Source organism: Capra hircus, chromosome 19 (genome assembly GCF_001704415.2).
Source record: "Capra hircus breed San Clemente chromosome 19, ASM170441v1, whole genome shotgun sequence".
Lineage (NCBI taxonomy): Eukaryota > Metazoa > Chordata > Mammalia > Artiodactyla > Bovidae > Capra > Capra hircus.
The window spans coordinates 36,834,707-36,978,885 of NC_030826.1; the positions used below are offsets into that span (position 1 = coordinate 36,834,707).

Consider the following 144,179-nt stretch of genomic DNA (forward strand, 5'->3'; position numbering starts at 1 on the left):
GAGGCAGGTCAGGTGGTCTGATATTCCCATCTCTTTCAGCAATCTCAAAAAAAAAACAGAATGATCTCTGTTCATTTCCAAGGCAAACCATTCAATATCACAGTAATCCAAGTCTATGCCCCAACCAGTAATGCTGAAGAAGCTGAAGTCGAACAGTTCTATGAAGACCTACAAGACCTTCTAGAACTAACACCCAAAAGAGATGTCCTTTTCATTATAGGGTATGGAATGCAAAAGTAGAAAGTCAAGAAATACCTGGAGTAGCAGGCAAACTTGGCTTGGAGTACAGAATGAGGCAAGGCAAAGGCTAATAGAGTTTTGCCAAGAGAACACATTGGTCATAGCTAACACCCTCTTCCAACAACACAAGAGAAGACTCTACACATGGACATCACCAGATGGTCAACACTGAAATCAGATTGATTATATTCTCTGCAGCCAAAGATGGAGAAGCTCTATACAGTCAGCAAAAACAAGACCAAGAGCTGACTGTGGCTCAGATCATGAACTCCTTATTGCCAAATTCAGACTTGAATTGAAGAAGTGGGGAAAACCACTAGACCATTCAGGTATGACCTAAATCAAATCCCTTATGATTATACAGTGAAAGTGAGAAATAGATTCAAGGGGTTAGATCTGATAGACAGAGTGCCTGAAGAACTATGGATGGAGGTTCATGACATTGTACAGGAGGCAGTGATCAAGACCATCCCCAAGAAAAAGACATGCAAAAAGGCAAAATGGTTGTCTGAGGAGGCCTTACAAATAGCTGTGAAAAGAAGAGAAGCGAAAGGCAAAGGATAAAAGGAAAGATATACCCATTTGAATGCAGAGTTCCAAAGAATAGCAAGGAGAAATAAGAAAGCCTTCCTCAGTGATCAATGCAAAGAAACAGAGGAAAACAATAGAATAGGAAAGACTAGAGACCTCTTCAAGAAAATTAGAGATACCGAGGGAATATTTCATGCAAAGATGGGCACAATGAAGGACAGAAATGGTATGGACTTAACAGAAGCAGAAGATATTTTAAAAAGGTGGCAAGAATACACAGAACTATACAAAAAAATGAAGATCTTTTGATCTTCGTGACCCAGATAATCACGATGGTGTGATCACTCACCTAGAGCCAGACATCCTGAAATAGGAAGTCAAGTAGGCCTTAGGAAGCATCACTACAAACAAAGCTAGTGGAGGTGATGAAACTCCAGTTGAGCTATTTCAAATCCTGAAAGATGATGCTGTAAAAGTGCTGCACTCAATATGCCAGCAAATTTGGAAAACCCAGCAGTGGCCACAGGACTGGAAAAGGTCAGTTTTCATTCCAATCCCAAAGAAAGGTAATGCCAAAGAATGCTCAAACTATCACAATTGCACTCATCTCACACACTAGCAAAGTAATGCTCAAAATTCTACAAGCCAGGCTTCAACAGTATGTGAACCGTGAACTGCCAGATGTTCTGGCTGGATTTAGAAAAGGCAGAGGAATCACAGATCAAATTGCCAACATCCACTGGATCAAGAGAGTTCCAGAAAACATCTACTTCTGCTTCATTGATTATGCCAAAGCCTTTGACTGTGGATCACAACAAACTGTGGAAAATTCTGAATGGGAATACCAGACCACCTGACCTCCTCTTGAGAAAGCTGTATGCAGGTCAGGAAGGAACAGTTAGAACTGGATGTGAAACAACAGACTGGTTCCAAATAGGGAAGGGACTACGTCAAGGCTGTATATTGTCATCCTGCTTATTTAACTTATATGCAGGGTACATCATGAGAAACGCTGGACAGGAAGAATAACAAGCTGGAATCAAGATTGCTGGGAGAAATATCAATAACCTCAGATATGCAGATGACACCACCCTTATGGCAGAAACTGAAGAAGAACTAAAGAGCCTCTTGATGAAAGTGAAAGAGGAGAGTGAAAATCTTGGCTTAAAAGTCAACATTCAGAAAACTAAGATCATGGCATCTGGTCTCATCACTTTATGGCAAATAGGTGGGGAAACAGTGGAAACAGTGACAGATTTTATTATTTGGGCTCCAAAATCACTGCAGATGATGACTGAAGCCATGAAGTTGAAAGAAGCTTGTTCCTTGGAAGAAAAGTTATGACCAACCTAGACGGCATACTAAAAGGCATAGATATTACTTTGCCAACAAACATTCATGTAGTCAAAACTATGGTTTTTCCAGTAGTCATGTATGGATATGAGAGTTGGACTATAAAGAAAGCTGAGTGCCAAAGAATTGATGCTTTTGAACTGTGGTGTTGCAGAAGACTCTTGAGGATCCCTTGGACAGCAAGGAGATCCAACTAGTCCATCCTAAAGGAAATCAGGCATGAATATTCATTGGAAGGACTGATGCTGACACGGAAACTCCAATACTTTGGCCACCTGATGCAAAGAACCAATTCATTTGCAAAGATCCTGATGCTGGGGAAGATTGAAGGTGCGAGGAGAAGGGGACAACAAAGGATGAGATGGTTGGATGGCATCACCCATTCAATGGACATTAGTCTGAGTAAACTCCAGGAGTTGGTGATGGGCAGGGAGGCCTGGTGTGCTACAGTCCATGGGGTGGCAAAGACTTGGACACCACTGAGCAACTGAACTGAACTGAATTGAAATAAGACTGTGTATTTATGAAGCAAGTGGTTCGCAGTCAGTGTTCAAGATTATTTCTTAACACCAACGTGCACACCTGGCTGGAAGAAGAGCTGAAGGATAAATGCCTTGTTTAGCAATAAATTGGATCCACCTGAAGCTGGTGCCCCAAATCTGCTCTTCCCTAAATTTTTAAAATATTAATTAATTTTAATTAGAGGCTAATTACTTTACAACATTGTAGTGTTTTTTTTTTTTTTTTTTTGCCATCATTGACATGAATCAGCCGTGGATGTACATGTGTCCCCCATCCTAAGCCTTCCTCCCCCCTCCCTTCCCATCCCATCCCTCAGGATTGTCCCAGTGCACCAGCTTTGAGTGCCGTTTCATGCATCGAACTTGGACTGGTCACCTATTTCACATACGGTAATATATATGTTTCAATGCTATTCTCTCAAATCATCCCACCCTCGTCCTCTCCCACAGAGTCCAAAAGTCTGTTCTTTATATATGTGTCTCTTTTGCTGTCTCGCATATAGGGTCATCCTTACCATCTTCCTAAATTCCATATATATATATGCATTAATATACTATATTGGTGTTTTTCTTTCTGACTTACTTCGCTCTGTATAATAGGCTCCAGTTTCATCCACCTCATTAGAACTGATTCAAATGCATTCTTTTTAATAGCTGAGTAATATTCCACTGTGCATATGTACCACAGCTTTGTTATCCATTCGTCTGCTGATGGACATCTAGGTTGCTTCCATGTCCTAGCTATCGTAAAGAGTGCTGCGATGAAAATTGATGTACATGTGCCTCTTTCAGTTCTGGTTTCCTTGGTGTGTATGCCCAGCAGTGGGATTGCTGGGTCGTATGGCAATTCTATTTCCAGCTTTTTAAGGAATCTCCACACTGCCCCAGTGCTGCTCTTCGTTAACTTTTGCCTCAGCCCAATTAAATTCTTCCCAGATAACCGCCTCAGTATGATTATCCTTTATCCTTCCCATCTCTCCACCTACAACTAGGCCAGTCCCACACAGTGCCCTCATGTCACATGAGCTTTCCTGTGACACAGGAAAAGCTTTCCCTTTGCTTCCCAGGACATAGAGGGGAAGTGGAAACAGGGCTGAGACCTGGAAGGCGTGTGATCCGGTTCAGTCTGGCTCTGACTAGATGAGTGACCCCAAACAAGTGATTTAACCTCTGAACTTTGACTATATCTGCAGAACATAAGGGGTTGTAATGATGCTCATGTGGGATGTTGTAGATACACAGACTTGAAAGTTATAAAACTTCATGTCAATGTATGGCAAAACCAATACAGTATTGTAAAGTAAAATAAAGTAAAAATAAAAATTTTTAAAAATAAAAATAAAAAAAAGTTATAAAACATACAAAAATTGTTGTTGTTGTTGTTGTTTCATATTTTCAGCATTCCTGCTAGTGAGATGAGAACACAAGCAGACAATACTAAGGCTATTCTTGCAGGATTCTGGAGCATCCTGCTTTGCATTTCCTGGCCACAGTCTGCCTAGCCAGCCACGTCAATGCTCTTCATTATTCATTCATTCAATAAATACTTATTGAGTGCCAACTGTGTGCCAAGCACTGTTGTACATTCTGGGAACAGAACAACGAAGACAGTAGACTAAATATTCAGCTCTCATAGAGCTTGCATTCTGGTAGGCAGAGGAGAAGCCTGTGGGCCCTGAGGGTAAATACCTACCACCTGCAGAGTGCTGCCCATGCATATCTCTGGCCCTTTGTTACCCCACTGGTGCCAAGCGGGGACAAAAAAGAGAGACAGAGAGGAGAGGAATGCAGGAAAAAGAAGTTGAAAGAATCCAATCATACTAGAATCCAGAAACGGGCCTGGTTTCGTTAAAATTAAGTGTCCATACACCACTTAGCTACCTCAGTTAAGAATGCAAAACAACAAATCTAATTATGAGGAAACATTAGAGAAACCCAATACCAGAACATTCTTTTTTTCCTTTTTAATATAACAAAAGGCAAGGAAGCCTGAGGACAAATTAAGAAGACTAAAGAGACAAGAAAAATAAATATAGTACCGAATCTTGACTGCCTTCTATATTGGAGGCTGAGAGGAGAAGACTGCTATAAAGTTCATTACTGGGTCAATCGAAAAAATGGGATGCAGAAGGTATATTAAATTTATTCAAGTTATGTAATAGGATATCCTTATTCTTTGAAAATACAAAGAGAGAGAAAAAAGGAGGCAGAGTGAGAGGAGGGAACAAATGATAAAATGTGAAAATTAATAAGCAGAAACCTCATTTTAAATTGAGTCAGGAGAACAGAAAAGGGAACTCTCACAACCTACCAACAGGTAGAGACTCAACAGGAAGAGACAGCTTTGCATCTCCAATAGAAAGGTTACTACTTTAGTTTCCAGCAGAAGGAAGGAAAATTTTCTCCTTGCTCAGAAACAGCCCAGCCAATAAGAAAGAGACTGTCACAGTTGAGACAACGAAAAGCCACACTTTTTAATTCCCAGTTCCCTCTAACTCTTTGTTTATGACAGTCCCTTCCAAGTCACCCTTCTCCACTAAAAAAGAAAAGTCCTCTGCCTTGTTCTGCAGACTTGCCTGTGGGTTGCCATAGATTGCTCAGCCAGAATTGCAATTCTTTGCTGTTCTCAAGTAAACCCAATTTGCTGATAAAATAACTGGCTATTTTATTGCTTTAGATCAAAAAAGTAAATGGAGCAAATTGTTAGCAGTAGGTGAATTTGAGTAAAGATTACACAGCTTCTTTGCACTATCTTTGCAAATTCTCCAAATAAGACTTACAAATGTGTCCCCCGAACCCAGACTTTAAGCCCAATCCCTTTTTTAAATTGTTGCATGACCCTGAATGACTCCCTTCCTCTCTCTGGACCTCATTTTCTAGTCCAGATGGTTTCTAAGGTTCTCTCTGACTCTGGCAATCAGTGTCCCACAACTCAGGTCGCTTCTAGACAGGGCTTTGGAAAGAAGATATCTCCTCTGTTTCCCAGTCCACCAGTTACTTCACAACTTTATCCCCCATGCACACCCGCCCTCTTTCATCAGCCATAAACTTGCCCTTGCCCATCTCGTCCACCAGCCAGCAGGCCCAGCTACTCTTTCTGAGAGCCTTAGGGCTCATCTTCTGGTAGCCTCCAGCTTCAGTTCACAACAGGCACGTGCATTTATCCCCCAAGAAACTACAGCCCCCCAAATGCTTTGCGGCAACCACTGGACCTTCAGTACTACCAAAGACAAAAGGTTTTTCAGCGCGGGTCAACCCCCGCATGGCTTTTTGGGAATTGTAGTTCATCTGCGAAGAGTCTGGGAACAACAGTAAGGCAGCAAGCCACCCTTCCCAGAATGCATAGCGCTCGTCCTCACCAATCCGAAGCGCGGATCTTGGAAGTAGGGCGGGGACATGGAGGAGCTGTCCGGCGCACGCGCTGTCTGTGGCTGGGGAATTCATGTGGAGGTCAGAGTGGAAGCAGGTGAGAAAGCTGGGGAGCGGCTGTGGTCCGCGTTCTGGCGTCTCTGCAGTCCCACCTCTGCGTTCCCATTCTCTTCAAGTTTGGGCGGGCGGAGTGTGTGCCTGGGTCCGCCTCGTGTCGGAGGGGAAGGGGGTGAGCCTGGGAGGAGCCAGGAGTTACGTAGAGGTAGGTAGGTGTGTATGGGGGCAGGGTGAGGAATAATCCAGAAGATATTAGGAATGGAAAGGCCGAGGGGTCAGGACTAGGCGTCCTGATCACGGGAATGGAATAGTTAAGTGCACGGATAGAGATGAAGATACTCAGAAGTTGAGGCCTGAGAAGGAGGGGTAGAGGCTGAAGTGGCCGACGACGATGGGGCGGGGAGAGACAAAGTTTAAGTGCAAGAGCAGATTGTAGAGAGGTCAGCCGCGCTCCCGTCCACCCCGCTTCTGCCCCGACCCCCACCTGTTCCAGGGCTGTTGCTCGCGGTGCAGCTGTTTAATACATTTTTGGCCCTGTTGTTTCTCGTGATTTGTTGGCCCCAGAACGTCATCCAGAGCCTGCTTCCATAATAACAGGTTATTCATTCTTCATACCTGATGTTGAGAAACCGTGGTGAGGAGTTAAGCTGTGTCTTCTAGAATTAGACTTCCAGGTTCTAATCCTCTTTGCCTCCTTCATAGCTGCGTGATCTTAGGCTTTTCTTGTAACTTAACCTCTCTTTGTGCTTCAGTTTCCTCATCTGTGTAGTCCTCTACTTCATAGGGGTTGATGTGAAGATTAAATACACCAATTGCTGTTAGAAGACTGCCTATTGTAAAGGTTAGCTGCTACTGTTGTTTTGTTGTTGGAACCACGTTCTTTTCTGAATCAAAATCACACAGAACCAACCCCGCAGCCTCTCTTCTGCGGCCTGCAGGTCCAGGAGATGAGAGGCTGTTTTGCTATGGTGCTAAGTTTTCTATGGGTAATCCAGCCCATGCCTCCTTCCCATTTTGTACCAATACCCCAGACGCCATTTCTTAAGTAGTAGAAAAAGAAGAAAGCAGCGGAGAAAGAAGATCAGAGGAATTGATTATACATTTTTATAAGCTGCAGAGTGTTATTTATGAAATGTCTTTCAGTTGAAGATTTAGAGCTCTCAGGAGTGGGGAAATAAATAGCTAGCTTGAGAAATGCATGTGATGCCTCAGAGAGGGCTTCCTCTGAGGATTGGGGATTGAGTTGTTTTGTTTGTTTTGTTTTTACCCCCTTAGGTGTGAGTGGGTCCAGCCAAAGGAGACATGGCTGCCAAAGTGTTTGAGTCCATTGGCAAGTTTGGGCTTGCCTTAGCCGTTGCAGGAGGCGTGGTGAACTCTGCCTTGTATAATGGTGAGGCACTGAGGGGTGGTGGGTCACTGACCTTTGCCAGAGGATTTTCATTGGTCTGCCTAGGCCATGTGACACTCCTTTGGCAACCACTTGCTGTGAATATATTTGACCAAGAAGGCTCACCTGCTGCCATCCTGCACCATATGATGGCCTTGTCATCAGAACCTCTGTCCTTGGAGCCTTAGGTTCTCTCAGAGCCTTTCTTTACAAAGAGCCTCCCAACCTAGTTGGGTGTTTCCACTTTCTCTTGTTAAAGTATCAGTATGTCAGGATTTTGCTGGCCAATTGAAATGGAGAGTCTGTTCTCTTCTGCCTATGTGGGGAGTAACTCAGCAAGGGCTTTAGACCTTTGGTGACCTTGATCTGAGCAAAAACTGTTGCTCTGCTCTAGTTGAGTTGTTCCCAAGAAAATATCTTTGAGATGCATTGCCCAGCTTTTAACAGTGTAACCAGGCTTTAAGCTGTCTTTTGAGGACGTCCCTGGCAGTCCAGTGGTTAAGACTCTGTCCTTCCATTGCAGGGAGTGCAGATTTGGTCTCTGGTTGGCGAATTAAGATCCTGCAGGTGGAGCGGTGTGGCCAAAAATTTAAAAAATAAAAACAGTTAGGTTTTCTTCCACTTTCCTATGTGACCTTAGGCAAGTCACCTTCCCCTCCATAGGACGCAGGTTTCTCTTGGTCAAGCAGCAGGATTGAACTAGTTTATGTCTAAGACACTTCCTGCTTTGATATTCTCTTAACTTTTCACTGTTGGAAAGCAGCAATAGATTGACCCATCTCACGCGAGACTCTGACAGCAGGAGGATTACTTTCAGAGTGAAGATACTGGACCAACTATAAAGCCCAAAAAGGCAGAGACAGAAAGTGGCTGATCAGAAAAGCCTGCTCTGCTTCTGTGGCCCAGCTTTATACTCTGATCTTATACCCTGCATGGCTAGACTGTAATCACCATCATTAATTTCTCTCTGAAATTAGCAAGACAGCTCTATAACCCCTTCAGATTTTAGAGAAACCAAGCTGTTGGAAAGAAAAAAATGAGGACTTCCAAATTTTAGGATTGCCATAGGAAGGGTGCTGCTTCTGGGAATACTGGGTTAAATTGGAACCAGGATGGACTGTGAGTTTTAGAAGGAAGTTTTGGGAGCTGGTTCCTAGGAATGTGTTGGTGGGAGTTCACGGGTGGAGTGGTTAATCAGAAAATCAGCAGCCAGTTGTTTCAAGGAGGAAGAATGCTGAGAATAGATCCTGTTACCAAAGTCCTTAGGAGGACACGGGACAGAAAGTGATTGCTTTGTTTCGTAGCTGTTAAGAAGCCTCTGGAGTCCTGAAGTGTGGGAAGACAGAGCAAGAGACTTACTATATAAACAGAAAACACCAGGGGCCTTTCAGACACGATCCTTTTGGTTAAGGGTGAGGGGATTTTTCTGACCCATTGTTATCCTTCATTCCCAGTGGATGCTGGGCACAGAGCTGTCATCTTTGACCGGTTCCGGGGAGTGCAGGACGTTGTCGTAGGAGAAGGGACTCACTTCCTCATCCCATGGGTACAGAAACCAATTATCTTTGACTGCCGCTCTCGACCACGTAACGTGCCAGTAATCACTGGTAGCAAAGGTAAGTCTCATCTGTGGGTCAGGTAAAGTGGAGTGTGTGGAACAGGTGCCGTGGGATCCAGAATGCGTTGAACTTCCCTAAATATTTTTCCTGAAGAGTTTTATGTGGCTACAGAAAAAGAAGTATACAAGGATGCCTGAAGAGACATTATGAATTCAGTTCCAGACCCCTGCAACAAAGCAAATGTTGTAATAAAGTGAGTCACACAAATATTTTAGTTTCCCAGTACATATAGAATAGAAGTTATGTTTATCCCATACTATATCCAGTTACAGGTGCAACAGCTCTATCTCTAAAGAAACAGTGTACATACCATGATTAAAAAATACCTTATGGCTAAAAGATGCTAACCATCATCTGAGCCTTCAGTGAATTATAATAGTAACATCACAGATCACCATAGTGAATGTAATAATATTGGAAAGTTTGGAATATTGTTAAGAGTTGCCAAAATGTGACTCAGAGAGACTTTCTTGGTAGTTAAGAATCTGCCTTGCAATGCAGGGGATACCGGTTCAATCCCCAGTCAGTGAACTAGAGCCCATGCAACTAAGGCTAGAGAGTCCCCATATTGCAGCAAAATATCTCATGTGCCACAACTAAGACCCAAAGCAGCCAAGTAAGTATCTTTAAAAATGTGATACAGACATGAAGTGAGCAGGTGCTGTTAGAAAAATGATGGTAATAAACTTGCTTGATAAAGTGTTGCCCCAGACCTTCAATTTGTAGGAAATACAGTGGATGCGAAGCACAAATACATGAGATGTGCCTGTATATTCAAGATACACACACAACTGTATGAATTTAGAGAAATGGACGGATGTATTTCAGTAGTCACATCGCAGTCCAGCTTTAAAGAAATCTGAGTGTGCCTCTGCTCTCGCGGTTGGCCCTTCCCATCAGCTCTTGCCCCCGGGGTGACTGTACGCTGATCCAGCCGTTGTGTTGCCTTCTCAGCTGGCTTGCCCTTGGCCTGGCTTCCAGACCTGTGTTTCCAGCAGTGCTGGCCCCACACTGTTACCTCCTGGGCCGGGACCCACACCCTGAGCAACTTGGTGTCTGACATGCCACCGACTCCCTGGTTGGAGCCCGAAATGAATTATTGTCACGGTTCTCCCCTCCCCATCGTGCACGCAGAGGTGCACGGCAGTAAATGGAGTGGCAGGTGCTGGCTCGGCTGTGACCTTTCTGTGCAGGAAGAGGGATCGCGTGGATGTTGCTGGTCCTTGGCAGATGTTTGCTTTCTATAGTAGTGTCAGGCTTTGTGCTGGGTCGGAGGGTGGGGTACTTCAGCAATGAGTAAAGCGGGAGCCTTTAGGAGTTCGATCTAGCAAGGGGGACAGGCGTGGACAGGCGTTAGGAGTGGGGTGTGGTATGCAGCATGGAGGGGAGCAGAGAGGAGCTGTGAGGAACGGGCGTCTGTGCTGGTGCTTGAGAGTGAGAAGTGTGTTGGACAGGGTAGGGGACAGGGTATTGTCTAATCTGTCCTGTTTCTCCCAACGAGGGAGAGGACGAGCCTCCTGTAAAGGGTCTGGCCTGCCTACTATATCAGAGGAAATCAACAGTGGGGTGGGGTTCATTAAGAAACATCTTCAGTTCAGTTGCTCAGTTGTGTCCAACTCTTTGTGACCCCATGAATCGCAGCACACCAGGCCTCCCTGTCCATCACCGTCTCTTGGAGTTCACTCAAACTCACGTCCATCGAATCAGTGATGCCATCCAGCCATCTCATCCTCTGTCATCCCTTTCTCCTCCTGCCCCCAGTTCCTCCCAGCATCAGAGTCTTTTCCAATGAGTCAACTCTTTGCATGAGGTGGCCACAGTACTGGAGTTTCAGCTTTAGCATCAGTCCTTCCAGTGAACACCCAGGGCTGATCTCTTTTAGAATGGACTGGTTGGATCTCCTTGCAGTCCAAGGGACTCTCAAGAGTCTTCTCCAACACCACAGTTCAAAACCATCAGTTCTTCGGCACTCAGCTTTCTTCACAGTCCAACTCTCATATCCATACAGGACCACTGGAAAAACTATAGCCTTGACTAGACGGACCTTTGCTGGCAAAGTAATGTCTCTGCTTTTGAATATGCTATCTAGGTTGGTCATAACTTTTCTTCCAAGGAATAAGCATCTTTTAATTTCATGGGTGTAGTCACCATCTGCAATGATTTTGGAGCCCCCCAAAATAAAGTCTGACACTGTTTCCACTGTTTCCCCATCTATTTCCCATGAAGTGATGGGACCAGATGCCATGATCTTCGTTTTCTGAATGTTGAGCTTTAAGCCAACTTTTTCACTCTCCTCTTTCACTTTCATCAAGAGGCTTTTTAGTTCCTCTTCACTTTCTGCCATAAGGGTGGTGTCATCTGCATATCTGAGGTTATTGATATTTCTCCCGGCAATCTTGATTCCAGCTTGTGCTTCATCCAGCCCAGCGTTTCTCGTGATGTGCTCTGCATATAAGTTAAATAATTTATCTTAAAGGCCTTAATGAGTACGTGTATAACCATTTCCCGCTCTAGTGCCTGGTTCGGAACTCATCTCATGGGCACTTGGTCCATATTGCTGATGACTGCAAGCAGTGCCTCGGCTCCAAGCACAGCTGGATTGTCAGGGGAAGTCGTAATTCCCTGGTCCTTTGACTGGTAATGAGAAGCGGCCTCTCAGGGAGTCTGATAACCCCTCACCTCTGTTGCATATTTGACAGAGTGCTTTTATATTGTCTGCTTCAGTTTCCCCCAACGTGCCTGGAAGGCAGATGATATCATCCCTGTTCTTACAGATGAGGAAATAAGCTGAGAGAGGCTAAGGTTTAGTGAGGCTGTGTAATAAGTAAACATTAGAGTTAAGTCACAGCCAGGCCCTGGACTGTCAGTCCACTGGACTCAGTCATCTCTCTGAGGCACACTCCTGCCTTGAGCCACGTTTACCTGGCCTTGGAGAGGCCTTACCCTAGTATTCTTGGCATTGGCTTATCTCTTTGCTTAACATATTCATTATTCCAGAGATTCCACGGCACCTACTAGACCTATAATCTGAATTTGCTCATGTCAGAGGGCATTCAGGACATGGAAAAGCTGTCATCACCAGAATCCTTTGAGAAGTTATTAGCGCTGGTGCTCTGCTGGGTTCTCTACCAAAGAAACCATGAACCTGTGCACCTCACCTTGAAGGGTTTGTTAATCAGCAACTTTACTTATAAATTGTAGCAGATTTGGCCTAGGGGAGGTCACAGGAGGCCATGTGATTTGTGTTTTTAACTCCAGCATTTGTGCCCTGCCCTCAGATTTGCAGAATGTCAACATCACCCTGCGCATCCTCTTCCGGCCGGTTGCCAGTCAGCTTCCTCGCATCTTCACCAGCATTGGAGAGGACTACGATGAGCGCGTGCTGCCGTCCATCACTACAGAGATCCTCAAGTCCGTGGTGGTGAGTGAGCAGGGCCTCGTCCTCGAGCCCAGCCCCCAAGAACGCACTCGATGGCAGGAAGAGCTTGGTGATGACTGATTGGGATTCTGCTTCTTTGCAATCATGACTCGCTCCTCTGCCTTCCCTTGGAACCAGGCTCGCTTTGATGCTGGAGAACTGATCACCCAGAGAGAGCTGGTCTCCAGACAGGTGAGCGATGACCTCACAGAGCGAGCAGCGACCTTTGGGCTCATCCTGGATGACGTATCCTTGGTAAGGGTCTTGGGGAGCTGGAGGGGTGGGGGTACGGGGGTGCCTGGCTCCATTTCTGGGTAGATACTGTGAGGTCCTACCTTCCAGGTCCTACTTTCCTTGATGAATACTGGAAAACATGGAACCTTCTTAGTGGTATGAGACAGTCTCCTTGGGTTTATTTTCAGATGAGGGTTCTTTTACTGCCCCTGTGCCGTAGACATTTCTGTTTTGATTTTTGGTCCTACCCAGGTGGTCCCTAGCCACTAGGTTTTTTCCCTCCCCAGACTGAGTGTTGCTCACGGCTCCCCAGGAAGCGTCACGTTTACCTCGTTTGACGCAGAAACTGCCTGATAGAGACTAGGGGGCAGCTTGCATAGTCTTTTCTCCCGTGCACAGACCTCCCAGCCTGACCCCTGGGGATTTCCTAACACCTAGGGTTTGAAGTGCAGTGACGTGAACGCTGAGAACTCCCCGTGAAAGGTGATAGAGTGTAAATGAATGGTTCTGTCCCCCAAAGCCTGGTATGGGGGCATCTCTGAGGCATGAGTTACCCTCTTGAGACTGTGTGGTCTGTGTATTTATATGACATTGAATGCCGCAGTGCAGACAGAAAGCAATACAGGCAGGATAGCATTTCAGATCAGGGAGGGTGAGGGAAAGGGGTCGTGTTTCTGATTCTCTAGGAAAAATCATTTGGAATGATTTGTTCGGGTAGTGAGGTAGGGTGTTTCCTGTTCCGTTCTCCTGCGCGTCACTGGGGAAAGGCACCGTTTCCAACTCAGCATCTGTGCAGCTGTTTAAACAGTCACCCTGTGCACGCCCATTGCTCACCCCAGGGCACTGCCTCCGTGGAAGGCTTTTGGGTTCCCTCTACTGGCAAGACGCCAGGCTGCAGCCACTTGGCCCTTGCGACCAGAGCAGTTTTCAGGCCCTCCCACTTAGTGTTAATCTAAACACCTTGGTCATGAGAACATAGTAAGTAAAAACCTAAGGAGAACCTTGGCATTTTGCTAAATTTTAACCACATAGTCCATTCTGGGGAAATGCGGGTTGACCACAAGAAACAGTGTCTAAGAGGTGTGAGGAGAAAATTAGGTTTCATGGGGAGTTTGCTGCCTTCAGCTGGCCCTTCTGGAAAGAAATTTTATTCCTTAATTGCACATTTCATTTTCATTTCTGAGGGTCGTATTTTCTTCCCCAAACTTTGAACAGAAGTCCAGAAATGGAGCAAGCAAGGTAGAACAGCTGCAGTATAAGAGTTAGGAGTGTTAAAAATTCTGAAAAGACAATGGACTGCCGTTTACTCTCCAGAAGAGGTTTTGAGCTGCTAGTTTTTCTTAAAGCAGAGATTGGGAGTGTGGGGGTAGAATGAAACAAGTAGAATTTGATAGCAAAACCCATACTATTCTCCCCTTTATTCTTCCCATTTAATAAAAAGTTAGATAAATAAATTAGGCTTTAGGAATGCTGAGCTCTGTTCCCATTGTTTGCACTTGATCACTTATGTTACTAGGGAAGGCCTGTGCATAATCAGAATTTTAAACGTTCACCCTGAGCAATAATCTTTACCTGCTTTCTCTTTTTTTTAAACCCTTTACCAGAAGGACTTGCTCATAGGAATACTGTGATTTGCAAAATCATGATTTGGAAGTCTCACTCATCCTCTTCCCTGTTTTGTGATGGAGATGCTGTGAGAAAGCAGTGGACTGGTTAATCCATGAGCAGAGAGCCTCACACTCTTGAATCCCTGAGAACCAGCTGCGTGCCTCACTCTCAGGGGCTCAGTTTTCCATCTGGTCTCTCTGGGGGCTTTGAACAGGCCATCAAAGGGCCTTGGAAGAGCACTTGTTGGTGCTGGGGGTCCTGGAACCCACCGTTCTCCCCTGGGGAGGTGGTCAGTTGAGTAGACACCTTCTGGTCCCCATGGCTGTTTCCTACCTGAGGACAGTGATGAACAGGAGCACGTTGGGCAGCTGAGAATTCTGGGCTGCGAACTCAGTTTGGACACAGATGTGGAGGTGGAAGGGTGTTCTGGCCTCATGTTATCTCCAGCTGCTAGAGCCATTCCTGGCCTCTTCCTCCAGCCGCCATAGGGGCTCTGCAGCAGCCCTGTCGAAGCAATTACAGTGCCTCATCTTGCTCTCACTCTCTCCCCTTAGACGCATCTGACCTTTGGGAAGGAGTTCACAGAAGCGGTGGAAGCCAAACAGGTGGCTCAGCAGGAAGCAGAGAGGGCCAGATTTGTGGTGGAAAAGGTGAGTGCTCAACCAGATGGCAGGAGCCTCTCTCCCCTTTCTCCTGTGCTCAGCCGCCCCGTTTGCTGGGTGGCCTGGAAATTCATCATCTGTCATCTCTTCTTCCGGGGTCATCGGAAGGGGATTGAAAAGACTGTACTCCTGCAATTGGTTCCAGAGTCTTTAGGGTCTAGTCAGGGATATGTGAGGTTATGTTCCTAAATCATTGAAGAGTAATTTCTTTTCCACGTCCCTAAGATCAAAAACACTCTCCCACAAATAAAAATGTTTCTTCTGGAATATTTTCAGCTTCACTGAGAAGTTGTTTTTAACCTTAGTTATACAGTGAAAGCTGAAAGCCTAAAGGATCAAACGTTGCACCAGATACACTATTGTCACTGGATTTTTTTTCAAGCACTAAATCCATCCAGATGTGTCAGAGTGTGCTGGGATGCAGTGGATTTGCACAGGGCCTGGTCTTTCAGTCTTTGCAAAGGTGTATTTATTTCATGTATCTCCTTCTCCCCACCACTAATACACTTGGATTTTTATTCCTAATCCAAGATTCCTTCATCCTTAGAATCAACCAAAGAAAGATATATGGGTAGACATTTAACTTTAGAGAATATAGACTCCATGTGGGTGGAGATTTTTTTTTCTTTTTTCTTCCTCTCTCCAGCATCTAGAACATAGCCAAAACCATGCCTCAGATAGATACTAGGTATCCGTAAACATTTGTTGAGTGAACAGCCCCAGAGCCTCAGTTGAGTAACTGTGTGTTAATCTCAGGGAGGCCTTGCACCGCGCTCTCCTCCCACCGTTCTGAAGGTCATACATTGTAGGTAGACGTCTTCCTGTTGATACAAGCTGGGAAAGCCAGGAGGTCTTATACTGGGTGCCCAAGTTCCTGGTCGGGAACCCCTTTAGCCCACAGTCTAAGGAGCATCCTGTGCCTGCTGCTCCTACTTGGCTGCACTGGTTTTGATGAAAGTCGCTTTGACTTGGGCCTGGAGGGAAAGATGAAGGTTGAGTCTACCTTTCTTTCTCTCTTCTTTTCCTTGGCCTGGGATCCTCCAGGCTCAGAGTAGGTGGCTGGCCTCAGTTGCTGTTAATGTTATTGAGGACTTTGAAATAAGACAGCTCTCTATACAGCCAACAGAAATGTGTCCCTTTAGTAGTGAGCAGTGGGCATGATGAGGGCAAGGAGAATTGAGTGAATAGTGTTTGTTGAGCCCTTCTGAAGGGAGAGAGGGGTAAAATCCCAGAGCTCATTCAGGATCCAGAGAGGGTGCCTAACACAGAGCTTTTGAGGCTGTAACCCGCCATCACGCCCCAGGGTGTCATCTTGGTCTCTGCCTCCACCCTCGCAGGCTGAGCAGCAGAAGAAGGCAGCCATCATCTCCGCCGAGGGCGACTCCAAGGCGGCCGAGTTAATCGCCAACTCGCTCGCCACTGCAGGCGATGGCCTGATCGAGCTGCGCAAGCTGGAGGCCGCAGAAGACATCGCGTACCAGCTGTCGCGCTCGCGGAACATCACCTACCTGCCTGCCGGGCAGTCGGTGCTCCTCCAGCTGCCCCAGTGAGGCCTACACCTCCTGGGCCAGCTGGACCACAGCCCCGAAGTTGCTCAGCACCACCTTCCTTCTCCTGCCCCAGAAATCACTGTGAAACTTCATGATTGGCTTAAAGTGAAGGAAATAAAAGTAAAATCACTTCAGATCTCTTAATTACTCAATCAGATGGAGCTCTTTGATTCTTCTCATTTCCATCCCCTTTTTTTTAATTTACCTTCCTACCCCAAATTGCTAAGTGCCTACACAGACAGCTTGGTTCCGGTCTTTGGGGCCGGCTGGCACTCCTGCCCAGGCACTGAGAATTGGCAGAAGAAAGGCAGGGCCTTGTGTGTAATGAGCTGGGAGTCAGTGGGAGGCCTGAGTAAACTTGTAGCCTCCAACCAACCCTTCATTCAGGATTTGAGGAAGATGGCACACGCAGATGAATGGTGAACACAGGCCTCGGATTTCTCCAGTGGCTCCTGCACAGACCCAGCTGAAGAGAGGTGCTGGGGAGGGTCAGAGAGGAAGTGATCCATCTCTTACCATAAAGCTGATGCTCTTTAACTGCGGGACCAGCGGAAGCACGTGTGTACAAACGGCACGGATTGAAGAATCTGCCTCCGTGAAGGTGGGTGGGCCTGATTTGGTTTGCTCTCCCCCCGCCTCAGAGTTCTGGAATGGATTTGAATAGAGAGAGCAGGCCTGGACTGAGATGAGAGTCCTGTGGCCTTCCTCTCCACCTCCCACCTTCGTGTCTCAAATACCCGGCGGATTTCCAGCTTGAAGGATTGCATCCGGCCAGAGCTGTACAGGCCTGCCAAAGACGTGTGCATCCCGTGTTCCTGGCTCCCTGGTTCAGAGACTGCCCTTCTAGAGGGCTCTGTGCCTGTGCCTTGAAGGAAATGACCATGAGAAGAAGACAAATGTGTGTAAACTATCAATAAATGACACCCAGACCTTCCAGCTCAGTCTTGTGGGTTTGTTTCGTTTGTTTGTGGGAGCCATGGGCTCAGGACAGAACATGCCAATAGTCTCTGTGCACAATTGTATCACCAGAGAGGACAGACTCTCCAGCAGGGCAGGAAATGCTTTGGTTTCAGAAAACACTGGGTTGCCGTCCAGATCCATCCCCAGCCTGAAATTAATCAGTGGTGTCAAGTGAGGTTTATCATGCCATGGGTACTTAGGAGGTAAGGTTGGATGGAGGCTTGTTAACTTCCTTTGTTGTCTTTGAGTTGGGAGTTGTAGGCGCATTTACTGAGAGAGGGATTGACGTGAAACACACTGCCAAGCCCGCAGTGCGCTCTGGTTAGACTGACAGACAGTAGACGGCTTCGGTGCCTTGCCTGTCATGGGGTTGTATTGCTTATTCCGCTTTACTCTGCTGTGGAAAGGCCTTGGTCTTTGAAGGGCGGGGGGAGAGGGGACAGGATTGAGAAATGAGCTGTGCCGGTCACCCACCTCGGATCCTTTAAGGAACAGAACGGGAACAACAGTGCAGTCAGCACCCACGTTGACTGTGCTTTAACCTCTGCTCTTGGTTTAATCCCAGGCTCACCACCTGGCCAAGGAGAGCAGCCTCTTAAGAGGACTCGGCAGGCTGGTCTGTGACCTGGATTCTGCATTTCCTCTCCCAGAGTGATAGGGCCAGCTGTCAGCTGGGAAAGGGGACAGATGCACTGATTTGGGGTGGGCTGGGGCCTGACTTCTGCCGGCACTACACCCTGCTCCCCTTCCAGGGCCCCTCCGCGGGGATCACGTCCCTTCCCACCACTGTGAGCGTGCCGACAGGAGTGTGATGGGCTCGTGACCCTCAGCTGAACTTCCCACCAAAGCTTCATTCTGATGCTGAGCGAGCCTCGTTCAGCCCGTCACCTCACCACCTCCCTGGCATCAGTTATCTCAGAATAACTCTTACTACTTGTGTTTTTTGCTGTAAGAATAGCGAGGCCTGCAAGTGGGGAGGTGCCTGAACTCAAAATGCATGGAAGACTGGAGCAGAAAGAGCTTGACTGCTAAATAGGTTCCAGACCTGCTTCCACTCAGCGGCCTTCCTCCTTTCCTGCTGTTTATTGCTCCGGACACCCTGGCGGGTGTGGGGGGTGCGGGGGGGCTGCGGTGCAGGAGGCGCCTCTCTTCCCCAGGCCCTTTTTAAAAGAGCAGCTTGTTTCTTGCATTTGGCAGGAGATTGGATTTCCCACCCAGGTGTGTGAGGGGAGCCCTCCCCAGCCTCTGGGTTCTTTCTGCCTCCAGGTCAGCCCTTCAGCAGCAGGCAGGCCAGTTCCTGCTGATTTTGTCTGTAGCCTCCCTGCCATGAATGGTGCCAGTGGTAACCCGGGGCCTCATTCTGCCTTGACTTCCGCCAAGTAATTCTTTTCACAAATGTTCAAGGGCTGTTAACTGACTGCTTAGCCCCAGCGTCCCCTGAAGGCCTCCGGGTTTCTCCAGACACTGCCACAATGGGCTTTTATCAGCTCGGGATTCTCTTGGCCTTGGATCAGAAGCCGTGTCCTGTCCTGCCCAGGGAGGGGCCAAGCAGGAGTGTCTCCATCCCTGCCTCCTTTGGTCAGGCTGAATAGTTCCCTTGTTTGGGCCCTGAACTGGGGGAGCCGGGAAAGAAGACCCTCAAAGGTTGCTGCATTTTATACGCGTTCTGCTGGTGTGGACCGAAGTGGGAGGAGCTGTGCCGTTCCAGGTGGGTCAAATTGAAAGAGAGAGAGAGAGAATGGAATATTGTCCAAGCCTGGTGTAGCAGATGCTCTTCTAATGAGCCAGTGGTCCAGCCATCAGCAGGGAAGAGTGTTTAGGCCATCCCTGGACCTTTCCCATCTGCCAATACTGTGGGCAAAGCAGCCCATCCTGACTGAAAATAACCTGGGTGAGACAGTCACAGGAAGCTGTAAATGATGTCCCTGCCTTTCCTTGGCCTCCTGTTCATCCTGCACACTGTTCCAAGCTTCATTTTTCATTATTTTTATTGGAGTATAGTTGCTTTACAATGTTGTATTAGTTTCTGCTATATAGCAAAAGGAATCAGCTATATGTATACACATCCCAGGTGGCGCTAGTGGTAAAGAAACCTCCTGCAATGCAGGAGACATAATGAGACATGGCTTCAATCCCTGAGTTGGGAAGATCCCTGGAGGAGGGCCTGGCAACCCACTCCAGTATTCTTGCTCGGAGAATCCTATGGACAGAGGGACCTGGTGGGCTACAGTCCATAAGGTCACAAACAGTCGAACACGACTGAAGTGACTTAGCATGCATACGTGTGTATATATCCCCTCTTTTTTTGGATTTCCTTCCTGTTTAGGTTACCACAGAGCATTGAATAGAGTTCCCTGTTGTATACTGCAGGTTCTCATCAGTTTTCTATTGAGTATATGTCAACAAACTTCATTTTTCTAAGTAGATCTCTTCCCCTTTCTCCTGAAAAACCTTCAGCAGCTACTCCTCCCTTGATTGAAGTGAAGTGAAAGTCGCTCAGTTGTGTCCGACTCTTTGCGACCCACAGACTACACAGTCCATGGAATTCTCCAAGCCAGAATACTGAAATGGGTAGCCTTTCCCTTCTCCAGGGGATCTTCCCAACCCAGGGATCGATCCTAGGTCTCCCACATCGCAGGCGGATTCTTTACCAGCTAAGCCACGAGGGAAGCCCAAGAATACTGGAGTGGGTAGCCTATCCCTTCTCCAGGGGATCTTCCCAACCCAGGAATCGAACCGGGCTCTCCTGTAGTGCAGGCAGGTTCTTTTACCAGCAGAGCTACCAGGGAGGCCTCCCTTGGTTAATAAAGTACAAATACCTTGTTCTGGCATTCAAGGCCCTCGCTGCCTTTCTAGTCCAACATACTTGACTGCTTACTGTCGCATACCTACCTAGTGGCTCCCATGGGATGGGGAGTGCTGTTTGAAAATGCAAGTGGAGAGGGGCAGCTGCTACTAGCTTTAGGTGATGGCGAGTGGAGGTGGTGGGGACACTAGGAGGCCTACCTCGTATGGGACAGACTCACACGACAAAAGCTGTTCCAAATGTAATGCCAGTGAAACCCCCCTTTGAAAACACACACCAAAGTGAGTTCCTTGTTCCTGTCCGCATACCCCCCACTTTGGCTGCACCCCTCTGCTCACAGAGTCACTTCCTCCAGTCAGCCCTTCCCCCACATTTCACAAGTCCAGATGCCCCCCATCTGTTGTAGCCATGTGTTTGGGAAACAAACTCACTCAGAAGGACAAAGCAGATAGTGGAGTGCAGTTTATTACACCGGCGGGCTCAAGGCAGAGTCTCCTCTTAGCCAAGGACCCTGACCAGTTCTTGTGAAAACTTTATATACCCTAAGTGTATATGCCCAAACCCACCTCCCCAAATTCCCTGAAACTAGCCTGAACAAAGGAAAAGAAAGGTACAATCAAAGTTAACCCGTGATTCATATTCCTTAAGCCTAGGTAGTTAACAGTGGACAATTATTAATAGGCCTATGGTCATACCCCAATAAGCACAAGAGAATGTATGATTCTATTCAGTTACACAGATAATTAGGATATTCTTTCAGGCAACAGAGAGTCTAGGTACGAGCCCTGGGGCTCTTCCATCCAGGGGGTCTGGTTTTCCAGTTGGTATGTCATTTCCATAGATACTGGGCATATACTCAAAGTCCAGAGTCCGGCCCAAGATGGAGTCCTGCTTTCAAGATGCAGCCTGTTCTGTTTCCTCCTTCACGTCCTCTGAGTGCTAGCTCAGCTTCTTTCTCTAACGCACACAAAACTTCCCCGATCCACAGTCCCGGGAGGCACTCTGTGCTCATTTGGGCTGCAGGTGTGTGTGTCCTCCCTCCAGCCCTACGTTTATGTGAGTCAACATTTCCCCTTCCTCTTCTTTCCCCCAACCCCCGTGACCTTTTCCCCCCAAGTCAAACATGCCTGGCTCTCAGTGGGAGTTACTGAATGTTTGTCAGACGAGATGAAGAATAGACGTACAGGACTGAGGTTAGAGGCGAGGTGAGCGTTTTTCCCTAGGTCGCCTCAGGCTGCTCTAAAGCAGGGCTCACAGTCCTGCAGACCGATCCACCCACAAAGGTCCCACCACCCTCTCACTTCCTGCGGCCTGCATGTGCGGACTCTCCTCTCGCTCTCCTCTGCCCTCCCTTGCTTCTCTCTGGAGCACCTCTCCTCTCTCACCTCCCTCTTTCAATCCCAGTCCCTTTTTGTCTCAAGCCCAACTTAAAATCCTTCTTCTCCAGGGATTTGCCTGTGGCTGACCTCTTCCCACCTTTCTTTACACATAAGGTCTCCTTTTATTCAAAAGACTTTAGCTCTGGAACTCTGGCAACAGAGGGGTTGAGGATTGAACAAAAAAGCAGTGAGGCCTGTCCCAGCTGGTAGAGGCTGGGATGCTTTGGCAAGGCCCAGATGCACACGGCTGGAAGACAGAATGGAAATGTACTGGCCTGGGGAAGCTAGTTTAGATTTGAAAGAGGACGACTGCCCAGGACGCTGTGTGAAGAAGGAGGAGAGTGTATTTCCAGCATCCTCCAATCAAGCTACTTTGGAAGAGAGACTACAACTAACAGGGCAAGGCTACTTTGAAGGAACTGGAAGCTGTTGTCATCCAGGGAAGATCAGACAAACCACTTGGATTAGCCAGAAAAGCCTTTTATTGATGACAGGCTTGGACCATCTAAATTTGCCTGAATGAGCTGTAAACATTTGGGTCAGGGGCTGGCAAAGTCTGGCATGCAGGCCACAGGCAGCCCACGGCTTGTTTTTGTGCATCACATGAGCTAACAGTGGTTTTCACTGGTTTTCAATGGTTGGAAAAAATCAAAAGAATACTATTTTGTGACACATGAAAAAGATATGAAAATCAGCCTTCAGTGTTCATAAGTAAGAGTTTTGTTGGAAAATAACTATGCATGTTTGCCACTGGAGTAGCAGACTTGCATACTTAGAGCTGAGATTACATGGCCTGCAAAGCCTAAAGTATTTACTCTCTGCCCTTTCATAGGAAATGTTTGCTGACCTCTGACTTAAGGAGATTAGATAGCCTTAAATATGGGGTGAACCCTGAAATTTGGAAGTCTCAGGCCTGAGGGCTTTATGTCAGATACAATGTAATTGTCACCCAAGTCCCTGACTGTGTCCGAGGCTACAGTGAACTGGGAAGAAAAGCAACATTGAGGCCCTGGCACACAGACTTATAACCCCAGCTGTCTCCGTGGCTGCACATGGTTCTGGAATACGCAGAGTGGGAATGGGGTAGGAGACAGATGGGAATTAGGTGACCCCATAGCCACTGAGGGGTCTGAGGATCTCCAGGCCTGGGGTAAAACCACTTCTTTTCCATTTGTCTGCCCTCCAGGAGGGTTTGCTGCTGGACTGTCCTTTCCAAGCCAGGCGAGGCCACAGCCAAGGAAGGGAGCCTGGTGCAGCAATGACTTCAGAGATGGGGCCTCTGGGACACTTAGCCAGTGGGTGGGAGAGTCTCTTGGTTAAGACAGTGTCTATCCTGGACAATCAGAGACCCCAAAAGAACCCACAGATGTTCCTCACTGTAGATTGTGCCAACCCTGTTCTCCACCACACATTCAAGAGCAGAGGAGCTTGCCGTCTCTGGCTAACGATGGCTTCTTTATCTTACTTGGTTCCGCCGGCCTCTCAGTGGGAAATGCTATTTCCCTCTCCCACGTCCACAACCCTCCAGCTCACTCACTTCCTTCGAAAATTTCCACTGCAGTCACAACAAGCACAGAATTGAGCAGAAGGTTTTCAGGGCCTCAGGAACAGCCCCTTCATTTGGGGGAGGAGGGGAGGAGACTTGCCCAACATCCCACAGGATGCAGGTGGTAGGGCCAAGGGTGGAATCCGGCGTCCACCCTCCATCTAGTACTGTTTCCATCCCATCTCTCAGCTTCCAGGATTCTATACCCAGGAGCCCCTGTCCTGTAAATCCTTGGCACTTGTAGGTGTGCAAGTGCGTGTGGGGTCCTCATTCCCTTTGTGGGCGCACTTCCATCCCCAGCTAGACCACAGCACTTAGGAGGCAGAGACAGCACTTATGCCTTCTAAGGCCCTCATGCCAGGGCACCACGTTCAGCCTTGCTGACAGTGAAACTCTGAGCTGGCCTGTAAGTCTCAGGTTTCTCACCCCAGAAGACAACTACGTTTGTAAAAGAATATGAGTTCTAGAATCAGAAAGATTCGTGTTGGGATTCTGACTCTGCCACTTACTAGTTTGGGAGACCTTGGGTAAATTACTCAACAACTTTAACCATCCTTTTTGTCTCATTAAAACTAAGGACACAAATATCCACATTGCAGGGCTGTTGAGGAATAAGTGAGATGACAGATGTGAAAATGCTCAGCACAGGGCTCAGCACACAGGAGATGCCCCAAATCTCCTCGTTCCTATCCCTATTTGTGTTTGAAGGTGCTGCCTGCCTCTCCCTAACATCAGATATCAAAAAACTTATTTGGGCATCTACAGGCCCCTGATTCAAGGCCAGTTATTGAAGAGGGGGCATAGGGACCATCATGGGTCTGCCCCTGGATTGATTCAAACAAGAAGATGTTGGAGGAGTTGAGTTCCAGGCTCCTCCTCCCCAGAGCCCAGATGTCTTGAGGTAGGAGGCTTGATCTAGCACTCAGAAAGCTGCGTTCAGACCTTCCTTATTTGAGATTGGGGGTACAAGTTGGCTGCACATATTCCAAAATGTGTTTCATACAAAGGATTTGCACAAATCTCGTTATATCGCCAAGTTTCCATTTCCCCATCCTTGCAATGAGGGAGTAAACAGCTGTTTGCCAGCTGAGCTCAGGGGGAGTGTGGAACATGTCCCCTGGGGCTCTGAGTCCCTCCTTCTCCTGCTACAGCCACAGCAGTGTTGAGTTTAGCAGTCTTACAGGAAGGCCTCAGTCACTTAGTGGTCTTAAAGGAAGAGATCCATGGCTACGAAAGTTTAAAATCCACTGTCCTGTGGAAGCTGTTTGAAATGGCAGCCCACTCCAGTACTATTGCCTAGAAAATCCCATGGATGGAGAAGCCTGGTGTCCATGGGGTCGCAAAGAGTTGTACACGACTGAGCGACTTCACTCACTTCCATCTCTCAAGTCTGTTTCAGGCCCAGCCCGGCAAGGCTGTGGCCTCTCTTCTCCACCAGGTGGCAGCAACCTGCCTGCTGCTGCAGGTGCCAGGCTGTGTTGACAAGTACAAGATGTTCAGAAAAAGATCCCAGGGAAAGGACCAGGAGGATGTTAGCACCAGCTAACAGCCTTAACCAGAGGGTAAGTAAATAGATAGAGGTGACCCTCTGCAGTCAACTTCCTGATATAGAACCCCCTGGGCATCTGTGACTGTAAATATACCAAATGTTCTGCCCCAACCACCAGCCAAACTGGTGCTACCCCTCTTCACCAGGTGGGAGATCGCCATTAATTCAGCTTTATCTCTTTCTAAAACCAGACAGGCTCTTACTGTGTTGGATACTCAGGCTTTGGCAGCCTGAGGTCAGTTTGGGGGAATTAACCAGTTTTTAATGAATTAGTGAGACACAGAGGGGACAGTACATTCTCCTTCTGAGACCCCAAGAGTTTCCCTCCAACTCCCCAAACACTCATGAGGAAAAGCAAAATAAAATCTGATAGTCTTGGGGGTAGTTTGGACTTCCACTGCGTGGATGCTCTGTGAATGAGTAGACCTGAAAAGGACAAGTGTCATATACACAAGCTGGTCCATCTACTCATCCAACAATGATTACTGAGTGCCTGCTGGGTACAGTCCTGGGCTAGATGCTTCAGGGGACCAGAAGATGAGTCAAACACAGATCTTTTATAAAGAAGTGAATACAACTAAGTCAAATGACAAGTGATCGGGTCGTGTGTATTGAAGTCATATTGTGTATCTTCTTCTCCCTTCAGATTTCTGTTTCTTATTGTTTGTTTCAGGTAAAAAGTTAAATGATGAGGCCATGAAATGGGAGGAGAAACAGGGAAATGGAATGGTTAAAAGAAAAACAGAGACAGTTCAAACATTTGCCATCAGTTCAGTTCAGTTCAGTTGCTCAGTGGTGTCCGACTCTTTGTGACCCCATGAACTGCAGCACACCAGGCCTCCCTGTCCATCACCAACTCCCAGAGTTCACTCAGACTCACGTCCATCGAGTCAGTAATGCCATCCAGCCATCTCATCCTCTGTCGTCCTCTTCTCCTCCTGCCCCCAATCCCTCCCAGCATCAGAGTCTTTTCTAATGAGTCAACTCTTCGCATGAGGTGGCCACAGTACTGGAGTTTCAGCTTTAGCATCATTCCTTCCAAAGAAATCCCAGGGCTGATCTCCTTTAGAATGGACTGGTTGGATCTCCTTGCAGTCCAAGGGACTCTCAAGAGTCTTCTCCAACACCACAGTTCAAAACCATCAATTCTTCGGTGCTCAGCTTTCTTCACAGTCCAACTCTCACATCCATACATGACCACTGGAAAAACCATAGCCTTGACTAGATGGACCTTTGTTGGCAAAGTAATGTCTCTGCTTTTGAACATGCTATCTAGGTTGGTCATAACTTTCCTTCCAAGGAGTAAGCGTCTTTTAATTTCATGGCTGCAATCACCATCTGCAGTGATTTTGGAGCCCCCGAAAATAAAGTCTGATACTGTTTCCACTGTTTCCCCATCTATTTCCCATGAAGTTGTGGGACCAGATGCCACGATCTTCGTTTTCTGAATGTTGAGCTTTAAGCCAACTTCTTCGCTCTCCTCTTTCACTTTCATCAAGAGGCTTTTTAGTTCCTCTTCACTTTCTGCCATAAGGGTGGTGTCAGCTGCATATCTGAGGTTATTGATATTTCTCCTGGCAATCTTGATTCCAGCTTGTGTTTCTTCCAGCCCAGCATTTCTCATGATGTACTCTGCATAGAAGTTAAATAAGCAGGGTGACAATATACAGCCTTGACGTACTCCATTTCCTATTTGGAACCAGTCTGTTGTTCCATGTCCAGTTCTAACTGTTGCTTCCTGACCTGCATATAGGTTTCTCAAGAGGCAGGTCAGGTGGTCTGGTATTCCCATCTCTTTCAGAATTTTCCACAGTTTACTGTGATCCACACAGTCAAAGCAGGAATCCATAAAGTGGAGCATTGAATTGGCTCCACTCTTACCGATGTGTACAGATCTTAAAGCAAAGCATTCTCCCCATCTCCTCTGGTCAATTTTTCTGGAGAATGTGTGATCCTAGTTCTACTCTGTTTAATCTTGCAAATACACACTTCCTGACTCCTTAAATTGGCTTAAAAATAATACTTATTGCTTTGATATTTTAATTTCTTTTGTTTATTTTTTTGGCTACATGGAATGTGGGATCTTCCCCCATCAGGGGTCCTGTCATGGACCACTGGACTGCCAGGGAAGCCTAATATTTTTTATTTTAAATGATACAGAGAAGTATAAAGAATTAAACAGAGTAAATCACAACCCCAGTGCCCACAGGTAGTGTTTTTTAAATATTATATTTAATATCGTATATATATCACTTAAAAATGAAAATAGCACAGGAAAATAAATAGTGAACACTGAATACCTTTCCACCACTTTTCTCCCACAGTTGCTTTTCCCAAAATAATCACTGTTAGGTCACTTAAATTTCCTTTCAGAAAACAAAAAGTCAAGCATTCAGGAGCACATCCATCTCTATGCCTATATGAACATGTCCTCTGTGATTATTTACAGAAAAGGGATCATGCTCTTCCGTATCTGACTGCTTTCATTTACTGAACTTATCTTGGACATCTCACCACAGTAGCACAAACAAATCCACCCCATTCTTTTGAATGGCTGCAGCGTTTCCCCTGAATCTATCATATTTTGTCACCAGTTGGCTTTTGTATGACTTGGTGGTGGTTTTCCATGTATTTTGCTGTTGCGAACAAAACCACAATGCACGCATCTCCATTTCTCAAAGGGTCCAATGATCTCTGCGCAAAATTTCCCTCTCGGGCAAACGAGATGTGCCCAGGGTCCTAGGAAATAATCTTTGAGGTTGGGGGATGGTATTACTTGAGCCCTTGGAGTTGCCCAGAGGCTTCATTTTGTGAGTGTGTGACTCTAACTTCTTTGGAGAAGTCATTACTCCACCTCCTGTCCCTGCCAAACTGGCATGGCTGCTACCAGGCTGGCCATCCAAGCGTGGCTGCCCTGGATGGGTCCCTGCTCTGGAGTCCCAGCTGGCTGAGGGCTTGCTGGATTGGTTGGCGAGCTCCCCAGAGCTCTTGGCTCAGGCTGGGGTTGCTCTGCTTAGCTGAGGTTCATGGCTCCATGGTGCTGCTCTGAGATTTACAAACAAACAGGAAGCCAGGCCACTTCCTCCTTGCTGGGGCTGGTCCCCCGTCCTTATCACCCAGTTGGCCCAGGGGGAAGGGGCAGCCCAGGATTCACAAGGCAGCTAGCTGCTGGGCAGAGGTGGTGGGGAATTCTGGTCCCACTCCCAGATGAGCTTTGCAGCCCTGTGCATCTACTCGCCTAGCTGGGACAGCCCTACTGAGAATCAAAGTTAGACTCCAGCTTCTCCCTTTCAAGAAGCCTTTTCTGATAAAGCCCACCCGTTTGACTTCCCCTTCTTCTTTGATTGTGAGACAGAGTTCTTGTGAACTTGCAGTAAGCAGCTCTCTGGGTGTTTGTGGTGGGAGCGCTTTCCCCTTGAAGGTGGCACCAACCTCTTCTGTCTCTTCCCAGCACCTACCCAGCATGGCACTCTGCTCATGGGGGATGCCCAATAAGCGTCTGTAGACTGAATGACCAACTCCGAAAGGGATGCCAGGGAACAGGGGACGCAGGACAGGGTTGCAGTCCCAGATAGATCATGGTGGAGCCTGAAGGCATCACTGCTTCGGAGTGGACCTTGGGGCAGCTGACCAGGGGGAGTGGTGGGTCAGTTAAGAGAGTGCGAAGCAGAGAAGCGGTTGGGGCCGAGGCCAGGGATGAGGGCTGCACTCTGTCAGGTCTACAAGGCCCGAAAGCCCATTTCCAATCAGTAATCAGCTAGTTACTATATAGGTTATATGTGGCGGGGCAGGGGTTGGGGGACTAGAGTGCCTGTTTTTTAAGGAATTCAAATTTTTAAAGCACAGTCAACATAAAAACAGGCTTCCCAGGTGGTGGTAGTGGTTAAAAAAAAAAAAAAAAAAAAAAGAGGCAGATTTGATCCCTGGGTCAGGTAGAGCCCCTGGAGAAGGGCATGGCAACCCACTCGAGTATTCTGGCCTGGAAAATGCCATGGACAGAAGAACCTGCCGGGCTACAGTCTATAGTGTTGCAAAGAGTTGGAGACGACTAATAGCGACTCAGCACACACACATGCACAACATAAAAACAATGCTGAATATACTTTTAATCCTTCGTGGTGACTCAGAGGGCGCAGTGGGATACTGCGCTGCCCGGGGCGGTCCTTACGCCTATCAATTATTTAGAGAACATTAGCCGTGGGCCCAGCAGCCTGCAGTGAGTCACTGTCAGTTGCTTACAAAAGAATCTCAGCTATCAACTCATTTAGTTGCCACTATTCTCTTACTTAAGAAAGCAGAAACCAAACTTGAAAATAAACAACAATAACTGGGAAACTCTAAAAGCCCAGTTATCTTCCCTTTGCGGTTGTTTGGTCTTCAAATAAAAGTTTCTCTTTTAAGCACGGGCAGGGCAGGGAAGCCTGGGCGGGGGGTTGGCTGGAGGCTGGTGAGGACAGAGCGATGGGGGACCAGGCTGGGGCTGAGGCAGAAGGTGAAGCAGGAAGCATTGCCAGGAGGCAGAGATGTCAGACAGCACAGGAGGGCAGAGAGGGAGTCAGAGCTGCCTCTCCGAAAATGCGCAGACAACAGAGCAGGGGCCAGCAGCCCCCCGATGCTTCCTAGTGAGGGCCACACGGGTGGACTGAGAGCTGACCCTGGAGGCCTGGTGAGGCTCCAGTGTGAGTGATCCTTGCCTGGTTCCACAGCAGCCTCCCAGCATTGCAGGAGGTGGGGGGAGTCAGCTCCCTACCTGACCTGCACAATTTCCAAAGCTTTGATGAACAGCCCGTTTAGGGTGTTTCCTCTGTAAGTGGAGAAGGGAGAGCTTAGGGAGACGGCTAAGGGTGAGGGCTGAAGCTGGGCTCAGCAGGGAGGCCACAGACTGTAACCCCCATGGTTGGCAAACCATGCCAGCAGCCCCACCTAGTCCCAACCGGACAGCAAGAGGTAAGTGGAAACCTCAGGTTAAAAATACACGGTCTTCTTGTAAAGAGAAAGAAGAACAGGAAGGAAGTGTGGGGAAGCAAGGCAGAATAGAAAAAAAGCCCCAGAGAAGAAGAATGAGATGTTTGTAATGGCCAGAAGTTGATCAGGTAAAACAGGTGGGGAAAGCTCCCCAGGTGCCCGAGAGGCTTGTGGGCAGGGTTCAGGCAGACATTCCCAGAGAAATGATTTGGATCCACTGAGACCAGGGCTCAAATCCCCTGCAAAGAGCCTTGGCCCAGGAAAGCAGTGCCCCCAGGGACAGTGGGGCAGGGGTGACCAGCGGGAGACTGTCATGTCGGTCCTTCCTGCTGGGGGGAGAGAGCCAGCTGAGCCAACAAACCCTCAGTCTACCCCTGGACAGGGTGTAAGGGGGTTCAGCTGGCCTTGGGAACAGCACCCACTCTTGTGCAGGGGAGGGAGAACAGCGAGAGGGCTGAGTGAGGTGGCACGCCACTGGCCAGAGGTGACCATCAGCCCTTGTATCCAGGATGTGAGTCTGACTCCTAACTCAACTGCTTACTAGCCCCACCACCTGGGACTGACAAATAACTTTTCTGTGCTTCAACTTCCTCATCGGTAAATGGAGATGCCAAAAGGGACAACATCATGCTGTTGTGGGGAGGATTAAGTGAGCTAGTTTGCCCACGGTTTCTAGAACAGTACCTGGTAGCGAGTATTGCTTTTCCAGCATTAGCCACTGGGGACTAAAGTAGGAGATGGTGCAGCTGACGGGTGGGAAGGAGTTCCCAATGCCTCCTGTCCAGCAGACAGCGCTTCGCAGAGAGCCCGCACCACCCCAGGCTAGGCAGGAAGGGGAGGAAGCAGGGGATAGAACTAAGACAGATGTAACCTAAGCGTTCAGGAACCAACAGAGGATACAGACAGCCAATCACATTTCAGCATAAAACAAAAGCATTTCGTACCAAGCGCTAGAGTGCACAAAGATGGAGTGACTTCCCTGCTTTCAGTGTTTGGAAGGTGCTGGGTATACTGGTCTTAGAGGTCAAGTAGAGTAAGTTAGCAGGCTGAGAAGGGAGCATGGTATTCAAGGTGTGGCTCCTGGGTGAATGCCTGGGGGTCGGGAGCAGAGAAAGTAGCTGGGAGTGACCAGCTTAGAAGGGTCAGTAGGGCCCAGCCATACAATCCTCTGCTGAGAGGTAGAACTTCATCCTTTAAGTCTGAGGCATGTGGAGAGGCTAGGAAGGGAGAGATCCAAATCAGACTCATGTATTTGAAGGAAGTCTCTGGCAGAAAAGTGGAGGGGAAATGAGAAGGACCAGATCAGTGGCAGGGAGGCCAATTGGTTTATTGGCCCAGCAACGGTAAGGGCCAGAGACACCAAAAGGAGGACCCTTGCAAAGTGGGCTAATGTGGGGAGGGATAAATTAGGAGTTTGGGATTAACACATACACATAGCTATATACAAAATAGAGAAAAAACAAGGACCTACTGTAGACACAGGGAACTCTACTCAATACTCTGTAATAACCTATATGGGAAAAGAATATGGAAAAGAATGGATGTAGGTATATATATACCTGAATCACGTTGCTGTACACCCGAAACTAACACATTGTAAATCAACTCTATTCCAATATAAAATAAAAAATAAATGTGAAAAAGTAGAAAATAAATAATATAGTACAGCATGGGGAATACAGCAATATTGTGTAATAACTATAAGTGGAGAATAGCCTTTAGAAACTGTGACTCACTATATTGCACACCTATAACATACAAGGAGATCAAACCAGTCAATCCTAAAGGAAATCAATCCTAAATATTCATCGGAAGGACTGATGTTGAAGCTAAAGCTCCAATACTTTGGCCATCTGATGTAGAGCTGTCTCATTAGAAAAGATCCTGATGCTGGGAAAGATTGAAGGCAGAAGGAGAAGGGGACGACAGAGGATGAGACGGTTGGATGGCATCATCAACTCAGCGGATGTAAGCTCGAGCAAGCTCTGGGAGATGGTAAAGGACAGGGAATCCTGGCGTGCTACACTCCATGGGGCTGCAAAGAGTCAGATATGACTAAGTGAGTGAACAACAACATACTAGGTAATATGTTGCAGAAAGACCTGAACAAACTTTTGGGCCAACCCAATATAGTATTGTACAACAACTATACAATTATAATAATAAAATAAAAATACTGCTCAAGAAAACGAAAGAAAGTGGACTAGTCTGGAAGGATGGCAAGGAGGAAAGAGAAGAAATGTCCCTGTAGTTTCCAGTCTGTTTAGTGGTGTCCTTATCAGAGATGGGGAAGAAAGGGAACAAAGTAGGCTTGACAGAGGAGGTTTAGAAAGGGTGAGCTTCAGGGAATTCCCTGGCAGTCCAGGGGTTAGGACTCAGCGCTTTCACTGCAGAGGGCCCAGGTTCAATCCCTGGTCTGGGAACTAAGATCCTGAAAGCCCCATGGGACAGTCAAAAAAAAAAAAGAGAGAAAGAAAGAGAGAGCCTTCCCTGGTGGTCCAGTGATTAAGACTCTTCCTGCCAGTGCAGAGGACACAGGTTCGATTCCTAGTCTGTGAAGATGCCCCAAACTGTGGAGCAACTAAGCCCGTGTGCCGCACCTACTGAGCCCACGAGCTATGGCTAGAAAATGTCCACCTGAAGCAATAAAGACCGAGGGCAGCCAAAAATAAATAACTAAAATTTTCTAAAAAAGGAAAAGAAAAGGGTGAGCTTGAGGTGGCTTAGATAGCCAGGAGGGGCTTGGAGATGGAAGAAATGGTAGTTCAGTGATGGAAATGAGGTGCGGTTGCAGAAGACTCCCTTCAGCCTGAATCAAGCAAGCTGGGACAGGAAGCCAGAGGCCACGGTAGACACCAGGGGGCTGCTGGGAGAGGCGTGGAGGCATGTCAGAGGGACTGACACCAGAGGGCTGACACCAGAGGGGTTGACACAGAGGGGCTGATACCAGAGGGATCTACACCAGAGGGCTGATACCAGAAGAGCTGATACCAAAGGGGCTGACACCGGAGGGGTCTACACCAGAGGGGCTGATACCAGAGGGGTTTACACCAGAGGGGTAATACCAGAGGAGCTAATACCAGAGGGACTGATACCGGAGGGACTGACACCAGAGGGCTGACACCGGAGGGGCTGATATCAGAAGGGCTGATACCACAGGGGTTGACACCAGAGGGGTTTACACCAGAGGGAATGGTACCAGAGGGGTTGACACCAGAGGGCTGACACCAGAGGGGTTTATACCAGAGGGCTGATATCAAAGGGGCTGATACCGGAGGGACTGACACCAGAGGGGCTGATACTACAGGGTTTGACACCAGAGGAGCTGACACCAGAGGAGCTAATACCAGAGGGGGTGACACCAGAGGGCCTGACAGGGCTCCCCGAATCCTTAGCTCATAGCTCAGTTCAGTTCAGTTCAGCTGCTCAGTTGTGTCCGACTCATTGCAACCCCATGAATTGCAGCACGTCAGGCCTCCCTGTCCATCACCAACTCCCGGAGTTCACTCAGGCTCACGTTCATCGAGTCAGTGAGGCCATCCGGCCATCTCATCCTCTGTCGTCCCCTTCTCCTCCTGCCCCCAATCCCTCACAGCATGAGTCTTTTCCAGTGAGTCAACTCTTTGCATGAGGTGGCCAAAGTACTGGAGCTTCAGCTTTAGCATCAGTCCCTCCAATGAACACCCAGGACTAATCTCCTTTAGAATGGACTGGTTGGATCTCCTTGCAGTCCAAGGGACTCTCAAGAGTCTTCTCCAACACCACAGTTCAAAACCATCAATTCTTTGGCACTCAGCTTTCTTCACAGTCCAACTCTCACATCCATACATGACCACTGGAAAAACCATTGACTAGATGGACCTTTGTTGGCAAAGTAATGTCTCTGCTTTTCAATATGCTATCTAGGTTGGTCATAACTTTTCTTCCAAGGAGTAAGCACCTTTTAATTTCATGGCTGCAATCACCATCTGCAGTGATTTTGGAGCTCCCCCCAAAATAAAGTCTGACACTGTTTCCACTGTTTCCGCATCTATTTCCCATGAAGTGATGGGACCAGATGCCATGATCTTCGTTTTCTGAATCTTGAGCTTTAAGCCAACTTTTTCACTCTCCTCTTTCACTTTCATCAAGAGACTAGAAAACCACGAAGTATTAATATCACAATTTCCATTGCCTGGTTAAATGATGTTATGGATTATATTATCCAACTTGAACTAAATTAACTTCACAAAATGGACATGGGAATTAAAATAATTCCTGCAAAGGAGCTGCAGGTTAAAGATCTCTGTAACTCAGCAAGTGCTAGCACTCAAAAAAGTGGCACCACTGGTGCTTCTCACGGGAGCTCTTGGTCAGCCCCATCGGGAGGGTAACATAGGGACAATCTGATCAGGTCTAACACAATGACAGCCAGAAAACTTGCTTTATAATTTTTCATTATCAAGGTCACTGTTTGAAATGTGAATTACACTTCCTACCATTGTTAAAAACAGACCTCACCCAAGTGTACTTTGTGTCTTGAAATATAATGATAGTGGGTCGTGTGTATGATTTGTAAGTGATTGAACTTATGCTAAGGGTGCATTCTCAAACTTCATTACTGATGAGATGTAACTTCTCAGTATGAGAGCTGTCATCTCACACAGGCTTTGATTTGGGGGGAAATTCTTAAGTCATAGGTTCCAGGTCCCAGAACATGAACAGGTTTCCTACTTTTATCAGTTCCACACATCTGAAATGCTACGGATTACATTTACCTCTTAGAACAAAGGATGCTTGTACTCAAAGCATGGCCCCAATGGTTCATTTTTTCATCGCCTTGGTCCTTCTCTTCCTTCTGGAGATGAGGGAAAGATTAGTTGAGCTCCCTGGAGAAAAGCATTAAGTAAATACAAGGCGTTGCCTAAGTTACGTTACTATTAATATCATTCGCAACACTGAACAGGTAGCAGCAATGAACGCTGCTCCAAGGTGTTCTCATAAGGATCCAGCTGAGAGGGTTCTAAACACATCCAACCACTCATCTCTTTACAACACTTGAATCTAGGGGTCCTGCTGGTGTGAGTCCCATGGGGCATGGAGGCTGCTAGGGTTTAGAAGCCCCAAAGGGATGGGATTGCTATTCTCTGAGGAGGGAAGTGCTCATCTCCTTTGAGCCAGAATCCGAGACCGGACTGGACCAGACTGGTTGAGGAAAGCCTTCCACCTATTGGCCCAACGCCAGGGAGCGAATGCCTTCCCCTGCCGCTTGAGTACCTGCAACCCACTGCCCCCGAGGAAACTGGGCAGAACACACATGCACACAATTTTATGTTAAAATAACTATTTCACTTTTTCAAAGCACGTTTGCATGGGGAAATTAATAGGGTGGGGATGATTATTTCCCACAATTTATGCCCAACACACTTACTGAGCATGTGTTGTGTATGCAGGGTGCTACACAAGGCACCAGGAGGACCCAGAGATGGAGACTCCAGCACACTGATGATTCAGTGAGCAAACTGAGATCTGCACATAGCATGTACAGGGCAGACCCAGGGGCTTGAGGCTCAGACAAAGAGGAGCAAGTGTTCTGAGGTGGGTGGGGAGTCAGGCACAGTCATGGAGGTGATGACCTGGCTTGGACCTCAAAGGCTAGGAAGGTCTGACATGGTAGAAACAGAGCAAATGACATTCGCAAAGGACAGAAGTTCTGGAATGGGAAGGCATGGGATATGCATGACGAGCAGTGAGGAGTCACTTTTGGCTGGCATCTAGAGAATGAACAGTGGGGTTGGAAAAGTGATTTAAAACCAGATTTTCAACAGCCACAGGCTGGACTACAAGATTCAGAGTTTATCTGCAGTGAGCAAGGGGCAGGTGAGGTAGTGGACACAAAATGTTGAAATCAAAACAAAACCCACCCAGGGTCCTATGGTGAGTTAATCTGTGGCCCAGCCAGGACTTGAATGCAGATTTATATTGACACAGGCAAAGCTTCTAGACCTGACGCTAACCCGATAGAAATGGGTCTGTGGGAAAGTGCTTCAGGCCAGGGACGGCCAGATGCTTCTCTGGGAAACCCAGGAGCCTGAGTCTCCAAGGAGCCAGGCGTCCTACCTTCGACAAGTGGGTCTTGTCGAGCTCACTCTTCCCATGGGGCTTGAGTGAGCAGGTAGCTGGACTGCAGTCCTTGGGAACCCAAATAGGTTGGGCTGGGAATGGCTGAGTGTGGGATCACTGCAATAAAATGAAGGGAGAGGAGCCCTCAGAGTGTCTCGGGGTGTGGGGAGCACAGGGCGTGGGCCTCGCATTCCCGGATGGTTGAGACGCCACAGCTGATGATTATCATTATTATTCCTGCTCTGGCTTCTCTGAGCTTTCATCCTGCAGGACCCTGCCTTGCTGGCCAGGAGTCACCAACTAGCAAGGCGTCACCAACTAGCAAGGCCTCCTGGGGCAGGGCGGGGCGGGCAGGTCTTGGCTGCAAGAAACACAACACTAGTTCGGGTTTCTGCCCAGTGAGACCAGGGAACTAACTTCCTAACCCTGGAACCAGAGGCAGACTTTCTCAGGGGGGAAACTAAGGCATGGAGCCAGGGAATGATTTGACCAAGATCCTGGGGGCCCTTACTATCCTGGCCCTACTCACCAGACCAGGCTTATCCTTCCCCAGACGGGGCAGGTCCTGTCGGCCTGGAGGGGAGCCAGAGAAGGTGAAGGTGTGGATGCTAGAAGAGAGAACTGGGTCTGGGCCAGGACAGCAGAGCTGGTACCCTCCTTGCCAGGTGCTGCGGGCGTCATGAGGTCAGACTCCGGGTTTGGCGTCTCTCTGGAAGGTCCCTCCTTATGGGTGGATCAACCCAAGCCCCTGAGGGAGGCCAAGGCCACAGATGCAGACCTGCAAAATGCCTGGTTCTCTCGAATCAGACACTACATCCAGCACCTGGAGAGGAAGAGCCCGAGTTTCATAAAGACGGGCCAGGCCAGGGGGGCGGAGGGCCAGATGAGGCTCTGAGACAGGCAGAGGGGCGTGTGTGCATACACACACGCGTTCGCTAAGGCCAGGCTTCTAGCAGTGGCATGTCCTTGCCTGCCCAGAGGAAATCGAAGAGCAAAAGATGTGAACACCAATCTGATGACTGGGTGGGGGGCTGAGAGGGATCTTATTGGCAGTGGGAACCCCCAGAAGGGACGGAATGGCCTGATCAGTTGAGGCTGAGACCCAGCTGGTGCTGTCCACTGAGAGAGCAGTGAGCTTTGGGAACGTCTTCTGGCTTAATGCAGAGGTGGGACCACAGAGGGCAGACTGAGAAGGATGAAGAGAGAGATAGTAAACACAGCTGCGGAGGCCGCCACAAGCTCTTGCTTTCTCAGTGAGTCCCAGAGCCAGCCAACTACCCAAGCACTCGTTGTGTGCTCAGGCCCGTCTGACTCTTTGTGGTCCCATGAACTACAGCCTTCCAGGCTTCTCTGTCCAAGGGATTCTCCAAGCAAGGATACTGGTGTGGGTTGCCATGCCCTTCTCCAGGGGACCTTCCCGACCTGGGGATTGAACCCGCGTCTCCTGTGGGTTGGCAGGCAGATTCTTTACCACTGAGCCACCTAGGAAGCCCAATTCATTCACTATCAAGCATGTATTAAGCAGCTATGATATGTCACGTGCTCTGCTCTGAGCCGTGGGTTTGATCCTTAAGACATGGCCTCTGCCTTCAGAATAAAGACAAATCTTCCTACTTGGTTTCACCCCTCACTCCACGTAGTGCAATACCAGAATCCTGGGCTGAGTCCCAAGGCATCTTCCTCTTTGGCCATTTTTGACCATGACTGCACTTGCTTGCTTCTTCTGTTCCCACCGCCAGCTCTGAGTTCACTCAGGAGCAAGGCTCACTAGAATTCCTACCACTTTCTTGACACTTACCTAGCTAAAATAGTCACCCTTCAGGCACAAAAGTCATCTCTGAAGTTTGCAACTGTGATTAGACTTCTTCAAGAAGATGTACTTGAAGATGTACTTCAAATACAGCCTGCAAAGTCCCCACTCCCAGGGGTCACCCACAGGTGGGAAAGACTGAGGGCAGAAGAAGAAAAGGGTGTCAGAGGATGAGATGGCTGGATGGCATCACTGATGCAATGGACATGAACTTGGGTAAACTTCAGGAGATGGTAAGGGACAGGGAAGCTTGGCGTGCTACAGTCCATGGGGTTGCAAAGAGTCAGGCGCGACTGGGCGACTGAACAACAACAATAACACAGCCCCCACCGCTCGCCATCTCCTGTTGGTGACCTAAAGAACTCGCAGAGGTTCCCTGTTGCTTAATAGATACAACTGGAACCTTTAGGAGCCCTCCCACACATTTCTAGCTCCTTTTATTATAACCCAACAGTGTCTCTTCTCACTACCAGCACACTCGTTTTGTAACTCAGTAGCTGAGAAAGAGCAAAGAGCTCTTTAAGAGAACCACTTCCACGTTTATAGTTGATTTATTCAACAAATATTTACTAACAGCCAGTCTGTACCAGGCACTGTGACGTACCAAGATGGCTCTGATGGTGACTAGGGTAGACATGCCTTCTGTCCTGGGGGAGCCCATGAACAGACAGGACAGACACTAATAATGAAAACAGAATGTGACGTGTGATTAGACTGGATGGCCATCTGGGGTTCCTGAGAGTCTGGGCATTTCCACTGTGGCTGCACAGATCTCTTTTACTTCCGGCCTGGATTCTTCACAGAGCAGAGTGCGCTTTGCTGGGGAGGAGTGGAGAATGTGCCAACAGGATGTCTACACGGTAAGAGCCCAAAGGCATCAGTCCCCATTCTGTTCCTCCCCCTTCCCCTGGGGAGGAGGTCCCGCCCTCCTTGAATCCAGTCTCCTAGGGAAGTGACACAGGAAGCGGGGACGGAATTAAGAGCTTAAGAATTCCAAGTCCAAACAAACCATGAAAGTGAGAAGGACTGCAAAAGGCACTTCCCAATTTCACCGTGCTGGGAAATACCAGATCCTGCCACTTCTCCAGAAAGCAGCCACATTGTTAAGGGTGAAATTCACTCTCTTCTGTTCTCTGACTACATCGCCCATGAGAGGTGGTGACGCTGTTTCATTTTGAAACTTGTCCATGAATGAAGGCTCTAAGCTCTTATGCAGTTGTTGGATGTTGAGTCAGTGCTTAACCACTATAATTTGCAGAAAAGTCCTCCAACAATTTAACCAAGACGAGACACTACATATTCCACTCGGCTTGCTTGTCCACTGCTCTCTGTGGAATGGGGAAAATAGAAAAGGTATGAAGTATCAGTTCGGTTCAGTTCAGTCGCTCAGTCGTGTCCGACTCTTTTCGACCCCATGAATCGCAGCACGCCAGGCCTCCCTGTTCATCACCATCTCCCGGAGTTCATTCTTTTCAGAAAACATCTATAAAACTGACAAAAGTAACAGGGTTTCAGAGCTGATGACCCTCATTCCCTGTAAGGGTGCAGAAACTTTTTTAGAGGACGTGATGGTGGGGTAAGAGGGTGGGGGCAGAGAGCTCCCATATTCTTGAATATAAGCCTACTGGGTGCTTCCCCGGCGCCTTCTGGTGGGTGGGGGTCTCTCCCCATTTGGTGCCTCTATCATCTGGTTGTGGAACTGGAGTGGGCCCTAAGAATGTTGTGGAGGTGGTGGGTGGGGTGGGGCTGGCCTGTGCAAGGCAGCAGTAGAGTGTTCCTTTTTAGATGCGCCTGGCAGAAGTGAAAGTGGCGTGAGCACTTAAACAAGAAAAGTATCAGAAGAAAACTTTCAAAGGCCGCTGCCCTAAGTCTGGGGGGGTTTCCTAAACCAACAGGCAAATCCCTACACTAGAAAGTTTCTTTCCCTCCGTCTTTCCTGCCTCCCCCTGCTTCTTTATTTCCATCCTTCCTTTTGTTTCTCTTTCAATGGAAACACCTTCTTCCTCTCTTCCAGCCTCAATTCTACCATCTTTCCAGGTCAAGCTAAAGGCTAACCTCTTTCACACACCTTTCCCATCTAATCAACCTCCAGCTGTCCACTCCTTTCTCTGAATCGCTTGGTATGACTACACAGTGTCTGGTGCTCCCCAACCACGTTGAAAACGTTTAGAGGGCAGGGGCCATTCCTTACATTTGAGAGTCCCTTAGCCCAGAGCTGGGTATCTAACAGGCCTTTATTGAGACCTCCACTTGCCCTTTACTTCTCATTAAACATCAGAGAATTCACACAGGAAAATAAAAATAATGAAAGTGAATAAGCCTTCATGTGGGTGGAGTCATCAACCATTTTATACATCAGAGAATTCCTACTGGAGAGAAGCCCCGTATCTGATGTGTCTGTGGGAGAGCCCTCGGGTAAGTCTGGAGGCTTGGAAGGCTCATCTGACTCAGTGTTCTGGAACTCAGTTACATAGAACGTGACGTGGGGAAACCTTCGCTCAAGAGACCCAACACTGGCGTGCACATTAGAGAGAAGTGATGAATCCAAAGAATGTGGAAAAACCTCCCTCGAGACCTTTACCAACCAACATCAGAGGATTCACCCAAGTCAAGAGCAGGGTAGATGCAGGGGGTACAATAGGATGCAAAGAGGCCACAGCTCCTGTCTCTGTACAGCTCATCTCTGATCCATTTCTCAGCTGAAAAAATTGAGACTTGGACAGGAAGCATTTTCTACCGTAGGTACAGCTAGAATATCACAAAACTTTGACTCGTGCTATTTTTTTTTTAAAACAAAAACTTGAAACACTTTCATGTCTGATTTTCTTTGTCATTATTTCTCACCAGGGAAGGGAAGGGATGATGTCCTGAAACGCTTGTTACTGATGGTGAAATGGGGTTGGAGGGGCTGCATCACAGGTCAGGATAAGAGTTCTGTTCTCTGGGGACCTTTCTTTGATGTGCTGGGGTCCATGCTAGGTGCTAAAGGAGATCAAAGCTGAAAAGAGAGGTCCTTGCCCTCAAACAGCTCATAACCCAGGAAGGGGACAGACGGGTTCTTACAATCTGCTTTAACGGGAGTGAATGTGAAAAACAGCAGAGGCATGAGATACAGGAAAGGAGTCCCACGTTCCTTTGGGGGAAGTAGGATAAGCCTCACAGAGGAGGTATTGTTTTATAATAGCTGAGACAGAAAGGATGAGGAGTTTACCAGACAAACAAGTGAGGAGAGGGTGTTCCAGGCAAAGGCACTGACATAAGAAAGGGTATGGCTGTTGAGGATCGTGAAGCAATTCAATCTGTAAAGAACGGCGAGGGTGGCACCGGGGTGGGGTGGGCATAAGCTAGCCAGGCAGTTAGACGAGGGGAAGATAACATGAGTCCCCTGAATGTCCTGCAAAGCAGTTCAGATTTCCCTTTAAGCAATGGAAGCTGCATTAGTTTCTTACTGCTGCTATAACAAATTGCCACAAACTTGGTAGCATAAAACCACACAGACTTATTATCTAACAGTTCTGGAGGTCAAGAGCTTCACTAGGCCAAAGTCAAGGTGTCAGCAGACCGTGTTTCTTCTGGGGGCTCCAGGAGAGAGTCAGCTCTTTGCTTATTCCAGTTTCTAGAAGCTGCTGACATTCCTTGGCGCTTGTCCCTCTCCCATCTTCAAAGCCAGCAATCACACCATTCTGACCTCCGCTTCCTGGTCACTTCTCCTCTGACCCTAATGTTCTCTTCTAAGGATCTTTGTGATTAGATTGGACCCACTGGATGATGGGGCTTCCCTGGCAGACGGTAATGAGTCTACCTGCAATGCGGGAGCCCAGGTTCAATCCCTGGGTCGAGAAGATCCCCTGGAGAAGGAAATGGCAACCCACTTGAGTATTCTTGCCTGGGAAATCCCATGGGGTCCATGGGGTCGCAAAAAGTCGGACACAACTGGGTGACTTCACTTTCTTTTTTTCTTTCACTGGATAATCCAGGTTAAGGTCTGCATTTCAAGATCCCTAACTTAATCCCATCTGCAAAATCCCTTTCACCAACATAAGGTAATATATTCACAGCTTCCAGGTTTAGGATGTGGACATATTTAGAAGGCTATTATTCTGCTTATCACAGGAGCCATGCCAGAATTCTGAGCAGGAGTGTGGGGGTAATTGGAGTGTTGGGTAGTACAGCATCATGGTTCAAAGAGCAGCTGTAGGAGTCTGACTTCCTGGATTCAATTCTGACTCCATCATGTAAGACTTATGTGACCTTATATCACCTCCTACTTCATTTCTCTCTGTTTCCTCATCTGTGAAATGAGAATACCTACCTCAAAAGACAGTCGGAAGGATTCTGCAGACTAACAGAGGTGCAACACTTAGGAGAGCAGAAAGCACTCAATAAGCTGGGGACATCCTGGTGCTCAGTACATGCTAAGAACAGCAATCTGGCCAGGAAAAAGACTGCGGTCAACGCCGTGCAGAGCAGAATGTAGCATCTAGGGGACCCATTTCCACAGGACCATCAATACAGTAGGAAGGAGGCCTCCAAGCGGCAGGGGATTCTATGGCACAGAGGAATCATGTAGGCCCTCCGAACGGCACCACGTTGCTCAGCGGAGCTCTCACCTGCTTCCTCTCTGCTGGCAAAATGAAATGAGGGAAAGAATTTGCACCAATCTGTTCCTATCCTTAGGTGGGGTTCCGTCTGTGTTGGATAATATTAGAGTGTAGGTGATGCTTTCTTTGTCTTAAGCTCTTCCCTGAGATCCCTGGAACAAGTGTTGGATTTGACACGGGGCCAGTGAAAGACCTGGCAACATCTCAGCCACATACCCAGTGTGACCGTGAGTGTGCTTCTGAGTTGACGGACAACTGGTTTGGGGCCTCTTCTTCCCTATCTTCTCTGTCTCCATTTTCTGGTACCAATGAACCTGAAGCTATCAAAGAAAATCTCTCCTTTCTGTTGTTTTTTTACTCTGCTGCTGCTGCTGCTTCTAAGTCGCTTCAGTCGTGTCCGACTCTGTGCGACCCCATAGACGGCCTCCCACCAGGCTCCGCCATCCCTGGGATTCTCCAGGCAAGAACATTGGAGTGTGTTGCCATTTCCTTCTCCAATGCATGAAAGTGAAAAGTGAAAGTAAAGTCGCTCAGTCGTGTCTGACTCTTAGTGACCTCGTGGACTGCAGCCCACCAGGCTCCTCCGTCCATGGGATTTTCCAGGCAAGAGTACTGGAGTTGGGTGCCATTGCCTTCTCCGGTTTTTTTCTCTACAGAACTCTAAAGGAGCAGTTTTGGATTGCTTAGAAGTTTACCTGCAAATGGATAAAATACAGGACACCCAGTTAAACCTGAATTTTTCAGATAAACAACGAACGATTTTAGTATGTCTCGAATGTTACTATATGTTTAGAAATACTTTAAAAACCAGATTATTTGATTAGCCAGAGTACTCTGTTCCCTAAATTCATCATATAATACTTTATGTTCTTTGATGCAATCTACAAGCCAGATTGGTAGTCAAGCCCTGAAAGTTCTTATACCTTCTGTGGGTAGACATTCTCTGTACTAACACAGGGAAAGGAGGGGAGACTGTTTCCAGAGGGATGGCAAGGGTCCAAATAGTGAGGACTGGTCCCTCTATTTCTCTGATATGAATGGTGATAGCTGTGATACAGTTTCTTCTTCTGCCCAACTCTGAGATTCAGAGAAACTCAGTTCCAGCTCCGTATCGCATCTGCCCTCTACATTAATGGGGAGGATCATCGCTGCTGCTCCAGGACCCAAGGATGACCAGGATACCCACTCTGCTTAAGTATATTGAGATTATTTTGTCTATATTGCTGTCTTTGATCTGGGCTAGGATAATGATGATGATTCTCACCATCTATGGGATGTAAGTGAAAGTCTGTCTCTGGATTGGGTGTGTATAATTCGCAGTCACTGTTATATGAAACACATAAATGAAAGAACAGCTGAAATCTGCAAGGCTAGTCATGGTTGGCACTAGTTTTGCTCAAGGTTTGGCTCTCAGGCTCCATCCCATGTAACTCCTCCAATCTAGAATGATCCTCCTTTTTTTATTCACCGTGAGCCCTCTAAACTTTGGTCTGTGGCGGGGAGTGGGGGGTAAACACTTGAAATCTTCCAATTTACCTTGTTTGCAGGCCGAGGCTCAGCCCTGCCGCCAGTTAGGGCTTCGAGCAGATGATCACTTCCAGGTCACTTCCTGGTCATCTGCAGCCACTCTCCACTGCAGCATATTGTTCAGCCTGGTGCTGTTGGTGGGACTTGAGTTTTCACATCCAAGTTGTTTAGACATGTTGTGATGGCTGGTTCCTGCATTTCTGTACTCACCCTCATTTCAGCATCATTTCAGAAACTCTAAGTAAATGCAAAAGATTATAACAGTTTATGAATCAGGAAGGAATTTTACCCCCTCTGGATGTGAACTGACCCACCCAGCTGAAGGCAGGAGGCCTAACCACACAGGATTAACTGTGTTCTCTAGCACCTCCATTACTTCTTGAAAAAGTGACCCTGAGGGGCCAGGGGAATTAATGACTTAATGCCTACAAAGCTCTAGGAACAACTTGCTGCAGATAAGGTCTCATTATCGTTAATTGTTGTTATTATTTTTGTTATTGTTGTTCTTAACCCAACTCCTGTGAAAAGCTGCCACAGCTCTGTTAGTGACCTCAGGTCAGGGGTTTAATGAATACCTCTTCTGAATGCCAGAGGCCCCAGGCACTATGTTCCCGCCCCCACATCCAGGCTCCACCTCCTAGGAACTCCACCTTCAGGGTCCTTGCAACCTGGCAGATCTTCCCAGGCCCTATCTGAGGGACTCCATCATTCTTCAGTCCCGCAAACACTCCAGCTCGCACTGCTCCCAGCTCCAGACACCCGCATCCCCTTTGCCACCTCTCCCCCATGTAATCTCACACACTTCTCTTGACCTTGTCTCCACTTTTCTGCAGTTTTCTAGCGCTCCCAACACATTTCTTTTGACTCCCAAACTGCTCTTCAGAGCCAAGGCTTTTGAGGATCACGAAAGCTAAGAGGGGGTTCCCTGATCCCTGTCCTTCACCCTTGCGTTCCTTCGTCCTCCACTGCATCCCAGGTATCGCATCCCACCTTCTTGAGGCCTTCAGGATTGTTCCTCAGGTGGCGAGGCCGGTTGGGTGGGTTTGGTTTAGGGTTACAGAGTTTGGCACTAAATCACAGCCCCGTGCAGCTGCCTTCTTTAATTAATTACTTCTAATTTTTGAAAAATCATCTCTTCATTTGGACCTCAGTGCATGCCTCTGGGGCACATGTCACATCAATTACACACAACAATTAAGTCTGCTGCTTAAAGAAGCTGTGAGCCTCTTAAACAACTCAAACACAGTTCGAGCCTAACTGCCTTAGATCACTCAGCTGTACATGGACCTTGAGGCCGAACCCCCAGGGGAGGAATCGAGCTGCAGCAGTCCACTTAGGAATGGAAGATGTTCTCTTGTTGTGGGTGCCTGCCCTGGGCCACCCACGCTCCCTAACTCCAGGGTTCCTCTTGGCCTTTGCTTAAATAGTCAGGAAGCTCGGGTGGTTTCTCTAGGGTAGTAACAAGGTCTCTCAAATTCCAAAGCCCGCCTCTCTACCGTCCTAATTGGCCACCTTGCGTGGATAAAGATGAATCTGAGGCCCTCACACAACAGGATGGGGACTAAGTTAATCTGTCCTTCCATCCATAGAGATGGTGCACACAGGCTTAACTAATGCTTTCACAGCGGTTTGAATTAGGAAAACGGTCACAGATGTTGCTTGAGGGTAGAGATAATTTCTTAATGGTCCTTGAGTCCCACCTGGCTTGACAGACACTTGGTAGATATTTCAGGAAGGTTCATAGAATGCTGCAGACAGAAAGGGGTAAGAGCATGCAGTACATCAACAAACACCCTTCCATGTGCAAAGCAAGTAGGCATACAGGACTGGTCTAACACCTTAGCCTCATTAACATTGTCCTTTCTACCCAACTGGAATTAAAAAAACAAACACACACATTAGTAGGCCAGGTAAACGAGGCTTTCCTTATCTATTTAACTCATTTCTTTTCTTTTCTTTTTTTTTTTTAAGATTTAAAATGTTTTATTTTTATTTTTTTTTTAAATTTTAAAATCTTTAATTCTTACATGCGTTCCCAAACATGAACCCCCCTCCTACCTCCCTCCCCATAACATCTCTTTCTTTATTGGCATATGTGAGTCGCCTGTGAGTCTGTTATGTTTGCCAGAATCGTGGCTGGCCATTTGAGTCCAAACTTCCAGAGAGCAGAGACCACATGTGTTCCATTTGCTTTGTATGGTGTCCAGCAAAGAGGTGCAGTACAGTATCACAGACAAGTCCTGGACTTGGACCCTGGAGACCCAGGATTTCATTCTGCCCACGTTACCCTTAAAATCTGGACCTTGTTTTTAATATATTGTTTTAAAAAAAATTAGCAGAAACAAATATTTTCTGCCCTTCCTACCCTCCAGTGTTGAGGGAAGAATTAAGTGAAATATTGTAAAAGAAAGATTTGTAGAAGTTGTCACATAAGTGCATTAAAAAAAAAAAATTATATGGAGAAAGAAATGGCCACCCACTCCAGTATTCTTGCCTGGAAAAGTCTGACAGGCTGCAATCCATGGAGTTACATGACTGAGCATGTGTGCATGAGGCTGGAGGGAGATGGGTTGATAGCAATAAACTGGTAGAACTAAAAAAAAAATTATAAAATGCATTTTGATGATAAGGACACCACAGCAACTATGACCCAAACTCTGAGATGTTTCAGTTGGAGAAGCTGATGTGTAGAGACCACAGCTGTATGGAGCTCTGAACCAGATGATGGTCCCAGGCCATGCTGCAGCTAAATCAGCTGAGATCAAAGTGGCCAATAGCCTCAAGAGCCTCCCTCATCTTTGTCCCCAAAGCAAAAGAGCTCCACTCACATACCTGACCTTTTAGTGCATTCTGGCATTTGTTTTAACTTTTCCTTGGAATTTTAGTGGGGATGGTGCCAACTGAGACGGCGCAGAATGAAAGCGCCCATGGACCTTACACACACATATACACAAGTGCACACACACAAGCCCCCTGGCAGACAAGCCAAGAGTCCAGCTTTCTGGGTGTCTCTAAACATTATCACTTGAGAAAAAAGTGGCTACCAGAGGGAAGTCCAGGACAACTTTACCCATTCTGTACAAGGGGCAGTTTCCTATAGTAAGGGCTTCGAGATGAGAAATTGGATAGTAACTCTTAGGAAAGGAATGGAATTACAAGGTATTAAGGAACACAGTCAAACTTTCTAAAGGAGAATCCTAGGTATTACATCTGAAAGGCTCTAAGAGCCATATAATCCCCTCTTCTTACAAAACCTCAAAGGTGGAGTGATTGAACAAAGGTCACAGCCCTACAAGTATGAGGGCCTAGGAAACCCCGAACAGAACTCTGGCCCCAACTCTGGTGCAATACGTGGGGTAACATTAGTCAGTGGGTAGGCAGGGAGCCATAGCCACTGCCCCTCCACGTGGAAAGAACTAGTATTGACTAGGGCTACATCCCTGGAAACTTGGGGAGCAAAGAAATGCAGTGAATTGGGGGCTTGTACCAGGCTGTCCAGCTCACCTTATAGGAACCAGATAGCTCTGCTGCTGTTTAAATTTAATGTGTAAGACTTTCAGAGCTGTCAAAATATACAGAACTTTTTACTAAAATTTTTAAATTAAAAAAAAAAAAGAAATGGTGGGAGTTCCCTGGTGGCCAAATTGTTAGGGTTCTGGGCTCTCACTGCCATGGCCCAGGTTCAATCCCTGGGGAACCAAGATTCCACGAGCTACATGGCATGGCCAATAAAAGGGTGGGGATAAGGGGGTTTTGCTAGTTTTGGCTGATGGCCTTAATGAGATGGTGAAGAATTATCCAGGGCCAGGAAACCAGGATGACAGAAGTCTCATTTTCCAATAAGACCAGATGTGGTTGCTAAATATTGCCTGTAATGACTGCCAAGCAGAAGAAGAGAGGCACTGAAACCAGCAAAATGATGACAGCACTTCTTCTGGTAGGTTCTCAAGGGGGAAGAGTTAAGGGGGAGCAGAGGAACTAGGGTCACCATGCCAGGCCCAAGGCCTTCCAAAGTACCTGTCACCAGCACTTCAAATACACTGGTCAAGTCCCAAGTGCCTGGAGAGAGCGAAGAGGAAAAAAACATAAATAAAGGAGATATGTAAAACTGAATATTAGAACTATTATCCCTCACGTGGTGCAGCTACTTGTTTTCACTGCACAGGAAAATGCAGCCATTTTTCCAGGAAGCCCTTTGAGAGGACAGCATGTTGGGAATCAGAAGACTGAATCCTGCCCTGCCTCCATTGTTGACTGGGCTGGGTGACTTAGGCTGAGCCAGGAGACACACCTTGGCTTGAATTGCCTTCATTTGGAATAATACCCGTTCTATCTGCATTATGGGGTTGTTGGAAAATCTGATAATGGATATAACCTGTCTGCAAAAACTTTAAAGCACTCTTCAAGCAGAAGGTGATAATATTACTATTCCAATGACTAGGAGCCCTTCAGAGGTGTGGCCCATGGGTAGAAACTCCTAGAGACTTGGTTCCTCAGCCCTCACTCTGCATACCCCTCTTCCAAGAGGCCGAGTGGGAGAAGGGATGGGACAAATGTCCAAGAAGGCAAAGTTAGACATCTCAGTGAGATGTTCTAGGCTCACTAGCCTCCATGGATGCCAAGGTTTTTCTCACATTGAATCGAAGTTTTTCCTTTTACTACTTATGATTGTTTCCTCCTGTTTTTCTTGAAGATTCTCTCTCACCTGCTTCAATATGACATTATTTTTAGTGTTTATCCACTGAAGACACTCACTATTGAAGAACGTGACCCAAAGTTGCTAAATTATGATCCCTGGAGTCCAAGTGTAATAAAAATGAAGCATCTGTTTTGAGAAGTAGCCAAGGATAGAGTTAGCCCTGGAACCCTTTTATTTATAAAGCTTCAATCTCTTCCCTTTTCCCAGACTCAGGTCATTTTATTCCCCACAGGAATTTTTGGGGGTGCAATTTTTGGAGAAGTAGCTGCATATGTATTAAAAATGTTGAGAGCTCAGATTTAGTGCAAGAACATTTATTAAGCATAGTGTAAGAATAATAAGGAATTCCAATTAAGATAAAATTTGGAAAACATCAGGGAACTTTGGTTTATGGTGGGAAAGGTCATGACTTGGTTCTACTTCACTGGAGGCCTTTACTTTGCCTGGTTCATTTCCCCTCCCTGTACTCCAAGCGCTTTCAATTATGGACAGCTTCTCTTGGCGATGAACTTGGATAAATGCTACCTTGTTAGCTAATAGTACCATTAATTATATTAATGATTAATAGCTAATTAGTCATGATGCTGTAATGCTTAAATGGAGGCTTCCTTTCTTTCGGCAGCTCCATATCTCAAGCACAATCGTGTACACGCGCCTGCACACACACACACACACACACCCACACACCCACAATCCCCTTCCCTATTTCTGGCCGCAGAACAAGCAGGGTTCTAAATTTGTTTTTCTGACAAGTCTGGGCGATCTCTAAATTTCTCGTTTTTATTAGCTGTCTCATTCATCAAACAAATAACCCACTACTGCTTACATTCTGTCTTTTTTATTTCTGTATTCTGTTACCCACACCGCCCTTCAGTAATAAGGGGGCCAGAGTCAAGTTGTTTTTTGTTTGTTTACCTTATAAACCAAAAAACCTCCTGATTTCTACTACACCTCGCTTGGACCTACTTTTCTACTTTGGCCCCCTTTCTGAACTTCACTTTCCCTAATCTTAACCCGCTCTCTACTTCGTGGAACGCCCCCACTCTCCAGCCCAAAGCTCCCTCCTACTCTACATTTTGGCTTCCTTTCAGCAACCACGCCCCCAGACCCAAGGAGAGCGGCGCGCACGCGCACCCCACGCCTTTACCTGGGCCCTCGGCAGTGGGCGGAGTAGGGGAGGCGGGGGTGGAGCGGGAGTCGGCGGTTGTGTGGGAGGCGAAGCGCTCACAATGTGGCAGGAGGGAGAAAAGGTGCGCCAGGGCCGGCCCCGAGGGCTGCGCATGCGCGCCGCCGCGCCCAGCGGCCGGGATGCCAGGGGGGCGGGCGGAGGGAGGTGTCGGGCTCCCTGTTGGGCGGGCGGGGGGGGGGCCGGCAAGGGAAGGGGCCGCGGGCGCGCGCGCGCTCTCGCCGCCGCTCGCCCTCCCTCTCTCCCTGCCCCCCTCTCGGCACACACAACCACACACGCACACCCCCCCTCCCCTGCCTCCCTCCCCGCGCACCGCCCGCCCCGCCAGCCCCGCTCGCCCTCGCGCGCTCGGAAGGGAGTCGCGAGACGTCGGAGCGGCGGCCACGTAGCGCTGCGGCGGCGGCGGCGGCGGCGGCGGCCGAGGCCGGGTCTGCGGAGCGGCCCTGAGGACAGACGTTGGGCAGGGGGGAGGGGCCGGCCCAGCCGGCGGTTGTTACTCGAGCGCCGCGGCTACAGGCCCCCCGCCGCAGGGATGGACCGCCGAGGCGGTGGTCGGGGCGGCGGAGGCGGAGGCGGCCGGCCCGGGTGAGTAGGGGCCCCTGCCCCCCACGTACACGCCACAGTTGCGGCTGCGCCCCTGGCAGCAGCCCTTCCTCTCCGCCGCCCTCCGAGCCGACAGGGGCTCTGGGCGCCGGGTTAACCCTTCGCCGAGGCAGCTGCGTGCACTAGGCCGGAGCAGCCCCCATCCGGAGGGGAGGCCCCGGGCGTTGAGCTTTTCTGGCCCGGACCCTGGCTGGAGGCGCCGGCTTCTGTCCCTTCGCCCCCTCTTTCTCGGACCCGGGCTGGGCTCCAGTTTTGCAGAGTGCGCTCGCCCGGAGGCCCGAGGGGAAGCTGGGGTTGCACGGGGTAGCGGGCCGAGGGGAGGTTTGCACCGGTCCTCCTTCGAGCATTCTCCTGCCCAGCAGCTGGTGGCTTGCACCCACTGCCTCCCCTGTCCTGCGGCTGCTCCCAAACCACCAACCCCCGGGAGTATTGTGCCGCCTGAGATAAAAATGCATCTAAGTGTACACCCGCCCAATACTCACCCAGAGGGTAATGCAGACCTTTCTCCACCCCCACCACAGCCTCCCCTCCAATCAGGCTCTGCTTAAGATTCTTAGATGGGAGCCACCAAAGGTAGTGACACCCCCGTTACAGCTGCACAGAACATGTTCATTGTCGAGGAATGCCTCCGCCAGAAATGAAAAATACCCCTGCTTCACCCTGGAACACTGTCTACGATTTAAGATCCCGTCTGCTCTTCTTGAAGAGGGCCAGTCTTTGATCACATCTAGCACATCCCTCCCCCACAACGCGCGCGCGCGCACACACACACACACACACACACACACACTTCCTGATTGCTGAACAGTCCCTGTCATCGCGGATCCATTGTCAGGAATGGCTTGTGCCAATCAAAGGAATGTGCTTTTGCCTTTGGAGAAGGGTGCTTTCCACAACCACGTTCTCAGGATATTGCTGTGTGAGTCTGTCTTTGATTGTCCTCAGGTTGCCTCTGTGTTCAGGTATCATCTTTCCAGTGTTTCCCCTATATACATTACATCTCCCGTGGATCCCCAGTAGTACCTGAGTGATGGGTTGCCCCCCACCAGTTAATTACGTATGGTGTGTGGGAATTTCATTTTTTAAAAAAATTTCGTTTATTTGGTTGAAGTGTTTAACATCTGTAGTCAAGGCATAGTAAATATATAGGATAATATTTTGGGACGATTTTTTTCTTTTCTTTTCCAGAGACGGCATGGTCCGTATTGTTCTGGGAATGGCAAATAGCACATGCTTTGTTGACAACATGTGTGTGCTTAGGGAATGAAGAGCTGCTGTGGTTGGCGTGTGAGAGTGTGTGCACTGAATGCTGGTTGTGTTCCCATATAGGGCTGATTTGAGAGTGGTGAGCTGTACTGTGATAGGGCTGGCAGGCATCTGGGATGTTTGTATCAGGACTGTGCACATATATTCAGATAGATATTGCCTTTAGTATGCTGCTGCTGCTAAGTCGCTTCAGTCCTGTCCGACTCTTTGCGACCCCATAGACGGCAGCCCACCAGCCTCCCCCGTCCCTGGGATTCTCCAGGCAAGAACACTGGAGTGGGTTTTTGTTGAAAATGTACACTGATGTGTTTTCGGAATTCTGAACATGTCTGTTTTAGTGGTTCCTAACCTCTCTTTGGATTCATGGAAGCCTTTAGGACCCTCTTCCAGGGGAAATAGACACTCATAATTTTGTATGCAAATACAGTCATCTTGAGCCTGGTCCTGGGCCCTGAGGTTAAAATCTGTATTGAAAGGACTTTGAGTTTTGTGTTTTGCTTTCTTTCTTGAGGATTGTCATTACTTTGGTCCTGAGCAGTAACCAACAAACTAGATGAAATATGTATCCTCGTGTTTTGTTCTTTGATTACAGTGAGTTAGGTATTTGTAAGGTATCATTTCCCCTGTCTTACAGTAAAGAAATGTATGTGAGAATTTCAGAAAAAGTTAAAACTGGAGTCAGAATAACTTGTTTAAATGTGTCTAAATGTGCCTGGCATTATCTTCTAAGTGTAGAAGATTTCAACAGGAGAATCAGTGGTCTGTTTTCTAATGCCTATCTGGAATCATTTTGTGTTGTTTGAGGTTGATCTGATCTCTTAAAAGAAGGCCTTATCTTTCCCATGGTAGAGTACCTGCTCTGTGAAGATTTTTCAACTTTATTAAATGTGATTTCATGTCTTTTTTTCAGAGTGATGTTACCATCAGAATCATCCATTTTTAAATTTTGTTTTAATGGAAGGATTTTAATTATAATAAGGAAATTCAGTCTCCATGTTTAAAATCTAGAACTAGGTATGAATGTTGCACCATTCTACAATAAGCAGGGGATAAATATCAACTATTCTTGTTTAAATCACCCTGCCCTCAGCCTTTGCCTTTTGACCATATCTCAGTCAGGAGACAGTGTGTGATAGTGTTATGATGGGCAGTGAGATAAAAGAAACAGGTCCCCAGCTCTCCAGGAGCTTGTAATTCTGATAATATTTTTTGCTTACAAAATCCTTTAGGACTTTCATATTTTTGATATTTTGGAGTTTCTGAGAGGCTAAGGAATTTATGGTATTAACAGCATTTTGGATGGCAAGGGAGCCTTGGAATCTTGCATAAAACCTGTTTCATTCACCTGAAGAATAGCATTTATTCTAATAATTAGGCAGTATATCCTATGAAATTTGAAAGTATGCTGAGATTGCAAATATTGCATTTTTATTATCTAATAAACAGGATTGAGGTGGCTTATATTGCAGGTTATGTTGTTTTTTTTTCATGTCGTGCCTAAAGTTTTACTGTCAGAAATTATTTGCATATCCTAAGCCCAGGGAATTTCAAAATTGCAAATATGTTACTTTTCTTTTTCAGTGTAGTATGTGACAAATCATTAAAATCTCAGGGGACACTGTGCTTCCTTGATTTAACATCACAGAACCTCTTCTAACCAGTCGCTTACCTAGGTAAACACCCACACACCACAAAGCAGCTGATCATATAACTCATATGGCTGTGAGGACAGCATTCTCTCTGCCAAATTCAGAGCTTGGAAGCTGGAAAACAATTGCATAGCAGTGAAACATGGAGTCGTGGTGCTGGCTGCTCACTCTCATTAACACAAACAGCTTGCTGTAGTTTTTTCAACGCTCTTCTTCAGACACCCTTCCCTTAGGAGGTTTCAGATCAGCAGCTTCTACTCAAGGGAAACAGCACCTACTTTCTGCAACTGTGGCCTCAAGATCTGATGCGTGACACCCAGAGCTGTTTCCATTTCTGCTCTCAGTATGGGAAGTAATCTTGTAGTGTGGTAAGAAAATACTTATTCAAGTCTGTAGAAAAAAGTTGATTAGTAATGCTGCTGATGTGATTTTGTTTTTGAATGTCTGAAGCCTTTTGAAGAAGCAAACTTGTAAAAGTGAACTGTTTAAAAACAAATCACCCTTTTCTCAAGAGTTTCAGAAGATTTCACCAAAATGTGAATATACTCTTGAGTTTCATTTCCCTTGTTCTAAAAAGTCAGTTGAGAGACAACCAAAAGCAAAAAAGAACTGAACTGGATTCTCTCGTATTTTGAATCATAGCCTTTGGAACTAAAGGAGGTGACTGCATTTCCTCGCCAGGAATTCCTGAGTCTTATGCTACCGTTTTAGGTATGATGTGTTTCTCATCTATTGTCATCATTTCAGACAGCATTTTGATAAAATGATTTTGATAAGCAGAATTGATTTTAATAAAAGTGAGTTGGTGTTGGAGTTAGTGACTTTAGCTGAGGGAGGATCAGGGAGATGGTTCTTTGGAGCCAGGCAGAACTAGATTTGAATAAAGCTCCACTGTCTTTACAGCATTGGACTAGTCACCTTGACCTCTCTATAGCCTCAGTTTCCTCGCCAGAAGAGTGGGGTTTGTTATGATATTAGAGATAATATATATGAACTTCTGGAAGACAGGCACATATACACATTGAGGACTCAATGGTAGGACAGAAGTGATGTGGGAGTGAAACTGCAGATCATTTTGGCTTACAGGATTTAGAAGTCTGGTGCTGTGATCTGCATACTTTAATTTGTGCTGATTTGAGATGAAAAAATTGCAAATATTTAACTTGGTGCGTACCTAAGTCTTGCAGGTGCACTGTGCTTGTTGGAACTTTGATTTGTTGCTCTATGGCTGGCTGAACTTGGTGGAGACAATAAAACTTAGCTCCAAATTCAACAGTGTTACCCACAGGCTGTGCTTGTTTTAAGCCTTTTCAGAGCTTACGTGGTGAAAGGGGTGTTTTAGGACACTAATGTAGCTCAATGAGTTCTGTGTCCAGAGTTGAATCACGTGCAAAGCCTTGTGTAAATTTTCATGGTAATGCAAGTCATAAAGTGCTTGATGGAATCAGTGAAGACATCCAGTGCTTATTTTAGTTAATCTCTTTGTTTATTTAGCAGTTATCTTTGATATTTGAAAACACTTATGAACATGTTTTTCTTAAAAAATTCTCATTGCTCTTCTGAGGTTTTGATCATAAACTATTATTGGGGCTATAAGTTTGAGTGCCTAAGGCATTTTTGCTTTGATGGGTGAAGGAAAGAAAAGTAAGATCCCTTACCTGTCAAATTTGATCAGCTCTCCACTTTAGACCTATACCTTTAGGTTGTGTATATAGTTCCCAGCATTGTTTTTAGTCAAAAAGGCAAGTTTATGGTACATTATTTTTTTTTAATGGCAACCCGCTCCAGACTCTTGCCTGGAAAATCCCATGGACGGATGGAGGAGCCTGGTAGGCTACAGTCCATGGGGTCTCAAAGAGTCAGACATGACTGAGTGATTTCACATACATAAACATAAGAGTCTGGTTACTTTGAAAAGTAGATTCAGGACACGTATACAGTTTTATTCAATACACAGAACTTTTAAAATAGAGTTTCTTGAGTTCTGTAGAATTATTCTGTCATTTTTGCAGAATATCACTGTGATAAGTCCATAACCTAGAGACTTTTCAGATAAGGTAGGCACATCAGTAATGCATTAGGAAATAGCTCAAGGGAATCTGCTAAGCCTTATTTTCTTTTATTGTTGAGCCACCTAGGGGCTTGCCCATCAGTGGAATCAGTTACTAGCATTGGATTGCTGATAAAGAGGAGTTGGCAAAGTTAGACTTTGCAGAACACTTGAAAAAAACTTAGTCTTGGCCAGAATGTATAACTGCAGCATTTATGCTATGTGAACCCACCGACTAAATAAGGTTTAGATGATTGAGTTAACATAATTTTTTCTCAACTGTGGTACATTTTGCCAAGTAAACTTTTTTTTTGAAAGTGGTGCTTTTTTTTTTTTTTTCTGTCTAGTTTACTGGAGTCAGATGGCTCAGTAGATGGCTTGTTGCTTTTGTCAGTTTCTTGATAGGCCAGTCAGTGTGTGGTGAGAAGGGATTGCTGGAAGAGGATAAGAATGGAAATCATGCAAAGAATGGCTCCTGAGCATGATTTTTGGTCTTTACCTTGGATGTAAAGACCATGGTATTAGAGACTTGTGACTCTACTTGGACTTCACCAAAATAGGCAGTGTGGGTGATTCCTTTTGACTTCAGTGCTAATGTAGAATATAATCTTCAACACATTTATACTTTTCAGCTTTGTGATTTAGATTCAGTTTGGGGGATTCAGTGGAATATAACTTCTTTTTCTAAATAATCTTTTAAACATTTTTTGTTTATTTTTTGCTCTGCTGGGTCTTAGTTGCTGCTCATGGGCTTTCTCTAGTTGCGTTGAGCAGGGACTGCTCTAGAGTTGCGGTGCATGGGATTCACACTGTGGTGATTTCTTTCGGGGAGCAAAGGCTGTAGGCACAGGGGTTTCAGTAATTGTGGGTCACAGGCTTAGTTGCTCCACAGCATGTGGGATCTTCCTGGACCAGGGATTAAACTTGTGTCCCCTGCATTGGCAGGCGAATTCTTAACCACTGGACCACCAGGAAAGTCCCAGCATATAACTTCTTAATTATACTATATGAGCTATAAAATGAGATTTATAACTAGGCCCTTATAAATTGTTTTTACCCTTTTGAATATATCATTTTAATATATCTAGAATAATATCAGTGGCCTATAAATATTGAAATGCAAAAAATAATACAGTAAAATACTGTTTTGTTTCTTGAGGGGGTGGCAAGGAGAGCATTTGTGACTTCAGTTTTGTAGATAAATCTGTTTTTTTCCCCCGGTTCCTCTTAAAACTATGTCTCAGCTGCCCATGGACTTTTCCTATATTAATATACTAAGAGCTGCAGTTTGAACAAAAAAGATCTTAATGACATGGATAACCACAATGGTGTGATCACTCACCTAGAGCTAGACATCCTGGAGTGTGAAGTCATGTGGGCCTTTGGAAGCATCACTACAAAGATAGTGGAGGTGATGAAACTCCAGCTGAATTATTTAAAATCCTCAAAGATGATGGTCTTAAAGTGCTGCACTCAGTATGCCAGCAAATTTGGAAAACTCAGCTGTGGCCACAGGACTGCAAAAGGTCATTTTTCATTCTAGTCTCAAAGAAGGGCAAGGCCAAAGAATGTTCAAACTGCCACAGAATTGCACTCATTTCACATGCAAGAAAAATAATGCTCAAAATCCTTTAAGCTAGGCTTCAGCAGTTTGTGAACCAAGAAATTCCAGATGTACAAGCTGGATTTAGAAAAGGCAGAAGAATCAGAGATCAAATTGCCAACATCCACTGGATCATAGAAAAAGCAAGAGAATTCCAGAAAAACATCTTACTTCTGCTTCATTGACTACACTAAAGCATTTGACTGTGTAGATCACAACAAACTGGAAAATTCTTAAAGAAATGGGAATATAAGACCACCTTACCTCTTGAGAAACCTATATGCAGGTCAAGAAGCAACAGTTAGAACTAGACATGGAAAAATAGGTTGATTCAAAACTGGGAAAGGAGTATGTCAAGGCTGTATATTACCAACTTGCTTATTTAACTTACATGCAGAGTCAGTTCAGTCAGTCAGTTCAGTCGCTCAGTCGTGTCTGACTCTTTGCGACCCCATGAATCGCAGCACGCCAGACTTCCCTGTCCTACACCAACTCCCGGAGTTCACCCAAACTCATGTGCATCGAGTCGGTGATGCCATCCAGCCGGTGATGCCATCCAGCCGTATCATCCTCTGTCCCCTTCTCCTCCTACCCCCAATCCCTCCCAGGATCAGGGTCTTTTCCAATGAGTCAACTCTTTGCATGAGGTGGCCAAAGTACTGGAGTTTCAGCTTTAGCATCAGTCCTGCCAAAGAACACCCAGAACTGGTCTCCTTGAGGATGGACTGGTTGGATCTCCTTGCAGTCCAAGGGACTCTCAAGAGTCTTCTCCAACACCACAGTTCAAAAGCATTACCCAGTTCTTCAGTGCTCAGCTTTCTTCACAGTCCAACTCTCACATCCATACAGGACCACGGGAAAAACCATAGCCTTGACTAGATGGACCTTTGTTGGCAAAGTAATATCTCTGCTTTTGAATATGCTATCTAGGTTGGTCATAACTTTCCTTCCAAGGAGTAAGCGTCTTTTAATTTCATGGCTGCAGTCACCATCTGCAGTGACTTTGGAGCCCCCCAAAATAAAGTCTTGACACTGTTTCCACTGTTTCCCCATCTATTTCCCATGAAGTGATGGGACCAGTTGCCATGATCTTCGTTTTCTGAATGTTAAGCTTTAAGCCAACTTTTTCACTCTCCTCTTTCACTTTCATCAAGAGGCTTTTAGTTCCTCTTCACTCTCTGCCATAAGGGTGGTGTCATCTGCATATCTGAGGTTATTGATATTTCTCCTGGCAATCTTGATTCCAGCTTGTGCTTCTTCCAGCCCAGCATTTCTCATGATGTACTCTGCATAGAAGTTAAATAAGCAGGGTGACAATATACAGTCTTGATGTACTCATTTCCCTATTTGGAACCAGTCTGTTGTTCCATGTCCAGTTCTAACTGCTGCTTCCTGACCTGCATATAGGTTTCTCAAGAGGCAGGTCAGGTAGTCTGGTATTCCCATCTCTTTCAGAATTTTCCACAGTTTATTGTGATCCACACAGTCAAAGGCTTTGGCATAGTCAATAAAGCAGAAATAGATGTTTTTCTGGAACTCTCTTGCTTCTTCCATGATCCAGCGAATGTTGGCCTTTTGATCTCTGGTTCCTCTGCCTTTTCTAAAACCAGCTTGAACATCTGGAAGTTCACGGCTCATGTACCATGCGAAATGCCTGGCTGAATGAATCATAAGCTGGAATCAAGAATGAGGGGAGAAATATCAATAACCTCAGATATGCAGATGACAGCACCCTTATGGCAGAAAGCAAAGAGGAATTAAAGAGATTGAAGAGCCTCTTGATGAAGGTGAAAGAAGAGAGGGAAAAGGCTAGCTTAAAACAACATTCAAAAAATTAAGATCATGGCATCTGGTCCCACAACTTCATGGCAAACAGATGCGGAAGCAATGGAAACAGTGACAGACTTTATTTTTTGGGCTCCAAAATCACTGCAGATAGTGACTGTAGCCATAAAATTAAAAGCCACTTGCTCCTTGGAAGAAAAACAATAACAAACGTAGACAGCATCTTAAAAAAAGCAGAGATATTACTGTGCCTAAAGATCTGTATAGTCAAAGCTATGGTTTTTCCAGTAGTCATGTATGAATGTGAGAGCTGGACCATAAGGAAGGCTGAGTGCCAAAGAATTGATGCCTTCAAACTGTGGTGCTAGAGAAGACTTTTGAGAGTCCCTTGGACAGCAAGGAGACCAAACTAGTCAATCCTAAAGGAAATCAACCCTGAATATTCATTGGAAGGACTGTTGCTGAAGCTGATGCTCCAATACTTGTGGCTATCTGACTCAAAGAGCCAACTCATTGGAAAAGACCCTAATGATGGGAAAGATTGAAGGCAGGCAGAGAAGGGGACAACAGAAGATGAGATGATTGATTGGCATCACCAACTCAATGGACATGAGTTTGGGGAAACTCCAGGAGATGGTGAATGACTGGGAAGCCTGGTGTGCTGCAGTCCATCGGGTCTCAAAGAGTCAGACATGAATGAGTTTGAACAAGAGTTTGAACTTAACCTTGCCTGAAGCATCCTGAGCTCTTCAGTTTTCTTCAGCATACCAGGTATACGCACTAGGCATACAAAGGCATTTAAATTAACTCAGTAAGTGTTTAGGAAAATCTTAAATCCTTACAGTAAGAATTGGATAAATAAGTTAATGTATATTCATGTAATTGAGTAAATCTTATATGGCTACAAAAAAGAATGAAGAAGCTATATATTATTGTGAAAAATCTCTAAGCCATATTTAAGTGTAATACAGTATGTACTCATTTGAGTATGGCTTATAAGATTCACTCATATTGTGTGTAACAATGCTTCATTTATTCTCAAATAATATTTCATTGTATACATACGTTGTAATTTATTTCTCCATTCTTCTATTAATTGGAGAAGGAATGGCAACCCACTCCAGTATTCTTGCCTGGAAAATCCCATGGATGGAGGAGCCTGGTAGGCTACAGTCCATGGGGTTGCAAAGAGTCAGACACGACTGAGTGACTTCACTTCACTTTCACTTTCTACCATTAATGGACATTTGAATTGTTTCTGGTGTAGCTGTCATGAGTAATGCTGCTGTATTCACTATATTCTCTTCTGTACTTAAATTTTTTGATCCTTGCATGTGTATACTAAATAATTTTTCTAATTAAAAATTATATAATTTCAAATGGCTAGTTGCCTCCTGTCAGATTGTGGTAAGCAGCATATACACTTAGCAGCATCCATTCCAACTTGTCAGGAATTAAAACTGCATCCAAAAGGTAGTTTTTTCTGCCTTTCAGAAACTCCTCAAACTTTTCATCACCTCAAATGGAAAGTTAGATTTTTTTTTCTTTAAAGATGTCTTGTGTCTCTAAGGTCAGGTGGTACAGAGAGTCCTAAAGACATTCCACAGGAGCCAGCTGTTGCAGGGTTGGACTCTTCTAAAGCTAGAACTGGTGTTTATTTAATTCTCTGTAACACTGTTTCTCAAACTTTTGGATCATGATCCACAAAGAAAAGCAGTATATGCATGCCCACGTGTATTCCCTCATATGTGTTCCACCACCTACAACTGAAACAAAGCTCCAGAAACAGTGCTAGCCTTACCATCTGTGAGACAGTCTGTTATTTTACACTGTTTCACTTGTAAAAATTGGGTTGGGACAGACAGTTTGAAAATCACTGCCCTAAATAGAACTTAACAAAAAGTATTTTCTTGAAGTTGATGCTAAACAAATGCTTACTGGAGTAAATGGGGATGGGGGGAGTGATGAATTGAAAAGCTGTGCTTAATGGTGTGAGTTTGAAGTGTTAAGAAACGTGGCATGAAGGAAATCATCATATTTATGACCTTAGTTATTGCATTATTGTTGTTTAGTCGTTAAGTTGTGTCTGACTCTTTTGAAACCTCATGGACTGTAACCCACAGACAGGTTCCTCTGTGAGATTTCCCCAGCAAGAATACTGGAGTGGGTTGCCAGTTCCTTCCCCAGGGGATCTTCCTGACTCAGTAATTGAACCTGCATCTCCTGCATTGGCAGGAGGATTCTTTACCATTCAACCTCACCAGGGAAGCCCAGTTATTGCATAAAGAGAGTTAATTCTTAAAGATGAAACTCTGGAAAGGTTAAAATTGGATTCTCATTTTGCCTAGCATTTAAACTATGTTCTTCTAAAAGATGGGACACCTACTCTTGCTTAGTACACACACACGTACAGTCAAGCACTGGCTACCTGTTTATTCATTGTTAGCTAGAATTGAGTGGACTAAGAAATATATACAAATACATATAAACTTATACAAATGTAATAAATATATACAGCATAACCTTTAGCACAAAGTGTGGTTTAAATATCAATGTACTTGTGTAAAATGGTTGTAGAATAAAAATACATCAAGGACTCAATAGTGAATTTTTACCTCTGTGTGAAAATCAGACTGTGGGCTTGGACTATATTTCAGAGATAGCTCTGTCAGAAAAGCAATCATCAGAACCTGGTTCAATGGAAGGACAAAACTTTAAAGTTACTTGATTGGAGTTGTCTTTCATTTCCATACCCAAAGTTATGTATACTGTGAATATGTCTGTATTTTTCTTTCTTTATGTACCATTTAATCCTCATGTAACCCTTTGAGGTAGGTATTATTATCCTCATTTTTCAACAAGGAAATTAAGACAGAGAGGGGTTATGTAACTTGCCAAAGTGAATGTATTCTTTTCTTGGTGTTGAGATTTTGTAGGAAAAGACCCATCAAATGATTTTATTTTGGTAATTGAAAAATTAGTTTTAAAATTAAAAATCCATAAATATTTCTGGCTTTTAGAAGCCAGAGACTATGTAAGTAATTTTGTTCAATTGTTATTTTAAAAAAGATATTTTGGCCATGCCGTGTAGTGTGCAGGATCCTAGTTCCCCGATCAGGGATCAAATCTGTGCCCCCTACAGTGGAAGCCTGAAGACCTAACCACCGGACCACCAGGGGCGTCCCTGTTTTATTTTTTAAATAACATACAGTAAATTGATATTTTGGCATGTGTACAGTTCTTCGTATCAGTACCTTTGTGTCAGTTCTTTGTATTCATGTTACCACCACCACGTCAGGGTACAGAACAAGTCCGTCACTCCAGACTCTTCCCTGTAATCCCTTTGCATTGGTACTCTCCTCCACCCGCCACTCTGGCAACCGTTGATCTGTTGACCATCTCTATAGTGTTCTCTTTTGGAAAGTGCTGTGTAAGTAGGATCAGTCAGTATGTAGCCTTTTGAGACTGTCTTCCTCCACTTAGCATGACGCCTATGAGATTCATCCAGGTTTTCTGGTTATCAACAGTTTGTTCCTTTTATCACCAAGTAATAGGCGGCTCAGAGGTTAAAGCGTCTGCCTCCAATGAGGGAGACCTGGGTTCGATCCCTGGGTTGGGAAGATCCCCTGGAGAAGGAAATGGCAATCCACTCCAGTATTCTTGCCTGGGGAATCCCATGGACGGAGAAGCCTAGTAGGTTACAGTCCACGGGGTCGCAAAGAGTCGGACACAACTGAGCGACTTCACCGTCACCTTCAATATCCCATTGTGTGGGTACACCACAGATTGTTCATTCATTCTTAAAGGGCATTTGGATTGTTTTCTAGTTTTGGGTGAATATAAATTCTCATTTCTCTAGAGTAAATACCTAGGAGTGGGATTGCTTGATGATAGGTGTGTGTGTTTAACTTTGTAGCAAACTGCCAAACTGTTTTCCAGAGAGAGTATGCCCTTCTGTACCTCCACCAGTAACATACGAAAGTCTTGTTTGGTCTACGTCTTTGCTCACACTTGAAATTGTATTTTTTATCTTCACTGTCCTAATGGGTGTGTGTGTGAAAATGTTAGTTGCTCAGTCATGTCCAACTCTTTGCAAACCATGGACTACAGCCCACCAGGCTCCTCTGTCCAGGGAATTCTCCAAGCAAGAATACTGGAGTGGGTCCATCCATTCCCTTCTCCGGGGGATCTTTCCAACCCAGTGATTGAACCCGGTTCTGCATTTCAGGCAGATTTTTTACTATCTGAGCTACCAGGGAAGCCTGAGTCCTAATGAGTATGTAGAAATAATTCATTTTGACCCTTAGGACCAGAATCTGGGTAATAGACCAAGCTATGCCATCAACTAGCTGTTGACCTTACAGGAACCATTTAACATTTTAAAGCCTCATTTTTCTTCATTTCTCATATAATAGAGAATATTGACTATGTTGTAAGTTCTCTTGCAGCTCTCCAGTTCATTGGTATGGAAGCATAAATCCTTGGCAACAGGACAGATTTTGTTGCTTGTGTAAAAAAAATCTATTGACGGATCTAAGCTAAGGTATAAACACTATAAACAATACATGTCTATTTGTAAGTAGAATCTGTGTGAAATAACTTGATATTTATAACTGTAATTTAGCTCTAGCTAAGCATAATAATACTGAGATGTGTCTGTAATGTCTATAAGCTAAAATTATATAGCTAATGTTGCAGTTAACATTGACAGTCTAGAGTCCTTGGCTAATGTTGGATGTTTTCATAATAGAACTATTTCTCAGCTTTCTAGGGCAATTGTTTACAGTAAGTTCAGTAACAAATATTTTACCATTTTCAGTCATGAACAGGAGGTCATTTTTTTAAAATTACGTATTTGGGTACTTAGTGTCTTACTTGAGTGTGAAGCAAATTGCTTCTATAGTGTTAAGAAGAATAGTTTATTATTTTTCTAAAGAATTATACAAGCTTATCCAGAATTATTTAAGGATGACAGAAAGATATGAAGAAACAGAGTATCTCCGCCTTCATCTTTGCTCCTATCCTAGGTATCTCTCAGTGTGAGCATACATATGCATAGCTTATGTGCATAGTCTTACGTAGTGGGATTATGTGATTTCACTCCCACATGTACTTACGCTTATTTTTTCTCACGTGGATATATTTCTGTGTCAATTAATATAAACCTACATCATCATTTGAATGACTGTGTAGTATGCCAGGATCTGTGTGTATCATTATTTATGTTTCAAGTTTTTGTTATATTAAGTAGTGCTATAAAATGAATACCCTTGTATACATATCTTTTTATACTTGTGTTATTATCTACTAATGAGGAATTCTTGATAGCTAGGTCCAAAAATACACACACTTTACACTTAGGAAAATAGTGCTGAGTTGCTCTAATGAAGGTTAGTTATTCCATAGTCACATAGCATTCGGGTCTATATTGGCCAGACCAGCTGATGTCAGAAGTCAGGTTATCTTGGCATTAGCCAGTTTGGGTTTTAAGCCATAAATCATATCTATACATGTTTGTAGGTGGATCCTGCTGAAAAAACTCGTTCCATTTGGTAACTGATAGTCTTTACCAAGTAAACCTGAAAATGTTGAAAAACATCAAAGTTAAAAAAAGCAGTTTTTTAAGGAATTCCCTAGTGATCCAGTGGTTAGGACTCTGTACTTCTACTGCTGAAGGCCGCAGTTCAGTCCCTGGTGGGGGCGCTGAAGTCCTGCAAGCCACGTGGCATGGGAAAAAAAGTTTAAAAAGCGCTCACTTTTGAGAAAAACTAATAAAGCTGTTTGTTTTTTTAATTCAAAGAAAATCTTTTCATTAATGTGGTTATACCTCAATTTGTACTACCCCTGTAAGTTCTCTTTTTTAAAATTAAAAAAAATTAAATTTTGGAATAATTTTAGATTCACAGAAAAGATGCAAAATGGGTACTTCTTTTTCTAATTTATTTTAATTGGAGGCTAATTACTTTACAATATTGTGGTGGTTTTTGCCATGCATTCACATGAGTCAGCCATGGGTGTACATGTGTTCCCCATCCTGACCCTCCCTCCAACCTCCCTCCCCATCCCATCCCTCAGGGTCATCCCAGTGCATCAGCCCTGAGCACCCTGTCTCATGCATCTATTTCACATATGATAATATACATATTTCAATGCTTTTCTCTCAAATCATCCCACCCTTGCCTTCTCCCAGAGTCCAAAAGTCTGATCTTTACATCTGTGTCTCTTTTGCTCTCTCACATATAGAGTCTTCTTTACCGTCTTTCTAAATTCCATATATATGCGTTAATATACTGGTGTTTTTCTTTCTGACTTATTTCACTCTGTATAATAGGCTCCAGTTTCATCCACCTCATTAGAACTGATTCATACGTATTCTTTTTAATAGCTGAGTAATACTCCATGTGTATATGTACCACAGCTTTCTTATCCATTCATCTGCTGATGGGCATCTAGGTTGCTTCCTTGTCCTGGCTATTGTAAACAGTGCTGCAGTGAACACTGGGGTACGCGTGTCTCTTTCAATTCTGGTTTCCTCGGTGTGTATGCCCAGCAGTGGGATTGCTGGGTCATATGGCAGCTCTATTTCCAATTTTTTAAGGAATCTTCACACTGTTCTCCATAGTGGCTGTACTAGTTTGCATTCCCACCAACAGTATAAGAGGGTTCCTTTTTCTCTGCACCCTTTCCAGCATTTATTGTTGGTAGACTAAAACAAGTACTTGTATATCACCTCATCTAGTTCTCTTTTTTCTTAAGATGGATGTATATGCATTTATTTCTTGGTTATAAAAAGAAAGCCTTAGAGTAAAATATATACTTAAAAATGTTGCAGTAACACAGTACAACTGTCTATATAAATATTATAAATGGTATTGATAATCTTCAGTAACTTTATAGTCTTCTTGTGGTTTATGGAATAATTGTAGAGTTTAAGGTCCAGTACTTTTAAAGGTTTATTTTTGTTTTTTCTATGACTGTGTTTCCGTTTCCTAACCTAATTCTGATACTGAGAGTTTTACCTAACAGCCATTAAAATAATATAATTTAGTCTTTCACATTACTCTGAACCAAATTGAAAACAAATTATTACTTAAAAAGCAATTACATATCGGTATTTCTGAGCTTATTACTTGCTCTACATAGATTTTAGAAGTTGAGTACTTTATATTAGAGAAATGAATCTGTAATTATTTTTAGCTAAATTCATTGTTCTCTTATAGTTGTTAGAACAGGTAAAATAAAATGGTAACATTAAAGTTGGTATATTTTTATTGTATATTTGGCAAACTATGAAAATTAGCATTTGAAAATTACTTCATTGTGTTGACATTTTGTTCACGTTAAGTTATAATAAATGTAGAATATGAAAATATTCCAGATGATTATATCTCATGAATAAAGTTGAAAATCATATAAACACAAAGCATAGTGATAATTATAACATTTGTATAGGGTTTTGGACATGAATTTGAGCTTTCTCCAGGAGATAGTGAAGGACAGCAGGGGAACCTGGTGTGCTGCAGTCCATGGGGTTGCAAAGAGTCAGAAAACTTAGTAACTGAACAACAGCAACAAGTAGGATTTTGAGATACTTTTCTCATATATTCTTTTTTAAAAAAATTTCAATTTAACTTTACTTTTATTGAAGTAGAATTGATTTACAGTGTTGTGTTAGTTTCAAATATACAGCAGAGTGATTCAGATATTTATCTTTATCTTTTTTCCAGATTATTTTCCCTTACACAGTATTACAAAATATTGAATATGGTTCTCTTCATCTAGTTCTGTTACTGTTAAAGTCTTACATACACTAAGAAACCAGCGCTGGTACATTACTATCAGCTTAACTTCAGATTTAGTTCAGATTTCACTAGTTTTTCAACTAATATTCTTTTTCTATTTGGAAACATCCTAAATCAAGCTTTTAAACTCTGTGCTTAAATAAGCTTGAATACCTGTCCATAGATTAATTTTAGTCATACATTGTACATTTGTACCATGTATAATGTATCCAGATCTCTATATTTGTCTAGATAAGTTTAAAGTATCTTTGATGTTATTATCTTTGAAAGTTATCTTTTGATGTTCACAGATGTCTGCCCAAGGCCATATTAGGGTAGGTTTGGAGGTCTTTTTCCCCCACCCTTCTTGTGTCCATGCAGAAGCATAATTTATAATATGAGTAAGAATAGTTCTTGCACAGTGATAGCCTTTTCAGTCCAGTTATAAGTCTCTATCTCCAGGATCACATAGCTACCTTTTGTTTTACTAAGAAATTAACTTGTGCTGGATGGTTGCACTGTCTGGCTCTGAGAGAATATAAATATTAAGCAGTTCTTGAAAGAGAAACTGGTGCTGGTTTTGCAGCAGAATACCATTATAGGTCAGTTTTCATTCCAATCCCAAAAAAAGGCAACGCCAAAGAATGTTCAGACTACCACACAATTGCAGTCATTTCACATGCTAGAAAAGTAATGCTCAAAATTCTCCAAGCTAGGCTTCAACAGTACGTGAACTTCAGATGTTCAAGCTGGATTTAGAAAAGGCAGAGGAATCAGAGATCAAATTGCCAACATCTGTTGGATCATAGAAAAAGCAAGAGAATTCCAGAAAAACATCTGCTTCATTGACTACTCTAAAGCCTTTAACTATGTAAATCACAACCAACTGGAAAATTCTTAAAGAGATGGGACTACCAGAACACCTTACCTGCCTCCTGAGAAATCTGTATGCAGGTCAAGAAACAACAGTTAGAACCGGACATAGAACAATGGACTAGTTCAAAATTGGGAAACGAGTACATTAAGTCTATATAGTGTCACCCTGCTTATTTAACTTATATGGAGAGTACATCATGTGAAACACTGGGCTGGATGAAGCACAAGCTGCAATCAGGATTGCCGGGAGAAATATCGATAAGCTCAGATAAGCAGATGATACCACCCTTATGGCAGAAAGAGAAGAACAACTAAAGAGCCTCTTGAAAATGAGAGGAGAGTGAAAAAGCTGGCTTAAAACTCAACACTCAAAAAACGAAGATCATGGCATCTTGTCCCATCACTTCATGGCAAATAGATGGGGAAACAATGGAAACAGTGACAGACATTATTTTCTTGGGCTCCAAAGTCACTAGGGAACGGTGACTGCAGTCATCAAATTAAGCCGCTTGCTTCTTGGAAGAAAAGCTATGACCAACCTAGACAGCATATTAAAAAGCAGAGACATTACTTTGCTGACAAAGGTCCATATAGTCAAAGCTGTGGTTTTTCCAGTAGTTAGTCATATATAGATGTGAGAGTTGGACCATAAAGAAAGCTAAGCACTGAAGAATTGATGCTTTTGAGCTGTGGTTGGAGAAGACTCTTGAGAGTCCCTTGGACTGCAAGGAAATCAAACCAGTCAATCCTAAAGGAAATCAGCCCTGAATATTCATTGGAAGGACTGATGCTGAAGCTCCAATACTTTGGCCACCTGATGCAAAGAACTAACTCATTGGAAAGGACCCTGATGCTGGGAAAGATTGAAGGCAGGAGGAGAAGGGGACAACAGAGGATGAGATGGTTGGATGGCATCACTAACTCTATGCACATGAGTTTGAGCGAGCTCTGGGAGTTGGTGAAGGACAGGGAAGCCTGGCATGCTGCAGTCCATGGGGTCGCAAAGAGTCAGACATGACTGAGTGACTGCACTGAATTGAACCATTATAGAGGGGGTACTTACTTGGCTATCTTTCACTCTTCACTTGCTAATGCAGAGAATCTCTCCTGAGGCAAACTGGCATCCAAACTCACTATATTTAAATGATTTATTGAAACAGTTTACATTATGGAAGAGGCAGAAGAAATTGGCAACATCACATGGGTATGGATTTTTAAAAATCACTTTCCTCCCAGCTTAAACAAAACTGTTAGGTGTTCCTTTAGCTTACATGTCCTTTTAAAAGTAAATAAAAATCTTCCTAAGCATTCTTAGAAACAAAAGTGGTAGTCAACACAAGCTTCATGAAAGAGATAGATACTTTTGAGCTAGGTCTGCAATGGTGCCTGGAATTTTATAGTCATATAGGCCGTGAGGGTGGAGTGGTGGCGTTCTAGGTAGAAGCAAAGAATGACATAACCAAAGGTTTAGAAGTGGAAAAAGTCAGGGTGCACTTTAGAAATAGCATGATGACATTAGGTGGGAGAGAAGGATTTTGGGCATCCAAGTCTGAAAAAGTCAGTTGGGTCAGATGGAGGAGGGCTTTGGAATGATTTGCTAAGGTATTGAACTTTATTCCAAGGCTCTAGAAGCCAATAATACCTAGTTTTGTAGCTAGGGAATGACATGATCCAAATTCTTTAGGAAAATGTAGTTTAGAAAATCTCTGTGTAAGGTGGTTTAAAAGACGGAAGCAGAAAGACTATTGTAATGTGTGTATGAGATGATTTGGGCCTGAACTCAGAGGTTGTGTTAGCAATTGGAATAGGGAGGACATGTCAGCTTTTAAAAACAGGACTTGTTGGTTCATTAGGTATTGGGGTAAGGTAGAGGGAACCCCAGAATGAACCCGAGGTTTGGATCCTCAGTCAGAAACTACAGCTGCTTCATTTGGGTCTTCCACAAAATTGACCATAAAATAAGAACTTAAAATCAATAACACCCTAGAACTGAGGAAAATTATGTAGTCTCCTTGTTCTGGAAACCATAAAATGCAGCTTAGAACTGAGTCAGGATAGAGGAGGCAAACCAGGGAAGGAAGAAGGTAGTTTTTCATTTAACACTGGAGAACCATTGCTATGGCTTGTACTTGCATCTGATTTTTATACGGTGCAATGGTGTAGGCCATTTTACTTACAGGCTTTCCTGGTGGCTCAAACAGTAAAGAATCCACCTGCAATGCAGGAAACCTGGTTTCAGTACCTGGGTCAGAAAGACCTCTTGCAGAAGGGAATAGCAACCCACTTCAGTATTCTTGCTTGGGCTTCCTAGGTGGCACTGTGGTAAAGAATCCAAAGGAGACTCAAGAGATGTAAGTTTGATCCCTGGGTCAGGAAGATCCCCTGGAGAAGGAAATGGGAACCCACTCCAGTATTCTTAACTGGAAAATTCCATGGACAGAGGGGGCTAGTAGGCTACAGTTCATGGACTCACAAGAGTTGGACATGACTGAGCACATACTCTGCTTATGGTGATAGCAACAGCACAGCCCTGACCGAAGATGAGAATCCTGTGACCTCATAGTACAGCAGATTTAGGAAGTCGTCTAAAACGGTCTGCTGCTCACCTGTGGGCCTCTCTCTATAAACGTACGCATACTTTGTTTGGCTGATGGTTTCTTAGTTGGACCTGTGTATACGAAGGTGACAGAATGTACTGTGTAGTCCATCAGCTAGAGAACACAGATAAAGCAGCTTTAATGCCAGTTCTTACTAAAACATTGGCTATGCATGTAAACAATACCGACCTAAAACCTTACCTGTAGCCAGAGCTACATAGGAAGTTCCACATGAAGACGGAAGTTTGTAGTTCAGTTTTATTGTCTTTTCATGGACAAAAGTTGACTTAATGTATAGGATACAGTACTGTCTACTGTCTAACCAGTCTTGACTGAGTGATGATCTTACTAGGCAAATTGTTTTATTCAAACATATTTAACTTTTTTTTATTATTCTCTGTTAGCATATTTGGGATTAAAGTTTTATTATATCAAACATATACCATATTTGGTACATTTTATATTATAGTTTTTAGAGATATGAAATTTAAGTTATGGAAAAGAAAATGTCATAATATGGGGGGATTTTCAAACTATATTTTACCTCTGTAATTCCTTAGTTTAGTCATATCAAAAAGTTAATTTAGAGGTAATTGTAGTTATAAAATATTTTTTTCTCCACTGAGCCACCAGGGAAGCCCAACAATTATTAGTATATGGCTAATCTTGTTTCCTAGGGCTTCCCAGGTGATACAGTGGTAAAGAATCCACCTGCCAGTGCAGGAGATGCAAGAGACGCAGGTTTTATCCCTGGTTTAGAAAGGTTCCCCCAGAGTAGAAAATGGCAGCCCACTCCAGTATTCCTGCCTGGAAAACTCCATGGACGGATGAGCTCGGTGGGCTGCAGTCCATGGGGTCACAAAGAGTTGGATGCAGCCAAGCACACACACAATTTTGTTTCATATATATCCACCCTCACTGTAATTCCCTCTCTCCAGTTACTTGGAAGCGGTTTAGATGTCATATCATATTATTTTTATATGTGAAAATTCTTTTTTAAAAAAGGCAAATACCATTATACTAAAAAAACTTGCAGACCATCATTAAGTAATCAGTATCTGTACTTCCCGGTTGACTCATAATTGTTTTTTCAGTTTGTTTTTTCAACATTTAGATACAGGCTAGAATGTTGAATTAAGGTCCAAAGAATGAGTGACTGGCTAATATGTCTGTTCAGTTCAGTTGCTCAGTCATGTCCGACTCTTTGCAACCCCATGAATCACAGCACGCCAGGCCTCCCTGTCCATCACCAACTCCCGGAGTTCACTCAAACTCATGTCCATTGAGTCGGTGATGCCATCCAGCCATCTAATCCTCTGTCGTCCCCTTCTCCTGCCCCCAATCCCTCCCAGCATCAGAGTCTTTTCCAATGAGTCAACTCTTTGCATGAGGTGGCCAAAGTATTGGAGTTTCAGAAGCTTTAGCATCATTCCTTCCAAAGAACACCCAGGACTAATTTCCTTTAGAATGGACTGGTTGGATCTCCTTATAGTCCAAGGGACTCTCAAGAATCTTCTCCAACACCACAGTTCAAAACCATCAATTCTTAAGCACTCAGCTTTCTTCACAGTCCAACTCTCACATCCATACGTGACCACTGGAAAAACCATAGCCTTGACGAGACAGACCTTTGTTGGCAAAGTAATGTCTCTGCTTTTGAATATGCTATCTAGGTTGGTCATAACTTTCCTTCCAAGGAGTAAGCGCCTTTTAATTTCATGGCTGCAATCACCATCTGCAGTGATTTTGAAGCCCCCAAAAATAAAGTCTGACACTGTTTCCACTGTTTCCCCATCTGTTTCCCATGAAGTGATGAGACCAGATGCCATGATCTTCGTTTTCTGAATGTTGAGCTTTAAGCCAACTTTTTCACTCTCCTCTTTCACTTTCGTCAAGAGGCTTTTAGTTCCTCTTCACTTTCTGCCATAAGGGTGGTGTCATCTGCATATCTGAGGTTATTGATATTTCTCCCAGCTTGTGTTTCTTCCAGCCCAGTGTTTCTCATGATGTACTCTGCATGTAAGTTAAATAAGCAGGGTGACAATATACAGCCTTGATGTACTCCTTTTCCTATTTGGAACCAGTCTGTTGTTCCATGTCCAGTTCTAATTGTTGCTTCCTGACCTGCATATAGGTTTCTTAAGAGGCAGGTCAGGTGGTCTGGTATTCCCATCTCTTTCAGAATTGTCCACAGTTTATTGTGATCCACACAGTCAAAGGCTTTGGCATAGTCAATAAAGCAGAAATAGATGTTTTTCTGGAACTCTCTTCCTTTTTCCATGATCCTGCGGATGTTTTTAATTTGATCTCTGGTTCCTCTGTCTTTTCTAAAACCAGCTTGAACATCTAGAAGTTCATGGTTCACGTATTGCTGAAGCCTGGCTTGGAGAATTTTGAGCATTACTTTACTAGTGTGTGAGATGAGTGCAATTGTGTGGTGGTTTGAGCATTCTTTGGCATTGCCTTTCTTTGGGATTGGAATGAAAACTGACCTTTTCTGGTCCTGTGGCCACTGCTGAGTTTTCCAAATTTGCTGGCATGCTGAGTGCAGCACTTTCACAGCATCATCTTTCAGGATTTGAAATAGCTCAACTGGAATTCCGTCACCTCTACTATCTTTGTTAATATGTCTATTAAACCTCTTTAAATGTATAGGTTCTCCTTCCTTTCTTTTTCCTTTTCCTTGGAATTTTTGTTGAGGAATGCATGTCATTTATTGGATGATCTTCCATAGTCTGGATTGTGGTGATTGTATCCATGTGACACCATTTAACATGTTCCTTGGTCCCTTTTTATTTCCTGTAAATTGGTTTTTAGATCTACAGACTTGATCAGATTAAGATTCAGTTCTCATGTGGATGTGGGGCAGGACTACTAGGTGGTGGTGTAGAATGCTACCAGGAGATGTGCGGTGTCGGTTGTTTCTTCTTTGGTGCTGTTACCAGCCACTGATGATCTTTGTCTATATTTATTAATTCATTATGGGTTGCAAAATGATACAAAAATAATTTCTTCTTCAATTAGAATACTTCTATAGAAAGAAATTTCCCCTGAACAAATATTTAATTTCCTTGAAGTACAGATCTGATGGGAATGGCAGGTTGAATGCTTGATTCTTGTCCTTCACTAACCAGTTTTCAGAAGAATGAGCTTGTTCTGTTGTCATCCCCTGAAGGTGACCAGTGGGTTTAAGCATATGTGATGTGTTTCGATGCACTCTGTTCCTCATCGTTGTTGGTACTCAGTTGTCCTGTTTTTACCCATTAGGAGCTTATCAGGCTGGCTTCTGAGTCTTTTGACACAACCTTGGTAGTCTTTGATAGCTTCTTTGCTTTCCATTATGACAAGATGTTTCAGACTTCGATGTTTCCTGTCCTGTCTCCTTTTAGTGGGAAGTATCTGAACCTCAGTATGTTCTCAGTGCTGAGCTAGACACAGGCTAGAATGCTGAAGTGGTATTTCAAAAAGAACTACCCGATCTCAAGGGGCTTATAGTCTTTAAAGTTTTTATTTTTTTATTCATTTGGTTTATTTGCTTTGCATACATTTTGATGTGGTAAAATCAGATTTCGATTTTCTCTTACTTGACTGAAGCAAATCTTTGATTTTATTGTATGATAGGTATATATCAGAATGAGAAGAAGGTCTAAAATAATTTTTTAAAATTTAACGTGTAATAAAAATTAATAGAATGACTTTAAAAAGATAAAACCTGGAAATGATACACATTTTACAAACCTGTTGCCATGCAGGAACAATAGTATGTTTGTTTTTTGCATAAATGTGTAACCATATAATTTATTGTCTAGACTGGGAGAAGTGTGAGAGGGGCATTATTAATAATTACACTGGGAGAAACAGGTATAAATCAGGACTATACAGCCACCCTGTTTATAAACTAATGGGCAATATTGTAAGCTTTCAGAGACCAGGGATCATATTAGCATGTTAGTAGTTATATCTGTGGTAACTCACATGTGGTAGGTGCTCCGTAAATACTTGTTGAGTGTTACTGAAAATCTGCTGGTATTTTGAGGCTTGGTGTAGATTTAAGTGCTTTTTACGCTTTGTTAAATTATGTTTGCACTTTCTTCCAGGTTTTATCAACACTTCCGTCTAAGGGATCTTATGTGTTGAACCTGAAAAGATTTGATGAGTTCATTTAATTTTTAAGTTTAGGATCTGTTGTTCTGTTTATTATAGAAATAGTACATGTTCATTGTAAAAATATTAGAATATGTACATTACCTCTTTACCAGCAACTCTCACCTCCACTCCCCCCCCCCTCAAAAAAAAGTCATCTATCCTTTGATCATGGACTTCTCCAGTGGCTCAACGGTAGAGAATCTGCCTACAGTTCAGGAGACTCAGCAAGAGATGCTGCCGGTTCAATCCCTGGGTAGGGAAGATCCCCTGGAGAAGGAAATGGCAACCCACTCTAGTATTCTTGTCTGGGAAATCCCATGGACAGAGGAGCCTGGCAGGTCACAAAAGAGTCAGACATGTTTTAGCAACTAAAGAATAACAACATCCTTTGATTAGATTTTGGTTGAAGGGAGAGAAGAGCATAGCAGTCATATACTCAACTAGTTCTTAACTCTGAGTCCCTCTCACTCACCATTTAGCCAGCGGACCTTAATTTCCTCTGTTTATAAAGGAGACTTATACCCATTTGACAGGAACTTTGTAATTCTTAGATTGATGTGGGGTTTTGGTCGGGGGAGCGGGGAGCTGGGGAAGGAGAAAGCAGTTACTTGAACAATAGTTATGTGATTAAAACTCTCAAGTATTGCCAAAAATAGTTGATAGAAATTTTGCATTGATGTGAACCAGCGTGAAACCACTTTGATTTTGGTGAGGGGAGTATATTGAAAGATATTACAGTAAAAATCCACTTTACTGTGTAAAATATTTCCTTCAGCGTTTAGGTGCAGGAGGATTTGTCTTGGTCCCATGCCCATAAGGCTTCGACGGGGCAACCCGCTTGGTTATATTGGCTTGCTTATCTTGAGCACTCATTGGATTTGGGTTAGGACAAAAGTTACTTAACAGGAAAAAAGTAGGCAAATAGATACTCAGGTTTTTGACTGATTACATCTATTTATAGCACATATATTGTGAAGAGCTGTGGTTTTCTTTAGATTAAGAAAAGCATCATGTAAAAATCATCTCCACATAAATGCTTCCTCTGCCCACTCATTTGTCTGCAAGCCAGGAGTCTGTTCATTTCCGCTTGGGCTCAGTGCCTCTGCTGTTCATAAGCTCATTTTCTAGACGTTCCAGTGCGTTTAAAACATACATTTTTAAAGTGTTTGTATAAAATATAAAATGTTTAAAGTTACTAGTTAATTTATTTTATACCCTGAAAGTAACCTCTCTGGGGCCTATAGGGAGATAGTGCCTTGGAACAGGTTGTTCGCTCAGAAATATGGATATTTGGACTTTTTGTCTTACTGAAATATGCACAGTCATTCACAGCTCAATATAGAGAACTGTGTTTGGGGAAAAGTAATTAAAACTTCGGTGTGGAAAAACCTTTGTATATTTGGACATCTTCCACCAGCTTTCACCAGCTTTCTCTGCTCAGGTTACCCCTGACCAGTTATTGAACCACAGAGCAAATAGTGAAGAATAATGTTGTGTGATGCTGAGGGATTTTTGCTCCTCACAAACACATTGTTAAATTGCCACATGTTTTATGGGTTGGACTTGAGTTAAAATTTTAGTGTTTAGTCACCAGTACCTAGCATAAGTTTGTCAGTATGATACATGTATACATATGCATGTTTGTACATGTATGTGTTTGTAAGGAGTATGCTTTTCTTTCCTTAAACTGAACTATTGAGATGTGTTTAACCTTTTTTTTTTTCTCCACTGCTTTACCTGTTATATGGCATTTAGTGAAAAAAATTTTTTTTTGTGAAAGTTGCAGATCCCTTGAGGGCAACAAACTCCACACTCAAAGTGAAACTAGGTTACTGCTGCTGCAACACGCAGTGGTTTGCATCAAAAGCTGTTTTGGTCTTAACTCTGAAATTATCCCTTTTTCTTTGAAGTGGTCATATTTTAATTCGGAGTGGTTTTAAATTTTAGACGTTTCTGAAGTGAACATTAAAATGTTTTAGTATATTTTATGTGGTTGTTGTACACAAGTTTATAGAAAGCTTATCTCTAGACAGCATATTTCTTCAATAAGACCAAAGGGAAAAAATGCTTAAGATTTGAGAATGTTTATTAAAGACTGAAAGTGTTTTAGGAGTGTATTCCAAATGGTTTTAGGTAGCTGTGTTATAGATTTCCTTAGCTTTTAAAATATCTGAACTTTTATGATTTAGTACCTAGTGTTTTAATACTGGAATTACTGTTTTAGTATAACCAAGAGAAGATTAGGTACTTTTCTACTTTTCATTTATATACTGTTACTCCTTATTGTGGTAGATAGATTTTGTGTGTTTTTTTTTTTTTGGTTGGTATATTCTGAAATGAGGTGGAGATTAAGTTTGTGACTTTATCATAGTTTTTCTTCTGTATATAATTTTTTAAAGCTTTATAAACTAACCTACTATAATGAAATTCTAAAATCTTTTCTTTTAGTGGGTTCTTTGTGGTAAAAGGTGTCCCTTCCCATCAGCATTTAAACACACCCAAATCTCTCCCATCCTTGAAAACCGAATTCAACTTTGTGTCTTTTTGGAGTCCTGTTTCAGTTTCCACTGCTTAGCTGCCGTCCCCTCCTCCTCTCAGGATGGGCTCTTTAGTTGAGTAGGCCCCACAGCTAGGAGTGGAAGCTCTAGAACTCAGCCCAAGGCTGAGCCCTCAAGCATTACACAGTAAGTCCTGTGCATACGAACCTTCAGGTTGCAGGCTTTCCGAGGCGGAGACGTTTCGCACGTCTGGTCACGTAAGTTAGTTCGCATGTCTGGTATACGTGTGGCCATACGTTGTCATATGCGTGCATCCTCTCTGCTTTACTTACAGTACTGTATGCAGGCTTGTAGTATGTACCGTACTACATCCCAAGCCCAGGATGTCCTGAATCAAACGCAAAAGCAGCAGCGATGTAGCTGGTACTACTGTACTGTACTGTAAGATGTAAACTTTTTTCTTTATTTTTTTATGTTTGTTTTTTATGTATTATTTGTGTGAAAAGTATTATAAACCTATAACAGCATAGTACTACATAGCTGATTGTGTTAGTTGGGTACCTATGCTAACTTTGTTGGACTTAAAAGCATATTGGATTTCCAAATGTGTTCTCAAAATGGAACTCATTCGTATGTAGGGGACGTATTGTACTAATTAACCCAAGACGCCTGTTTTTCCAGGGAGAAGGCGGCTGTGGAAGGACAAGGGGGCCTTCTCGTTAAGGAATTATGCAGCCACTAAATTCAGTGGTCACTTTTCTATGTCTTCAGTTCAGTGCAGTCACGCAGTCGTGTCCGACTCTCTGCGACCCCATGGACTGCAGCATGCCAGGCTTCCCTGTCCATCGCCGACCCCCAGAGCTTACTCAAACTTATATCCATTGAGTTGGTGATGGCATCCAGCCATCTCATCCTCTGTCGTCCCCTTCTCCTTCTGCCGTCACTCTTTCCCAGCATCAGGGTCTTTCCCAATGGGCCTGTTCTTCACATCAGGTCTCCATCTTACTCAGTGTTTTTAGCAGTATTTGATACAGCTGACCAGTTCTTCCTTGTTGGGAAAAAAAAAAAAATTCTTTTTAATCACTTGGCTTCTGTGTGTTGCAGGTTAGCATTTTCATTTGACCTCAGTATTAATTTTTTCACTCTTCCTTGTTGGCTCTTTCTCCTCTGCTCTTAGAGTGCCCTAAAGCTTTCTTTGCTCTATCTATCCTGTCTTCCCAGTCCTCCAGTTTAAATTCTTTCTGTATGCTGCTGTCTCCAAAATACGTAACTCCAGTCCTGACTTCACCCCAATCTTCTATCCAATTGATTACTTGATATCTTTGCTTGCATGGCTAATTTGCATCTCAGGCATGATCGTATAAATTAGGATGCCTTAGATACGGAAATTCAAATTGTCTTAAGTCATCTTTGATACTTTTCTTTCTTTCCTTTTTGGCGGCACTGGGTCTACGTTGCTGCACGTGGGCTTTCTTTAGTTGCCGTGAGTGGCAGCTACTCTTCACTTTGGGGCACGAGCTGCTAATGGCAGTGAATTCTCTTGCTGTGGACCACAGGCTCTAGGTGCACGGGTTTCAGTAGTTGTGATGTGGGCTCTAGGGTGCCTGCTCAGTACTTGTGGCACACGGGCTTAGCTGCTCTGCAGCCTGTGGAATCTTTCCAGACCAGGGATTGAACCTGCGTCCCCTGCGCTGGCAGCGAACTCTTATCCACTGTACCACTAGGGAAGTCCATCACTTTTCTGTGTTTATCCTTCACATATGATGAGAAAATCCTGTTGACTTTCCCTTTTTTTTTGGCTCTCTGCCACTTTTAGTAATGCCCGTGTCTCTCAGCCCTGTAGTCAGACCCTTCCATTTTTTGTCCCTGCGCTAATCGCGTTTATAAGGTTATAACCCCTGGTAAGATCTCTTTGGCTGGGCCTGAGTATACTGTGCTTCTTCATGATGACAGCCTTACTCTCCTCAGCCTGTGTTTTCATTTCCTCTCTGCTTCTTGAGATCCCTCCGTCCTCCAGGACCTCGCTCAGATCTCATGCTCTTCATGGGGTCTCTCATAGCTGCACATTCTCCATCTTTCTTGCCCTTTTAAATAGTTATGTGGTGCCTTTAAAAAATACCATTTATTTTATTGGGCAATTGTGACTTGTTTTTTGTTCTTGCTCTCCAAACAGATTTAAGCATATGAAGGCTGGGGTCAATACAATAATTATTTGAAGGAATAAATACATATCTTCTCCTTTTATTAGACTCTTGGTACTTTGTGTGTAGATGACAAATGTGAATGAAGAGTAGAGTTCTATAACTGGACAGAAAACACTTAGTGTATAAACCCATTTGACCTGCAAACTTTGCCTTTAATAATCAGAAAAAAAAAAGTTAAACATTTCTCTCCTTAGAGGAAGGAAGGATATCTGGGCATTCACAAATAAACCCTATGTTTGAGTAGCAGCAGTTTTGGTAGAGTCCTGTCACTTCCAAGGCTGTGACTCACTGGGTGTCTCGTGACAATTCTTTAACCATAGCTCAGTGTGGTTTGGGTTACAACCCACATCCCAGTATCAACCTATTCTCTGTATTCAGCTGTACTTCCCAAAAGGGAGGGAAGAGCCATGGGGTCGGTTTGTTACCGCGTGTCTCTACCTTTTTGACACAGTTGTGGCATTGCTGCCTGGTTTTGTTTGACTCAGCCGACAACTTATTTTTTTTAAGGACCATTAAAAGTAAGGTAGCAATGGATATGGCAGGTATCTGAGGCTTCATAGATTTCTTCTACATCCTATTTGGCATGTTGTCATAAATGCCTTCTGATCAAGGCTGAGAATTGAATCATCCAAGGGATGGTGTTAAACATGGTCATATCTCTCTCTACTCTGAGAAAGTGTGGTGGACCCAGTGTTGGTTTTGGAATAAGTTACCTATACTGTGGTTCAGGCTATGAGCCAGTCCCATTTAGTGTCATGCTTCCTTCAAGACTGTAGGTAATATATACCCTTAACCCAGGCATCCCCATCCTGAGATTAATAAACTAATTTTAGTGTTCAGAAAGTCAAATGGAAATTATGGTAAAAGCTGGAGAGCCTAACTGAAAAATTAAGGTAGGCTATGTGTTTATATTTGGTTAGTACAAAAATTTTTTAAAGTATGACCTAAATGCAAATTCATAACACAGCTTTTAAAAACAATGCTGCATGCAGACATGGAAGGGGCATCATGAGAGTGGCAAGGGGAGTGTAAATGATAGCCCTTCATGTTGAAAACATGGGGTTACTGTGCAGCATTAGGTGACCAGATGAAATAGGCAAGAGAATGGAAAGAAACAGTAGTGCAAACAGTAAGTGGCGCTGGTGGAAGGGATGCCCTTAAGTATGTAGATGAGAAATCTGAGGGTTTGAAAGGCGAAGTAACCTGCCCAGTGGTATGGAAGAGCCCAAAACAGTGCCAGTTTAAATCCTGTGACCTTAGTACTGTGGGTGGTTTTAAATTTTCCACTCAGTCTCATTGCATCACTCCTGTTAAGAGTCCAGTTCATCACTTATGACCTGTCCAGTAAATCAATAATGTCATTTTTATATAGAGTACCTAATCTCATCTTTTCTTTTGGACCCTCTTTGAAGTATTAGTGTCCAAACAGCCCATTTCATTTCATTTATTTGTTTTCAGTCCAGTCCCAAAGGGCAATGCCAAAAAGTGTTCAAACTTCCATACAATTGCACTCATTTCACATGCTAGCAAGGTAATGCTCAAAATCTTTCAAGCTAGGCTTCAGCAGTATGTGAACTGAGAACTTCCAGAGGTACAAGCTGAATTTAGAAAAGGCAAGAGGAACCAGGTACCAAATTGCCAACATCTGTTAGATCATAGAGAAAGCAAGAGAATTCCAGAAAAGCATCTACTTCTGCTTTATTGACTACACTAAAGCCTATGATTGTGTGGATCACAGTAAACTGTGCAAAATTCTTAAAGAGATGGGAATACCAGACCACCTTACCTGCCTCCTAGGAAACCTATATGCAGATCAAGAAGCAGCAGTTAGAACTGGACATGGAACAACAGACTAGTTCAAAATTGGGAAGGGAGTACATCAAGGCTGTATATTGTCACCCTGCTTATTTAACTTATACAAAGAGTACATCATGCAAAATGCCGGGCTGGATGAATCACAAGCTAGAATCACTATTGCCAGGAGAAATATCAGTAACCGCAGATATGCAGATGACACCACCCTTATGGCAGAAAGTGAAGAAGAACTAAAGGGCCTCTTGAAAGAGAAGAGTGAAAAAGCTGGCTCAAAACTCAGCATTCAAAAAATGAAGATCATGGCATCCAGTCCCATCATTTCATGGCGAATAGATGGGGAAACAATGGAAACAGTGACCGACATTATTTTCTTGGGCTCCAAAGTCACTGGGGAATGGTGACTGCAGCCATGAAATTAAAAACCACTTGCTCCTTGGAAGAAAAGCTATGACCAACCTAGCAGCATATTAAAAAGCAGAGATATCACTTTACTGACAAAGGTCCATATAGTCTAAGCTGTGTTTTTTCTCAGTAGTCATGTATGGATGTGAAAGTTGGACCATAAAGATGGCTGAGCGCCGAAAAATTGATGCCTTCAAACTGTGGTGCTGGAGAAGACTCTTGAGAGTCCCTTGGACTGCAAGAAGATCGAACCAGTCAATCCTAAAGGAAATCAACCCTGAATATTTATTGAAAGGACTGATGCTGAAGCACCAAAACTTTGGCCATCTGATGCGAAGAGCTGACTCATTGGAAAAGACTCTGATGCTGGGAAAGATTGAGGGCAGGAGAAGGGGGCGAAGAGTGAGATGGTTGACTGGCATCAGTGACTCAATGAACACGAATTTGAGCAGGAGATAGTGAAGGATAGGGAAGCCTGGTGTGCTGCAGTCCATGGGGTCGCCAAGAATCCAATATGCTAAGCAGCTGAACAACCACAACAGCAACAACAATGAGAAAACACAAACAATCCTTTGTCTTTTGGTAGGTCAAATATCCCAGCCCAAGGTGGCTCAGTGGTAAAGAATCCACCTACCAGTGGAGAAGACTCAGGTTTGATCCCTAGGTCAGGAAGATGCCCTGGAGGAGGAAATGGTAACCACTCCAGTATTCTTCCTGAGAAAATCCCATGGACAGAGAAGCTTGGTGGGCTATAGTCTGTGGGGTCACAAAAAGTAGGGTGTGACTGAATGACTGAACAGGCATGTATGCAGGTCAAATATATAAATTCTATAATTTCCTGGTGTTGGTCATGCATCTGAATATTGCAATTTTTATTTTTGTAAAGTATCATGGATGAATGTAATGAGAGAATTTCTTGATTTTCATTTTCTAAATGAGCTTTTAATTCAAGTTCACAGTGATCTAGTCAGCATACACATAGGCCTCTCATGATGGCTTCCATATACGTAGCCATGTATGAACATCTGTACCTGCTAAATAGGTCTCAGTTCTAACTTAACGTATTATCTTTAGGAGTTTAAGAAATATAAGATGCACAAGGCCTTTCACGTCTAATTTTTCTCCTTCTCATAGGCAGGATATCAACTAATAATGACCAAGATACTCACATTGATAGCAATTTTGAAAATGGACGAGCACATTAAATGCAATAACTGTTCCATAAAACAATCTTTGGTCAAAGCTAGACAGAATTCAGACGAGGCAATGGCACCCCACTCCAGTACTCTTGCCTTGGAAAATCCCATGGATGGAGGAGCCTGGTAGGCTTCAGTCCATGGCATCGCTAAGAGCCGGACACAACTGAGCAACTTAACTTTCACTTTTCACTTTCATGCATTGGAGAAGGAAATGGCAACCCACTCCAGTGTTCTTGCCTGGAGAATCCATGGACGGAGGAGCCTGGTAGGCTGCAGTCCATGGGGTTGCTAAGAGTCGGACACAACTGAGCGACTTCCCTTTCACTTTTTACTTTCATGCATTGGAGAAGGAAATGGCAACCCACTCCAGTGTTCTTGCCTGGAGAATCCCAGGGACCAGGGAGCCTGGTGCGCTGCCGTTGGACACGACTGAAGCGACTTAGTAGTAGCAGCAGAGGGTTATTGGTGAAAGTTAAGGTCATGTATGGATGTGAGAGTTGGACTGTGAAGAAAGCTGAGCACCGAAGAATTGATGCTTTTGAACTGTGGTGTTGGAGAAGACTCTTGACAACCAGTCCATTCTAAAGGAGATCAGCTTTGGGTGTTGTTTGGAAGGAATGATGCTAAAGCTGAAACTCCAGTACTTAGGCCACCTCATGTGAAGAGTTGACTCATTCAAAAAGACTCTGATGCTGTGGGGGATTGGGGGCAGGAGGAAAAAGGGATGATAGAGGATGAGACCGCTGGATGGCATCACCGACTCGATGGACGTGAGTTTGAGTGAACTCTGGGAGTTGGTGATGGACAGGGAGGCCTGGCGTGCTGCAATTCATGGGGTCGCAAAGAGTCGGACACGACTGAGCCACTGAACTGAACTGAACTGGAGGTTGCTTAAGCCGACAGTGTGATGAGTAATGCACTTTAGTTTTTATTGTCTTATATGGAAATGTGGAGACTGTTGATGCTTGAAGGTAATCAGGTAGTACCTAGGAAGAATGCCTCTCCCTGTCCTCTTCCGCTGGCTTCACTCGCATGTTACCAAGAAACACAGTGACAGTCTCATTTAAATGCATATGTAAGAAACCACAGTGAAATTTTATTTTTACAGAAGGTTTGTTTAAAGTTGGAGGTGACAGGTATTTCTCAATTTCATGTTTAACAGTTAATGGATTAAATGGACTGCTTAAAAAATAATTACTTGACATATTAACTTTTGTTAGATAAGACAGCATTAAAATTAGTTACATTTTTCAACTATATAAAATACAGGCATCTGAGAACACTTTATGACGTTCATCTAAAGTATGGTTCAGTGATATATACATTTGAGGTTTTGTTCGTTGTAAAGTTGCCTTTTATGTGTTGGTATTTGTAGCTTTTCTTGTGTAACCCAGATCAATTTTGTGAGCACTTTTAGAAAGTAGGCACTTAGTTAATGTTTAACAAATGTATGCTAAATGTGCTTTATATAATATGTAAAGTATGTAAATGTGTATAATTATCTCCACTACCATATATGTTTCATAGATCAGAGAGTAGAATTTACCAAGTTTTGCAGTTTGTTTTCTTAACTCCCATCTTCCAGATTAGCAGATTGAAACATTGATTACTAAAATTTAGGGTTGACAATACCAAAATTTAGGTTAAAAATGAACCCTGGTTATCAATCCCATCATTAAGGCTGTTGATCATGCATTCTTTGTCATAATAATATGGCTTTGTTTTATATAAAAGAACAAGGACAGAGGGGTCTAAATGATTCTTACTAATTAAAATTATGTAGCAGTTTATCATCTTAAGTAGTTCAGACCTCTGGTGTATACCACAAGGTAAAGTCATCCTTCAGTATCCGTGAGGGACTGATCCCAGAACTCCCATGATACCAAAATCCAAGGATGCTTCCTTGTATATAATGGTATATAGTATTTATATAACCTGTGCACATCCTCCTGTAGGTATCTCTAAGTACTTATATTACTTGTACTAGGTATACACAGTGTAAATGCTGTGTAATAGTTGCTTGGGTGCTGCAAGTTCAAGTTTTGCTTTTTGGAACTTTCCGCAATTAAAAATTTTTTTTCTTTTATAAAATTAATTTATTTTAATTAGAGGCTGATTACAATATTGTAGTGGTTTTTGCCATACACTGACATGGATCAGCCATGGGTATACATGTGTTCCCCCATCCTGAACCCCCTTCCCACCTCCCTCCCCATCCCATCCCTCAGGGTCATCCCAGTGCACAGGCCCTGAGTGCCCTGTCTCATTCATGGAACCTGGACTGGTGATCTATTTCACATATGGTAATATACATGTTTCAGCACTATTTCTCAAAGCATACCACCCTCGCCTTCAAATATATATATTTTTAATGTGAGGTTGGTTGAATCTGTGGATGTGGAACCCCTGGATAGGGGGCGCCAACTGTATACCAGAAGGTTTCTTAAGATTTTCCCCCCAGTTTTATAGACATGTAATTGACACACAGCACTGTATAAGTTTAAGGTGTGCAGCATAATGATTTGACGTATATACATCATGAAATGATTACCATAAGTTTAGTGAATATCCATCATCTCACATAAGCACAAAATGAAAGAAATAGAAAAAATTTTCCTTGTGATGAGAACTCTTAGGATTTACTCTCAGCAACTTTCATGTATAATGTATGGGAGTGTTAATTATATTAATCATATTGTATGTTACTTAACTATTTTATAACTAGAAGTTTATGCCTTTTGACCACCTTATCCAGTTCCCCCTCCTCCCATGCCCTGCCTCTGGTAACCACAAATCTGATCCTATTTTCTGTGAGTGTGTTTGTTTGGTTTTGACCTATAATTGATCTAAAACATTATGTTAGTTCCTGGTACGCAACATAGTGATTCAGTATTTCTATGAATTTCACCACGATAAGCCTAGTTACAAATATGTCACCAAACAAAGATATTACATAATTATTGACTATATTTCCTACACTGTGCATTTTACACTCCTGATTCATTTATTTTGTAAATGATAGTTTGTGCGTCTTAACCTTCCTCCCCTGTTTCTTCTCCCCCCATCCTCCACCCCTCTGGCAACCACCTGTTTGTTTTCTGTATCTGAGACTCTGTCTGTGTTTTGTTACGTTTGTTCACTTGTTTTGTGTTTTAGAGTCCACATATAAGTGAAGTCATACAGTATCTGTCTGACTTACTTTACTTAACATAGTACCCTCTAGATCCATCCATACTGTTGCAAATGGCGAGATCTCATTCTTTTTCATTGTTCTTGTTGTTTAATTGCTAAGTCATGTCCAACTCTTTTGTGACCCCATAAACTGTAACCTGCGAGGCTCCTCTCTGTCCATGGGATTCCCCAGGCAAGAATACTGAAGTGGGTTGCCATTTCCTCCTCCAGAGCACCTTCCCCACCCCAGAATTGAACTCATTTCTCCTGCATTAGCAGGTAGATTCTTTACCACTGAGCCACCAGGGAAGCCCATTCTTTTTTGTGGCTGAGTAATATTCCTCTGTGTGTGTGTCTGTGTGCATGTGTGTGCACACGCACATACACATATGTGCACATACACTGTATCTTCTTTATCCATTCATATATCGATGGGCTCTTGGGTTGCTTCCTTTTCTTGGCTATTGTAAATAATACTACAATGAACATAAGCATTTTCTTCAGATAATTACCCAGGAGTAGAATTGCTAGAATCACCATACTGGTTTTCATAGTGGCTGCTTTCACAGATTATTTTTAAGGAAAAAACAGGACATGGTAAGATATCACTTATTTTAGGCCTACTGAAAGTAGAACCTGCAGTATTATATTTATATATTTATATTTATATTATATATATTTATATTTATATTATATATATATAAAGATTTTAGTGTGAACATGAGTCTTAAACTCAGTTTAATCACTAAGTAGGGAATTAATTATTTCATAAAGAATGCATTCTTTAAAGAACTCTTTAAAGTTGTCATTTGGATATTTTAAATTTTAGTCTGTACTAATATAGGATTTAGAATAAAATTGTGTTTTCATTTTGTTTTTATCCTAATTCCTAGTATTATCTTATTTTCCTACTTTAGTTTTTTTCTACTTCAATTTATTTACATATTTTAAATTTATTCTGGTTTTCTTAATTGTATATTTGTTTTACCATGTATATGTTGGGCTTCCCAGTTAGCTCAACTGGTAAAGAATCCTCCTACAATGTAGGAGGCTCTGGTTTGGTTCCTGAGTTGGGAAGTTTCCCTGGAGAAGGGATAGGGCTACCCACTCCAGTATTCTTGGGCTTCCCTGGTGGCTCAGATGATAAAGAATCCACCTGTAATGTGGAAGACCTGGGTTAGATCTCTGGATTGGAAAGATCCTCTGCAGGAGGCCATGGCAACCTACTTCAGTATTTTTGCCTGGAGAATGCCCATGGACAGAGGAACCTGGCAGGCTATAGTCCATGGGGTCTCAGAGTCAGACACAACCGAGCAACTAAGCACAGCACATATATATATATTTCAAAGACATACTTAAATATAGGTCTACAGTTGTTTGTTATGATATAATTTGACCCCTAAAACATGACTCTAATTATATTAGTTCCTTCTTGGAAAACCTTTGCTCTATTTTGTCATCCATATTAACTACAAACTCTTCAGCCCAGGGTTTAAGGCTTGTCACTATATGACAGTAACTCACCTATCTTGCCATCTCTTGTTGCTCAAGCCCTATATTCTAGTAAAACTAAACAACTTATACTGTCTCTTGTTCAGGAGTGTACTTCACTGTTAGCCCATTCTTATTTCCCTATGCTAGAAAGGACTTCTTCTGCCTTCATTTCTGCCAGTCTGAAACCTGCCTGCCTTTCAGGTTTTTCTGAAATGTACTATCCTTTACAGAACTTTCCTGATTTTACCCCCGAATGCAATTTATCTTCCAAACTTTCAGATTTCTACTTTTTTAATTTATATTAAACATATAGTTAGTAGTTGTTAAATAATTATTTGACCATCCAAAGACTTTGAGATTGTTATTTGATAAATGTGTCCCTAACATACTTTCCCAGTAAGAAAGAAATGAATAGCCTTAAGCAAAACCAAGAAAGCTTTGACTAAAAACATCAGACCCTTGCTATCATAAACCCATCTCATCCATTCTTCCTAATGGATTATTTTTCAAAAGAACTTTGCTGATACATATTTATCTCTCCCTCCTTTTTCCTTTCCATTTCTTGATGGTTTTACTTTTGGCCCGAGCCTTGTAGGTAGTTGTATGCTTTAGAAACCTCTCTGTTTGGCAGGACCAGGGTCTGGCAGCACATGGGTGGTTTGAGCTTTGGAAACAGGTCAGGGGCCATGGCTCTGAAGAATTGGAGTAAGCAGAGGTATCAGATTGATATACCTTACAAGACTGCCTTTTCAACTTGAAAAGACTCATCCCAAATAGAATCTTTTTAACATACAAGGAGAATGCACAGGTACATATTTTAGTAGAAAAAAAAGTTAAATTTGTTGAAATTAACTTAAAATTTTCAGGAAACAAAATTAATTATTTTCCTTTTAAAACTAAATTCCTTGAGGACTGCATAAACTTATTCTGTAGTCCACTCGGGGGGAAATGGCATTGAAAAAAGCACATTCTGAAAGCTGTACTTTACTATCTATATATATGCTGACGTATTTTCCAACTTTTTAAAAAAATTGTATTTTCTTCCCGATAGCTGGTCCAACTTAATAGAGTACCAGGACTGACTGCTTCTCAGCTTGTGTACCCCTGACATACAAACTACATTTCCCCCCAAGTTATATACATTAATTATAACAAAACACTAAAGAATGACCCACTTTATTTTGGAATTTATTTTATGACACTTTAGAAAATTATCTTTAAGAACTGATGGCCTTATGTTGTCTTAATACTATAGAACAGCTTTAAATTTCAGTGAAAGTTATTTCTCATTTGCCTCTTCTATCTTTAGTTTCTTAGAGCTCAATATATTCACTTAGTCTTCTTAAAAACTAAGCTAAGATGATTTGTAATAGGTAAGTTAGAACTCTTCTCTGTAAGTAAGGATAGACCTCTATCCTCAGTTACACATGAGGAGTTGGATAATGGAACATGGAAGGTTTTAATTTCCCTAATGTGGTTTTGGTTTTTTAAAAATTACTCAGTTGTGCCCTTATGAGATATTTTTAAGTTTTCTGAAAAGAAAATACAAGAAGATTATCATCAAAACTCAGACAAGGGAAAAGGTGCCAAAATCAAATGAAGAAAGTAAAATGTGAGCAGAAAGCCCATACGTATTTCGGAGTGAACCATTAGACTGCCTCTTATATTGTAACAATGTCATTTATTGATGTTTCTATGAACTTTCCTGATTTTATTAGTAGTGAGATGTCACTTTCAGTTTCTTATGGGAATCCATATATGTGTTGCTAATTTTAGTAGGTAAGTTGTGTCTGACTCTTTTGCAACCCCATGGACTGTAGCCTGCCAGGCTCCTCTGTCCACAGGATTTCCCAGACAAGAATATTGGAGGGGGTTGCCATTTCCTTCTCCAGGGCATCTTCCTGACCCAGGGATTGAACCTGTATCTCTTGTACTGCAGCCACCAGGGAAGCTCCCATATATATGTACCTCGTTAAAAATAGAATAAAGCCAGAAAAGGAGGGGAGGGGTATTCCCTGGTGTCCAGTGGTTAAGATTCGTTGCTTTCACTTCCAGGGCCTAGGTTCAATCCCTGCTCAGAAAGCTACGATTCCACAAGCCATGCAGTACCACCCCCACAAAAAAATAGGATAAAGCCCTTTAAGTCTAATTTAAAAAAAAAAAAAAAAGAAAAGTCTTATTTTCTAACTTATTAAGTAGAGAATTGATCTCATTTTCTTTCTGATTTTTTAACTTTCACCTAGCAATTCTGTCTAGCTGAAGACTGAAACCGTTGATGTATGTATATATATTCGTAAAGAACTGCATTAGCTGTTGTGTTCACTAAAACAATGAAGGAATTTTCCTTCTCACTTCGCGGCCATGATGGATCAGCAGGGGAGCTCTGCTTGTGCCACTCAGTGACCCAGGCTGATGGAACCACCAGCCACCTTTTTGTACTCTGCTGGTCATCATGCGAAGAGGAAATGAAGCCCAGAGGGTCTCTCATCAGCTCAGAAGTGACTCACATTGCTTATTTCACAACGTGATGGTCCCATGTAACTAGGCAGGGCCAGGAAACATATCATGCCTATGCCAGGCAGACAGCTGAAAATATTTGATTAATAGCACCATTCTTTTGGCCACCAGTTAGTTGATCTGCTCTCTCACACAGGAAAAATATACTCACTTCCTCCCCAGGTAGGAAACCCTAAGTTCCTGTCCAATCATGACATTAACCTTGAAGTCCAGGATCTCTGAGCAGATATGCAAGGATGTGATCCTGGTGGTCTGTTCGTGAGATGATGCTTGGTCATCTCTACATAGGGCCCAAATGTTGCTCTTTTTGATCCATAGACTTAAGAGAAAAATTGACAAATGATTGGCTGCCCTCACAAACAATGTACCGTGGTGACTAGTGGCAGGATGATTTAAAAAAAAAAACAACTCCCGTTTGGAAAAGGGAAGCACAAGAGACATACAGCAAACACTGCAGTCCCTCTGAGCAGTCATTGAAGGGACCCCTCCAGGGATGATGAATGTTCTTGACAAGATCCCGAGTTTGCTCCTTAACTCAGTTGTCTGCTCCCTGGCTTAATCTTCTTGATCCTCCTCCTGTTTTCCTGTTCTGTTCCTTGGCTGTATTCCAAACGGACAATGAGGAGTATTCCCCCTTAAGGGGATGAACAGCTTTTTAAATCCACTTCCTGCCATGGATGCTTGGGAACCCAAAGATCATTTTTAGAAGTCTTGAGTACTTCCCTGGTGGTCCACTGGTTAAGATTCCGCTTCCACTGAGGAGGGGCATGGGTTTGATCCCCTGGTCAGGGAAATTCTACATGCCACATGGTATGGCCAAAAAGAAAAAGTCTTGAATAGTCAAAGCTTCTCAAGTGTAGGCTGGTGGTTCTTTTAGCAGTATAACCCTCAAAAACTTAGTTGGCTTTTTACTTACTTATTTCCAGTCAGCTCCACGTGCTGTGGTGCTGCTGCTTCTGCTAAGTCGCTTCAGTCGTGTCCGACTCTGTGCGACCCCATAGACGGCAGCCACATCCATAATTCTTTCTAACCATACTTCATAGATTTGTTGTGTGGCTCTGCCTTATTGGTCTCATACTTCTTTCTTGACTTAATTTTGAGTACAGGTATTTCTGCTATAATGCCATATATGCTTTCCTGAATTCTGCAAAATTGCACACTAAAATAAACAGGGTTTATAGGAAAAAATAGGATTTTGCAGACTCAAAATCTGTGGACCACTGTAACCAGCGCACTAATAAAGTAATTAAAATAAAAACGATAGCGTATTAAATCTCCACTGGCATATGCAGTCAGCATCAGTTGGCTGAAGCTTTACAGACTCAGTCTCCAGAATGCTTGTTTCTTCCTCTGAGACTTTGGAGTCTTCAAGACATTCACTTACAATAGAAACTAATTTTATTACGGTAAAAATTTGATCTGTGGTGTGGTGTATGATTCAGCAGTCAAAAACTGTCTTCTTTAAACACAGGAGGAGAAACATATATCCTCAGCTTCACCAGATATAAAGTGGAAAATGCAGTGGTTCATGAAGCAACTGAATCAGCCACGACTTGCATTAAAGGAAGGTACATAAGCGGGATGTTTAGCTTTTTTCTTAGTGTTTTCATATATTGCTAAGGCTTTCTTTTAAATTTGGGAAAGCTTTTTCCTGGTTACTTCCAACAATGCATATAAACCAGCTTAACTTCTGTGTTATATTGACATCATTTCCTTATTTACTAATAGCATTTGAACTAATTCACGTCAAAGCAACATGCTTAGTAGCAAAACAGACTAAGAGGCTGTTTTGATGAGAGAACCCCTCTTTAGTCTTTTTTTAGAAAAGCTGTTTTATTCAGCAGTACCTTAATCAATTGGGAGGTTTTATCAGTGGTTGTAAAGGCCGAATCTTTGATTTGATTCTTGCCTCAAGACTGAACTCTGATCAACATTTGTAGCTCAGAGACCTTCTCAGTTTTGGGTTAAGCACTTGATTCTTCTGACCCCACAAATCGCTGGAAACTGATGAATTCTTTTCTGAATTCATCCAATAATTTGTTAAATACAGCCAGCAGTAACCAACACAGTCTCTTAATGGTCCATTTTCCCACTAGAGCTATAAATTCTCAAGGCATATTAGCTCTCTTCACCACTGCACACTATGAGCTGCTATCCTTTTAGCCTTTGATAAGTTTTTCCTTAACCTCCTTCTCTCTAGCTCCTTAGCCTTCACCATATACTTTAGGTTTTTTGATGAGACAGTACCACACTTCTGGATTCCACCTGTATCAGCTAGGAGAGACCCAAATTATGCTGCAGTAATACACAACACAAGATTTCAGTGGCTTTGAAATCATGTTCTCCCTCAAGTTAAATAAAATACAAAAGAATTTTAATGATTGCTGCACGGTGCATATCCTGTGGGCCGTTGTGTTACTCAGGGTCCTAGCTTGATAGCAGCCATAGCAGTCATCACTTTGAGGCTTGCTGGTCGCTGTCACGGTGGGAGGAGAGGCCTGGAGGGTCTCATGTTGCTCTTCATGTCGCTTCTACTCAACTGTGCTGGCCGCAAGTAGTCCTGTGGCCCCACCCAACTACTGGGGACAGGCAGAGTCAGAAAGTGCAGGCCTGTCACGTGTCCAGAAGGCTGAGGGCCAGGATATTTGGGAAGAACACATGGATGACTACCATAGAGGATATCCTTTCATTTATTTTCCTTCATGATTTTGTTCTATTCCTGTTTTTGCTGGTTAATTGAATTTTACTGTCCATCTTCCCTTGCTTAATTTGGATAATTAATGTGGGTCAGTTTTATTTACTGGTGCTTATAGTAGTTTACATTATTTCAGAAGTTTGGGCAATACAAAATAAAGCTACTGTGATTTTCCTACTTAAAATGCAAGGTATAACACTGATTAAAAAGCTATATGGTTACAGGAAGAGTTGAGTTTAAATTATTTTGGAATGTCATTTGTCATAGTAGAAATAAAGCTTTGGAGTCAGGCCTGGGGTCAAATATTGCTTCTGTCATTTAACAGATACGTGATCTTAGACAAATTATTTAACTTCTCATAGGCATAATTTCCTCTTTTATAAATATAAAGATGTCAAGTAAAGCACGGTGGCATTTATCACTGCTGCTTTCTGAAAATTTACTAAAATGAAAGTAAAATACATTTTTTAAGTAAATTAATTTATTTGGCCATGCCACACAGCTTATGGAATGTTAGTTCCCCAACCAGGGATTGAACCCGGGCCCTTGACAGTGAAAGCACAGCATCCTAACCACTGGACCACCAGGGAATTCCCTAAAATACCTTTTTAGAAAATGGAAGAGAGACAGTAGCAGAGGAATGATAGAAATAGTTGTGAATTACTTATTATAGTCATAATAATGTAAGCAATAAATACTTTACAAAAAAGTCAAGAAATAGAAATATTATCACAGGGATTTCCCTGGCGGTCTGATAGTTAAGACTCTACGCTGCTACTGTCAAGGGCCCCGTCTCAACCTCTGATGGGAGATCTGAGACTCTATAGGCCATGTAGAAAAAGAAAAAGAAATATAACCACATTGTTTAGAAATATAAAAGTAAATACAAGGAGAAAGGGAAGAGGAACAGCTGAAAGAAACACTTTGTCTCAGGTAAAGGACTCAGATGGGATGGAGTAGGCAGAGGATGGCTGCTTTTGTTATAAACCTTGCAGTATATTTGATTTGTGAAACTGCGGATGCTTTTTTTATTAGTGATTACTTTGATGAAAGCTTTAAAATAAGTTTAAAACTCAACCCCAAAGTTTCGTAGTGGATATTAAATAGAAATAACAAATAATGAGCACCTTTACAGCGTTTGTGCACACAGCAGCTATTCAGTAAGTACTAGTTTCCTTCATTTTGTTAATTAGACAGGGTATATGCCTGTAGTAATAGTTATGTGACTCAGAAGTTAAATGGTTGGCTAAGCAGCAATGTGAGGTACGTCACAAAACAAATTATGCACCCGTCTCATCTTTTTTTTTTTAATGGATGATTTTATTTTTCCTGGAACCATATCAGCTTTATGGCTACTGTTTCTTAGAACTTAGACTTCTGTGCAGCTGACACATGAAAATCATCTGGTTATTGAGTGAATCTAGAGAGCTATGCATAGACCAAATTTTAAAATACCTAGCAGCTTTGAAATTATTCTAATAAACTTGAAAACAATAATATCTATAACTAAATTATAAATTATTTAAGGCCAGGGATATCTCTTCTCTCTTCTATTGTTACGTCAGTTAGCTGCTTTATTTTTCGGGTCCACAGTGCCTAGACCACTACTACCTTTGTTCTTTAAGCTCTCACTGTGGTGGATGGTGGTGTCTAATGTTGAAAAGAAAGCCAGCCAGCATGAGGTTCTTGTGTATTTCATGGACCTCACATACTGTGTATCTAGATTGTAAACTTGTGGACATGGACCATATATTCTACCATGTCAGTATGTCCAGGATAACGACTACTATGCAAAAACATGTTCACTAAGCATCATTAAGTATGTAATGAATACCAGCTAAGTGCTGGTAGTCACTGTACTAAGCTCTAAGGATATCTCAGTGAATGGGACAGATAATGACTCCTGCTGTCTTAGAATTTACATTCTAACAAAAAGTTTATTGAATTCATGTAATGCAGTAAAATGATGGCCCGCTCTGAACCATTTGAGCAGGATAAAGAATTGTATATATAAAGAGTTTAATCATTTAAGGTATGTTTGTTGTATGATGTCAGTGTATGCTATGAGAAGGAAGTGAGAGATATCTGATCTTTTTTCTCTTTACTTTTCTTTGCAGATAAGATGCTCCAAGTCACTTGCAGCTCTCTGCAAAAGGAAAATCACTAGTGCTCTGCTCTTGCCATAATACCAAACCTTTTGACTTATGCATTGGTGCTGCAACACACTGGAAGAATTGCACAGAGGTTCTAGGAATACCTTCCCCCGCCCCACCCCGTTTGAGTGATTCTTCATGGATGGAAAAAGATTTGAGTCTTAATGATTATCCTGTTTTAAACCTATTCTCTGTAGTCTGAACTGCTTAATACATTAGGCCACTTACTAATGAGCCACACAGCCAGCTCTTGTCAGGAGCTGGTTGAAAACCGTGCTGTGCACGGAGCAGGAATGGCACAAGAAGATAGCCGCCGTGGTCAAGTGCCATCTTCCTTTTATCATGGTGCCAACCAAGAACTCGACCTGTCCACCAAAGTGTACAAAAGGGAATCAGGAAGTCCTTATTCTGTGTTAGTGGACACCAAGGTGAGCAAGCCACATCTCCATGAAACAGAGGAGCAGCCGTATTTCAGGGAGACAAGAGCAGTGTCTGACGTGCACGGTGTTAAAGCAGACCGGGAGAGTTCTGATGACACAGAGGAGGAGGAGGAGGAGGAGGAGGAGGTCTCCTACAAAAGGGAGCAGATCATAGTGGAGGTAAACCTTAATAATCAAACGTTAAATGTGTCTAAAGGGGAGAAGGGTGTCTCTTCTCAGTCCAAAGAGACTCCTGTTCTTAAGACAAGCAGTGAGGAGGAAGAGGAAGAGAGTGAGGAAGAGGCCACAGATGACAGCAATGACTACGGAGAGAATGAAAGGCAGAAGAAAAAGGAGAAGACGGTGGAGAAGGTCAGCATTACACAGAGGAGAACGAGGAGAGCTGCCTCTGTCGCCGCAGCTGCCACTTCCCCTACTCCCAGAGCTACAAGAGGTCGTAGGAAGAGTGTAGAGCCACCTAAGCGTAAGAAGCGGGCCACAAAGGAGCCCAAAGCACCAGTCCAGAAAGCTAAGTGTGAAGAGAAAGAGACTCTGACCTGTGAGAAGTGCCCCAGGGTGTTTAATACTCGCTGGTACCTGGAGAAGCACATGAACGTTACTCATAGGCGCATGCAGATTTGTGATAAGTGTGGCAAGAAGTTTGTCCTGGAAAGTGAGCTGTCCCTTCACCAGCAAACAGACTGTGAAAAAAATATTCAGGTAGGTCTTATCACCAAGAGGGCAAACTTTCCAGGATAGAACCTGGCTGTTTCAGACTCACCTGGTATCTGCCCAAGAGAATAAATACAGTAGAGGCTGAAGGGACAGTTTTCACCAATTTATCTGTTTTTTTAAGCCCCTGCTTTGGTATTTTCAAAACCAGGCTTAACATTTTCTTTCAAAAGCATAAATTTTAACTGACGCTGGACTAGTGGGAACCCAGGTCCATTGGAAAGGGGAATCTGTTAATAGGTGATTGACAAGGAGATGAAGTCAACACTGACTTGGCACTGAGATTTACTCTTGTAAGACATGTAATATAGTTCATTCTGGTGTCTTCGCTGTCAAGGTGGGAGATATCAAGTAAAAGTCAGGAGTAGAGAGAGGTCCTTTTCTAAGGTTTGAAAGGATGCCAGGTTCTAGTACAGCTGTTGGGGACAAAAACCATAATGACTCAGACTGGTGGAAATGGAAGATCTCCAGGAGTGAGTTTGCTTCTAAACCAGTGGAGAGATGACAGCACTAAATTTGTCAAGAGGCTAAGCTCATGGGAATATGCAAACTTTAAAGGAGGCTGAGCTGATTGAAAATATTGCCTACCTGGCGGTAGGCTTATAGAATGCTACGGTGTAGTATTAAAGTAACAAAACACGGTATTCGAACCAGGTTGGTGTCTTGAAAGGACTATGTTGTGATAGGTTAAGAGGTGTGCTAATTATGTTGTGTGAACTATGTTATGTTGAGCTATGTTGGTTTGCACATGTAAGTGCATATTTATGAATATGAATATTCATTCATAAAAGGTAAGTCTATTGATGTCTCCAAAAGATATGTAAAATAGACATGTCTTGTACCATGCTTAAGCTGAACTTCTTGTAGAAGATGAAATCGTTTGGTTTCAGTGTGTTTCTTGGAGTACTCCTAGTTTGGAATGTTCCTTATTTGTCATTTTTCTTCCTTGTTTTTAATCAACAACTGAAATCATTACTTTAAAGAGGTTTTTTAAAAATATGAATTAGGGGCTTCCCCACTGGCTCGGTAGTAGAGAATCTGCCTGCCAATGCAGGAGACATGGGTTTGCTCCCTGACCCAGGAAGATCCCACATGCCAGAGCTAATCCCGTGTGCCACAGCTAGTGAGCCTGTGCTCTGGAGCCCCAGAGTCACAGTTATTAAGCCCATGTGCTGCAACTACTGAGACCCTTGTGCCCATGCTTTGCACCAAGAGAACCCACCACAGTGAGAAGCCTGAACACTGACCGCAACTAGAAAGTAGCCCCCGCTCTCCACAGCTAGAGAAAAGCCCCCGCAGCAACAAAGACCCAGCACTGCCAAAAATAAATAAATAGAGTTATAAATAAATACATATATAAATTATATTTGCTAAAAATTCACTGCATTTTGATTCATCAGCTGTGACTTGACCTCTGGCATACTTGGTAAATAAAAGAAGACTGAATCGTGGCGCCTGTCACTCAGTAACTACTGGTGCCAGGACTTGGTTCTCAGTTGGTTGCAGCAGTTCAGGCCAGAGAAGTGCGATGCTGTGCTGCACCCTAGGGGTCAGACTTAGTTCTGTAATGATCCATTGCTGAAAAGGTGTCTCTTGATCTTTGTGTCTTTGTATACTTGTTTTTTGGGTTTTTTTTTCTTTTAACTTTGCTTCACTACGTACAGAAGGGGCTTTCTTGGTAGCTCTCCTGGTTAAAAATTGGCATGCCCATGCAGGAGATGCGGGTTCAGTCCCTGGGTCAGGAAGATCCTTTAGAGGAGGAAATGGCAGCCCACGCCAGTCTTGACTGGGAAATCCCGTGGACAGAGGAGCCTGGCAGGCTGCAGTCCATGGGGTCCCAAAGAGTCAGATACAGCTTAGCGACTAAACAACAAGGAGAAATGCAGAAAAGAAAACATTTAATAAATCCTTTTTTTGTGTGACTGTATTCACTGTTCCTTACTGTAATTTCATTTAAACTTATCATTTAAGTTTTGTAGATTCTGCTGAATGAACTCTTTTTGCATTTCTAATCCTGATGACCTAATAAGTAAAAATTAAAGCTGTGCTCTACAGAATGAATGGCTTATAGGGTTTGTCTGTCCTTTCCTCCAGCAGTATCCAGCCAGAGGCTTATCTCTGTGACTCTTCTTGGTCCTCATTTCCTGAAGTGACAGTGTGTTCAGAGATCTTTATTAAATTTTGCAGCAAGTAACAACTTTTTCCCTTATGTATTACAGAGGCTGATGGTTACCTAGAACTTCCTAATACTGTTTTTAAACAGAAGTATTTTATTTTGATACATTATGATATCCTAGACTAGTAATGATGCATAATACAGGGCAGTAGGTGGATTGCCTGTGTCTCCTACAAATGCCTGTGCGAGATCTGGATCTGAGCTCCTCAGGAAAAGGGAGGATACCAGCAGCTGAGGGGTTATGTTAAATTCTGCCAGAGGGAAATGTTTAATAGAGAAAATTAGGAAAATATAGTAAAATCTCAGTAGTTTGTATTAATGAAGACTGAATATGTTCGCTAAGCTACAAAAATACTGTTATTCTTCCATAGATCTATAACCATTCACGTATGCTTTGTTTTATCTTGCTTTTATGTTAGTTTAAAATGAGTTTGTATCCTCTGGTAAACACATATTAACTACATAGTAACCCATGTGTAGGAAACAGCTGCTTACAGTAATCCATATTTAAAAAAAAAACTACAAAACTTGAAGGTTCTTTTCAAAGGTACAATACTAATTTGATAAAAGCAGTCAATTCTTTGATATTAGTGGAACTTTGTATTTCTTTTTGTCTTACTTTTTGCCATTGTTTTCATACTCCCAAAGTGTCTCAAAAAATTCATCTTAGGAAATGGGACATAAAGATGTTGGTTTTGAAATCTGGACTTCATGAAAGAATAGCATTTGTTTGGGTTCTGGTCTGTGCCACAAATCTAAAACACCCACTTCTTGAGACTTCCCTGGCAGTCCGATGCTTAGGACTCTGCACTTTTACGCTGTGTCCTGGGTTCAGTCCTTGGTTGAGGGAACTAAGATACTGCAACCCATTCAGCTTGGCCAATTTCAGCTGCTGGTCCACAGGTGAGGCTTTCTGGAAACCCCTATAAGTAAAGATTATTTCTGTTTATCCTGCTCAGTGTGTTTCCTGTAATAAATCGTTCAAGAAACTCTGGTCCCTTCATGAACATATCAAGATTGTCCATGGATATGCAGAAAAGAAATTTTCCTGTGAAATTTGTGAGAAGAAATTCTATACCATGGCTCATGTACGGAAACATATGGTTGGTAAGTTGCTTTTCTCTAACACCTATAATTTTCCCTTGTTCTTTGGTGTGTTTTATGCTTCGAATTGGGCAGCATATGAGACACTGCCTTATTTGAATCAGTTTTGACTTGTTGAAACCAAATGCAACATGTCTTCAGTAAGCATCACCAGATTGGATGGTAGAGTCTTCCACACCCAGGTTTCTTTTCACCATTGTTATTCTTTCAACTTTGCTGTTACAGCCTCACAGATTAGAGGGTAGTAAATTAAGATGTCCGTACAGTAGAACATGTCTCTTTTCCAGTTTGACCCTTTTGGTGACCTGATTTTGAGTATAAGCCCATTCTCTGTTGCAGCACACACAAAAGATATGCCGTTTACCTGTGAAACCTGTGGGAAGTCATTCAAACGCAGTATGTCACTCAAGGTGCACTCCTTGCAGCACTCTGGAGAGAAGCCCTTCAGATGTGAGGTGAGCCTGGGCTGGCCCCCAGGCCCAGCTGTGGGGGCTGGCTTGTGTGTGTATGCGTGGTGAGCAGTGGAAGAGAGGCGTGCCTTGTGCAAGGCACAGGCTGCATTTCCACAGAACCATCAGACCCACGTGCTGAGCGCTGTGTGTTGTTAGCTCACTGCTGGGTAAAGAGCAGTCATTTTTAACACAGTGTTGACTTTCTTAGATTAGGTTAAAGGTGGGACTAACACGTGGTAAATTATTTTACTTTTCTCACTCATTCAGAGAAGTTGGATATACTTCAATGATAATTATTTAAGAAATGTTCCCTTTTATTAATAACTCAGCTGGGAAATACAGCAGAGCCAAACAGTTGACACAAGCAGGTTCTGTTTTGAGTGTGAAAAATAAACCTAATCTCAGACTATATAGGGTGGGCGCAGGTAAAGCTGCTATGCCGGGCATTCAAAAGTCTCCACTGTGTCCAATGCAGAACTGTGACGAAAGGTTTCAGTACAAGTACCAGCTCCGTTCCCACATGAGCATCCACATCGGGCACAAACAGTTCATGTGCCAGTGGTGCGGCAAGGACTTCAACATGAAGCAGTACTTCGACGAGCACATGAAAACACACACTGGTAAGGAATTCTTGAGAAGGGTACAGATGTGTCTCGGGCGCTTACTGATGATCACCTGTGAGTCCGTTTGCTTAAAATTCTAAACCACAAGCCTGCATCCTAAGTGCAAATGCCACTTTACATAAATCTGATATTGAACAATACAAACTTATAATATAGAAAAATTAAGCTTTTATATCAATTTATTTATTTCAAAAAGTATTGTTAGTGCCTTTTAACTGTGAGTTCCTTCAAGGTGATGGACTCTTTATTTGGGGCACAGGATCTCCTGAAATTGTATGAAACTTATTTTGTGTATGTGTATATGTTATTTTTCTGAGGAAAGGATTCTAGGTCTTTAAAAAATGGAGGATATTGACTGCTTTTAGCAGAATACCCTCTCAGTATTCTTACAGTTTGATTGGAATTGATTTACCAAAATTCACTACTTTTCATGAACATAACCATCAACTGAGGTTAAGTAATGTTTTAACTGCTTTATGTTTTCAGGGGTATATGCTTCATAGCATAGAATTGTCTTGTAGGCATTTGATCACCCAGCCTTCAGAGAGCTGGTTAGAATAATAGCCCAGTGTAAACACTGGGGCATTGTATCTCCATCTCATCTTGATGCTCTGGAATTAGATGTCTGTGCACCAACTGAACAGTATGAAACATTTTTCAAGCTTTTAAATAAAATCTAATCACAGAATTCTAGGTTTTATTAGTCTGCAAAGTAGCAGAGCTAGAAGGAACCACAAGAGATTATCTTGCTTAGCCTGCTTACGAGTGGTGAGGAAATTCTGCCCATGTCTGGGTCTCTGTAGTTCCCATTTCTATATTTAAAGTCCAAGGAAGAATGCCTGCCTGATGGCCTTCTTTCCCCTTCAGAGCAGAGCACCTCCGATTTTAAGGAATAAGCTAGAGGAAGAGTCATGAGAGAAGTTTAAGTAAACTGCATTTCAAAAGGTAATGCTAACTTTGAAGCCTAAGCAGAGAGCAGTATATATCAGAGTATTTAATAGATTCTCCCCTTAAAGTCTGGTGGTTCTTGGATAGATTCTCAGTTCTGTGTCAGTTTTAGGGCACAGTTTTTTGTTAATTCAGCAGGAAACTATTCAGCAGAAAATAAGTCTTTTTGATGGCAGAAGCTGCTTCACACTCACAAACAGTGCTTGGCACATAGTAGACTCGCAGTTAATGCTTGTTGCAAGCCTGGAAGGAAGGTCCACCTTGTGAGCCTGTGCCTCTGTGTTCACCTCTTCCCTGCCTGTCTCCCTGTGCTTCTTCCTCCCTGGACTTTCTCCTCCCCTTCTCCTTCTGTGTTTCTTCCTCTTTCTTCTTTCTCCTTCTTTCTTTTTTCAGGCCCTTAAATGTCCAGAGTATGAAACCGAAGTGTACATTTCATGATTAATGTATTTGTTGAATAAAAACAAAGTTTTATAAATTTAACATATTCTTCTTTGACCAAATAGGCAACCTGAACATTTCCTATTTCTTCTAAAGGAATATAGCCACCTATATTCACTTAAATGTTTATTCTTCTCATTAAAAGTAGTAGTACATACTTAGGAAAGTATATTAGAAAATATGAAAATTGCAGTGCTTATAATCTTATCAGTGAGAGATCACTACTGTTAACATTTTAGCATATATATTTTTTAAATGCTGTGATTTAATATATATACAGATATTGTCAAAAACTGTTTATATATTCATATATGTATAGTAAATAAAACAAAAGTTGGGTCTTTATGCTCTATTATAACCTACTTTTATTTTACTGTATTATGTCATTAACAGTAATATCATTTCAATGGTTGTGTAATACTCCTTATAAATTTGTTGTAATAATAGCCATCATTTATTATGCACATATATGCCAAGTATTATCTTAAGTACTTTGCATACATTATCTCATTTAATGAATATAACCTTTACCACAGTCCTGTTAAGGATATTATCTCCATTTTACTTTACCAGTTCCCCATTGGACATTTAGATTTTTCCAATTTTTCTACTGTTATAAGTATTAATAGTACTGTGACAAACAACTTTCTGGCTAACACATCCATGATTATTTTCTTAGATAAATTCCTGGAAATGGGATTATTAGGGCAAAGGGATGTGTGTATTTTTAAGAATTGGTGGTATGTATTGCCAAATAGCTGTCCATATACACTCTTAGCAGTGGTGCGTGAAAACACTCATTTTCCCAACCCTGTCCAATGTAAATAAAATAATTGTTGAATTAATAGGTGAAAAATGGTTTCTTTTTGTGTTAATTTGTACTTAGTTGCTAAATAAGATGGAACATTTCTTTCAGTACACTTGTTTGGTATCAGTGTATTTTCTTTTCTGAATTGCTTATACCTTATTTGTATTCATCCTGTCATTGCAGTGTTTGGCTTTTTCTTATTGTTTGTGGTAGCTCTTTATATAATAGCTCTTTGTGTATATTTATGTCCCCTGGACCTTGTTTAACAGCAATATTAAAATACTTCCCCCTGGTTTGTCCTCTGCCTTTTAATATTGTTTATGATGCTCACACTGGGAAAGCACTGCCACTCACTAGCAGTGTGACCTTACCTGAATTATGCAACTCCTGTAGGCCTCTGGTTCCACTGGTATCAGTATTAAATAAGGATGACAGTAGTACCTTGGAGAGGACCCAAGAAGGGTTAGCTTTTACAGAAGAAAAAAGACAGCTCTTTTACGGCTTGTTGGAACCACTTGTAGAGTGTGTTTTGGTGGGGATTAGGCCATTGCAGGAACTGACATTGATTGGGCTATTTCTTTGCAGTTAAACAGAAGTGAGGCAGATCTTATCTAGGGAAGCGACCAGCCCTCAGGCAGGGTTTCCTGGGATGGTGTGGACACGGGGTGAGTTCAACATAGAATAATTGCTGATTCTCCTTGTACCAGGCATAGTGCTAAGTACCTAGAGATACAGAATGGATTAAGGCCTGGTTTTGCCCTTAAAAAGCTTATAGTCCAGTGATAGTAATGGTAATAACAATAGTAGTAGTGGCAGTAAAATGCACTGAATGTTTACTGTGTATCAAATACTGTCAAATTTGATCAAATACTCGAATTTTTAAGTTATCACAGTAACCTATTATTATCTTCATTTTTCAGATGAGGCTTAGAGAGTAAAGAACTTGTCCAAGGCAATCTGACTCCAGAAACACATACTTAAGTCATTCTGATACAAATTTAATGAAGCAAGTAATAAAATGGAAGGATACACAGGACATGATGAGGGCAAAAAGCACCATCCCAGAGGCTGGTTCTCAAATTCCAGAATTTGTCAGCGTACCCAGTCAGGATCAGAGGGATTGATCTGTGCTAAGTAGTCTGTGTGTGTGTGTGTGCTAAATAGACTTGATGATATCTTAATAAAATTGCTAATTTACAGTGAAAAGGCTGAATGATGGGTGGTTCAGAACTCTTACGTTCTTTGGTCAGAATATTCTTTGCCTAAAATAAAATTTATATTCGTTGCTAAATTATAATCACAAGATTGTCAGGGACAGGAAATTATAGGCGAGGAAGGTAATCGAATGATCTTAATGGTGAGTCCCAACCTTCATTGAATTCAAGAAGTCATCAGTTCCATGACAAAGCTAAGTTTATATATCACTAAGAAAATGCTGCAAATTAAAGAATGAAATGCCATCGATTGTTATGGTATAGATCAGTTTCACAGATGTCAATATTGGGGGGGGGGATGCATGTCTTAGAATTAACTAATATTTATTGATGTTAAGAATCTACTCAGTGGGGTTACTGTAATGAACAAGGCTAAAATAGTCCCTAGGTTCACAGACCTTATTGTCAGCTTAGGGTGATAGACAATCACGGCCTAACAGTGGTTTGGTAGTGAGAGCATAGTAAGTACAACTAAATGAAATTGGCTAGAATTTGATGAATTAGGGGGGGAGAGGAGGCAGGGAATATGATAAGACATGATACCTGAGAGCAATAAGCAAGTATTGGATCACAGGATAAGCCATGTAGAAAAGTTTGAGCTTTTTTCTAAGGACAGTTGGAAGTCCTTAAATGGTTTTAAGCAGAGTGTGACACAACTGTCTGAAAGTTCACTCTGGCTACACAGTGTAAAGAGTGGATTGATTGGAGGGTGGGGAGCAAGAATACATAAGCTGAAACCAGTCAGATGGCTGTTGCAGTAATCCAGGTGAAGGATTGTAATCTTATGGTAGGCCAGATATATAGATATACAGATTTCTGATGCTGCTCACAGATATTCATAAGCAGACTAGAGTGGTTATGTTTATTGGCCAGATCACTTTTTCCTTTGAACAGTGCAGAAGACAGCTAACTAGCCAAATTCTTGCTCTTTTTTATCTTCCCTGCAGATTCTCTCTTCATTTATATTGTGTGATCTTCAGATTCACTGTAATACTATTTCTTACAATTAGGTTAGCTTTATCTGTATGTAACAGGTCACATCATAAGATGTATTGATATATGTGTTTCTAGTTACCTTGATGGACTTAGATATTAGTATCTCCTCCAGCCACCCATTTACTAGCATTTCCTTAAAATGGGACATTGTACAGGTGGTTGATTTCAAGTATTATATTTTTATTTTTCCTTGTTTCACCCTCATTGTAATCTTGCCTTGAGGTTTCAGGGAAACTTTATCATCAGTCATTAGCACAGTTAAAGATTGGGCCTAATAAATAATGAGAGAGTTAGGTGAGAGTGTGGGTTTATGTCTTGAACAGCAAATGTGGAAAATTTGGTAGGACCTCAAGAAATGGATAAAAGATTAGTAAGTAGTAAAAAGAACTCATTTAAATTTGAATACATGGATTTGTGGTAGACCAATTCTAATAGTTTTTGATCTATCTGTGGCAAATCATTATAGCCTGGAAGACTACAAATGAGAGATGATTAGAACAATCCAGTATTGGACCCAGGTTTGCACACATAACAGAAAGTTACATGTCCATATATTTAATAAACTTTCAGTCAATAAAACATATAGTGAACCAACAAAGTGATTAGTGAAATGGAGAGTGTTTGCCTGTATTAGATTAATAATCACATTAGGTCCTTTGGCTCTGGTTCCATATCGCTGTTAGGAATGAAGAATATTAACTCTGGAGAGTCAAGGAGGAAAGGGTCAAGGGGATTAATATGTTATCAAATAGGTGTGCTTTTAAAACATTTTATTATACAAATGAATCATGTTTATCTTAGAAAACAGGAAGTACATATAGGCATAAAAAAGAGAATAAAACATCACTCATAAACCCATTATCTAAAGATAATCACTTGTAACATTTGTTGTATTTTTTTTCCATATTTTCCTATATGCATTTTTCATTAAAAGTGGATAACACATGCATACATTTTCATAACTTGCTTGTTTTACTTAATAGACTACAGATAATATAGATTTTCATGTTAACAATTACATTTCTATACTTTTTAAAATATTGTTTTTAATGACACTCTCCATTAGATAAGTATATCACAATTGATCAATTCCATTTAATATAGAATTTTAAGTTTTTAATTGGAGGAAATGGATTAAAAAGAAGGAAAGCAAATGGGTACAGAATTTATCTAGAAAGATGAATGTGAATCACAGTGAAGAGTGGCAGTGATTGAATAATACAAGGTAGGAAGATAAAAGAAATATTCTAGTCAGCAGATAGTACTGGTAACAGAGAAAACTGGTCTGTCCTGATGGTTCAGTTCAGTCTTCAGGAAGTGAGGGCAATTCTGGCTTCCATTGAAGGGGAGGGCACCAGGAAATTTCCATTTTCAAAGGCAGAGAGAAGTAAAGACTGCAATATGGATAAAGAGGTGTTTGCCAAAGGGTTAGAAGTCTCAAAGTGAAGGAAAACAGTAAGAAAATAATATGCCTTTGTGTGTGCAGGACTGCACAAAGCATTGAGGTATAAAGTGCTGTGGTTTTTGTGTCTGGAGCCATTCTGCAGAATTTCAAATCCTGCCTCTCCGCTAGCCATAGAGCCTTTAGCAAGTTTCTTAATTTCCTCATCAGTAAAATAGGGATAACAACATACCTCCCTCATAAGGCTGTCGGGATCACCAAAGGTTAATGAGATGTTAAGTGATTAAAACATAGTAAGTAATACTGCATATGAGAACAATATGCAGTATCTTTTATTTATATTGAACAGAATAAGGACATCTATTAGAAAGAAAGGGAGCAATGATTGAAGTGAGAGCAAACTCTTGTAGCAGGAGCTACAGTAAAGATAGAAGCTACATACACTGAGCATTGGTGAAGGAATTGATAAGTGCAAGCACATGGTCACTGAAGCACATGGTACTGCACACCATACCACAGCATTCTGGATGAAGTGATCACAGACACATGTTCAAACATCATTTTGTTTCTCCCCTATGACCCGGGGAGAGGAGCAGGCAAACAGCATAGAATAAGCAGTAAGTCCAAAGGAAAGCTTAAAAATTAATCCCTTAGAACCCAAACCCAAGTTCCTCCCTAGGTGCACTTAGAATTATGGGGTTTTGTTTCCTTTTTGGCTCCCTGTCCCAAAGGTTCTCCACCAAGAACAGTAGCCTGCCTTTCAATCCTCCCCACACCCATGGGCATTTGGAAATGGTATGGGGACATTTTTGATGGTCAGAATTTATTGGGGACATTTAGTAAACTGGATCCAGGACCACTGAGTGCTCTTCAGATGTGCAGACAGTCCCATGTGATGGAAAACTGCCTGCAGAGAAACACTGCATTGTGAAATCCATATTGTAGGGTGAGTTAGTCCAGTATTTCCCCAAATACCAAAAAGTAAGCCACATGCTAAGGATTAGGAACGAGTAGACATACAGAGACTTATTTACTCCACGGGACATTTTCAGCAAAGTCCTACGTTGTGTTGGAATGTCAGAAATTGCTTACGGATCAGCTGGCCTAGCTTAAAGGCAGAGATTCATCTGTGGGCTTGGTCCCCTTGAGCACAGGAAAGCCATCTGACCACTTCTTCCGGTAGGATGTGGAAGATCACTTTTGTAGATGCCTTTTTTTTTTTTAATCTTCTTTTACCCAAACCCCGATGGTAGGTTGTATATAAGTTTTAGTTGTGTCTGCTGTTTTTTGTGAAGTCCCAACTTTGGGGGACTTTTTTATGACTATCAGAATATAATATGCAGTAAGGGAGAGAAGTGATAACCTCCTTATCTAATATGAAGGGTAGCTGGAGCACATACTTACCGCCTAGTGTGTTAATCATGTCTTTGTGTCTGTGTTCATCTCAGGAGAGAAACCCTTTATCTGTGAAATCTGTGGCAAAAGCTTCACCAGCCGCCCCAACATGAAGAGGCACCGTAGGACTCACACAGGCGAGAAGCCCTACCCGTGTGACGTGTGCGGCCAGCGGTTCCGCTTCTCCAACATGCTTAAGGCCCACAAGGAGAAGTGCTTCCGGGTGACCAGCCCCGTGAACGTGCCGCCTGCTGTCCAGGTCCCACTCACAACCTCCCCAGCCACCCCAGTTCCTTCTGCGGTGAACAGCCCCACGACCCCCGCCCCGCCCGTCAGTATGAACCCTGTGGGCACTCTGCCCCCTCGGCCCATCCCCCACCCCTTCTCGCACCTTCACATCCACGCTCACCCTCACCACCCACACCACCTTCCCATCCCCCCCGTCCCTCACCTCCCCCCACCTCCAGCTCTCTTTAAGAGTGAGCCTTTAAATAACAGAGGCCAGGGTGAGGACACGTTTCTGCGGCACCTGGCAGAGAAGAGCAGTGCAGCACAGCATCACTAACATCCATCTCCTTAAGGGTGTTCTCCACGAGTCACGTGCCCCTGTGTGAGCTTGCAGAGAGGGGGTTGGTGAGCCTTTCTGTAGCTGTCAGACTCTCAGCCTCCACCGAGAGCTTTGTCATTGTCTTGGTGAATCAGCACATCCGAGGGAGTGAACAAGAAGACCTTGAGCTCACGGAGGGAACGGTCATCTAAACCAGGGAACCACCGAAGTAAAGCCCAATTTGCTTGCATTTTCTGGTGACTTTTATAAATTTCAAATACTCAGACTTGTGGAATTTTATAATTTCATATCAGCTGATGAGGTATGCTTGCTTTTATATCCTGGACTTCTCCTCAAAGAGGGGACAGGCCTGGTTTCCTTTGTACTAATCGGGAAGGCTGTGAGATTAATCCAGAGCATTAATTGTATCACTGTGTATCGTAACAAATTATTTTCAGCTTTTGGTGCTGGCTTCAGAGTTGAGCTAGCTGTGTTTCACAGTATATCAAGCATTATAGAGAAAGAAATTTTCTTCTTTGTGTAGCTCTCCTAATGCACTCTTTATTTTACTACAGAAATTATTTTAGAGTTTTTGTATAGACTTCTTTAGTAGTCTGTTTCTAAAATGAAATGTATTTCAATAAGCGGTGTAATTTTTTCAGTGTAGCTGGACCTATGTTGTAAAATAGAAAAAATTTTTATAATCATCAAAATGTGATTCTTAAAGATGCATATAACTTCTATAGTTCAAAGTTATTCTTACATCCGTACAACTCAAAGGTGCTTCAGAAAGTAGATGTATCTCAGAGGGTCTCCAGACCAAGTTACTGCAAAAAATGAGGTTTTGCTTTCAGAACTTGACCTAAGTCCTCGGTAGTTTTTTAAAATCTCTGCTTAACACTTGGGGGGTCTGTTAGGCTTATGGACATGCTCTGTCCTCCATGTTCCGTTTGGTTCAGTTAGTGTGTTAAATGGAATGATTTGCAGGGGGTTGAGCCTTTTCCAGGGAAGTCACCTGAAGCTGGCCTGTTTTGAAAATCTGAGTCAAGCTGTTCACCATCAAGAGGAGGAAGCTGGGGAGGCTGTTTCATCTCAGTCACGTCTCACTTCCCTCAGAACTGTGTTCAGGTTCAACCTTTGTGGGATGACAGATTGAAGTCTCCTGCTACACTGCTTATTTTGAGGTTGCTTTGTTTTTCTAGAATTGTGGAAAGATAAAATAGTACATTAAAATCAAAACATGATGTTGCTGATAGTGGCTGAGAAATTTGGATAAGAACACAAATGGGCTATGACTTTTAAAATGTCTCTTGTATCAGTGGATATAGTCACAACATCAGACTGTTCAACACAGTGAAAATTGCAGTGAGGGGAAGAAAGTGACATTTTACTGCCGTGTCCTCTGCAAGTAATTACCTGGTAGCAGTCTTCTTGGCGATAAGAAGAGCCAATCTCTAATTTGGGGCAGATTTGGAAGAGTTTGGGCAACTTCTAAAGAGCATGGTCAGTTGGGGGTTCATTATAGGAAAGGCTGAGCAGAAGGGCTAACAGATTATTTTTAACTGATCACATTCATCCAGACTCAGTATAGCTAAAAGTTTTGTAATTTTTCATGTCAGTGAACTGAGTTCCAGCACGAAGTCTACTTTCTCTCTCTCTCTCTCCCTTCCTCGGTTTTTTTAATCTTGAAATTTCTTCATTTTTCTTTCCTCGGGCTTTTAAATCTTTGCGTGACTCAGAACCCTGACTTTTATTTATTTTTATTTTTAATATTAAGTGTGCAGAAATATTTGCAGCACTTTTCTGGCTTATTAGCTCTGTGGTAGGAAAAACTGGAACTCTCCATTGAGGTTAAGTCCCTATTTTTAAAATGCTGCATTCTCTGCTAGCTTTCTGGTTTAATACTTCCAGATTTTTTTCTTTCTGATTATTGCCTTTGTCTTCTATAGCGAGCATAGGAAAATTTGGGAGTGAGGCAGAAAAGTATCTTCAGTATCATACTTTTCTCCCTATTTTTGGATGTAACTTCTAAAGAATGCTGTTTTAAATGTCTGTATACATTCTTTGAACACTCGAGTACCCAAACCAATATGAAAAGTTAATTTATTTATGACTGTTCTGTCTTTAGTGGCTGCCTCCCCTTACTTCCACAATTTCCTTGGCATTCCATGACAAGTTTGTGGGTATACACCTTTGTGTGGACATACCATTTTTTCATGTCCAAGCTTATAATATTAAAATGATTTTTAAGATGTAAATTGAGCTTAATTAATTGGTTATACCTTATTTTATTCTAAATAAATTTACAGTATTGGGCTGCAGTTCTGAATTCTAACTGGAGACTTACAGAATCAACCATTTTATGAGGTGTACTATAAATTACACACTGGAAAATCCAGGTAGTCCTATTTCTTTTTTCATTCAAGTGAATATAGCCATAAAATATCTGCTACGTAGGAAAACCAATACTAAGCAGAAAATCACTACCACCCTTAATAGAAGCAAAAAATAAGGATTATCTTTTTTTAAAAATCAGCATTGTCACACAATACAGTTCTTAGTGAAATATATTATGGAACAATCTGGAAGCTCAAATTTTTCCCCTAGTTAAGTATACCTTCCCTGATTTGGGGTTTGTGGTCTTCAGGAAAACTGCTCAGAATATATTGGCTGCTCACCAGTGTCAGATTACATATGCCTAATGAAATGCATTAAGAATATTCATAACAATGTTTCTGAATAGAAGGACTGCAAGATGAAGCCTTAAACACATATGTGCATCAGGTTTAACATGCTTAAGACTCAAACTCAGGGTTAAAAATTTGATGGGATCCTTTACTAAGATAAAAGTTGTGTGGCGTGTTCCCTCCCACCTAAGGTACAGCACCCTGTGACTTCTTCAGAAATTATTACCTATTTGTTATCTGTTTATGAAAAAAAGAACTCTGGAGGAGTTTGAGTTCTCAGCCCTTATCTATACTTAAATTTCAAAGACAACAAAGGCCACATTTCAGCATTATATAGATATCAAATTAAGGCTGTTTTTCATGACTTAAATTTTACTGTCTTCAAAGGCTTGTACCATTGCTAGAATTAAGACTGACTTAGCAATTCCCAGCTTGAGTTGATATTGCTTTTTAATTTTCTTTTTACATTTTTCTATTCTCTCGTGTAGATTTGTCATTCAAATATAAACTCTTCCTTAGCCTAAATGAAAGGCTGCTTGTTGCTTTCTCAAATTGAGAGGGGCAGGTTTATACAGAGTTAGACTTTTTACATTTGAATGAAGAAAATAAGATGAACAGTTTAAAGCATGTGGCTTCCTTTCCATGTATATTTGTGATTTGATTCCTGTTTTTAGCAGGCAGGGAAGTCTCCACGTAAAACTTGACTACATAGCTCACAGTAGCCTTTACAAATCAGTTACATATACTTTTACAGTCTACCATTTACATTTTCTGTTCTAAATGAATGACTGAGCATGGACATTGCCATAATCATACCATCTTTCTTAAACCAACATTGATTGAAAGAAAATTTTCATGGTGGTTAAAATGTCCCCTATATACACTCTCTATATATGGTTGATTGTCCCTTGTATTCTAAAGGCAAAATACTCTGAAGAGATGCTTGTAAGCTTTTGATTTTCTATTTCTTGACTTTTTTTTCAGTTTTTATGTTTGTTGAATGGATATGCTTGTTTAGCTTAATTTTTATTTCACTGGAAATTTTAAATTTTAAGAAAATCAAGCAGAAATAGAAATTCATTGCAGATACGTGTGTGTGTGTGTGTGTGTGTGTATTTACCACATCTTAAAGATTTCAGTTAGTGAAATACAGAATGGTGGGTGGGATTTTAATGTTTGGAAAAAGAGAGAAAGAAAAACTAAAGTTAGAGAAATCCTTCTGTTTGAGCTACTGTATAGAAGAGATAACTTTTATTATTATGTTGCTGACCAACATGATGAACATTTCGATGCTGTTCCAGACTGTATGAGAAGTATTTGATGAAAAAGGGATAAATTACATTTAGGGGTTTTATGAACTATGTCCCATTATAAAAATCAACTCACTTGGATTTCTTCAGACTATTAAAATTGAGCAAGTAAATATTGGGTTTTAATTTTCCTCTGCCTGAACCAAGATAGGAAATTTCCCAAAAGATCTTTTTTTTTTTTTTTTTTTTTTTTCAGGAATGAAAGGTCATTAGCCATGTACTAGCAACACCCTAGCTAACCTGCTTCTGTCATCTGTAATTTGTGACAAATAACAATGACCTTCCAACCCTGGACACTACCTCGATAAAGTGAACCAGAGATCCTCTCTAGACTTTCTATAGAAGCCATAAAAGTTGCCATCAAGATATCTACTTTCATAGTTCTGTACTTTTATACTCTCTGGACTTTTTGTAGACTTTGTGATCAGATCTTTTTGTCTTAGAGGATAGGTTTTGCAATATTCAAAGGAAAATCACACTCCTTGATTGTCCCAGCTTTGAAGCTGTAACTCAGTACTTTTGTTTAAAAAATTAGATAGTATACCATTTATCATTTGCAGAATTGCATATCCAGAAAACAAACTTCTCCTCCTTATCCCCTAAGTGGAAGCTATACTGTTGTCAGAAACTACTTACAAAGTGGATTTCTACCTTGTTAGACCCTGTGTATAACTTGATAATATATGTATTGTCACAATGTTCCTGGAGTTGTTTTTAATTTTCATATGACAGGTTAGTGAGTGTACATCTCTCTAATCTCTCTCGCTGCAGCTTCAGTCTCTCTCACTCTGTTCTTGAGTGCCTTCAAAAAGCCAGCATCCTGGAACATTCTTTTCCTGATCTGAATCCTACCTCTGATTATTTCATCCTCCATGATCATTGGAACTCGCCTATACTCCAGTTGATTTGTCTCTACCAGCTTGCTGAAACCTTGGATGTGAATTTTTTATGCATTTCTGTTTTGTTCCATTTAGATTACACTTTAAATTTTTATTTATATCTTGTTTCTTCATGTATTACATCTCAAATGATGAAATATTTTATCCTTATCTTACTCCTCATGTGTTTTTTCTTTCACCAGAAACTAGATGGTCCTTTCAAAGTAAAGGTCACTAAGTATCTCTTCCGAACATCTTTTTCTCATCTTAGTCTTCCTGAATGCCTCCCCTTTCTGAGTAAGGGGTCGTGAATGCTGCTTTTGCTATGCCCTCTTTCTACCTGCTCTCTCTCTCTCTCCTAGAAACATTTTGCAAGGTTGTACTCATTTTATTTTAGTCTGATTTCAGATTGGTCTCTGGGTTTATCAGAAGTCCCTTACTGAGTTTTGATCTGCCTCTTTTATCCTATCCCTCAAAAACTTCCAGTTACTTTCTCTTCTGCTTGTTCTCATCTAATTAATTTTTAAAATATTGTTGATACGTAATATATGAAGGATGTAATAAAAAAGAGGTTTCCTTGTATTCTCCATGTGAGATGAGCACCTTACTGATAAAAACATTTTAGTCATTGGCTCACCATTCACGGTCAACACTGTAGTTTGTGCTGTGTACAGGCCTCTTGCTCCCTTTCAGTTCTCCTCCAAAACTGAAAACAAAGTCAATTCTTTCAAATGAGGAAATTAGATTGCGCTTTTTTTTTTTTTTAAGTAAAAGAAGGCTGTTGAGTATGTTGGCCTTAGTCAAAATCTTTCCTTTCTGACTTGAAATGTCATGTTTCTTTCCTTAAAGTTAATAATTCTAATACTCAGGTTTTCAAGACTAACTAATAACCACATGAAGTGGGAGTCTAAGAAGGCAGCTGTTAATAAATTCTTACTGCTTTTTATCTGGTGACAGTATGTTATTGATGGGATAGTGCAAAATTGTGAGAATGCTTATGTTTGATAATGAATATGTTCTAGACATTTGAAGATTTCAGTGGCTATTTGGAATGGGAATACTAGTTTACAAAATGCAAAAAGTTGATTCTACAGAAATAAGTAACAAAAGTTTCTTGTTGTTTTAAATCTTTTTACTTTAATATGCCTTGGTAGTCCCCATTATTGACCTAAAAGTTTGCATCTTTTATGTAGTAACTCTACCGAAAGCAACCGCTTTGTATATCTGGCTTTTCTCCTGGGACTCTCAGGCAGTACGGCAGTGGGAGTGATGAGGGGCTCACACTGAGGAGCCACATCCCTGAGACAGGCTGTTGGCTTGTTTCATGTCCACGTCTGTATGAGACACTTGGCACAGGTATCAGAGGGTCTTTGCCCCGGAGAAGTGTCGCTTCCACTTTCTAATTTCACACTATCTGAGCTTCCCTGGTGAGACCAGGGATGTTACACATTACTTGAAAATGATTTGGGGGACAGGGCAAGAAGGAGTAGGAGCTGAGTTTTCCTTCCAAAGGTAGAAGGAAGTCTGGTACTTGTGTTGTTGGGTTTGGTCAACCAAAGAGCCTGTCTCTAGTGGATGTGCCAGAGAGTCCAGGTGTTTCTAAATATCCAGCTCCCTTGACAAACACAGCTTCCTTCTTACCTGCCTGTCATGGGTGGAAAGGGACTGTGTGATTGCAAGGCCAGAGACTCCAACTCACATTCTGCATAAGACTTGAGGCTATGTTTAACTGCATTTGAAAGCTCATGGGGAAATGCTTTTTTCTCTTAGAATCTCTAACCTGACCTGGAAATACCTTTTCTATGCTTGATCATTCAGCTCCTGAGACTTTTTCCAAAAGTGAAAAGGAAAGAATGTGGCATAATTTTGGTGTTTCCTGCTAGAGTTGTATCCCCAGCCATACATATGCAGCCTCAGAGGAATTCTCAATCTTCTGCAAGTTTTGAGTACGCCTTTTCCTCTTTTCTTGACATGGGCAGTGTGATTCTGCTCCACCAGCAGTACTGGCTTTGTCCACAAGGGAGCAACAAAATACTTCAGCTTCTTTATTCTCACCTTCTAAAGAAACATCCCACTTTTAAGTCTCTTACAGAATACTCTTTCTTGGCTCAACATTTGTTTTCAGATCTTGGTTTTTAAGACATTTCCCCATATTACAAGTGCTCAGCCTTATGGAAACAAAGGTTGATGTGTGGGTCAGGTGTCCTTGTGGGTCAGGCATCTGAACTGAAAGCCAGAACCTTCCCTTGAGGGATCTGTCATGTGCTAAATGCAAAGCAGGAAGGCCACCCTCCTTACTTCTTCCTCCCAAATCCCACCACCGGTGCAGGGCCATCATGTCTCTGAGAAGAAGAAGAGCGGCAGGGATAACTGGAGTATGAATGAGGAAATGCTTCTTACCTTCTCTGCTCCAAGCACATGTCCATTACAGCAGAGAGCAAGTCATTGGGGTCAGCTCTTCATCCTGACCTGTGGGAGGTCTGCTATGGCATCCACTCCGCCCAGTTAGAGTTCAGCTCACGTTCCCCGTGTGTCAGTTATTTGTCTTCGGGTTCCTAATCCTCATCAGCTCTCTGATCACAAGGTTGGTTTGTGCTTATAGTGGCGTCTTCCTCACAAGATGCAGGTCAGTTATCAACCAAGAGGAAACCCCAGACCCTATTTAGCCTGTAGAACTGGGAGGCATTTGCACCTGAAATGGCCTTCCAAACAGGTGTCTGCCTGGCCCTTCTTCCCCAGCCAAATCTGATCCTGAGCGATATAGGTAGACAGAGGCGTCTGCTTGTAACTACATTTGATGAAAAGAAAAAAAAAAAAAACTGAAGCTGTGATCGCTTCAGATAACGGGGCCAGGTGTAACTTGTTTGTCTTTATTTTTGTTTTCCCTGACAGTACTGAAATCACTTGCACTTTCCCTCATTTCTTAAAGAAAAAATCCAGTTTGCTTGCCAGGAATTGTTCAGCGTTAGGTTTACAGAGCTTGTTGTTGAATGTTGAACATTTGTCCAAAGGAGTTTGACGAAACAGAAGCTGCTTGGTCCCTGTTCTGCCTGCTAGGTCATAAGGATTAAGGCCATGTGGCTGGGGTACTTGTGTCAAGTCCAGAAGAGGGCAGTGTCCCTCTCCTACCTCTGTGAGGGTACAGTTGAAGGTCAAGTTGGACTCATGTAGGGCAGGTACCTCTCATGATGCAAAGAAGTTTAGAGGAGTCTTCAGTTGGGGAGGTGACAGGTAATGGGACAGGATCTCGTAAGATGGGAAAGACACTGGGGAGGGAGAGCTGCTCGGCCCCAGGGAACCATGGTGAGGGGGAACCACACTTCCCTCCCGCATCTCCAAATGTGCCCAGCTTCCCGGAGTCCTCTGTATTCCAGCATCCTGTCAGATCCCTCAATGTACTGATTCCCCCCCTTGTGTTAACTATACCAATATTATTTTTTTAGCAATTGAAATGCACTTTTTTTATTTCAACTCAATCATGATTTTAAGTATAAAAATTTATAGACTGTTAAAACTACTTTTTTGTGTATTTTTAACCACTTGATGTAGCATTGTCTATTTTATTCTTGTGAGACTCTGGTACAAGATGTGCCATTTCATGATATTTCCAAGATGCTGGGCCTTTGGATGTGTACGGTAACCAATTTAATGCTAATGTTCACAGTAAAAAAAAAAAAAAAAAAAGTAGCCATATCCATTGCGTGTCTTTCTTCACTTCATTTCTTCCTTATCCTCAGTTGACAGTCTTCATAACACGCTGTCCAGCCCACAAATCCTGCTGACCTCTGTATGAAAGGTAGCATGTTTTCACAGCTGCTGGCCAAAGTTAGAATGATTAGTTCTCTCTTTTCTCTGCTGCCTGGCTCAGGGCTGATTGGTTTCAGTAACACTACTCTGAACCTATCCTAGAAAACAGTGTTTGAAGAAAGGATCATGATTGGGTTCTGAATCAGTCTGAAGAAAAAGAAGCCAGATGGAAAGCGCTTACAAAGCACATTCAGTGAAAAGCAATGATTATAAAATGTGGTACTTGGATGAGGCTCCCTTCCCCATTCATTCATGCACTCATCTGTCTGCTCCGCAAATGTTTATGGAGTGCTCAACACATACTGGGCACTGATCTGCCCACTGGGGGTTCCACCATAAACAAGATAGTCTCTGCTCTCATGGCGCCTGTGTTCCAGTGGAGGAAACCCGACAACAAGCAAGTAAATAATTCTCCAACACATGAGCTGTTACTGTAGCCACTGGAGGAGCAACCATTTTCTGCCAGGAGCCTTTCAGCTCAGGATGCACCCTGTTTCATTCAGATTAAGAATTCCACTGAGGGAGTTAAGCACATAGAAAGGAGAAACTTTGTTCAAGGTTCCTTTTGTTTAAAACCTTTTAGAATGGAACATAACTCCCCAAATCATAGAACTGACATTCTAATTTTCTATCATTTTGTAACTCTGACTAAATACTGATGTTAACACACTTTTTTCATGAATATAAAGTAGATAGCCTCTGACCCCAGCATATACTAAATCAGTGGCTTTCACACTTTGGCTGTGGCCCATAGTAAGAAGTGTATTTTCTCATTAGTTGGCTATCCAATATATATATTGATGAGTTTGTTTGTATAAGTGAATTAAAAATTCAAGAAAAATATCCATTTTGAAATTTTTTATTTTTTAAATGCTGACCTTGAACTACAAAATTAATGTTAAGTCCCACTAAGTTCTGCCTGCAGTTTGAAGAATCTTTCTAAAGCAGGGTATATGTGTATGGGTATTATTTTATCCCAACAGCAGCCTGAATTCAATTTCATGTAGAATCTGGTTATTTTAACTGGGTCTTCCAACATCTTAAGTCTTACATGTTTCTATTTCTGATCGGGTGCAGACTCTGAAGCTCCTGGCACAGATTAGCCATCGTTTATTCCAGTGCCCTGCAGTGAAGACAGGTCAATCTTGGGCACACTGCAGTCCTATCTTGTGGGGCCTGTAACCTGCTGCCTGTACCAAGGCAGCTAGAACTACTTTATTGCAGTGTCAAGGTCTCCATGGTAAATGGTGATCCTTCATGAGCCATGCCTCCTGTGTCCATACCCTTTTGTAGTCTTGGCCTTACCCCTCTCTCCATTAAGCTCCCACTGGGAACTTAGTGGCCATTCTCAACTACCTTGAACCTGGGCTGGTCTCATGACTTCTTTGAGCAATAGAACGTGAGGAAGTGATGTGGTTCTGGAGCCTAGTGCAACAGCCGCCTTTGTTCTCTTGGGACATGACTGAGGTAACTCACGTGAAACCACTGACTGACAAGAACTGCTGGAAACACACATCCCAGGTGTCCCTGTCAAGATTCCCGGCCTGTGGGTGAGGGCATCACAGACCCTTCAGATCAGCCAACACTCCAACTAAACGCCTGCTTAAGAGCCCAGGTGATGCCAGCAGAATAACTGCCCAGTCAACTCAGAGAATCACTAGAAATTATTTTTGTTAGAAACCACTAAGATTCGGGGTGGTTGGTTACACAGCAATAAGATAACTTGGAAAAGCCCTAAGGTTTAAGTCTAACAGTTAAAACTTAAGTCTAACAATTAAAAGCTTATAACTTTGCACAGTCCATTATGCAAGAACTTTGAGGGGCATGACTAAGTGATAGTTGTAGCTCGCTTGTAACCCTGCTACTTCTATTTTTAGTCCCTACTCAGCAACTGCACACTTGCAAAGGAAGGAGGGCTTTCCTCATGTCCACAGCTGATTTCATCAAGAACATAACCAGTTCAAAATTCCCCTCTACCCAGACTTCTGGCCTGCCTTCTGTGTCCCCAGCCTTTTTCCTGAGCTTCCTGAGTTAGGAATTGCCTGGGTTTAGACCCCTCTGATTGGTACCTCTCACTCCCAGCCCCTGCACCTAAAGCTGGTTGCCCCCATTCTAGCTTTGATCTTTGCAACAATTTTGACTTTCCTGAGATGTTATTAATGGAGACAGTATAAGAAATAGAAACACATAGACTTGTGTGTGTCTGCAAAACTGGACTCTTTTTTTCTCTCCTCTAACAGTCACTTGTATGGCTTTGAGCAAGTTATCTAACCACTCTGCCTATTTCCACATCTGCAAAGGAAGATACTAATAGCAGCTCCCTTGAGTTCACTGTGAGGATTAAACAAAACCAGGCAGGTAAAATGCTCAGCTCAGTGTTTGCCAGGTAGCATTTGTGACAGGTGGCCCCAATGACCCCCACCTCCTGATATTTGCACCCCATGCAATCCTCTCCCCTTCAGTTGGGCTGGATTCAGAAACTTGCTTCTAAGGAATTGAATATGACAGAAGTGGTGCAGCTTCACTTCCAAGATTAGTTACAAGAAGACTTGGGAGCAAAGAAAAAAGACTCCTGGTCGTGGTCTCTCCCTCTTTAATCACCAGCTGCTCTGTCATGAAAACATTTAAGGCAGCCTATGGATGACTTGCCCAGGAACGGAAGCATGCCAGCAACCACGTGAATGAACTTGGAAGTGATCTTCTGAGGCCTGCCAACAGCCACATCAGTGAGCTTGGAGGCGGGCTGTCCAGCACAGTACAGTCTGGAATTGACTTAGCCCAGGCCAGTAACTTGGTGATCCTGAGTCAGAGACACCTGTCTAGGCTGAGCTCAGATTCATGACCAACAAACGATGAAACGATAAGGTTTGTTGTTTTAAGTTTGGGGGTAATTTGTGCAACAATAAAGAATTAATACAAAGTATAAATGTTACATAAAAGCAGATACAGGAAACAATAACTGCAGTAGATACTGTGGTGTGCTTTTCCAAATTGCACCCCCCAAGCAGCCCCTGCCCCTCCCCGACCCCGCTGCCGCCGCTTCCGGGTCCAGGCACTCGTTCTCCCAGCCACTCCGCAGCCTTTGCGCCTCAGCTTCTGAGCCTCTCCAGGACTGCTCTCAGCTGGAGACAGCCACCTCCCCCAAAGCCACACCTCCTCCCTTCCCCAAGGGCAGCCCACTCCCAGTGACTGGTTAGTGCAGAGGTATGAAGACCCAGACTTACTGCCTCAGGGGGCCCAGTTTTAAAGAGCTGCCCTCTCCTGACCTCCTGTGAGATCAGCTGAGGGCTTTGCAGTGAATGCATCGCAGTTCAACTCTGCCCAACTTGACCTCTGTCCAGTCCTCCTTCCTTGAAGACTTTCCAAGTTTTATCGGGACCTGACCTAATACAGTTGGTACTAGGATTGGCTCAGAGAAGCAGAGTCAAAACTGGGATTTTAGACCCTTGCTGGGCAGCTGGTAATGAAGACACGATCACTAGTGATGGGTGGGATAACTGTTCAAACTGTCACCAGCGGTGACCCTGCAGAAGGGAAGCACTGGGCATGAGGGTTGAGGGGTGTGGTGTTGACGGCACAGGCTGTTGAGAGGCGGAATAATACTAACTCTAAAGACAGTGGAATCTGATGGCTACTGGTGACTGCCATTGACACACTGGAGTAAGATAATGAATGGCTGAGGGTGCTTAATGACCACCTGAAGACAAGTGTGAAACCCAAGGGCCTTGTGTTGTTTTAAGCACCCCTCCCCCCCAATTTGTGATATTCAGCAATAGAAGGTTAAAACGTGGCACCTGGAAGCAGGGTACCAAAACAAATACCTAAAAAGGTAGAAATGGCTTTGGAACTGGGCAGTGGGTGGAGGCCAGGAGAATCTTGAGGGACATGACAGAAAAGACCTAGATTGCCTTGAACTGACTCTTAGTAGAAATATGTACATTCAAGATGCTGCAGGTCAAAAGAACATGAGGAAAATTTAGAAGTCCTAAACTGCCTTAGAGAAAGCCTCAATCTGCATGAACAAATCATTAATAGAAACAAGACGCTGACAGGACACAGACAGAAGTGAGGAATATGTTATTGGAACTGGAGAAAGGATAATTCTTGTTATGTAGTGGCAAAAAACTTAGCAGAATTGTGTCTGGCAGTTATGTGGAAAACAGAACTTACAAGCAAGGAATGTAGATACATAGCCGAAATTCTCTAGGCAAAGCCTGGTTTCTTTTTGCTAATGCTAGTAAAATACAAGAGGAGAGAAAGAAATTAAGGGAAGAATTGTTGAAAGGGAACGTAGACAATGATTTGGGAAATTCTCGGCCTATCTAGATTGTGAAAGATAGTAAAATTCAGAAAGTGAAAGTGAAAGCTGCTCAGTCGTGTCCGACTCTTTGGGACCCCATGGACTGTACAGTCCATGGAATTCTCCAGGCCAGAATACTGGAGTGGGTAAACTTTCCCTTCTCCAGGGCATCTTCCCAACCCAGGGATGGAACCCAGGTCTCCCACATTGCAGGCAGATTCTTTACCATCTGAGCCACCAGGGAAGCCAAATGGCTGCCAAAAACTGGCCTAAAGAAAAGCCCTGGTATGTGGCTGTAAAACCTTTTGCTGAAACTTCAGAAAGATCCATGAGCCAGTCAACCAGAGATCAGGGGTTGTACTAGTTTGCTGGGGTGCCACAGTGAAGTACCACAAACTTGGTAGCTTAAAGAACAATTATGTATTGTCTCACAATTCCTGAGATTGAGGTGTCAGCAGGGTTGGCTCCTTCTGAAGACTGACCGTGTGTTCCATGCCTCTCTCTAGCTTCTTGGAGGTTGCTGGCAATCTGGAGTTCCATGGCTTGTAGAAGTATCATCCTGATATCTGCTTCCATCTTCTCATTGCATTTGTGTGTGTGTGTGTGTGTGTGTGTGTGTGTATTTCCCCTTTTTATAAGGATACCAGTCATATTGGATTAAGGGTCCACCTATTCCAGATCGACCTCATCTTAACGAATTACCTCAGCAGTAACCCTATTTCCAGATAAAATCACATTCTAATGGGAGGTAGCATTTCAAGGATGAATTTTGGGAGGACACAGTTCAGTCTCTGTCACTGTCATCAATCTCAAGCAAACCAGGGGTCCTGAGGAAGCTTAGGGGTTATTGTTCCTTAGCCATCTCAGCAGAAGCCAAATGTAGAGAAGGGATTATTCCGGAAAGATGTGTAGGAGAGACTTTTGTCTCATTAGATGTTTGGTTAATCCCTGTGCAGTCAATGCAAAGCCCACAAGGTTCTTGAGAATTTTATACCCACAGGGAAAGAGAGTGGAAAATGAAAGAAGGTTTTTGGGTCCCCCAAATTTCACTGGCAAGAAGCAGGTTGATAAAACATCTCAGCTGAAAACATGTGCTATCTTTCATGCAGATAAAAAATGAAGAATAGGGGATCCAAGAGCCCCAAGGGCACAGTCAAGAGCCAGTTGTCCCAAGCCTTGAAATCTAAGAGCTTGCTTGATTAGATTTAATGACTGCTTTGGACTGATGACATTTCCTGCTTTTTGAACCAGAACCTGTTATTTCTTTAGTTTCACGGGTCAGTAGATGGAGAATTGTGCCCAGGAGCTATACTTAGTGGGTTACACTCAGTAGATTCATCTGCGCTTGATTTAGATGATAAAACTTTGTACTTTTGAGATGATGATATTTAGATTAGATTTTGGACTTTGAATTGATGCTGTAATAGGATGAGACCCTTGGGAGCTTTGGAAGGGGTTGAGTATATTTGGCATTTAGGAGGAATGTGAATCTTTGGGGACCACAAGATAGACTATAGGAGGCAGAATTCTAAAAATGGCCTCTCAAGATTCTATGCCCTAATCCTTGGAACCTATTAATATGATGAGATTCTACCCCCGTATTTATGTTATGTACTATGGCACAGCTGACATGACACCCTGAACAGAACCTAGTCCAGTCTGCCCAGACTCCTAAACCACATAACTGCCTGATACTAAGTGGATGTTTTTTTAAAGTAACTCTTTGTGGTCTTTTGTTACACAGCAATAGAAAACTAACTGCCTTGGCAACATATAAGGACAAATCCTCATCTTCTGCAGTCAGAAAGCAGAAAAGCTGAAGATGAGGTCCAGTTTTTAAATGTAAGAGTAGCAGAATTCCAGATAAAGTTGAATTCTCATCCATTGCATTCTCATCCATTGCCTACTATAACAAGTCCAGGGGTCTGGTTGGGAAGAGATGTAATGGGGACATCTGGGCCAAGGAATCCCAGGTCTCCCTGAACCTCGAGCACTGCAGAAACAGTTCACCCCTTTCTGGAAGAAACTAATATCCCCCTCTTGCTTCAAAAGGATGTAGAGACCTCTGCCTTGCTGTAATGCACATCTCTCTGGGTCTACCCCGTCTCTCCTCCTGGCTACCAGACCAATAACTAGGATCAAGTCACAACATAACCTAGCCAGGGAAATGCTGGCCTTGCCAAAGGAAGAAAAGACTTGTGCCCGTTGTCAATTTTTGCCTCTTAGTTCCAGAAAAACCCTTCACTGCCTGCTCTGTAGGAATGGATCTGAGCCCTTTAAATGTTTCTTCTTTGCCAGCTGGCATGATGCTAAGCTTCAGCAGTAGAGGGCCATGGAGACCCTTTGCAGGAGCAAGGGGCTTTCCTTCCTAGTTCTCGTGTGCCACTCCTGGCCGGTTCCTGCAGCTTCTCCAGCTCCCAGCTTCTGCAGCATGGGCAGCTTCCATGTCCAGTTCTGGTGCAGGACAGTCAGCAGCACCCAGCGGCCAGCAGCCTTTCCCAGCACTCCCATCAGAAAGTTTCATAGTGGGCTGAGCCAGGCAGCCCAGAGGACGCATTTGGTGAGTCTGCAGGGCCAATTTCCTGCTCCACCTGCTCAGCACCACAGAGACTTCTCTGCCATCCTGAGAGTCATGACTATATCCTCTAAACAAGATCTGGATCTCAGCCCCAGGCTGGCCTCTTCCTGACTGCTCCATCCCAACATTAAGGGAAGTGGCTGTTCCTTATGTTTGCTGCTTTATACTCTTCTCAGGTCTCTTTGTTTTTTTACTAGCCAATCATTTATCATTCCAATTCCCTATTGTACTTCACTATTCTACATGTCAAAGTTTCCATGTCCAAATTACAGTGTGGTTTCTGACTCCTGATTGGACTCTGACTGATTCAGACTCTATATTCTGAAGTTGTAGGACCTAGCCAGCGTGTACTGACAGGAGCCAGGACAGTATTATGATCAAGATCAAGAGCTAGAGAGTGGTGTAAGGTTGACTAGATGACAGTTTCTTGAAATGGGAGCATTCTGAAAATGCACCCCAGCAAAGCTTCCGCAGGAGATGGTGCTAATATACCGCTGCTAGGATGGCTGTTGGAAATGCGGAGAGAAAATGGCCTACACCGAGAGAAGCAGATAAGCTGAAATTGCTATGGGAGGCTCAAAGAAGTAGGCATGCTTGAGTGGAACATACAATGAAGAGCTAGAAAATTCAACAGATAACTGTATTCCACAGGAGGACCTGGAGCTCATGCCTTTTACCAGAGGAATTAGAAATCTCTGGTGAGAGGGAGACCATGGCTGAGAAGCTCCATGTGTCTGTCCTCTGCTGACCAGAGCTGATGGTACAGAACTAGGCTTCCCAATAGCAATGGGGAGGCTAGGATCCTTACATAATGGAGGCAGATGGTAGCACTTAAACATCAGAGGCAAGGTGGATTCAATTATAATGAGTGGCCGTGTCAAATCTGGGGGGCAGGGTAGCTGATCTGCAAAGAGCTACAGAGATGATTAATAGAACGTGGCAGGAATGACAATCTCCATTACATCCTCGCTAAATTCACCAGTCTGGCCTTTGCAAAAAACAGACTGGGCTTCAGGGATTAAAACCGGCTTCACTGCAAACTCAACAAATGGTAGCTCCATTGAAACTGCTGTGCCAGACTTGGTATCTTTGCTAAAGATAATTAATACAGCCTCAAGTGGTTAATACATGGTTTATGGCCATTGACCTAGTGAGTGGCTATGCCAGTCAAAGAGAAGCAGAAAAAAATTTACATTCACTCTAGATGGATAAAAGTATATTTTATAGCCTTATTCCCCCTACCCTCCATCTGTGTCCTCTCTCCTGCCTCTGATATAATATAGTCCAAAGGGACATGACTGGACATCCTGAAAAGCATCACACTGATACACTACATTGATGACATTATTAATCAGACTACAGGGCCAAGAAGTGGCAAGTATTTTGTAGGCTTTGCTAAGACACGCGTGCTCTAGAGAGTGGAAAATTATTCTTAAAATTCCAGGGCCTGCCACATCAGTGAAATGTTTATGGGTCCAGTGATCTAGGTCATCCATGCATGCATGCTAAGTAGTTTCAGTTGCATCTGACTTTTTGTGACCCCATGGACTATAGCCCATCAGGCTTCTCTGTCCATGGGATTCTCCAGGCAGATACTGGAGTGGGTTGCCATGCCCCCCTCCAGGGGATCTTCCCTGACCCAAGAATCAAACCTGTGTCTCTTAGTCTCCTGCATTGGCAGGTGGGTTCTTTATCACTAGCACCACATGGGAAGCCCCCTAGGGCATCCATAATACAGGACAAATCCTTTCATCCTGCACCTTCCAACTTTAAGAAGTATAATGCCTGGTAGGCCTCAGTGGGTTCTGGAGGCATCTTTCCATACTTGGCTTCAACTCATGTAAATGGTGGCACAAAAGGATGCCAACTTTAGTGGGGTCCAGAGTTTAAAAAACTTCTTCAGCAGGGCCAGGCCATGGTGCAAGCAGGCCTACCACTTCACACATTAGGGCCATAAAACTGTGGCATTAGAGGTATCTGTGAAATTATGTGGCGTTTATAGCAAGCCCAAATTGAATTACTAGACATGGGGTCTTCTTGCCTGGAAAAATCCCATGGACAGAAGAGCCTGGTGGGCTACAGTCCATGAGGTCGCAAAGAGTTGGACACAACTGAATGACCAACACTTTGCTTATGGGATCTGGAGCAGACCTATTTGCATAAGATCATTATCAATTTTTTTGCAAAACAGCTGCCTGGAATGCCACTGAACCCTGGTATAAACAGAACACCTGACCTCAGCTATCAGTGTTCATGCAGCCAGAACTTCCCATCATGAGCTCAAGTCTGTCAGGTTCCCCAGCTCATAAGGTCAGTGGGCTGAGCAGCACTCTAAGATTTAAGGGATATATTCAAGGTTGAACTCGAGCAAAGACAGAGGGCTTAAGAAAAACATACAAATAAGCTACCCAAGCGCGGCCCAAACCCCCGTACCTCCCACCGCATGGGCGCTTCTCCTCCAGTTATCCATGTGTGGTGGATACACGGAGTCGGGGGTGAGGGGCCCTCTAAGATCGTTTGGAGGAAGAGCTTGGTTCAGAGGGTTTGGCTTGCTGGATACACTCTGGGATAGATTACTGTTACATTGCCACCCTCTCTGGGTCATCCGGAAGAAGAGCAATGAGGAAGAATCCTCCATGGGCAGAGCTTTGGCCACGCATGCCAACATCCATTGCATGTGGAAAAAGGAGCAGCCTGAGGTAAGAATATGCCAGAGACACGCATAGGCACAAATGGTCTGACTAGTTGTCCAGGGGCTTGAGAAATAAAGTTTGGATGATCAGGGAACAAAGGAGCATGGTAAAGAGATACGCAGATGGACCTAAGGAATGGGCGTGAAGTGTGAAGATCCTCACAATACACATCAAGGACTATCCCAGACATCCACCGTGTCGACACTCTACATGCCAAGTAGAACGAATTGTTGGGCCAGTTGACATTAACCATTAACACCGATCAATCCAGTGCTCACCCAGTAGGTACATGAATGGAGATCCACGAGAGCAGGGAACAGAAGTTATAACTGGTCCAACTAGTATGGACTCCCACTCACCAAGATCCATCTGGTTACTGCCAACCAACCTACCTCTAACAGGCCAATGCCGTGGTACAGATACAGCATTGCCATTCCTCAAAGAAATCAAATAGTCGTTTGATAACGGGTTGACCACACTGGATCCCTTCTACTCTGGATGCAGCAGCAATTAATCTTGACTGGAATCAACATGTATTCTGGTTATGTGTTTGCCTTTCCTGCCACAGGGAAGTTAACAGGGACTGCATCAACTTGACTAGGCTATAGCAGCCTTATTCAATCAAACACCAACTCAATCTAGGTTTTGCTGTTATGATTTAACATCTATTGACTTTAAGGAGCGTCTTCTCAATAATTTGAATGGGCCTCACTAATCAAGGCTTCCTTGGTTAGTCAGTAAAGAATCTGCCTGCACTACAGGAGACCCAGGTTCGATCCCTGGTGCAGAAAGATCCCCTGGAGAAAGGAATGGCAACCCACTCCAGTATTCTTGCCTGGGAATCCCATGAACAGAGGGCTACAGTCCATGGGGTCGCAAGAGTCAGACACAACTTAGCAACTAAACCACTACCATCTAATCAGTTGAAAGGCCTTAAGAGCAACAGTGAGGTTTCCCTGAGGAAGAAGATATTCCACTGTGGACTGCAGCATCAGCCCCTGCCTAAGAGTTCTAGACTGCTGATCTGTCTAATAAAGTGTGGACCTGTCTAGCTAGCCCCCACAATTGTATAAGCCAGTTCCTTGCAATAAGTTTCTAAAGCTATAGGTAGACACAGATACATCTCCTACGGGTTCTGTGTCTCTGGTAGAGCCCTGGCTGATTTAAGGCCTGTGCCAGCATCACTATCTGAGGGCGTACTTTAAAAATAAGAAAAAAAAGCATGATAGTGGACAGAAAGCCTCTGGCTCCCAAATCACCAGTTTCCAGGGAACTCATAAGTCCACAGCTCACCTGTCCCAAGCACCTGCTGTGGTATCCATTAATACAGATTTGATGTTAAAGACAAGACCAATGAAGAAGAAAACTATTCGGGATCATAACTCTCCAGGCTGATAATCACAGATGGTAGCAAATTGCATTTGGCAATGTTATCAATGGATGATAGAAATGGTAACCAGAGACTGTGGCCAATCTGAGGGGGTGCACGCACATTCATCCAAAGAAGACTTTCATTGAAAAGTCTCCCCCTTGAGAATATGGGCATGTGCTGAAGTTGGGGTGAAGCCAGGTGACCCTGCAGGATGAAATGCAGCATGACCCCCCACAGCCCCTCATGTGTGAAGTGACCTGATCAAGCCCTGAAAGGGGTCAGAAGCAGAGGAGTGAGAAGTTGACCAGTCAGAGTTATGAGAGATGCTCCTCTGGAGTCAGGAATATTGAACCAAAAAATGAGAACAGTCAGCATTCAGCGTTTGAAAATTACTTTTCTTGCTTTCCGGTTGTGACTTTGTAAAAATCAGTTTAGGAAGCTACTGATCTCCCTTGACTGATGCTCTGATTTCACAACTGGGTTTGTCTTCGTCTCCTGCTGGGTCCATGAAAGGACATTCATTACCATAGGCCAACCCAGTGGAAGGTTAAAATCAGGGAGCTCACTGGGAAAAGGCCAGCCCAATGCGGGCATGGAGCAGCAGAACTTTTAAAGAACAGGAACGCATGCAGGCTTAGGCAAATGACGGTGGCTTGGGTTAGCAAATAATATTCCAGACAATCTCAGACCACAAACTAGTGCTCACCCTGGAAAGCTATAAAGTTAGAACTTCAGACATTAGCTAGTTACCAAATTAAGACCATTTTATTTACCTTCTTCGCCCTCAGGGAGCCACATCTTTCTGTCCAGGTCTGCACCGCAAGCAGAATGAATAGAATGATGTCCTTGGGGGTGATGTGACATGTTTGGGTTGGGGCTATGAAGACCATACCAGCTGTCTTCAGTGAAAGAACAGAGCCCTTGTCAAAGGATTTGGTTTTTTCCATCTTTTTATGATCCAAGTTACCAGACCCTACAGAAGGGTCAAGGAGAGAGCTGGAGACGTCAGCTCAGGAGACCAACGGTGGAGCAACTGAAAACTCCACCATATTCAGGGACCCATTCTAGAGAATCCTGACAGCTGCCCCATCGGTTGAACCACATGTTGTGAGGATGACAGGAGAATAGGATCCATCAAGGCCACCTAACAAGCAACAGGCAGAACCGTCTCCAACCCCTCTGCCTCCACCTCTACCTCCCTTCAGACCAGCCCTCTTACGATCTCACGGCCCCTCTGCCTGGCCCTGAGTTCACCCTCTGTGTGCTCACCTAGGCTTGGGCCCCAGACGCAGTCTCTCATCCTCCACTTTTGCTCTTGTGTTCTAGACTGATGTGCAGGACAGTCACCAGAAGACATTTCCACGTGATGGGGGATAAAGTTAGACAGGTAGGTTTCAGTTTCAGGAGTCTGAGCTTTCTAGGACTAAACTCCATGTTTCACATTCCCTGGGGTCTCTGCCCTCATTCTATAGGTGAGGAAACTGACTCCTGGAGAGAAGTGACCAGTCAAGGCCACATTGCAAGTTCATGGCAGAGCTGACCCTTGGAAGGTCAGTTCCAGAACCTCCCTGGAGCACTTTCTCATCCTTCCACTTGCATGTTGATGTTACCAAACAATGCAGGTGCGTGTGCCCAACGCACAGTAAGGCCAAATCATGCTAAAATGTTGGAGTTTGGGTCACAGAATGGTTTATTATAGGGCCATGCACGGAGATGGGTGGCTCATGCCTTAACAACCCCACAGTTATTGAAAGCTTTCATCATAGCCCTTTTACAAGCAAAAAGTGAGGGAGGTGTGTGATTAATTGTTGCAGATTTCTTGGTATCAGATCCTTTGTTCCTGAAGTCAGGTCACGGTCAAGTAACGATATAAATCTCTACCAAATCAAGTACCTGTAAATCTCTACCAAATGAATATTATTCTCTGTCTTGACAAGAAAGGGCCAGGTCCCAAGGCACAACTTTTACCCTCCAAGGTCCCCATTCTGGTTAAGAGGAGGCAGCTCTCAGCTGACACCTTCCTCAGGGCTAGGTCCCCAGACCCTGCCCAGCTGTCATTGCTGAAGGAGGCAGGCACCCAACCCAACTGGCCCTCAGGCTCCTCAGGCCACCCAAAGGTGGGGAGACAAGATCCCACAGACTGCAACCCAGGCAGACTGCCACTGCTATTAGGTTGCAGAGACAAGGATGGGACAGAGGTTCACTGCTGCCTCAAGGCCTGGGCCAAGGCTAGTGGGTGGCCTTGGTGAGGGCTCTGGACACAGTCCCAAGCTTGTTCTCTGGGCTCCCCAGCTCACCCACTGGTCCAGGTGAGCAGGAGGGCCTTGGGAGAAGGCTGGGATCCGCCTCTTACTTTACTCTCCACCTCACAACCACCACTCTACTGTTATCTGAATCTCCTCATTGTCATCTCTTGACTGTTGATTGCCAGTGGGTGGGGCCCATTTGAGGCACTGACCAATGACTGAGCAGGACCAGTTGCCTAGTAACAGGGTGCCACCACGATGATGCTCAGCGATGGCTGTGAATGGCCTGCACTCACTGTGCTCTGTTACCTTGGTATTTCTCTCATTTCTGTCTTTCAAAATAAGATAAAAATTCTAATTCATTCATATTTTAAAGGAGAGGAAAGAATATAGAGACTAATCCAAAACAGCAACAGGTTCCAACTTCATTTTTACTAGATATTCATTCTATAAGCATGTGTTTAATGTGGCATGTTGCCATTCTGAGTTGGGTTTGTCTTATGCTAAGATATTTGCATCCTTTGAACACCCATGCCAGGAGGCAGGGACCAAGGGGTCTAGGAAATAGCTTCTTTACTAGTGGATAAGCCACAGTCAGATAATCAAGAATCAAATGCTCAGATTCAGCAGGTTATCCTTGTGGTGCCTACGAGTGGAAAGAGAAATGGAAACTACCTCTCCTTTCTTTGCCTAGGAAAAATGGAACAACTTGACCTTGGTTTCCCTCCAGGAGATGCCAAGGTTTTGAAGGCTTCAAATCTCCACTGCTGCTGCCTAGCACAGTCAATCTGTGAGGCTGTCTCTTATTTTCTCTTTCCATTGCCCAGACACCTCTGGTCTTCTGAAGGAGACTGGATCGAGGCTGAATATAAGAATGGCCTTTCCCAGACTGCTGCGTCGGTGCCCCTTTTCAGGCTGCTAGGAATTCAGGTCTCCAGCTTCCCTAGCAAGTCATCTCAAGATAATAGAAGCAAAGACTTCCCTGATGGCCCAGTAGCTAAGATTCCACACTCCCATTGCAGGAGGCCTTCTGGGAACTGGATCCCACATGCCACAACTAAGAGTTCGCATAGTGCAACTAAAGATTCCACATGCTGCAACTAAAAAAAAGAAGAGCCTTCACGGTGGTCCAGTGGTTAAGATTCTACCTGCCAATGCAGGGCACACTGGTTTAGTCCCTGGTCTGGGAAGATTCCACAGCCATGGGAGAGTTAAGCCCATGCACCACAACTAGAGCCCACGAGAGCAGCTAGTGAGCCCACACACTGCAACTACTGAAGCCTGTAGGCCGAGAGCCACAACAAGAGAAGCCAGGGCAACGAGAAGCCCAGGCATCGCAATGAAGAGCAGCCCCCCTCGCTGCAACTAGAGAAAGCCCGTGTGCAGCAACAAAGACCCAGTGCCGCCAAAACTAATAACTAACTAAATAACTAAAAATTAAGAATAAAGGAAGATCCCATATGCTGCAACGAAGACGGAAAATCCTGCATGCCTCAGCTAAGACTCAGTGCAGCCAAATAAGGAATGAAATAAATAAATTAAAATATTTTTAAATAATTTTTTTTAAATGATGACAGAAGCAGTGACCATATATGTAAAGAGCACCAGCCTGGAAAACAGGTCCTAACTCCAGCCTCTGTCACAACCTGCCTTTCTGGGCCAACTGTCCATCCTTCAAAACCCAGCTCAAGCACCACTTCCTCTGTGTATGGGCCTACTGTGAGCTTTTGAAGGAAGAGAATTGTCTTGATCATCTCATCTTTCTAGGTACTCAATATACAAATAATTATGGAATTGCTCCAAAATGAGACGGTAATCTTGAAGATAGCTTCCTTATTGTAAGAGTCTATGATGACCCCAACCCCACTTCAGGGGTTGGGCCCCAGTGCCTGAGAGGCACAGAGAGGTGAAAGACCTAGGATCCTTAAACCCTCAGACCAAGCATGCTCAATCCAAGTGTTCCAACCCAGCTGGTCTCTGACAAGTTACCTCTCTGAGAGGTAACCCCAGAAGTCACCTCTAGGACACTGATGCAGCATTCTGGGAAAATACATGTATACATCAGGTACACAGGCGTGACAGAGATCTGGAGATTAGACACGCCTCTTCCCCCTGCCACCACCACCCCTACCCCCCCCACCCCCTGCTGTGGGCATAGATGAGTCATCTGAAAGCATTTTGAGGTCTGTGATCACAGTGTGAGATGAGATGGTGTTTCTTTAACAGGTGAGAAGATGGAGCATTTCCCCAAGGGGATGGAAGGAGAAGAATCTAGAGGAGTTGAGTGATGTGTTGAGCCACACACATGTTGAGGGGTGATCCAGATTCTCAGCTGACATTCTCAGTTTCTACTCTGGGTTTTCCTGACCAAAGAAAATCTCGACCAGGTTAAGGTATCAATCTGCTGCAGCAGACACAGCTGGCCGCTTCCTCTCTGAACTCTTTGGGGGCAGGGCAGGGACCTAGGAAGAGCTACTCAATACTTTTGATGTGGGACTCACATACAAAAGGTCCTCCTTGATGCGGTTTGAAACGCTGCCATGGTGTGCTTGGATAATAGCTAAATTAGCCCTTCATAAAGACTGGGAATGAAGGGACGTCTAAATATAACTCTAGGACACAGTTTGAGAACTGCCTGTGGGTAGAATGTAAGAACCCCATCAAGAGGTACAAGATAGGAGAAAAATCAAACCCACCCCCCACTCCCACTTTCCCAGTTCTAGGATTTTTTAAAGTTAGAGGAAAAACAGGCAGTAAGAGGTCACATCAGGTCTCTGGACATCTCCACTGCTTCCAAGCGCCAGAGAAGAAAATGCTATTGTGTCTGTGAGTCCGGAGCAGGGGAGGGGTTTGTGGGGGAGGTGCTGGACCGTCTGCTGTTGCCAGGCGGCAAACATCCAGCAAGGTTGTGCAGGTGATTTGTGGAGTCAGTGGGTGAGACCTTCTAACACTCTGGGCCCCTGGAAACAGCTTTTATTAGAAACCTTCCATTTTTCTGGCATTTCACTAATTTAGCCAAACCACTCTTGGCAAAAAGTCTGACTGTCCTTAGCCCCAGGGTGGGTGTGATTTAATTTTATATAGGTAGGAGAGTGTTGGAGAACGAGCCCTGGGCTGGGCGTAGAAAACAGAGGTCCCAATTCTGGCTGGGTAGTAACTTACCTTGGGACCTTGACCTTGAACAAATCATCCCCCTTCTCTGGGCCTCTGTTTCCCCAGCAGTAAAACACACAGGTGTGACCTTAGGCTCTCTCCACCATGCTCCACCAGGCAATGCTATCCTGCAATCAGTTGTACGATTGGTTCATCTGAGCAGGCAAAGTGTTATCCCTGGGGCAGGCGCAAAGGAACTGCTTCTGCTCGGGAACCTCACCCGGGGCAGCAGAAGCGGGGGCCCAGCGGAAATCCTTTGAGCCCCTTCCCCGTTGGTTTCGGCCTCCAAGATGCCAACTCAAGTTGAGCAAGTGTCCGGCGCTAACAAAAGGGGCCAGTGACGGACGTGCGCCCTGCAACCGCGAGCTGCCGCCCGGCGCCCTAGGAGCGCCACGTGTGCCTGGGAGGCGTGCGGGCACCCCGGCCCGAGAAGAGACTCTTCTGGCGGCCGCACCCGACCCAGAATGTGGCGCCGCCGGAGGCGTGGCCGGAGCCAAAGGGCCGCTGCCAGCCAGAGCCTGATGCCGCCCCGCCGCGGGCCAACTCGTCCTTCCTGGACGTGACACACTCTGCTCTCCAGCGACCGCGAAACGGGAAAAGACGGGGACGCCCGGCGAGGTGGGGTGGGGGCGGCCATGGCAACGGGTGGGGGCCGGGAGGGGACGCGTGCGCAACGCTGCTCCCTCCACGTGTCACTGCACGGCCCCCCGCTCACCGCCCCCGCCGTCTGAATAGCTGTTCTGTCTCTGCAGATCCCCGCGTCGGCTGCCGATTGTTTAACTCCCAGACTGGCTGGCTCTGTTGAATTTCCAGACGCCTCTTTGGGACAGGTCCTGGGGGAGGGGGCGGAATCTGTTTTCAGGAAAAGCCGGGTACAAATAACCTTGCCTCTGGTCTCTTTTGATTTTCTTGCCATCTGCGTCTGCGACTTGGCGGGGACCATAACTCCCTTTAACAGATGGCAAAACTGAGGAGCGAAGCCACTTGGCCAAAAACGCATTGCGAGATACAACTAACAGAAAAGAGAGAATTCCTATCCCTCCATTGTTAGTCTCGGCAGTGAAGTTCTGGAAAACCCTCCTTAGCAGGGCTCAGAATCAAAGAGGCCAATCTCCCTCTTTTCCTGCCTGCATCCGCTGGTGAGGGGATGGCAGACTTCAAGGATCTAAGCTGAGAGGGAAGGAGGACCTAGGTCCTGGACCTTGCTTTATGTTCCCTGGCTTCCTTTTACAGGATGACTCCACTTTCCCCCTCTTGTCTCCACCTTTCCTGGTTTCATTCTATCAGGGTGGGAGGCTAAGGACCATTCCTATTTTCTCATTAATAAATCTGATTAAAGACCACTTAAGCGTTCTAACTCGTGGTACTTTGGGTAAGCTCCTTCTTCATCACGAACCTCAGTTTTCCCACCTGTATAAGAAGGATTAAATAAACCCCTAAGAAATTTTCCAGCACTAATATTTCATGATTCTAATTCACATACTTTCTCTGATGTAAAGAGTTAATTTTCTTCCTTTTTTCCTCATCATAATTATACTTATCTCCCTAGAACCAGTACACATAGTAGCACTCGATAAAAGCCTATAAATAAGTATAAAGGGAGGCTTCCTTGGGGGCTCAGAAGAATCCGCCTGTCAATGCAGGAGACGGGGGTTTGATCCCTGATGGAGGTCCCAAGGGCCCTGGAGCAACTAAGGCCATACACCAGGCTCTAGAACCTGGGATCTAACTCCTGAGCCCATGTGCCGCAACTATTGAAGCCCACACACCCTAAAGCCCGTACTTCACAACAGGAGAAGCCACCACAATCAGAAGCCCACGCACCGCAACTAGAGAATAGCCCCCCTCACCACAACTAGAGAAGAGCCCACACGGAAATGAAGACCCTGCACACAAAACTAAATACTTTTTTTTTTTTTAAGTATAAAGGTATGTCTTTAGACTTTGTATTTATTTTGGTTGTGCTGGGTCTTCATTGCAGCAAAAGCTTTTTTCTAGTTTCGGGGAATGGGACCTACTCTCCAGTTGTGCACAGGCTTCTCACTGTGGTGACTTTTGTTGCAGAGCACAAGCTCTAGGACTCGAGGGCTGCAGCAGTTTGTGGGTCCTGGGCTCTAGAGCACAGGTTCAATAATCTTGGCCTACAAGCTTAGTTGCTCTGTGGCATGTGAGATCTTCCTAGATCAGGGATCGAACCCGTGTCTCCTGCATTGCAGGCAGATTCTTCACCACTGAGCCAACAGGGAAGCCCCATTTTATATATAGTAGTATGTATATGTTAATCCTAATTATGTCTCCTACCCATTTAGGAATTTTTTAAAGCCATATTTGTCAAGACATGCTCTATAGATCACCTGAGTCAGAATCTCAGAGTGTCTGTTCCTTGGGTCACAATCATTAGAGGTGGAGAACATTGATTTGAAGAATTTGGCATTTATCATCCTGTGGTTGGAAAGGTATTTCCATATGTTAGCATTTCTAAATAAGGAGACTGTGGCCAAATCTGGTCAGCTTCATATAAGATCTAGAACCAGAGTTTCCAACACTTTCAGCTACACCAGTGTTTTACAGACTCTGAGTGTGTGTGTGTGATTAGTAGCAAATCTTTTTTCAAAAGGAAATCATACCTGGAAGCATATACGTAAAGAAAAGCAGAGCTTCTCCTCCTGGTGAAATGGGGTGGGTAGGGGGTGTTTAGCAAGCTTCCTCTGCCTTATTGCAACCCCTACAGCACCTTCTTGGAACCCAAGGATTGAGAGACTACAGTCTCATCTTAGGTGACATCCTAGAGGTGACAAGAACTTGGTGTTCAGATGTTCAGATCCAAGCTGGGAGAACCCTGGAAACCCCTGGTGTCTGGTAAACCCCACCAGGCTTCCTCACATCCCTCAGACCCATGAAGGCAGTTTAGAGAGAAGGCTGCTTGGAGCCCCATTGTCCCCAAGATGAGAGATAGCCTCCTTTGAGCATCTACATCTTGATCAATTCAGGTGTTTTTATAGAGACGTCTCTGTTAAGTCCAGCGCAATAAATTCCAAGCCGTTTAAAACTAGTTCCTGCCCTCCCATTGTTTTCAATGTAGCTGGAGAGAAAAGACATAAATAGAAGTGATGACATTAAGCGGGTATGTGCCAGGTCAGGGGTTAAGGGAGGTGAGCAGGCAGGTAAGTCATCTCCTCTGGATTCGAGGGAGCTGGAGGAGGCATGGGGTGGAGAGGTGGGAGAGACAGCAGGATACTCTGCCAGACAGGGGAGCTGGATCACTTTCCCAGCAGACAGGGTCAGAGTAGAGGAAGCGGCAAATCAGGACGTGAACCCTTAACCCCAGCTGATTTAAACTAATTGGCTTGAGGGACTTGGGTTGGAGTTTAGGGCTTTACGGCCAAAATGTCCATCTTTCAAACCTGCTTCTCCTTAAATAACAACTCTATTCTTACAGTGCCCTCCCCGCCACCCCCGCACTGGCTCACTGGACTCTCTCACAAGCCCTGGCCTCCTGCTGCTTGTTCCCTCCACCTGAAGGCTATCCCCAAACATCTGCACAGCTGGATCCCTCATCCTGCCCCACACCTTACCAGCTGGGTTTCTTCCAGCTATCTTTGTATAAATATCACCCTTCCCCCCACTCTCAATACCCTTCCCTGCTTTATGTTCTCCATGGCATATCTAGCTGGCCAGCATTCTGTATATTTACATATCAGTTGCCTCTCCCATTAGAGGTGAGCTCCATGAGGGCAAAATATTTTGTGTCCCTGGTGACCAGAATAGCACCATAGACACAGTAGGTAGGCAAGAAGCATTCGTTGAATGGATGAGTGGGTGAATGATGGTGAATGGTTTCCTCTTAAGGATTCTCCATAGAATCCTCCCTAGGATGGAGAGGGCTGCTCACATTAATAGGTCCTGGGGCAGTTTCACCAGGAGCAGTCATTGAGAGTATGTCGTAAATCTCAGCAGAAGATGCAGGTGCCCAGTTGAACCAGATCCTCCCAGTGAATGACGAGGATCCTGGGGGGAGGAGGAAGACCTGGTCTTGGGAAAGACCACCACTGGGCTTGGGAGAAGCAGGGGGAAAGCTAGGTCACCAAAGACCCTGAGCCAGAGACCAAGGGAGAGCAGGCAGTCATGTGTGCAGCGAGCTCGGTGAGGCTGGTGGCCAGGTGTCCCCTCTTATTCCTCCTTTACCTGCCCTTGACTCCCGGATGAATCAGCAAGTTCCAGCCTCTGGGGCTTGTTGCCCCACTTCCCTCTGGGGCTGGACTGGAGGATCTTGCACGACATTAAGTAACACACCTGGGAGGGCAGAGTAGAAGGCTCAGAAAGCCAACAGCAGCCCGGGTACAAGGGTCACCCAGGGCTAAGCCTGGGTCTCCGTATGGAGATCCCAGCCCCAAACACAGCTGGTGCTAAGAACTTGGGGGTGGGAAGGGACCCCCAATCTCAGCTGAAAATCAGCACTGGAGGAGGAGCAGTTGAAGAAATGCAGTTTCAGAGCAGCAAATCCTCATGGAAAATGAATGTGAGTGTGCCTTGCTTTGAGCCACCACTTCCAGGGAAACTAAATCGCTACCGAGGATAAACCAAGGGGCAAGTCCATATTTTAAAGAGGGACTCTTGGACTTCCCTGGTGGTCCAGTGGTTAAGAATCCACCCTCGAGCAGCAGCTACTGAAGCCCAGTGCTCTGGAGCCCATGCTATAATAAGGGAAGCGAGCGTAATGATAAGCCCACATACCACAGCTAGAGAATAGCCCCTGCTAGTTGCAACTAGAGAAAGCCTGTGTGCAGCCATTAGTAAATAATTTTTTAAAGAAAAAAAGAAGGATGCTCCTTGGCGATGGTGTGCGTGGGTGAGCTCCCCTAGTGAACTGGAATTGTTGCCTTTATGACAATTCAACTTCCCAATAATAATCATTTGAAATGTGGCCTTCTCTTTATAACCTGCCTTCAAAGCTCTGAATACTTTTCCACATATATATTCTCATCTGATTATCAGAGGCCCTAGGAAATCCCCATTTTACAGATGAGAACAGAGAGGCCTAGAGTGGGTGAGCCATGCAGTGTGGCCAGGGTTTCAGACTTGAAGATCTTTCCAGCCCGGCATGCTGTCCGCACGTGATTCCTACAACAGTTCTGGGAGGCTGAGACAAAGCAGGAAGCTGTGATCCACACAAAAGAAGAAAAAACCCAAACCCAGTGGGTAAAGGTTCCAACCAGATTCCTGACTGAGCCCAGGCTTTGGAGTCAAATAAGGTTTCCCACTCACTGGCTTCACTTAGCACCTACTCGACCTCTGTGGGCCTCAGCTTCCTCAGCTGTAAAATGGGGGTGATAATACCCACATCACTTAAACTATGAGGGTGAATTAAAGTGATGTATGGCATTGCTTAGAGCCATGCCTGACACGTAGCTGCTATTTTTATGCCTGTCATTCTTGTTATGTTTACAGTATCTCACACTTCTTATGTGAAATATCCAGAGAGACATGTGACGGAGTCTCCTCCAGGGGCGAGCAAGATGTCAGTACCCCCACCCCATTCCTGGGTCTTCCCTCCTCTCACGCTCTCACCCCTTGCAGAAGGTCACACCGGGCTGATTCTCTCCCAAGCCCCAGAAGCCTCCCTGCCACTGCCCAGCCCACCTCAGAGCTGCCCGCTGCCTTGGCCAGGGATGAATGGCATCCCCCAGGGCCTGGCTGGCGTGTGGTCACCCCGTCTCTGCCTGCAGCAGGGCCCGGAGCCCGGACGTGCCTGGCAGGCAGCCAGTGCTTTCTTGGTAGGATGCCCCACCACTCCCTCCGGGTCCCTCTATTCTGGGAGCTGTAATTTAGACAACCTTCCCCGCCCCAATTGCTATCTGTGGCAGCAGTCACCATTCCCTCAGGCCCTGCCCACTGCCACTAGACTGCCTTTTCATAAACAGCGCCTAGGCTTCCCTGTTATCTCGGGCGCCCTTGGCTCTGGGGAGGAGGCCCTGCCACCCTGGAGATATAAATGACCCCTCAATCCCGGGGGGGAGCCCGGCCTATGCGGGCGGAAGAGGGACGGAACCCTCACCCACCAGAGCCCAATATAGCGGCCCTCAGAACTGACCCCTTGGTCTGCTGGGTGGGTGGGGTGCAGAGAAGAGGAGAGCCTGTCATTACACCCCCAACACCATGGGGACTGGGTCAGCCTGGGCTGAGGTCTCCCCAGAGGCTCCTGCCTCAGCTCATGCCCAGCCACAGGGCCAGGAGGGGGCAGGTGGTGGGTGGGGAGCAGTCAATAACAGTAGCAAAAGAGATGTTTCTAAAATGCAAATGTAAACAATCAAAAAAACAAAATGCCCCTTGGGCCTTAGGGATGAAACTCAACACTCTCTGCCCTTTCTACCATCTCTCCCACCTCAGGAGTTTGGCACTAGCTCTTTCCCTGCCTAGTTCTTCTCTTCCTCTAGTTCCTACTCATACTGCAGATCTCGGCTTAGAGGTCACTTCCCATGGCACTTTCCCCTGATATCACCACACGTACGCGCTCCTCCTAGGTCCTCCCCTTGGACTCAGATGAGAGTCCCTCCCTGGTCTGTTCCTCTCCCTTGCTGGCAGTAACGCTCCCAGGCAGGAAGTCTGTCTTGCTCAGATTGTTTCTAGCACCCAGGCCAGTCCTGCTGTATAGTAGGGGTTCAAGAAAAGTTTGTTGAAAGAACTCACTGATGAGTAAAGGGATGGCACATCTGCCCTCCAAGATGAGTGGGTCTCTCGGGGGCAGGAGTATTTGCTACTTTGGGCCCTTTATTTTCCCAGAAAGTCCCTTCTTCAGTGGTCTGTCCCTTTGTCCTCTAAGTATACCTTCAGGCTTGCTGCACTGCCTGTCCGCTGTGATCTGGAAAATGCAGTTGCTATGGCCTTGGGCCTGCCAGAGGGGAGCCCCGAGGGACCATGAGGATGCACTGTGGGATAAGGCAGACATCCTCAGGTGAGAGGGAGGAAGGGACAAAAGGAAGGAGTCCACAGGCCATGGGTCACTTACAAGCAACATTTCTGTCACTAAGAGGCAGGGAGGCTGTGCTGGCCAAATGGGGAGTGTGGGTTCTTATTTTGGCACTTTGTGCTGTGATTCCTCCAATCACGGGCTTCCCTGGTGGCTCAGCTGGTAAAGAATCTGCCTGCAATGCAGGAGACCTGGGTTGGATCCCTGGGTTGAGAAGATCCTCTGGAGAAGTGAACAGCTACCCACTCCAATATTCTGACCTAGAGAATTCCATGGACTGGAATTCCATGGAATCGCAGAGTCAGACACTGAGCGACTTTCACTTTCACTCTTCCAATCGCACACTTTGCACTTTGCTTGCTCCAAAGACAGACACTGCAAAGAATAGCCTACAACTACAGCAGTGAGGCTGGAGTAAGATTATTCTACATGTTAACCCCCATTAATTATTGGAGGACCTTTGAAATTGGAGTCTTTCTGCATCCAAATTGTATCTCTTCCATCATTTCTCTCACCCTGAAGTTTCACTCGAGCTTGTCCCAGACCACCAGCCTAGGAGGCTGGGAAAATATGGGCCTTTCAGCTGCTTCTACGTCCTGAGAGCCTGAGACCCATTTCCAGGTGTACAGCCACAAAGCCAAGGTCTAGGGCCCAGGCCTTTTAGAGAGACAACGGTGGCAGCTATGCACACCGCCTCCCTGCTCCTGGAGGCTGCATGATGAGTGGCCAAAGCCAGGCCTGGTGAGGACAATCAAGCTAGTGGAGACAAACAGAGCCTGAACTCTGGTAGGTCCACATCCGGACATGAGCCCACCTCAGGGCCTTTACCCTTGCCGTTGCCTCTGCCTGATGCTCTGCCCCTCACGTTTTCCTAGGTCTCACTCCCGTGGGTCTTTGTTTAACTGCCCCTTCGCACTTAGATTAGATTGACAAGTTTTCTGTGATTATGGTTTCAGTGTTGTCTGCCCTCTTGCAACACCCACCGTCTTACTTTGGTTTCTCTTACCTTGGACGTGGGGTATCTCTTCACGGCTGCTCCAGCAAAGCCCAGCCGCTGCTCCTTACCTTGGATGAGGGGTTATCTCCTCACCGCCGCCCCTCTCGACCTTGAACGTGGAATAGCTCCTCTAAGGCCCTCCGGCGCTCGCGCAGCCACTGCTCCTTGGATGTGGGGTCGCTCCTCCTGGCCGCCGCCCCTGGTCTCAGGCGGGGGTAGCTCCTCTAGGCTGCTCCTGCACTGTCGCAGCCTAGCACTCTCGACCGCCGCCCCTGACCTCGGACGTGGGGTAGCGCCTCTCGGCCGTGCTCTGCGCACCGTCTGACTCTAAGGGAGTCTTAGACGGGACTACATCAGGAAGTCTGAGCTCTAGAAAAGAGTGTGCCGGGCTGGCATTCACAGCCCAGGAAGACCTCCACCCACTTTATTTTGGGTGGCTCCAAAATCACTGCAGATGGTAACTGCAGCCATGAAATTAAAAGACACTTACTCCTTGGAAGGAAAGTTATGACCAACCTAGATAGCATATTCAAAAGCAGAGACATTACTTTGCCAACAAAGGTCCGTCTAGTCAAGGCTATGGTTTTTCCAGTGGTCATGTATGGATGTGAGAGTTGGACTGTGAAGAAAGCTGAGCACTGAAGAATTGATGCTTTTGAACTGTGGCATTGGAGAAGACTCTTGAGAGTCCCTTGGACTGCAAGGAGATCCAACCAGTCCATTCTGAAGGAGATCAGCCCTGGGATTTCTTTGGAAGGAATGATGCTAAAGCTGAAACTCCAGTACTTTGGCCACCTCATGCAAAGAGTTGACTCATTGGAAAAGACTCTGATGCTGGGAGGGATTGGGGGCAGGAGGAGAAGAGGATGACAGAGGATGAGATGGCTGGATGGCATCACTGACTCGATGGACGTGAGTCTGAGTGAACTCTGGGAGTTGGTGATGGACAGGGAGGCCTGGTGTGCTGTGATTCATAGGGTCGCAAAGAGTCAGAGACGACTGAGCGACTGAACTGAACTGAACTGAACTGAACTCGCACTTAGACCTTCTCTGGTCACCCTATTTGAAAGGAACATCCTTGGATTTCCCTGGTGGTGCAGTGGTTGAGAATCTACCTGCCAAGGCAGGGGACACCAGTTCAATCCCTGGTCCAGGAAGATTCCATATGCAATTTAGTTCCAAGGTTCCAACTAATCCCATGTGCCACAACTACTGAGCTTGAGTTCTAGAGCCTACTCACCATACAAGAGAAAGCCCACATGCAGCCAAAAATAAATTTTTAAAAAATAATTAAGTAATAAATAAATAAACTAAATGGAAAGTCCTGGACTTTCCTGGCAGTTCAATGGTTAGGATTCCACTCTTCCGCTACAGGCCCTGGTACCTTTGGTTGGGGAATTTTCACATGCCACACAAGGGGGCAAAAAAAATAAAATTAAAAAAATTTTAAAAACGAACCTCCCTCACTCCCACCCCATTTTTCTGCTTTATTTTTCTCCATAGCACTGTGCTGCACTTAGTCACTCAGTTGTGTCCGACTCTGCAACCCCATGGACTGTAGCCCGCCAGGATCCTCTGTCCATGGGATTTTCCAGGCAAGGATACTGGAGTGGGCTGCCATTTCCTTCTCCACTCCATAGCCCTGCTGCTTATCTAACATACAGCTTCCTTTTCTCCCTCCTTCCCTTTTTTCTCCCTCCCTCCCTCCATCCTTTTCTTCCTTCCACTGTCTGTCTCCTTTCTACAGAATGTTAAGAAACACATGTACAGATATAGCTCTGGTTTGGTTCTCTATGGCTGTGTAACAGATGACCCTAAATTTTTAGCAGCTTAAAACTAGTGTTTATTATCTCCCACAGTATCTGGGAACCAGGAATCCTCACAAAATTGCAGTCACTTCAAGGCTTCCCAGATGGCACTAGTGGTAAAGAACCTGCCTGCCCATACCAATGCAGGAGGCCTAAGAGACACAGGTTCTATCCCTGGGTTGGAAAGATCCCCTGGAGAAGGAAATGGCAACTCACTCCAGTATTCTTGCCTGGAAAATCCTATGGACAGAGGAGCCTGGCGGGCCACAGTTCATAGAGTTGCAAAGAGTTGAACACGACTGAAGCGACTTAGCACAAGGCCTGACCAAGGCGGAGGGTTTGCATTCAGACTGACTTGTGTGATTGCTGACAGGCCTCAGGTGCACACTGGCTGCTGGCCAGAGGCTTCAGTTCCTTGCCCTGTGACTTGGACTGTGATAGGACTGGTGGCACCTGCTGCCGGAGCAGTGACTTGGGCACCTTTGGCCTGCCCTACATGCAAGAGCCAATAGTTGTAAATACAAAAAGAGGAAGAGCAAGACAGTGAGAGAGCTCCCAGGAGGGAAGCCGCAGTCTTATAGTCTGTATTGGAAGAGACGTCCCTTTGGTTCTGCCCAATGCCGCAGGTCACTCAAGCCATCCCTGGGTGTGGCCACCAGGAAGCCAGCATCACTGAGGCCATCTTGGAAGCTGGCTACCAATCTCCAACACATCCTCAACACAGAGAAGATGCTCAAGAAGCAGTTGTAGAGTGAAAGAATGAAGGTAGGTATGATTTCAGCAGAAATCCGTTCTCATGAGGAACTAAGAGCTGTGACTACCGCCCCATCGCTGAAGGATCTGGACCACATTCAGCTTCCCTCAGCCCCCCACTCTGTCCCCATGGTGCCCTCTTACAATTCAATTCCACCTCTTCCCAGCCACGTGACCCTGGGCAGGCTCCTAAACTCACGGGCCTGTTGTGGAGATGAAAAGAGAGGTGTTTAAGCATAGCAGTGTCCGACTCACACAGTCCTCAAGAAATGTAGCCATCATGGGCAGCGCTGTGTGTTACTAATACCAGCAGTGGTCGGGGGGCGGGGAACCAAAGTATCTCCCTAACGTCAGGAGCGGTTTAAGAACTGGGTGTGTATGTGTGTTTCTATATGTTTACTCTTCCAGGAGAAGTGGCTGAACGGAGCTGTCCAGGGTCTCAGAGCCGAGGATGTCATGTGGTCCAGATACCAGGTTTATCACTTGGGCCAGAGATAGTCACGTGATGGGACCTTAGTCACCCAAACAAGCAGGACAGACTGCTGCGTACATGGGCTGCTGTCCATTTATACAAAGTGAAAGTTGCTCAGTAGTGTCTGACTCTTGGCGACCCCACAGACTATACAGTCCTTGGAATTCTCCAGGCCAGAATACTGGAGGGGGTAGCTGTTCCTTTCCCCCAGGGATCTTCCCAACCCAGGGATTGAACCCAAGTCTCGCGAATTGCCAAGGGATTCTTTAACACCTGAGCCATGAGGGAAGCCCTTACACTACGTACCTCTTTGCAGGAGGTGTTAACCTCTTTTGTAGGAAGGGGAGAGCAGAGCAGATGGTGTCAGGAAACTTTTGGGAAATTTACATTAAAAATGCACCGTGGTACATAAACACACAGAAAGTGTATGTAATAAACTCAGGCCAATCACCGATGGACCACAGATTCAAAACGGTAGCACTGGACTGTGGTCTTCTTGAAGGCAAGGCGAACCTTGTGTCTCCTGATCAAAGGAATGGATGCATGAATGAGCAACAACAACAAAAAAGTGTGAACTGCCCCGAAGGTGGGAATCTTGGAATCTTTGCTGGTTAGCAGGAGAAGGAATGGCAACCCACTCCAGTGTTCTTGCCTGGAGAATCCCAGGGACGGCCGAGCCTGGTGGGCTGCCGTCTGTGGGGTCGCACAGAGTCGGACACGA

General features: G+C 44.0%; 2 protein-coding genes and 1 long non-coding RNA gene across 7 annotated transcripts; 2 read left to right on the top strand and 1 right to left on the bottom strand.

Annotated features, from left to right (window-relative positions):
• On the top strand, positions 6,029–17,490 carry PHB (prohibitin). 2 transcript variants are annotated; one of them, XM_013972518.2, is made up of 7 exons: positions 6,029–6,111; positions 7,347–7,461; positions 8,913–9,074; positions 12,356–12,498; positions 12,634–12,750; positions 14,892–14,987; positions 16,337–17,490. In XM_013972518.2, exons 2-7 carry the CDS (start codon positions 7,374–7,376, stop codon positions 16,547–16,549), a joined length of 819 nt encoding a protein of 272 aa, XP_013827972.1. In that variant the 5' UTR covers positions 6,029–6,111; positions 7,347–7,373; the 3' UTR covers positions 16,550–17,490. The 2 variants fall into 2 exon arrangements, with proteins under 2 accessions (XP_013827972.1, XP_017920403.1); XM_018064914.1 differs by lacking the exon at positions 6,029–6,111 and adding an exon at positions 6,829–6,912.
• On the bottom strand, positions 38,208–49,757 carry LOC102189707. Its single transcript, XR_001296896.2, has 3 exons — positions 49,641–49,757; positions 43,804–44,031; positions 38,208–39,157 (listed from the first exon to the last, which is right to left on the bottom strand). It is a non-coding gene; the product is annotated as an uncharacterized LOC102189707 (long non-coding RNA).
• ZNF652 (zinc finger protein 652) lies at positions 49,991–116,005 on the top strand. Of its 4 annotated transcripts, XM_018064915.1 has the most exons (7): positions 49,991–50,264; positions 90,807–90,903; positions 94,148–95,322; positions 98,470–98,617; positions 98,954–99,069; positions 99,542–99,686; positions 106,944–116,005. In XM_018064915.1, exons 3-7 carry the CDS (start codon positions 94,414–94,416, stop codon positions 107,453–107,455), a joined length of 1,830 nt encoding a protein of 609 aa, XP_017920404.1. In that variant the 5' UTR covers positions 49,991–50,264; positions 90,807–90,903; positions 94,148–94,413; the 3' UTR covers positions 107,456–116,005. The 4 variants fall into 4 exon arrangements, with proteins under 4 accessions (XP_017920404.1, XP_017920407.1, XP_017920406.1 ...); XM_018064918.1 differs by lacking the exon at positions 90,807–90,903 and having other exon boundaries at positions 49,991–51,201; XM_018064917.1 differs by lacking the exon at positions 90,807–90,903.

Excerpts from the sequence above, each read along its gene's own strand:
- PHB (XM_013972518.2), top strand. The coding sequence starts at position 7,374 with ATGGCTGCCAAAGTGTTTGAGTCCATTGGCAAGTTTGGGCTTGCCTTA. Across the intron at positions 7,462-8,912 it reads GAACTCTGCCTTGTATAATG|TGGATGCTGGGCACAGAGCT; the intron begins GTGAGGCACTGA and ends CTTCATTCCCAG. Across the intron at positions 12,499-12,633 it reads AGATCCTCAAGTCCGTGGTG|GCTCGCTTTGATGCTGGAGA; the intron begins GTGAGTGAGCAG and ends CCTTGGAACCAG.
- ZNF652 (XM_018064918.1), top strand. The coding sequence starts at position 94,414 with ATGAGCCACACAGCCAGCTCTTGTCAGGAGCTGGTTGAAAACCGTGCT. Across the intron at positions 98,618-98,953 it reads TGTACGGAAACATATGGTTG|CACACACAAAAGATATGCCG; the intron begins GTAAGTTGCTTT and ends TCTCTGTTGCAG. Across the intron at positions 99,070-99,541 it reads AGAAGCCCTTCAGATGTGAG|AACTGTGACGAAAGGTTTCA; the intron begins GTGAGCCTGGGC and ends TGTCCAATGCAG.